Raw genomic sequence first — 144,179 nt, forward strand, 5'->3', positions numbered from 1 at the left:
GTACAAAGATAATGTGATAGCTTAAGGAGGATTTACACACAGTCCTTCTTGGCCCAGTATGATACAAGCAGCCACTCTTGTGGGAAAAGATGTACATAATAAGTAATTGAATAAAATAAATGAAAGAATGGAAATGTATCACAAAAACTATGCTATTTAAGAGCAAAGAAATTATTTCAGGTAAGCATGATACTACTAGGTTACTGACTATTGTACAGTTTATAGCCATATGTTCTTTTGTTGTTTAGCATTTATTAACAGCCAGCAGTCTAGGTATTGTTAGGCAGAGGCAGGCATTGTCCCACTTATCTATTATGATCATATTATATAGCAGTATTGAGCTAAATACTACTCATCTATATCCTTTCTAAAATGCCTCCACTATTGGGTTCATTAGAAAAGGATTTTCAATAGCAGATAAGGAGTTCAGGGACTGTTTATTAAAACTCATTCTAAGAATAGCTTGTGGAATTTACAAAGCCAATGCTATCAAGTAATTGCACATGTGCCTAATACCACAAAGAGTCAATAAAGTCAATTAAATTTTTATGCAAACATTCATATCTAGTCATAAATAATATTTTAGGTAGTTTTATTTCTGATTGGTTTTTAGGTTTATTTGAGTGTTCACCTACCTGGTATTTTGCTCTAGCAATCATTGTCAAATTTGAACCACTTAACAATTTGTTTTGAATAGCTTGTAAAGCATTAATTGGCACAGGGGTTCTTGAGGTATTCTTCAAGATGCTATTTGTGGCTTAAAGCCTTTGAAATATATTTGATTTGATCTTTGGGTGTTTTATAGCATAACATGCTTTCTATTTATTAAAATCCCATCGAACTAACAATAAGAAAAGGACAAAGTTAAAACACTTTCTCTTATAATAGAACTCGTTCACCTTCATGATGTAGCATAGATTGAAGAATATAATTTCTTTTGACAAATTTTCTAGCTTCTTAGTACAATTTTGAATTCTACGTTATAGCCCAGTCTTTTTCACTTTTCTGTCTCACCTCTCTCCTTTCACACAATGGCACATGAATGCATTTGTGAAAGTAGCAAAATTCTCTTGGTTATGTCGTAGATAAATATAGCAAGATTTTTTCTGTGGGATTGAAAGGATATTTTTCCTTAGTTAAATGGCTTTGTATCAAACATGGTAAAGTGATTCTCTTCCTGGAGATTTACATTTTTTTTTTAATGCTGTGCTGACATACAGTACAGTATAAGGGATATAAAAATTAGCCATTGAAGATGAAGAGCTTTTATTGGTTGGTGTGCCTCTGATGTAAACACTTCAAGTAAGGTCTCTGCAAACATTAAATTTAATATGGCACTGCAGCAGAAAATATTGTTTTAAAGATCTGATTAGAACCACAAACAAAAAAGGCAAATAAAAATATACGTTTCCAACATCAAATAAAAGCTGCAACTCTATTGCCTTTAAATTTAAAATAACCACAAATCATTAGATTATTTAAACCATCCAAAGCTTGCACTTCAAAGAGCCACACTACAGCTTTATGTTATGGGTACGTTCCTGTGTTTCCTGTGACATACGCCAATTCATGTATCTGCCTGAGCAGCCAACCTCATCACCTTATATGCCTTTTATTTCCTTGACTCACAGGAGCTTCAGTTTCAACGACTCACCCGAGAACTGGAAGTGGAAAGGCAGATTGTTGCCAGTCAACTAGAAAGATGTAGGCTTGGAGCAGAATCACCGAGCATCGCCAGCACCAGGTACAGGGCCAAGGGCTCTATCTTTGTGTATTCTCAAGTGACATGTCTTACTAAGTTGCCCTGCATGCAGTAGATGATTCTGTTAGCGATGTCCCGGTTAACTTGCCTTCCTAAATTTGACACAAAAGTTGTCAATACATTTTAATTTTGAGAATCCTCTTGTAATATTGATTACCCTTCAGCCCCATGCTTAAAGTGCTATGTATAGCATTGGTAAGCTTCTGTAGCAAAAGAAACTATGCTTCCTTCAGAAATTTGATTTCTCCTCTATAACTACAGTTGATGGGTGTTACTTGGTTAATTGCTAGCTATATGGTAAGCTAATTGACTGGTATTTTGAAAACCTGGTATGGATTTTTTTAAACTGAGAAATATTTCTAAAAATTAAGATTTAGTCAACTTTTAAAAATGCCTTTAAATTGAGTTTTTCTGGAACTCTGTAAAATTACTATATGAAATGATTCTGTATATTCAGATATACTAAATACAAAATAAATATATACTTGAACATTTAATCATGATTATTATTTTTGTATAAATGACCTCTTCTGCTATCTAAGAACATCATTATTATAAAAATAAATACCATATACTCCAAATGGGTTAAATCGCTGCTTATCTATAGATTTCTTTCTTAGTTACATATTCCTAGAAAGCCTACTATGAAATACTTCATTACTTGTGTTTTTGAGCTTGGTATGTTTATACTTAGGTGGGTATGCCTATAATAACTTGTCTCTCAGTTATTTTTAGTCACATAATGGTTCTACTTCTCAGCATCTCCTGTTAGTCATAGACAATTCTCTTTTTGCTGAATAGAATGTGGTCTATAGTTTCACTTTTCCAGTGATTGTTGGTATGAATTTTAGACATAAGGCTGATAAATTATATTCACATGAATTTTTCATCTCAGAGCGTACAAGTAAAGTCAATAAAAACCTTTAGAAATAAATATAAAATTATGATCTTTTTTTAAAATTCAGGTATGTTTTTATAGTAAAAAAATCATAAGCAAGGTGTAAAATTTCAAATTATAGATTTCTAATTCTACCTTTATAATATCCAGTTAAATAATTTATCAAGGAAGTAAAAATTGTCAAAACAAATTAGTTTTGACTCTATTCAATATTTTTAAAAAGTTATCTATATATTGAGCACCCAAAAGGGAAATTCACAAACTCAATAATATTCCCCAAAAATATAGACCAATTTTGTTTAGAAAAATAGAATTTTATATTCATGGAAAAAATAAATAACATTTGAAGAATGCAGTATGGCTCGGTAAACAAACAGAGTTTCTCTTGCTATACCAATTTAAAAAAAAATACTTAAGGAAATGGCAAAAGAGAAGGGAACTCTCTAAATACTAAAAGTAGAAAGGGAACCGAAAACCAGAACCAGAAGTATTTGAGCCACCTTTGCAGGAAGCCTGAGAACACTGCTTATACCTCCAAATGAGTCCTCAAATTGGTTTTAACATCCATACAGGGCCCAAGGAGTAAGGTTTAAGGTGTGTTCAGGATGGCCCCTTTGAATTTAAGATTGCTGCATTTAGCCAGGACCTTTAAAGGACCACACTCTTGGCAAACCCAAACTCATACAATATGTGGATTTGGGGTCCAGTTATAACTGTCCCCATCTGAGAAACTAACACCACTAAAGTTGAGCTCACAATCAGATGTTATAAAACACAAATCAATAAAACCCTAGGCTGACATCAGCACTATGACAGAATTGGACTTCCCAATATATCTTCTCTGACAGAAGCATTCATTTGAATAACTATCCACACATGAAAATAACTGCATAAAAGTTAAGGAATCCAGGTGAGGGATTACAGCCCTTGAGTATGCACAGAAGTAAGAAAAGATGAAGAGGGTAGGAAGGACAATTTTGCACTGTGCTTTGTTCATTACATACTTTTGGACTAATTCTAATCTTGTAAAAGATTGTATTAAAATACTTCTCTTCAAAAAAAAAAGATATATATATATCTTGGCAAAGAGTAAGAATCCATAGAAGAGAGAGTGTGATTTCAAACTCCAAAACCTAGACACTGGTATAGAAATTCTGAAAGATGTGTAGAATAAGATATATACAAAGAATGTTCAATGCAGCTTTATTTCCTAAAGTAAAAATATCACAAAGAACATTATTGTCCATCAGGATGAAAATGGGAAACAAACTGTGGATAAGTAAACTCTACAACAATTAAAATGAAATAACTGGATTTGTACGTAGCACCATGGGGATGTTTTTAAAACAAACTTCTGATTGAAAATTGCAAGTTGCAGAAGAGGAGAAATAGGAGAATATCATCTGAACATTTTTAAAACAGTTTTATAATTATTCAACAATACTTGGAATCATTTATAAGTGAATTCATGTGGAATAAAACCACTAAAAACATTTTGGATTGATACCAATTTAAGAGAGTAGTGATGTCTGTAGGAAGGGGGAAGATATCAGGAATTAGGCTTTGGCTCAAGCTGTAAAGTTTTATTTAACAGAGCCATCTGGAGCAAAAATGAAAAAAAAAAAAAAGATGTTAACATCTGTTAAATGGGGGGGTGAGGGGTATAGATTATAGATGCCTGGCTATTAGATTATCTCCTGTGCTTTTCTTTAAGCTTTAAAATAAGTTAATGGTTATATAGTTCAATTAACTAATTCCATAGATTGATAAAAATTTATAAAATACATGTTGTGGGCAATAGTTACTGTCATTGGTATTGTGTGCTTTGTATCTGGTTCCTAGTGCCTATTGTCATATCTGGGATGTTGCTGAGACTTACTTAGTCAGTGAATTTTGGACAAATTAATGGGTCCTGTAGAAATGAGAACAGGGTTACAAGACAGGTTGTTCTGGAGCATGAAGAAGCTCAGTCATGTTTAGGATATGTACTGAAAGGACCTAGTAGCTTATGAGGTTGGAAAGGTAAAGCTGTACTATTTGATTATGGAGATCTTCATCGGGTCTTTAAAGGATATCTACAGAAAGTTGTTAGTAGTGATTGTCGATTTATTTGAAGGAAGTTTTTCTTTCTTGACTGTGCTGTGTGCAAAACATAATGAAGAGAGGCCAGACAGCCAAATAGGAACCTATTATGGAATCTTAAGAGTTATGAGTAGTTTTTCTCTTTTAGAGAACTCTAGTTGTAAAGGTAATTGAACCATGAGTTACCCTACTCCCATGTCATGTGATTCCCATGTGTTCTTATATCCCAGCTAAATGCCAACACTTCCTAATAGCCTTGCCCCAAGTTCCCCTAGGAAAATCATCTCTTTCATCTGAATGCCTGTGTCTCTATGCCATAGCTCATCTATGAGATGGTGAGAGCCACCCCACCCCCACAATCCTGGCACAGTGCCTAGAGCTTAGTGGGCATTCAGCCAAAAGATTAGTGGATGGATGGTGAGCCGAAATGAAGTCCAGAGGTTTTGAGCTCATCAGAGGATGCTTTTCCTTTAGGTTGTCCCCTTGGTGTCTTTAAATTTCTACCTACCCTTTCTCATATCTGCCCTTTTCATACCTTTCAGGGTGCTTTCCAGAGGACCTTTAGAAGACTACTGACATAGTTATTCTGCTCTGTGATCACCAGGTCTATACGCTGGCAAGGAGCCCATAAGAAAATAGTGTGGTAGTAGAGGGAGCAAAGGCATTTTACTGTGTCACTTGAGACACACCCCTTTGGGTCTTCCAGCTCCACTAACTGTTCTCTTGGAACCAGAACCAAGAATGTAAATAGAAATTATCTCTCACACTCAGACCCTCTTTCCATCAGCTATTTCTGTTTTGCCCAAAATACAAATGAAATTGCTGCTTATGTCCATGAAGCTTACTATTGGACATTATCCATTTTTTTTATTTTTTTAATTGTTTCAATCAGTTATACATGATAGTAGAATGCACTTTGATACATCCTATATAATGGAGCATAATTTCTCATTCTTCTGGTTATACATGATATAGGATCCCATTGGTGGGCTAAGGCATTTGTTCTGAACATACTAAATATACTGTGGTTATATATATATATTCCACCTCACTTGTATATTGGGAATACCTTTTAAAATGTAAAAAATAAAAATAAAATGCAGAAATTAAGGGAAAAAGAAGATAAAGTTAAAAAAAAATAAGATGCATCAAGGTTAAAATAGTACCAAAAGAATGTATATTGTAACATGCCATGCATTTGTTTACGTAGGTAGTCACTTTTTTCCTGAGTATCCTAGTAGCCATGCTAGAGAGAGAAAGTGCTAATGAACTCTACAATTTAACTGTCTCTGAGTTGTTCAGGAGGTTCTCTCATTCCTGGGACCAAGACTTGAATTGTTTTCCCAGTGTGTCCCCATTAAGAAATCACTGTTTGATGAAGTAAACAGTGTCCTAGGTGGTCTCTTTCCAATAAATTACAAAAATAGGTCCAGAGGGCTTTTTCTCATTGCTAAATAGAATATAAAGGTATGGAATACCACCTTAGCTTAAAGTAATTCTCCAGTAGGCCAATCTGAAATCTATCTTAGCTCAGGATGATGCTCAGCATATGTAGATGAATGGATCAATTTCAGGTCTGCTAAGCAGGCAGACTACCATGATAGTTCCTATCTGCAGAGCCCTTGAGAGTCCTGGATTGTATTGTGCACTGAGATGTGAGGTGTCCTATATTGCAGGTCACTGTGCAGGTATATGGTATATGCACTATAGCAACACAAATAACTTCAGCTTAGGCTCCTTAAAGGAAAATATGCCCTTTAAACCTTATGTTTCCCATGGACTAGGCAGCAGTCTTCAAATTCAATGTTTGATGCACATGGGATTTTTTCTTTTTCACCATGCAATATCATCATTTGGATATTGTTCTCACACTAATTGGGTTTAGATTTAAGTGGGTGGAATAACAGTAAAAGGACCCAGTAACACAATGAAAGACCACCTGGACCCTGTGCCCCTCTTCTCACCCTGTAACTTCCTTTGCCCTTCTCTGGTCCCAAGGTCAAAGAAGGGCATGGGGTAGCCAAGACCATATTCTTAATCTGTACTTATTGACTTTGGAATTAAATAATGATCATCTTAATTTTTAAAGTGCAAGAAAATAGAGATTCTACCACCCAGAGATAACTACTATAGTTTTAAGTTAGCTATACTAAAGTTAGAATAAAATTCACCCCTTTATAGCATAGTTTTATGATTTTTTTTGACTAACACTTTTGGTGTACAGTTATAACTACCACTACTAGCATAGAGAACATTTTTATGAACCGCCAAAACTGAGACAACCACTTTTAACAATTTACTACATGCCTTTCTCTTTAAATTTTTCTTTAAGGTAAATCCCCTTGTAATTTTTTATCTTGTTGCTGAAGTTCCTCTTTGACATCCCAAGCCTAGTACTTAAACAAGGAATTCCCAAGGCAGTAAATAGCCTTGGGCCTAATTGGATGCTAATTTGGCAGCATTTGGAGATTACTACAGCCTTCCAAGGGTAAGAGCAATATAGGTAGAAAACTTGACTAGGAGAACATTACAAGATGAATTCAGCCTTCAAGTATATGAAGTACAGTCTGTGTTCATATTTCCTACAAGCAGAGAAAATATCCTAGCTGTTCATCTTGTTGGGGTAACGAAGATGTGAAAGGACAGGAAAATATATTTAAAATTCAAAATTCAGAACATGAAAATATCATCTTAGAATTGCAGAAGCTATCTCCAGAATTTAAAAACTATGCTTAGTGAGAGACATGGAATCCTACCATTGTCCAGAATTTCATCTTAGCTTCTGTTCATTTTTAAGTTACTTCTAGATAACTTAGATGATGAAAGAGAGTATATTTCTTTGAAGGCCATAAATTTGATCCAAATATTTTCTCATGCAAATCAGAGCTTGTTCATGTATATTAAGATGAAGCACTAAATTTTTGTTACAATTAAAGTTTTTAAAAAGGATATTTAAAAAGTGAATCCTTTAATAATTATATATCATAGTAATGGCAACTTTTGGAAATAAAGCAGTTTTAATTTTTTGTTTTGGCTATTTGTACATGATTATAAATTCAATTATCTTATTTGGAAGCAGATGGTCTCTTTACATTGTTCTTTGATGTTTGCTTGGTATTTGAAAGCTACTGTGGACACAGAGAAATCCTGCCCATATCAATTGAATGAGGGAAGAAATGGGGAGCAATGTTGAAATTACCTCATCCTCTCCCTAAGATTATCTCTTTTCAGTTAGCTTGAAGCTCTGCTAAAATGGAATTCTTTATGGTTTTAGAAAAGGTCATACAATCTTGAAAAATAGTCTTATTATCAGCACTTAAGAACTTTTTTCCCCCAATAAAAAGATTCAATTCCCCACAGCCATTTCAGGTTTCTTTTTTTATTTTTTATGTTGTTTTTTTTTTATTTTGTCTTGTTTTTTTTTTTTTTTTTTTACACTTTATCAGGTTTTAGTACTGACAGTGGTAAAAAGTTTTTTTCATGGTTCAAATCTTTTCTTCAGTGAATATTTTTAAGTCACTGTGAAATAAATCTCAAATAATGCATTCTTTAAAATGGGTCTTTGAAAAGATTGAATTTTTTTATCCCTTAACAGTTTTTACTTGTTTAATTTACCACTTTAGGAAAATGTCTGATAAAGTTCTGTCCCTTTGACTTCTAGTGCTCCACTAGCCAAAACCTGATGGGTTTTTTTTTTTTCATTATTAAATAAGTTTTATCGATTTATTTCACATTCATTAAAATTCATACTTCTGAAGTAGACAGTTCAGTGTTATTTAATATATTTATGTGGAGTTGTAAAAAATTACCACTATCTAATTTTAGAACATTTTTATCACCCCAAAAAGAAACTGTCTTACACAGTAGCTTTCCTTCCCTTTCAGGGCCTCAGAACCACTGACTTACTTTCTATGTGGATATGCCTGTTCTGAACATTTTATATACATGGTATTTGACAATATGTGGTTTTTTGGGTCACTTCTTGTACTTAGCAGAATATTTTCAAGGTTCATGCATGTTGTAGCTTGCCTTTTTATTTCAAAATAATATTTCATTGTGTGGATGCAACATTTTGTTTATCATTCATCTTTAATTATTGTAAAGACTTTGCTGTTTCTTAGGCTTTGATCTGGTTTGGTTTGGCTTGGTTTAGTTCCCCCGCACTCTGTGGTGCTGGGATTGAACGCCAACCAGCCCATGCCAACTGTCATCCCACTTTTTCTGTTGTTGGTTGTTTTTTTTTTAGACAGAGTCTTGCTGAGTTGCCTTGGCTGGCATAGAACTGGAGATCCTCCTGCCTCAGCCTTCAGGGTCATGGGAATCACAAGCATGCATCACCTGTCTTAGATTTTAAGAGGGCTCCAAGCATTCCTAGACTGGGGTGTATGGAGAACATAAGGGAGATTCCCTTCAGCCTGCCTACCCATCATCCTTCTGTCTCACATGAGTTTGCCTTCTTTCCTTTCTCCTTAGCTTTCTTTTTTACTAAGTCCTTGTTTATTGCTAAACTATTTGTCAGTGTTGATTTATTTTTATTTTTAAGTGCATGGTAAGTATTTGGGAGTCCTATGATGTTCATTGCAATAAATTTCCTTTTGTAGTGTGAAATTTGGTCACTACTGATTTTCTTTTTTTTTAATAGAGAGGGAGAGAGAATTTTTTAATATTTATTTTTTTAGTTTTCAGTGGACACAACATCTTTATTTTATTTTTATGTGGCGCTGAGGATCGAACCTAGCGCCTCGCACATGCCAGGTGAACGCGCTACTGCTTGAGCCACATCCCCAGCCCCATTACTAACTTTTTTAATGGTCAAACAAAAGATCCCTGACTTCATCTCCAATTCAGACTAATTGCAAAATAAATTAATACTTCAGTAAAATTATCAGAAACACTCCTTGAGTTCTCCACAGTGAATATTTATTAAGTGGTTTTTCTTCTGAGCAAATTAAGTAACATTGAATTTTATGGTGCAACTCCTATCGTAAACACAGTGAAGAGTTTTACATCTGAAATACAGAAAACTAGACCATAGATGACATGCAGCTTTGCATAACTTATTTATCTGGATCATTTGCTTAGCACAATTTTTCCAGAAGCCTGTATTAGTATTAGTAATAGTATTAGTACTAGTATTAGTATTAGTATTAGTGTTACTGGTAATGGGAATTACACCCAAGGATGCTCTACCGCTGAGCTGTTTCCCCAGTCCTTTTTATTTTTCATTTTGAGATAGGATTTTGCTACCTTGCTGAGGCTGGACTCAAACTTATGATCCTCCTTTCTTACCCTTGTGAGTCACTAATAGGCATGCACCACCACATCTGGTTTTCAGAAGGCATGGTCACCAGCCAGTTTCATCTGGGAAATATATTTCCACGTGGAAATTATTCCTACACATTTGATTAAACTTGAATAATCAAGACTTAGGGTAGGACATGTGAGCCCAGAATAATTCAGGCAGTACTCCTTTAGACTAACATTTTAAAACTAAGAATGTGATCATGTAGAAGTTGGATGAATGTTAAACCAAATAATTTTTATGAATAATAGAATCTTTTGGAGACTAGAACATTATAACAAAGCATTTTAATCATAGTGAATAAATATTCCAAAATGAATTAGCTATCTCTTAGAGCATTTTAAAATGTTAAATAGGTGATTTGATTGGGAGGAAAAAAAAAAAGGTCAACTTTATAGTTAGCATCAAAGTTTCAGTTTATTATAAAACTGTTATAGTATGTTTGGTTGAATATGGAGGCAAACCATTTGTATTAACTATTCTAATTAATGAAGAGGAAAATACTTGTTAAAATTTAGAGGCCCATGCATCTAAAATATATATGGCATGCCATTATTTAATTATATTTTAAAGAACCATTTTAATTAGAATAACATTATTCCATTTTCTCCTATTTTTCATAGTTCACATCCTATAATTACTATTCTTAAATTATTTAACAGTAATAAATGATTGAATTAAAACAAGAATTATATTACTACCCTCCACTCTTAATCATTAGATTTTTTAAGGTATGTATATATTATCATTAAAATATATTAAGAACTTTACTAAAGTAGGGCATTCAAGATATTTCAATATATTTTTTGATAAAATTTACCTTTACTGCTTTATAAAATTACTAATTATTTTTAACATATCAAAACAGCAATGATACCAGGCACAATGGTGCACGCCTGTAATCCCAGCAGCTCCGGAGGCTAAGACAGGAGGATCGCAAGTTCAAAGCCAGCCTCAGCAAAATCTAAGTGTTAAGCCCCTCAGGGAGACCCTGTCTCTAAATAAAATACAAAATAGGGCTCAGTGGTTGAATGCCCCTGAGTGAATGGCAAGGATGCTTTTAAATCCTGTATTTTTTTAAAGTAGTCACAGCCTAGAATTAAAGCTATAAAGATTCATTATTTGGCTTCTTTTTTGCAAAACAAATATTGTATGTAAAATTCAGATCTTCTTTGCACCAGTCTTCTTTTTCAGGGTGTAGTGTTAAATATATGTATTGTTGATAAATATGCATATATTTATATGTATATGTATTTCATACATCCATGACTAATATTTTGTGTTGCTTTGTAAGCACACAAGTGGAATAGTCTATGAATCATTGTGCACCTTGAGTTTTTTATGTTTCTATCCATTATTGATACATATGTAGATCTAGTTTATTTTTAAACTGCTATAACACCTGTGTCATCCACTATTAAACTATTTAGCTATTCCAAATTAAAATTTTACAGTATTATGAGAGATGATGATAATAAACATTACTTTTTTTTTTTTAGAGAGAGAGAATTTTTTAATATTTATTTTTAGTTTTCAGCAGACACAACAGCATCTTTGTTTGTATGTGGTGCTGAGGATCGAACCTGGGCCGCGTGCATGCCAGGCGATCGCACTACCGCTTGATCCACATCCTCAGCCCCATAAACATTACTTATATGTAATGATCAAACCAGAGTGATTGACACACATCTGTCATCTCAGACATTGTGTTGGGGATATCCAAAGTACTTTCTACTAGCCATTTTGAAATATTCAACTAATTGTTATCAATCATAGTTATCCTACTATGCTATAGAACATTAGAAATTATTCCTCCTATCCAACTGTACCCTTGTTCCCATTAACCATTCTCTCTCCTTCCCTGCCTTCCCCTACCCATCCCAAGCTCTGGTAACCACTCTCTCCTACTTTGAGATAAACTTTTTAGCTCCCACATTTATGTGAGAACATGAGGTATTTGTCTTACTTTGCCTGACTCATTTTATTTAACATATTATTCTCCAGTTCCATCCATGTAAACAGTGATCTTCTTGCGTATGTCTCTTTGTTCACACGTATATGATGCTGGAAAATGCATTTTTAGAAATGGAGTGTTTATGTAATAATGAATGTACGTTTTTAATTTGTCTAGATCTTGCTCAATTTCTTTTTGAACTAGCTCAGCAATGCACCCTCTTGAACATTGTATAAATTTCAAAGTCACTCTCCTTCTTCTTCCCTTCCTCCATTATTATTCCTCCCCGTCCTCCTCCTCCCTCTCCATTCTTTGTCTCTCTTGCTCAAAATTTAATACTGAGAAGGGTCTTGGTTTTTTCAAATCTAATGTTATCTCATTCTACTTTGCATTTTTTTATTAGTTAGTGGAGCTTTGCATCTTTTTGTATGCAATGACCCATTTGAGTTTTCTCTTCTATTTATATTCTTTGCTCATTTTCCTAATGAATAATTTGGCTTATTCTTTTTAGTTCTATCATTAGTTTTAGGGTATTTTTTTCCATTAACTAAATTAATTTTGGAATGTATTTTTTTAAATGGTAGAGGTTCTAGTACAATATAGCACAAAGTATTCATATTGATCAATTTTTAGAATATGAATGTTTTAGTGTTATGATAGGTTTATAGAAGAAAAAACCTTCTATATATGCTATATAGTCATGGATCCCAAATTATCCAAACATGCAACTTAATGATACTAACATTATTTTCTGTTTCCACATTTCTTTTAATGACTCTGCATTTATTTTTTCTGCAAATATTTATGTCTTTCCAAATACACTCAACAAATATTTATGCCTGTTCTTTTTTTCTAGAAATATAAAGATGCAAAAGGTTAGTAATTTCCATTCTAGTAGGAGGAGACTTGTCTACAAGATGACGTGGTGCCTTTGTAGCAGCATCAAATACATTCCTGTTTGATGCAGAGTTCTGTATTGACCAGATTGCATTGGTTATCCTGGCCTTGTCCCAGGAGGCGTCATATTGGTGTCTTTGATTATCATATTTGTAGGTAAAAAAAAGCTTCTTTATAATTATATAGTAGGGAAAAGAAAAACAGCTACTGAGCATTTATTACATAATTGACATAAAAGTCCCTAACCTCCAGCCACACCTCGACCACCACTATTTTGTCTCCTGTCTGGAAACACTGACAACTGTTTTTATTCTTGGTTAATCCCAAACATGGTACAAGAAGTCATGTACATATTAATTCAAAAATCCTGGAAAACATCGTTAAAAAATATATCATTACTAATGCACTTTCTTCAGTTAATTATTACAGAGAAAAGTTTGCCATTCTTTCATTTAATCACTTGAATCTTCATAATGAAATAAAAGAAGGTTTAAATTAAACTCACATTCTCATTACCATTTGGCAGGTTAAGAGCAGAAAGAGTGATGTGTATGACGGGATGTTTCCTTAACCCTTCAGAGAACTACTGAATATAGCTCTAAACCAATGATATATGAAAAAGGAAATTGAAAATGTGATTATCTGCCTAAAGTGAGGGCCATCCATTAGTGCATTTTCAGCAGTTAATCAACTAGCTGTAAAAACGAACATGGCATGTCTGCCTAGGGAGAAGGAAAAAACCTGATAAGTTTGCCAGACTTGGTGGTGTCTGAATTGTTATTAGAGCTTTCCTCCCTGAGGCTTCACGATCTATTTAATAACAAATCAATCTAATCTGTTTTTGCATAGATTTTTTTTCACTCTGCTATTATGTTACTCCACAATTAAATGGGGGAGAAAAACACTCTATAACTGAAGAAGAGAAAACCCTCTAGACAGATTTTTAAAGATTAAAAAAAATCTTACATTAAAAACTACACATACTAACCACCATCAACTAGTTTTGATACACTGTGGTCTGCATTAAAGGACTGCTTATAATTTAAGGATGGGGTGTGGGATGTATATGTATGTTTATTTATTCTAGCATCTTTTTAATTGGAGAAGAACAAATAAGAGCCAATTATTTTAGAATTCTGTGATGTATAGTCTTTGCTGCAATCTAAGTTAATTATAGGTTGACCTTCCCCAGCTTTAGTTAAATTATCAATAATGATGCTATTTGAGCCACAGAGAAATTTGAAGTAAAATTACCAACCATAATACGATTACTGGTGCTTAAGAAGTACAAAAATATGGATGTATATCTATTTTCTGAGCAGCATTAGCAATAGCATTTTGTTGTATGTGTTTTAAGTGTTACATATCAAGATGTAATGTTTCAGTAAAAACTTAATTTAAATAATAAGTGAAACAATGTTATGTTTCTTACAAGTGTAATTGCAAAGGCAAAAAGTATATTATTGAATAAAGTAGCACATTAAAAATAAGATAAACAGAAAAACAATTGACATGTATATTAATATCTTATTCTACAAATTTGCTTAATCTGATTTTAGGAACTTTTTGATTATTCTTCTTGATTTTCTACATAAACAATTATGCCATCTTAAAAAAAAACAAAATAATAAGTCTAGAAGTCAAAATGTTGTGTGATTGCAACCAATGATGAAATAAATAATCTAAACCAATGATCATGGCTGTTAAAATGACCACCTAAGATAGGTGGTGTAAAGTTTGCGATGAATGTATCAGCCTGATTCACCATCTATCTTATGTTGACATCACAAAAATGGAGACAGTCAGAGATTAATGATCTTCAAATTTGATGCAATGGAAAGTATATACTATTACCTATGATGTATTCTTGCCAAAAAAATTGCTAAAGCGACTGATATCACCTATGATGTATCCTTGCCAATAAATTGCTCAAGCATCTAGATATTAATATTAGTTTATGAAAATACAGGAAGCAGAGGAACATGTCAGATGACAGTATGTGGATGCATGAATTAGATTCACGCTTCCAAGAATTCTACAATGCAAATGAAATAATTTTAAATAGGAAGAGAATCATGGGGGAAGTTTAAAATGCATTAAGAGATTTTTAGAGACCAGCAACCATTTACAACAGGTAGATCTTGTTTGGTCCTGGTTCAAGCAAACCAACTGTTTTTAAAAGTTGAAACAGGAAATTTGAATATTGACTAGGTGTTTATTGGTATTTAGAATTTTTTGTTAGTTTTTTAGTGTGTAATGCTATTATGGTTATGTTCTTTTTAAAGTATCTATATTTAGAGATGCATTTAAAGTGTTTATTACTGAAGTAATAAGATGGGTTTGCTTCAAACTAATCTAGTAATGTAGAGAAAATCATGATGATGGTGAAGATGGGTAAGTTTCATCACATGGTCACTTTTGTTGAAGCTGGGTAATAAATACATAAAGTTCATTATACTGCTTCTATTGTATGTGTTTTAAATGTTACATAACTGACTTAGTTTTAAAAATTAAAGACAACTTTTTTCATTTTTCATAAAAGTATTATTATTTCTTAAAATTACAGGATTTTATTTAAAATCTGATATTCTTTTCAAAAGATTAAATAAAGAAGACCATTCATTCCCCCTGATTTTTAAATTGTATAGGTCATGAATTTACACAGTATGTTCCAAATCCTCCACAATACCTTTTCCATCAATACCACTGGTTCATTGTGGCAGTGAATGAGGAAGTAGGGAAAAAGGGAGAAGAAAGATTAAGCGACTCAACAGTCTTCTCTGTCATGTTATGAATTCTTACTCCTCTGGATTCATATTTCTAACAAGAGGGATACAGGACACTAAACTTAGAAATTTAAGAGAGTCCTGACCAACCAATCACCTTGTCAGTTTGTCATGGAGGGTACCTGTTCATTCACTGAACAGTGTTTATGAACCTACCCCCCACACACTATATTTCAGTACTGTTTTTAGGTACCTGTTTCACAAGACTTTTCCTTGATCTTTCATTATAATCATTCTATCTGTTCTTTCTAATAAGCATTTTTCGGTTTCATTCCCCAATTTGGTAGTTTAAAATTCTACACATTTGGTGGGGGTTTGCAGGGGTGCAGTAAAGAAGAGAAGGAAACTAGGGTGGGTAAGGGTATGTGGGACAAATTAGGAATCTATGAGAGTTTTTCAGAAGGGATCTAAAACATTCTAAAACACTCCCCTAGCTTTCAAATGTCTTTCTTGCACAGAAATGCAGCATGTGTTTTCCCAAATATTGACTGTATCCTTATGGATCTGTTCCTTTTTGTGGACAGTTATTGATGATCCTAGATCTGTACGCTATTCCTCTTGTGAATTCACTCCTGCTTTAGCACTAAAACAGCTTCTTATGGTACTTACCTGTGAATAAAGAGCCAAAAATGCTATTATAATAAAAATAGGTTTTTTTAATTTCCAGAAAGAAAAGAAGAAATTTATGTTTTCTTTTTGTTTTCATAATTGGAATGATCTTTTCTTAGAAATTAACTTCATTCTTCATAAAAGTTAAAAATAAATCCTTATTCAAGGTAAGCAGTGACAGTAAATGAATATCATTCTTTAGATACACACTAAATTTGATAGTATCTTTTTATATGAGTAGCAAAGAATCGCATGTGAATAAATCATATGCTTTTGCATATCTAAACTTATCCAGTAAAAATATTTAATCAAAAATTAAGGCTTAGAACATGATCTATATGTGTAAGAAAAATTCCTGCATGTGATTTTCATGATTCTGACTCCTCTGTTAAAAAGTGAGAGTGTTTCCTCTGTGCATTTTCAAACTTTAATCTGGCTAATAAACAAACGTCTCCCAAGGGCCATTTAAATTATCAAGTAAATTTAAAAAGTTAAATTGAAAGTTAAAAAAAAATAGGCTCAAAATTCCTTTTAAAAATATTTTTTTCTGTAGAGTTTTCAAAGCTTTTTAAATCCTAAGTAATGTGCAAAATTAAATTTTATATATCATATCATAAACCAAACGATTTGAAATTATGAAGAATGAGGGTTGGATACTGGGGTGTGTCTTATTATATATAGATCTATACAACTTAGTCCTGTGTTAGTGTTCTGCTCAATCTCATGGAGTAGAAAAAATAGGAACTTTTTCCTACTCCTCACTAGCTTCAGCTTTATTTAAAATTATAATATTTAAATTGTTTTATTCATTTCTGAAAAAAAAGATTATGTTTATGTGTTCTTTGTCTTTTATATTTTTGAAAGTTTTCCCTTTAGTTTCTTTACCTTTGGAGGGTTCTGGAAGAAAAGAAATGAGAACCACAGTAGCATTTTGACAGACCCTAGACACATATAATTCCCAGTTGTTTTCACTCTTTCAAATGTCAAGTGAGATGTTAGAAAAACCCTTGTTTTCTGCCTTCTGCTTTGGCTAGTAAGAGCACCTGTTGTGGAGTGGGCCTCAACAGAAGTCATGCTTCCTGTGTAATTTATGAGGATGCCAGAGGAGATGTTTGTCTCATTTTTGTCTAATACTGCATCCTCTTTGATCTTTCCCCTTCCCATATGGTCTTCAGAATCTTTTATTCATAAATTCTAACTACTGACACAAAATGCTTTTGTCAAAAAACATTTATCATCTTCTGATATGTATTTACCACTAGTCCCCACGAAGGTTACTTGATGTGTATTTCCTGTTCCCTTAATGTTTTCACTGTGCATCAAATGAGCAGTTTTCTCTTTAGAAGATAGGTCATAATGTTATTTATTTACATTTTAACTTTCCCTGGAATGCATTTTAGAAAGCTGTTATAGGGGTTCAAAAATATTGTAGAGTCACATCAAGGAAAGCTGAAATGAAAAAATCATAAAAACAAAATAGGGTCAGGAATAGACCAAAAATACTCACCTCTGTGAATGGTCACGCATCTTACTCAAGCTTGCGAGCAACCAGTGGAAACCAAGATTACACGTATGTGCCATTCTTTGCTGTCTCTGTGCTCGGGATTTCTTTAAAGACTAAAATTGTAAAAGTACATTCCTAAGAGAATGGTCAAGTTTGTCAGGTAACATGTGTATCAGAAATATGTGTATCAGACATGACCTTTGACCTTTCTGGCAATCCAGACATTCAGATCTGTCTTCCCACAACTGTCCAGTTTGTTCATCTGTTGTTCACACTCTCCACTGGGTTTGCAGTAGACACAGATCAATGCAAATCAATATCTGCAGTACCTCAAGGTTTGTGTCCTCTTGCTGCTGTGTCAGCAGCTGCTGTATTCTATATGAAGGACACCATCTTTAATTCTTGTGCTCTCTGTTTTCTATAACCTCAGTATCACCCTCAGATCATATAAATAATTATGAAAAGAGATCCTTTGCCCTGTGTCATTTGTTATGTCTCTTGGTTCAAATTATAGTATATGCCATTGTTAGGGGCAAAGTCATAACACACACAAAAATAACTAAACTACAATTACAGGTCTCCTGTCATGTTTTCACTTTTCCTGACAGTTGAGATCTTGGAAATAGCCTTTGGAAGAAAGGGGAAGAATGGCTATCCAGATGAAAAGCTAGGGAGAATGGATAAAAAGTCCTTTGCTAGGAAGACAGACATCAACCTCTATCCAAACAGAAAATTGCCCAAGATATGACTGCATGGTGAAGAGAAATCCAGTCAGTAAAAAACCATGAACTTGGGGGAAGAGTTTTTATTTTTATTAGGTTGGTGAAGAGGTTCCCAAAATGTAGTTAAATACCAAGAATAGCGTTCGGAGTATTATTGCCAGGAAATCCTACTGCCTAGGCTAGTGCTTCTCAGAGCCCCTTAAGGACAGTAATGTGGTAGGTGGATACATCCATTGGCCTTTCAACTCCCCTCTTCTTCAACCAAGAAAAGCAGTTTACTTTCATTGCCTGTTTTTTCTACTGACCTTTGTGTTTTAGAATTTCCTAATTAGTCTAATGGAACAATAAGGAGCTATCCACACCTGTCTTGGGAAGAATAATCATGATATACATATTTTTTTAATTTTGTCTACCTATTGTAGTTGTTCTGATAGTCAGTCTACAATGTAAAGGATTTCTTAGTCAATCCTTGTCTAACTAAAAGCAACAGATGAGCTCCTTATTTTCCAAATATAGAAAAAACAAAAATAGTTATGATATTTACCTATTGGTGGTAATATGAGTTCTTGGAACATCAGAAGAAGGTTTGTAGGTATTAGGGAGCCCTCTATTCCACCTCAGTCTGCCAGTCCCCACTTCTCACCATGCCAATTAATTATTAATATAAAATGAGCTGATGACATTCTTGTTGAGGGTTAGGGCAAGGAGAAATTGCACTGGATGATTTAATTAAGTACAGCATTTTCCAAGGATATTCCTGTTATAATAGGAAGTGACAAAATAAAGGTAAATTGTATTAGACTATTCACTTCAGTAGGTATATAATACAGGTATATTGTTACTTGGCACCTGCATAAGCCATTCTGGAATTCCAGAAATTCTGAAAAATTTCCAGACTATGTTCCTGCGTGTTCTACCCCAAAAATAGCATTGGAAGTGTGAAGCAGCTTGGTGTGTGAAGCAACCACAAGTACTTGGAATCGGCTAGAATGCAGGTTTGTGTGGGAAAGGGTAAACTAGGAGCCAGTTGGTGGAAGACCTTCTGTGCCATCTAAGATGTTTGAATCTTTGCCATACTAAGATGTTTGCATTTTAACCTCTAAGATGTTGTGTGTTAGCAACAAGATAATGACAGTAGATTTGAGTTTTTGAAAAATCACTGCAGCAGTATCAGGAAGAGACCCTGAAAGGAAGAGAAATTAAAGCCAGGAAGATGAGTGAGGGAAAAAGAGTGAAAGAATGATCCAGCCAAAACTCCCTGAGAGGGTGAAGGCCCAGCCCATGTCAGTGCTTATAGAGATGAATTCAAAGCATGTGTGTTTTGACTAGTAGCCATGTGCCAGACACTGCCTTTGCTTCTGGTGACATATCTGTGAACATTGTAGACTTTGATGCCCTTGCAGAGCTTACACACTGTTAGAGAAAACCAATAGGAAAATGATTCTTGCTCCTCATTTAAATGACCAGGGGGTAATAACTAAAGAGGAATCACATTGGGGGAAAGAATCTTAATGTGTCGAATAAGATGTATGTTATATATCCAGTATGCAGTTGGAAATATGGTCTGCAGTTGAGGAGTGAGGCTTGGGCTCATTCAGAGGACCTGTTTGTGTTTCCTAGTTTTGTGATAATAATAATGCCAGTGAGGATTTTAAGTTGCAAACAATAGAATTCTCTCTGCCCTGTTTAAGCAGGTATTGGGTGTCAACTCATAGAATTTCTAGTAAGGCCCAAGAGCGAGATTCTGAATCTGGATGTCCAGGAGCTGTGTCCACTGCAAATTTTCAACATACCACTATGTTCTTCTCACATGGCCTCTCTGGACCCTTGCTCTCTGGCTACAGGGGAGTATGCATAGGCAAGTTTCCTGACTCATAATAGTACAAACTATCAGAATAAGGAGGGTTTTCAAACACACTGTACCTCTGTAAATGGCCATTTATATCTGTGAATGAAGTATGTGGAATTTTATACTACTTACTACATTATGACAAATGCATAATGCCTTCCTTAAAACTAAACTAATATTTTAGATTAAAATAAATTGCTTTGATTTGTTAATTTGCTAATTTTTGTTGTTCATTGTCTGACCAGACAGTCCCAAACTTATGAATAGATTTCATTCTAAAGGGTTGTCAATAATTATTAGAAATTATGAATATATCTTCCCATAGAAACAAAGTTATCCCAGTTGATCAATGCTTGTATTTTTAAATGTGTTCTGTATTTCAATGGAAGCTCCTAGAGCAAAAGCTGTTTGGCATCTTCAGAAGTAAAACGGAACCAGGGTGGAGTCACTTGTGGGCACAGTGCCTGAAGATACATTGTAGACATCCAGTATAAGTTGGGGAAGTATTTCTAGGAATAGATATTTAAAGAGAAAGAAAAGAAAAAACTAACAGGAAATAAGCCTACATTCCTAACTCAAAGCTGTCTCTGCTGTTTCTAACATGGATCTACCTCTAATTGTTCTTTTAAAAAAAAAAAAAGTGGGTTGCATTCAGTGACTTGAAAGAACATTTTAAAATTCCATGTATTTGTTCTTCAATCCTTGAATCCCAAAGTAGAGAACAATTTGAGAATCATTTAAAGTAAGTAGTTCAAATGGGAAATAGACTGTTCTGAATAACATATAATGAGCAGTTATTACACAGCATTGTAGAATTTCATGTGAAGGTAATTGGGCAGAATTATATGCTCTTCAGGATATACCATGGAACTTTCTGCTTATATTTCATCCTCATTATTAGTTTCTTTTCCTAATGATTTGTATCTTTTACCTTAAAAAGTATAGGGAAAACCGGGCGTAGTGGAGCATGCCTGTAATCCCAGTGGCTCAGGAAGCTAAGACAGAAGAAATGTGAGCTCAAAGTCAGCCTCAGCAATGGCAAGGTGCTAAGCAACTCAGTGAGATCCTGTCTCTAAATAAAATACAAAATAGGGCTGAGGATGTGGCTCAGTGGTTGAGTGCCCCTGAGCTCAATCCCCAGAACCAAAAGCAAAAAAAAGTGTAGGGAAAATTAACTGTAACCAAACCTTCCCATTTTCTTCACTTAGGATTAACTTATATTGTGGTGATCAAAAGTCTTTTCAATTTGTATTGTAACAATATATACATTAAGCTATTCATGTGTGCTAGGTAGTATACTAGAACTTAATATAGAGAGGTGAGCAAAATAGCCACAGCCCCTGCCCAATTTGAGCAATTAGCCAGAATTATATTCTTTGACTTACAGTTTCAAAGACAAAAAATCTTGTAAAGGTAGTTCATTAAATTCTGTAAGTTTCAAATTCAATAATTAATAAACTTTCATGATAGTCCCTAGAAACTTGAAGCATATTAATGACATTTCTGGGTGGCATTTGATGTACCATGTATTTTAATGTTGACATAAAGCATAATTGTTTTGAAAGGAACACAGTTGAATAGCAGTCTTAGTGCTTAGAAAACTAATTTAGATAATAGAGTTAAGTAATAAAAACAAATTCAAGAGAATTGAAATTAAATGTAGGGAACTACTTTTGAAGCCAAAGACAGTGGTGACCTACTCTCAGGAGCAAGACAAATATACCATTACTGATATTTGACCAAATTTTTCTTTTCTTCACCCATCAGTCCCTTTTGAAATCAGTTAAGATTACATCTGATAAAGGAACATCAGTGGAGCTCTGGAGAAGATTAGCATTAACTGATTGACTCCATTCATTGGGAATATGTCCCCCTGCCTGCAGCTAGCTCAAGGTCCTAGAATGTGAGCTGCTGTACCTGTGATGAAGAAAAGGCAAATCACACACAAAATTGAAGTACAGGCAGTTGTGATTTAATCTAGGGTTTTCAACTAGCAAGAGTTCCATTAACCCTTTAAATGACTTGGGGAAAATATCAAGGGGTTAATAGAAATATAGCACAGAAAGGACTTTTCCCTTCATCTAATCCAAGTCCTTTGTTTTATGTGGTACATCTTTAAGTCCAGAGGAACACATCTATTTTGTAAATTTAATAAGAACTCCAAAAATACTTAAATATATATTAGTTTGTTTGTTCTGGTTTCAGGGGGAAAAATTAAACAAATGTTTAAAAAGAAAAATATTCTCCTGTTCTTACCCCTCATATTGGTTGTTGTTTTTTTTTTTTTTTTAATTTTTACAGACCTCTTTCTAAGCATATTGTATAACTATATATGTATAATGCAAAAAATGGGATCATACCTGTTTTGCTGTACACTGACTGGAAATCACACCATTCTGGGTTTGATCCTAGCATTTCTAGATGCCAGCATGTATTTTATTTGTAAAATAAATACAATGATGTACCTATTCATAAGGTGGTTGTGAATAATTTAAAGCTGATAACATATATGAAGTGGAGATGATGTATTTGAAGTACTTAATCTACTTAACAAATCCTTAATAATCCAGCCTGTGGTTGCTGTGTTCTAATCCACTGTTCCTCTCATGCCATAATGATTGGGTCAGGGCTGGGAGAAATAGGCACACCAAAATGCTTTTAGGTCCAAATTTCAAATACATATGCTATAAGCAAAGGAATATACATAACTAAAGTTTTATCCTGACTTGTAAGATCTTATTTTTTAATGTAAAGTTCTGTGAAATTCTTTAATTTTATAAGGCAACATTTGCTTCAAAACTGACCCCATTAACTTTTATGTTAATTGTAGTGTCTAATGGTTTCCTTTGGAAATAAATAAAATAAATGAACTTCTTAAATAGCCATTTGGGGTTCTTTAAGTATGTTGTATCTAAAATTTTCACGTTATCACAAAAATAGTACAGTACATCATTTCAGTACCATGAATATCACATGTAGTTGTGACATTTTGTCTTATTCAAGAAAAATAATGGGGACTTAATTTCGAAGTAAAAATAGTTTGTCCCAAATTGATATGGAAGGGTAAGTACTTTGTAAAAATTAATTTACTTAGAGGAGTGATTTTAAAATTTTTATTTGAGGTTTTTATACTTTTATATAATTGAATGTGAAAATTAACATGTTTATATGCTAAACAAGTCCACAGTTAAATTTATAACAAGGAAAATAAAGATTCCATCTTTTCCTTCTTTTTCTGTAGCTCAACTGAGAAGTCATTTCCTTGGAGATCAACAGGTATGATTTTTTTGTTATATAAAAGTATTTTTATGTTTTACATATACACACAAAAGCAATTACTTAGCCTGCTCTTTAATTTACTATCTACTGGTAAAGTAAGCCAAGCAAATTCGTTGATAATAATAGTGTTGAACTACTTTGATTTGAAGTAGTAATTCTTAATATTTGTAACATAAAATTTAACATAATTGAATACATATGTATATGTCAATTATAAAATTAAAGGCTTATATAGCACCATTTTTAATATCAACCCTACATCTAAAAATTTTATTTTCAATCATAAGGAAACAGAGGATGACTTTGAGAATAGGATATTGTATAATCTGAGAAAGATGGCAAATCGTTTATACAAATCAGGTCTTTTGTTTCATAGTATTTCTCATACTCAGAGAAAAGTTGTTTGAAATGTTCATTTTCTTTGTGTAACCCCATATAAAATATTTGGTAACTTCTAATTTGGTCTAAATATAGTCTGGCAGGTTTTAACCTCTTTTATTATTTTTTTAATCTTAAATTCACCACATACAAAAGGTAAATTATCTCTCTATATCTTGAATATTTGATGTCTTATTAATTTTTATTGAATAAATGTTTATTGAGCACTCTCATCATGCTGGTTACTATGTCAGATAGTGATGGCTTGTGTCTTCCTCTCCTCCTTAAAGAGTAGACCTTGATATCTAAACAGTTTGGCAGTTTCCAAACAATTGCATTGTGGGAAACTTAGATCACCAAATGCCTAGCATCTCAGTTTATCTGCATTTTTTGTTTGTAGTACATACAAGATACTCTGCTGTTTTACAAAGAAGTTAGTCCCAATATACTGTTTATTCAAATTGTTGATACAGTAGAGACATGTGAAAAGCTACCTGAGACTTATAACAGTTTAGCATAACACAGACCATGAAATAATCCATGATTAACTGCCAAATAAGTATTGTGTGGGGAACATTGGTAGAAATAGACCACTTCTGAAATAGCTCTGCAAAGACGATGGGCCTGGAGTGCCCCTGGTCTTCACAGGTGGCCACACTGTGGAGAAGGCATTGTCACCTCTCAGTAGACAATAGAAATAGTAGTGTCATGTGGGAACTTTTAAAATTGGTTTGGGAGATGGTTAGAGGTGCAAAGTGTGATTGGGTCAGATTGTAGAAATTTTAAATTCCAAGGACCTTGATTCAGTGATCATAAGGAGACCCTGAAACTCTTTTAAGCAAAATTCACATAATTTAAGCATTCCTTGTGAGAAGCAGAACTATGAACTGGAGGGAGGAAAAACTGTGATTAGAAAGAACAAGTGAAAGCTTATTACAGAATTTGGTATGTGAGACCATGTGGAGGAGGTGATTCCTCAGGATATAGAGGTTGTTTAGTTTGGAGTCGCATAGACAGTAGTAACAGTCTATGCAAGTTAGTGGTACCTTTGAAACAACTGGAAGAATCAGAATCGAGAGCCAATTTTACAGGATGGTCTGGATGTGTGGATTTCAGCTAATGAAAGGAGAGCAATTTAGAGCATTCTGCAAACATTTATAAATGTGATTACTAAAGAAAGCCCTTAACCAAATGAGAAGAAAATTACTTCTATTAAACTGATGGTTTCTTGTGAATTGATACTTTATTATGTGGTTCAGACATAGGTCAGAGTGCTGTAGGTAAGGGACAGCTGAATTAGAGAGCAAGGCTGAAATTCAGGGTGTATGTAGGGAAAAAGCTGCCTCTTTTTCTTCTTTGGAGGTATTGAGAGAATGGTCTGAAATCCTACAGAGCCTGACAGAGGAAGTTAGGTGAGATGCACAGTTTTTTCATACTTTGTCATAGTATGTAAGATCATTGCTGAAGGCAGGAACCATGTCTTCACTGTTCAACAAAATGTTCCAAGGGCTTTGTGCATAGTAGGCCTTAGGCAGTTCACTCAAGTGAATGAATACATGCATACATGAATGCATAACAAAGTCTGTTTCACCCTGTCAGGAATATTTGTGTTATATTAGGTTCACAACTAAATTCTAATCTCTTAGAAAGTGTCCCTTTTTTTCTTTCTGCCTCAATGCCTAAAAGACACCCAATCCTCAGCATGTATTAAAGAAATACTTGAGATAAATAATTTAATTTAGTAGCAAAATATATATTTTGGAAGAAGTATATACACACAGTTGTAAGCTTTTTTTAAATTCCCAAGAAGTTTTTTTGGTTTTTAACTTGACTTACAATGCACTTAAAACTTTTACAGCCTAACATGACATTTACCATAGTATTTGAGATCTTTTTATTGATAATTTGACACACGTGATGCAAATTTAGTTTGTTTCCCTTATATCTTTTTCTATTTTTCTTTTTATTATAATAACTTTATTGAGGTATAATTCTCATGCCATACTGTTACCCATTTAAACTGAATACTTCTGTGTTTTTAATATATTTACAGAAATGCGCATCAAGTATCACAATGAATTTTAGAACATTTTCATTACTCTTAAAAGAAATCACATACCAATTTGAGATATTTCTGGTAAATGGAATCATACCACATGAGTGGCTCCATTCATTTAGCATGATGTTTTCAGTGTTCCCTCCTATTATAGCATGTATCGGCATGTTGTTCCTTTTTATGGCTAAATAGTATTATGTTGGACAGGTATAATACATTTTCTTTATCTATCAATTGACAAACATCCAGATTGTTTCTCTTTGGACTATTACAAGAAATGCTGCTATGAACATGTTTCCATTTCTCCTAAGTATATATCTAATAGTCAAATTGATGATCAGATGGCAACTCTGTGTTCCTTTTTTTAAGCAGCTACCTGATTGGTTTTCCAGAGCTACATCATTTTACATTTCCACCAGTAACATAAGAGTTGTGATTTCTCTCCACATCCTCTCCAACATTTGTTGTTATCTTTTTCATTACAGCCATTCTAATGAGTGTGAAGTAGTGTCTCGTTATGGTTTTGATTTATATTTTCCTGATGGTTGGCATGCCTTTTTTCCTGTGGTTAATTTTTAGTTTCAGTTCTTCGAGCAGTGGTAGAGGAGGTCACCAAGCTTGTATCTTAATCTTATCAGCTGCCTTCACTTCAACTTTTTTTATTTTTTAAAAATAATTTTCCTCCTAATTTTAAATATAATAGAGAGAGATTGATTCATCAAAAGATATTTAGAAAATACAGAAAAGTATAAAAAGAATTACTTAAAAATCAGCCTTATTATTAGTCTTTCTGTGCATATAAACATGTTACACATTTTGGGTTTTTTTTTTTCCTTTTAAGAAAAATTGAGAATATACTGAATATACTGTATATGCAGTACTTTGCTGCTTTTTTCATATGACATTATATCCTAAATGTCTACCTTTTAATATAAAATTCTTATATAAGTTCATCTTTAATTCTGCACAATTTATCCCAGAAATACATCTTGAGAGCCTTAAACAATCATATACACTTACAAAATAAGTGGGAAAATATCATAGAGGAAAATTTTAAATATGTACCATATTTATGCCTATCCCTATTACTGGACTGTTGGGTTGTTTCTGATTTTTTCACTGTTATAGATAACTGGCAAATATCCCTAGATATAAAACTACTTTGATTTACCTCAGGCTAGATTTTTTAAGAAGAAAATTATTTAAGTCATGGCAATATTGTTAAGGCTATTGCTATATGTAATCATTGCTCTCCTGAAAGATTGTATTAATTTCCCCCCCTTCCAGGTATATGAGATTGATACTCTGGTAGTCCCTCATTAGTATCATCAATCGTTAATTAACTAGAATATGTAAAAGTATCCTACAGATTGCCCTTTTCTTTTCTGTTGGAGGGTTAGTGTTTGATTTATAGGAGTCCTTTGTAGCTCAGGAAGAACAGCTATGTCTATCACACAGGGTTTAGTTGGAAAAACAGAACCCATGCTAAGTAGTTCAACATGGGAATTTGATCCAGAGGACTTATAACTGGACAGTGTGGGCTGGAAGTTCTGAGAGATTTACAGGGTGATAAGCAGCCAAGAAATTAAAGATGCCCAGGAACTACCACCATCCCCACAGCTTAGGCAAAAGGACAAGTGGTTTTGTCATTCCTGGAATAGCAGCAGAGTTGGGGGTGGGGGTGGGACAGGGGTAGTTGTCCAACATTAGCCAGAACTAGGAAGGAGATACAGTGCCAGCCAGAAAGGCTACCTAAAGTGGATCTGGAGAAGCATCTGGCTTCTCCATGAAGCACTCCTTCTACCCACAGCAATCTGTGCACTAGCTCCGCTGAGCTGGAGAGGTCAGTTGTAGGTTTTTAACTACCAAAAGCTAGGCAGGCACTGTGTATAATTATGTGTTGGTTTACAGTACAGAGAAAATGAGCTTTGATTATGAAGACATGTGATAGGGGCTGAAATATCTGGGGCCTTGACATCCTTTCTACCCACTTGTTGACTAAGCTGCAGTCATTTGACCAATATCTTCAGGATTTTTGTCATAGTAAAGTAGCAATTACACTATTATGTGCATAGTATATTCTTTAAATTACAAATAACCTTTTTTTGTTTTTTTTTAACTTTTCATTACTGTAGTAGTCTACAGTCTGCTTACTAATCTATTAAATATATAGAAAATATATTTATTATACAAGCTTTAAATATATTTTAAATTAAATAGGTAGCAATTAAGTGCTATACACCTGTCTTGACGTAGTTGTGTCTGCAGTTGGCCCCTGGTAATTGCATATGTTGTTATTGTTCTCAGGACACAATCTCCACACTTAGGAAATACATTTTCTTTCTTTTCTTTTGAGGGCAAGGGAGAGAGTATTATCTTCCAAACAAAGCAATCACAACTGGTCTTTCCTGATATTTTAACTGAATTGTTAGTTATGTGTTTTCTTACATTTGTCTGCTTTTCAGCCATAGATACTTAATGGCATCTAAATTGTAACCATGACAATACTATAGTTACAAGGGTAGAAAAAGTGAAAATTGATTTTATGAATAAAAGAGTAAATCTGATTTCTTTCACGTTTCTTTTTCTAGTAGATATAAATGCACTTGACAAGTTAGTGATTGGGATAAAATCACAGTTTTACTGCTACTTCTTACTGTAAAGCTTATTGTTTTGTGCATGCAGAGATAGAAAATGTTCTATGAAAATCATCTTTGTATAAAATGAGGCAGTCCTACTCAGAATGAGCAGGGGTGGTATAAATGGGAAAAATAATTAAATATTTAAAAGGTCTTCAGTTTACTTTGATTTGGCTAGCTTTTGACAAAAGCCATGTCTTTATTCATTTTCTTGGTTTCCTATGTAAGAAAGGACTACACAAAAGGAATTAGGATTGAAGATCTGTTATTGTTCTCATTTTTCTTTATATTTTGGACATTTGCTTGCAGACAGTTTCACTGCCTTTTCTTCTCCCATTTTTAAGGTTTTACAAATTTGATTTGAAAAGCTTAAGCCTTTAAAAGCCTTACAGCAAGAAGGCGAATTGTTAGCAAGGTGCTGGTTTGGTGCCTCCTGCCCCGGAGAGATCACTGCCTACTCAGGTGTCTTCGAGATGTTATATTCTGTTGAATGGTGAAAACTGAGCCCAGCTGCTGAATTTTGTTTTTAAAAAGCTAGCTTACTGCAGCAGCAATTTGTGAGGAAGAACTTAGAATGCCTTAGGCAGAGAAGATTTCCATTTCTTTATAATTCACTTCAGGAGAGTCTAGCTTGCTTGTTTTTTTTGTTGTTGTTGTTGTTTTGTTTTTGTTTTTGTTTTTGTGGATAGTGATTGGTTTTAACTTGTGCTAGAGAAGTTAGGCTGTTTGAAAATAAAAATCCAAAGTTTTTAAATAGTTCCTAAAACGTGAAGAAGACCTGCCAGCTCTACCAGACATTTTTACTTTCTCGGGTCTTGTATTACTTTCCTAGAAGTAATAAAATTGTTTTGATGCATTTGTGCTGGATCATTATCTTGCCTTGTGCCTTCTCTCTCTTCCTTATTCTGCATTTTCTAGCTTACCTGTGTCACATATTTGCTTTATAAAACATAAATGTACATCTTATTTTCTTTCATGAGGAGAAAAGTTGATTGTTTTGTGTCTCAGCTTTGTCTTTTCCTTAGCCTCTCATGTCTAATAGATTCATGTATTCTGCTGGAACAGGAGTTCAGAGGGAATGTCCTCTTGTGCTCCAGTCTGTTTCTGTTTTATTGCTGTGTCATTTTTCATTGTTCACTTCTTCATATCTCTTAACATGTTATATATTTGTATCATATCATATTCTTTCAAAGTTCGAGGCATCTTTTAAGAAAATACATAATGAAATAGAAAATAAACATCATAATCCTTGAAAATGTATACTAGAATAACAGGTAAAGGACTGAGGGAAGCAGGAATGCAGATGCATGCATATAAAATCCTCCATGGTAGAAAATACTAAGTGAAATGTCTTTCATGAAAAAAAAAAAAAAAGAGCTGGATTTAGCACTCTCAAGAAGAAAAAACCCCACCAATTTAGTCATAAAAATAGCTATAACAGTGTATGCTAACCATCAGAAAGAAGCTATATGTTGACGCCAAAGATTGGAGTCCTTTTTTTCAAAATGATCATTGGTAGTACTTAAGTCCTCCAGCCACATCCTGTGAAGTGAAATTTGCTACAAGTCACAATTTCACAGTTTTTCTGTTCCAAGAAAAAAAAAATACTAGCATCTGGGAGGCTGCCAATTTCAGAACTTTTCTGTGAAGTGCAAGGGAGGGAAATCAGCCTCAGAATCACCCCTCCTCTTCCAGAGATTAGACCAGGAGCATCCCACATTGCAGAGCTGGCTGGAAGGCACTGGTGTGTTCCTACCAGCAGCAGGTCCAACCCATTGTTTTTAACACTGACATGGTCCCTAGAAGAAAAAAGTGCTCAAGAAATTGATGAATGTTAAATGATGAGGCATTGGTGTTCATAGGCAAGAAATTCAAGAGGCCAAAAAAGATTGGAGTCTCTAATAGTAAGCAACAAGTTAGCAGAAAGGATAATGAAAGTGGGGGAGTTTTCTGCTTGGCCTAGAAGGCATTAGAGATTAATAGATCATCCTGGATGAAAAGGCAAGAAAACATGAGTTTTCATGTTTAACAATAAATATGGAAAGAAAGACAATTGTAGTAAAATAGATATTTTAAACTAATGATTTAACCTTTAGAGTGTGACAGTCATTTATTGTGTGACATGTATTGAAATGTCATGATTTTAACAGGCTGTTCATTTAAATCATTACCATGCAGTTTACGTTGACATTAGTAGTTAATGTATACTGCTAAATTTAAGGATACAGCAGTAGGTTTTGCATTTTGTTTGTGTATTTAAATTTTGTTTCTGAGATGTACACAAGTTTCTGCCACCAGGGTGAGCTTAAAAACACAAACACAAGTAGTAAAGATAAAAGATAAATGAGAGACTAGACTTAAGTCAATTTATCTTTCTTTTTTCCTCCATCTGGAGCAAGTAATTTGCAACACAAAAAATCATCAGCATGTCATGAGATAAGATATGAACTTAAATGGGAACACTTTATGCCTCAGTAGAAATAAATGTACTGAGTTTATAAAGGAAATACAATAGGAAGTTGTTTTGTATTGTATATTACAACACAAGAGCTATTAGATCAGCAATCATATATAAAGGACTACTGTGACACTATTTTATTGAAGATCTGAGATTTTATGATTTATTATGGCTAAAAACTGTACATGTGATAAAATTTTATCAAATATTCCCTCCTGTTTCTCTTCTAAATACCAGGAGGATAAGAATTTCTTCTAAAACTTGGAGTCCCCAGTTTTTCAAATGTCCCTTATTTTTGGGGGCCTGTTATAGTCACATAAGTCATGCCTGGTGGTCTTCGTTCCACACACATGGAACCAAAGATCCAGACTGCTACCATTAAGGTTGTTCTTACCCTTTTAGTATTTTATGATGAAAGTAAGATACTCTTGTTTGTTTTTTTGTTTGTTTTTAACTTAAAAGCCTAGAAGCAACTGAAGTAAATGGTAAAAATTTGCTTCATTCTTATACCTTCCCCTACCATGACCATGCCTTCCACTTCTAGAAGCACACACACACACACACACATACAATGTATAAGAGAAGTCTTGAATAAAATACAAACTGTGAATACAAGTGTATGTATGCATGTGCATGTGTGTGTAAATATGCACACACATTTGGTTTTGCTTTGCTTTAACGTAAATGAGCATGCATTACACATTCTTCTGTGACTTAAGTTTTCTTCCCTTAACAGGATTGTAAAACTGTGTGTTTCTATGTGAGTATATAAAGATGTGCTTCCTCCTTTTTAATGGCTGAGTACTATCCATTATTTTGAAATTTTATATATAAACATTATAAGTAGATATTTTAGGTTTTTCTCCAAGTTTTCCCTTTGACATACAATGGTAAAGATTTTTTCTGCATATCTGAGAGTTTCTGTCAAGTAGATGCTTCTAAGTACATACAACTGCTGGGCAATAGTATGTGTGCGTGCATGTATGTGTATGTGTTTTCAATGGACCTTTATTTTATTTATTTATATGTGGTGCTGAGAATTGAACCCAGTTCCTCAGACATGCTAGGCAAGTGTTCTACCAGTGAGCTATAGCCCCAGCTCAGTGTCTGTATTTTTATGTTGGTAGTCAGTTTGCCCATCAAAAATGCTTAATGATCTATACCCCTACTGATACAAACTATTATTCCAATTTGTGCTTTCTATGTTACCAGAGTACAAAAATATATAAATCTTTCTGGAATAGTGGTACACACATATAATCCCAGCTACTCAAGAGGCTAAGGCTGGAGGATCACAAGTTCAAGGAAAACCTTGGCAACTTGGCCAGACTCTGTCTCAAAATAAAAAATGAAGAAGGACTGGGGATATAGCTCAGTGATAGAAGTCTGTGAGTTCAATCTCTCTCTCTCTCTCTCTCTCTCTCTCTCTCTCTCTGTCTGTCTCTCTCAATCTCTCTCTCTCTCTCTCTCTCTCTCTCTCTCTCTCACACACACACACACACACACATATACACACACAGAATATAAGTCTTGATAAATACTTGAAGTTTTAATGTTATTAAACTTTTAAAAAATCAGTTGTTTCAAGTTTCCCTATATCATTAGGTTTGTGGACAGATAAAACAGAATAAAATAATTTAAAGAAATCATTAAATATTCATTTAATTTTAACATTCCATGAAAACTTCAACATAACCCAGACCACTCTGTTATTTTATCAGCTCTTATGAAGACTAGAAATCAACCATATCTTAGAATTCAATAAAATTGTCATAATGTTTCTTTAATTTTTTTTAATTCTGGCTCAGAAGAATCAAATATATTTTTCTATCAATAAAAAAAGCAGTAGCCACTAGGCATGGTGCACACATGCCTGTAATCCCAGTGGATCAGGAGGCTGAGGCAGGAGAATTGTGAGTTCAAAGCCAGCCTCAGCAAAAGCGAGGCAGTGAGCAACTCATTGAGACCCTGTCTCTAAATAAAATACAAAATAGAACTAGGGATGTGGCTCAATGGTCAAGTGCCCCTGAGTTCAGTCCCCAGTGCCCCCAAAAATAGCAATAGCCACTATCAAAACAAGCAGAAATCAAACTTCTTAATTATCATCATTGGAGGTAATTAGAGCACAACATCTCACTATCTCACTCCAGAGGTTCCCAAACTTTTTGGTACCTTAAAACCTTAGAGTTGCCAGTGAAGTTGTTTTTCTTTTGGAGAGCGGGGGTCTAAGGAGGTGCTTGTGGCAATACCAGGAATTGAACCCAGGGGCACTTTATCACCAACCACATCCCCAGCCCTCTTTTTTTATTATTATTTTGAGGCAGAGTCTGACTAAGTTGCTAAGAGCCTCCCTAAATTGCTGCAACTGCTTTTGAACTTGAGGTTCTCCTGCCTCAACTCCCTAAGTCACTGGCATGTGCCACCACACCCAGCACTAGTACAGCTATTTAACCCTTGATTCCCAGGCCTCACCCTACCCAATTAAATTCAAGAGTTTAGAGTGAAAACCAGGCAAAGATAGTCTTTAAGTAGACCCCCAGGATTAGGATGCAAATTTTGGAAACTACTGTCTTATCCTAAAAACTAGTAATTAAAAAAAAAATTTAAGTTTACCTTATCTGTCCTAGATAGATTGATGTTATGCCCCATAACCAAATAACTGTATCTATCACTAACCATCTAAAACATGCCATAAAAACTCTTGCTGATAAATATAGAAAGAATAATAATATTAGAAAAAATCACCAATTATCAAGTCTTAGTGAGGTAATCACTTTAAGCAAAGACCATAGGTGGATGCTAAACCCTGTAGGTTCTGAGCCCTAGCTGCACATTAGAATTGCCTCCTGAATTATTTTAAATCCCAATATTCTGGCTACAATTTAGACTGATTGAAGTGGACTCTTTGGGTGTGGGACTCAGGCAGCAATAGGTTTTAAATTAAATTTCATCCTTCAACCCAGCTGATTGCAGTGTGCAGCTAAAGTTGAGAACCACTGCATTAAAAGAAGGGGTGACAGTGAAACTGACAGTAGAAGGATCACACTGCCCTTACCTGAACAAGCTGATTGATCTTGGCAACCCTGAAAGTTTTGATATTATATGGTATGAAGTATGAGCACTAGCCATACGGTGTTCTGACCAAAAGATTTGACCTGAAAGATTTTAGCTCTTTCTGCTTAAAGAGATATTGAAGTTAGAGGAATATGTAAATGCACCATGAAAAAAAGATTAGACAACTTCCAAATATGAAGGAGCTTACAAGTTTATTGCTATGGTTCCCTCAGTGAGTCAAGAACATGAAAATGAAGGAGCAGCAACCCCTGTCTAGATTAAGGGATGTAAGTAACCATTGTACTCAAAAACAATCAGAGAACCTTATTTCAGCCTGACTGATGCCAACTAAACACATATTTCTGAGACATCAGAAAAATTTGAATATAAAGTCATTATATAGTGTTATGAAATAATTAAGGTTTTACAATATCCTTATTTTATAGAGGCACATATGGAAATATTTACAGTTGAAATGAGCTCATATGATGGGTCTGTTTTAAAATTCTGTAACAGAAGAAAGGAAAAAGATAAATGGAGCATAAAAATTGTGGCATGATATTGATAAGTATTAAACCTCGGTTGGTTTGTACATTTTTTATTTTATTTGTATATATATTTACATATATATTTTGTGTGTATGTTTGAAAACTTTAATTTTAAGCAACTTAAGTGTAAATTTTTTAATAAACACTTGAAACATTAAAGTGGAATATCAGATGACAAGCTAAAGCCAGCCAAATTTTGACCACATTCTGAAGGGTTATTCCTGACAAAATAGTAAAAAGAAATCAGCTATGAAATGGATGACATGAGTTTCTGAGCCAGTAGATACTATTTGTGTTTCCATATACTTAGGTTTTTGTTAAGTGAACTTTTATCAAACAAAATTACTTGTACAGTCAGCTCTTGCATCTACAAATTCAGTCAACTGAAGATGGAAAATATTTTAACATCATATTGTTGTTGATACTACTGTGTATTTAGGCCTACAATGGCTGCATCTGTATTAACTGTGTATAGACTTTTTTTCTTGCTGTCATTCCCTAAACAATACTGTATAACAATGATTTACATAATATTTATATTGTATTAGGTATTATAAGTTATCTAGAGATGACTTAAAGTATATAAGAGGATTATATAGTTACAGATGCTGCATCTTTTTATATAAAGGACTTGAGTATCCATAGATTTTTTTATATTTGGGGCAGTCCTAGAACCAGCGCCCCATGGTTACTAAATACAAAAGAACAACTGAATAGGATTAGAGGTCAGCCTTTCTAGTTCAAAATTACAAATTCATCACTATGATTGTGCATGGGCAACAACCAAGAATATTAGCATTTTGCTTTAGCAAACATGTATCTGAGTAATCCTGGGCCAATTGTGCAATATGTGAACATATCACAAAAGTATAAAATGGAGTGAGAGAACACTTTGTATGAAAATGAGACGTCGAGTTTTAGTCTTTAACATTCTATGTTTGACACAGATGTGTTAAATAAATATTTAAATTTTTTCATGCTTTTAGAGCTATGGGAAGAAATGTTATATTAACTATTTAAAATACAATATAAACTGTCAAGTCTGAAAACTCTTCTTTTTCCTTCACCACTTCCTCAACACACTGAGCCTTAATTGTTCAGTTTACTTTGGGAAACGGGAATGTCTACCATCTATATTTCAGACATCATTCTTATGCCACAGTTAGTTTAACTTTATCTTCTTAAAGTTTACCTAAAAGATAACCAAGAGATAAATATAAAAAATTTCTTTTATCTTTTGCTATTTCAAAAGGACCATTTTTTTTAATAGTGTTTATCTCCCTTTACAGGTTCATGTGGAGTATTTTTTTGCATGGAGATGGAGAGGGGTTTTTGGTTTGTTTTGCCTTTTAACAAAAGAATATAGTATCTTATAGTTGTCATTTTCAGATATTCTCATATCTGTATTTGGTAACATTTTTTCCCCAAAAGGTATAAAATGTATCTTTAAAAAATAAAATATTCTGGAGTGGCTTTAGAGAACTTCATTGTATTTTCCATAGGCTACTGACTTTTCAGATTATAGTGAATCTTTTATTTAGTCTCTTTTCCAACTTTTGATGTGGAAAACACAAGCCCTGTGGCCATTTATGAACAATACCTGTTAAACTTGGTTTTAGACAATTTATACATCTGGTCAATTTCTTTTTATCTTTATATTTCTTAATTCGTTGCTTTTTCTTTTATAGATATAAAGTATAAATTTTCTATGGTATATGTGACATGTGCATTTAGACTAAAAATACTTAATAAACACTCATTTTGATAACATGACTACCTGTAGAAATTCCTATTCCGGTTTCTTTTTTCTGGAGTTATTATTGATGGTTTTGTATTCTTGAATAGAATTTAGAAATATATTTATGAATACGACCTCTTTCTGGTAATATACAAAACTAAAATACATTTCAGGTTTGTTATTATAGAAATCAAAGCACTGCTTTATCAGTTTACTTAAACCAGAACGTTGAATCCAGGCAGACAAGCTTTTAACAGTGAATTTCAAGAGCATACTAGCTGATTTTTAAAGTGAACCAGAAAATACTTCATTAATGGTTTCTATTTCCCAAGCCTTTTCATGTAACATTTTCTAGATGAGTGAAGTTTTAGAGCCATTATTAATATTTAAAAGATAATATACATAAAACTTCACTCAAAGTGGATCAAGGACCTAGGAATTAAACCAAAGACCCTATGCCTAATAGAAGAAAAAATAGACCCAAACCTTCACTTGTCATATTAGGCCTTGACTTCCTTAATAAGACTTCTATAGTGCGAAAGTTAAAATCAAGGATCAATAAATGGGATGGATTCAAACTAAAAAGCTTCTTGTCAACAAAAGAAACAATCAGTGAGATAAATAGAGAGCCTACAGAATGGGAGCAAACTTTTACCACACACACATCAGATAGAGCACTAATCTCTAGGATATATAAAGAACTCAAAACTCTTAGCATCAAAAAAACAAATAACCCAATCAATAAATGGGCCAAAGAACTGAACAGACACTTTTCAGAAGATGATATACAATCAGTTAACAAATATGAAAAAATGTCCAACATCTCTAGCTATTAGAGAAATACAGATCAAAACTACTCTAAGATTTCATCTCATTCCAGTCAGAATGACAGCTATTAAGAATACAAACAATAGTAAGTATTGGTGAGGATGTGGGGGGAAAAGGCATACTCATACATAGCTGGTGGAGCTGCAAATTGGCACTGCCCATATGGAAAGCAGTGTGGAGATTCCTTGGAAAACTGGGAATGGAACCACCATTTGCCCCAGCTATCCCACTCCTGGGTCTAGACCCAAAGGACTTAAAAACAGCACCCTACAGGGACACAGCCACATCAATGTTTATAGCAGCACAATTCATGATAACTAAATTCTGGAATCAACCTAGATACCCTTCAGTAGATGACTAGATAAGGAAAATGTGATATATATGTATATTGGAGAAGATAATGCTAAGTGAAGTAAGCCAATCCCAAAAAACCAAATGCTGAATGTTTTCTCTGATATAAGTATGCTGATTCATAATGGGGGTGGGGGGCATAGCATGGGAGGAATGGAGGAACTTTAGATAGGGCAAGGGAAAAGGAGGGGCCATGGGGGTAGGAAAGACAGTGGAATGAGATGGACATCATTACCCTAAGTACATGTATTTCAGACACAAATAGTATGACTCTACTTTGTGTACAAGCAGAGACATGAAAATTAGAATAAATTTAAAAAATACATAAATATTCATAAGACCCAAGAACCTAGATATACTCAAGAGAATCAAACTAGAAATAGTTTCAAGAAACATGGTTTTCTGCCCTTTCTCTCTAGCCTTTACTTCCATTAAAATTCAATTCTTAGATATCATGTATATAGTAGTTTATAATCTGAGTCAGCCAACTCTTAAGTATCTGTAATGTTCTTAAATATCAGTCAGCATCCATTTTTTTCCTGTGAACCAAAGAACTTTTGGTGCTTTATATTTCTATTACCATATTTACATTTTCACTCTGAAACAATGGTTTCCAATGACCTCATTCCCTCTGATAATTAGTTTGTCAACTGTAGAAATACATCTTATGTTTCACAGAAGGTGCTGAAGAGGAAAAATCTTTGCACGGTCATATCCCAGATCCTCTTCCAGAATTAAGCCCACAGCTCTCCTTCTTACTGATAGGAGGCACCCGCATATTTCTGCACCTCTGTGCACAATGGACTCCCTCATTCAAAACAGGAAGTTCTCATGAATTGTTGTCTCTGGGTATGATCACCTAACCTAAACTCACAGCCCAGAGAGTTAAAAGAAACTGTCAGAGTATCATATGCCTTAACATTATATGACACACTATCTCAAGATTCCTACTAGAACCCACATTACACCATCTTTACATAAGAGCAAATATCTAAACTCCATAGCAACTCACAAATAAGGAGAACCCAGTGTGATGTTATAGCATGCTGGACTGTGAAAGACTAGTTACCAGGTTGTATATACTAAAAATCTCCTAACTGATCTCTAGGTTCCTGTTTCCATGGTGATTTTACACAGTGCAGACCTTTCCCTTGATACAGTATAAACAACAAGACACACAAATTAACAAAGCAGAGCCATTTTAATAACTTCAGATTCTTTACTGAGGATTTTTTGCTAATCATGTTTTATATACTTTGTATATTTGGGGATGTACGTCACAAAAACACATAAGATAATCCACATTATATTTCATTTTTTACTGTGATCTTATTGAGATGGATAATGGATCAGATTTTCGTAGCCCTACAGCATTATTATTCTTTACCTGCTCATATTTTTCTTAGATATAACCTTCTACTTTTCCATATTAATCATCTTTTAAAATAATATTGGAGCATTCAGATAAAATATAACAGGCAAGAATGACCCTGGTTCCATAGTCTCCCATCTTAGACACAGATGGGGATTTCATTCCACCTTGAAGCATGTTCAAGTTCTATATTTTTAAATATACATTTTCTTGGTAGATACTAATCAATGTGTGGAAATCCCCCACAATATATTTTTGGTGTCCCCAAAAACATGTTTGTGATTTTTTTTTAAAGTAACATGTGTTCTTCAGTACATAGATTAAGGAAGCAGCATTCACATCCTATTTGACATTTTTACTTATTAAAATTATCTCTCAGTTTCTTGTCCAAATCGTGTTAAATCACAGTGTGTCAGCTATTTAATTATAGGTTCCAGCATTAGTCGTGAAATGGTTAATCACATTCTATATGTCTGTGTGTTCTCTGGTATTTTTGGTTAGTGTTTTCTTCATTCCACATAACATATGTTTTAAAAGACATTCATTTTAAAGTAGGATCACATGAGTAAGACATAATGGGTAAATGTGACCCTTGCCATTCTACAATCAGGAATATTTTATACAGAAATTAGGAAATGGGTCCTCTCTTTATCTAAGATATGTGGTTCTGTGGTCATACATTTATACATATGTATGTTTAAAATTTATGAATTACAGGTTATCAAAGAAATAAAGTAAATAGTAGTAAAACTTTTGAAAGCCATTTAACTTTTTTAATTATTTAGAAGACATTTCAGGATCTTTTTGTCTCTGTAGAAATTCATTATTGTTTGGACTTCACTGTGCAAGTAGAAAAGTGACTCAGCCTATAGAAATTGGTTGATTTATACTTCATTTTAAATAAATCTCTTTTGTCACATTTTTACAACTCTAACTTAAACATTTACTTTTAACATTGGACATAAAACCTATATTCCATTCTCTAAACCCAGTCATTTAAAACTTTAAGTTAGATTCTGGGTACATAAGCATTTAGTATTTTAGTGTTCTAGATACCATCTCAGTGTCTGTTTAAATACTCTGTTTCTTGGGGCATATTATTTTCAAATATATGAAAGAGAGTCAGGTGATAACATTTGGAAGTAACATATCTATATATTTTTAGGTTAATGTTCGTTTCATTTTTGCAATTTTGGAAATACTAATACTGTTTAAGTTTTACAATTATGGTTACCAGTGTAGAATAACAAATTTTGTAAGTTGTGTTTGCTGAAAGGTTATTTATTTTATGTAGCTTCTCATAAAAAAAAAAAAAAGAGTTTGAATGAACACAATTACTTGCAACAATTGTGTTTAGTTTCTGAGAAAATGTTTCATTGGTTGAAAAGACATAGTTGCTCCGGTATGATTTTTTAGGGTGTATATTCTCTTTTCCTGTTTAATACCTCTGAATAGTTGTGGGTTCTTTTTTTTTAGGGCAGCCTTTTGGTTTCCATGGTGATAATTTTTCAGATCCTGACACTGCTTTCCACCTGGCATTTCCAAGCCAAACCCCTTGATGTGTTGATGTCACAGGTTTTATCTTGCATTAAAACTAAAATTGAGCACTGTTTGAATATCTCTTTGTTTTAAAGACAGTGCATTTTCCCATGTTTGTGAAGTTTTAAGGCTGTCACGGTCTATCTATAATTTGTTGCTAATTCATATTGCTATTCCTGTGTTCCTTCCTGGGTGAAATAAAGGTAAACTGCTCTGCTGCATAGGCCTAATGCTGTCAGCTCCTCTACAGTTATCCCAGGCTTTCCAATTCCCTGTGACTCTTCTAGCATAGTATACTCTATGTCTTTTACCTATTCTTTAACAAAACTCCTTTAGGAATTGCTGTGTAAGAATGTTTAGAACTCTGGAAACTTATAAGATTTACAAATGAAGCAGATCACTTTCCAGTATTAGTCTGACAGTGACTCAGATCATGTTTCAGCATGTACCAGGGAAACCACATACAGTCTATAATCTTCATTGAAATTCCAGTCTCGAGAATTCATAACCATCACAGAACTCTTCCACCTAGTAGAATACTGTCAAATTATGTATCAGGAGACAGGTCTTTAAGGACATGTACTGAGAATGTCAGCACATCTTTCCAGAGGCTGAGAAACAAAACCTACTTGAGCTTGAATATGACTTCAAGTTAGAGATTTAGAATGTAGTGGGATTCCCCAGCTCTCCCTTAAACCTCACATTCACCTTCCAAACTCGCTTGCAACGTCTACAAATTTTACTTTGCTTACATAGCAAATATACAATAAGGTAAAGCTACAGCACAGTACTAAGCATGAATCAGTAAGCAATAAAGGGAAGCTGCTATTTACTGGGAATATGTTTCTTCAACAAATATTTACTGAGCACCTGCTGAGTTCAATGTACTGAGATTACAACAGTAAACAACCCAGACAAAAGCCTCTGCCCTCCTTAAGTTTATATTCCAGTGGAGAAGGATGGTAAGTGCTATGCCCAAAGGAAAAGCTGGCTTCCTGTGGTAAATGGATGCTGTTTGGATATTAATTCCTATTGGATTTTTTTCCCTATCTCCCTTTCCCTCAAGTGAACATGTATGCACATATGTGCATGCACATATGCACACTTTTTTCTCATAACTGCATTCCTTGAGCCTAGTTTGTAACAGGGCCCTAGGAAAGAAAGAAGAAAAGCCAGGGAGAAAGACTAATAAAGATATTGAAATCCTTAGGATTGTTGTATGTTGAGCTAAGAGTAGAATATGGACTTAGTTAACATCTTTGAAGTAAGAGTGAAGCAGTATTCCTGGAAAAAAAAAAATCTGTTAACATCATAAAGGTTGAATTTGAAGAAAGACTTTATTCGTGGGAAAATATTTTTTTTAGATCCTGGAGAAAAGAGGATATTTGAGTGGATTTGGGAAAGGGCAGGATGATCTACAACATCTAAGTTTATAGCATAAAAATCTTGAGTTAGAATGGGGAAGGGGATAGACTGAGTTTAAGTGGTTTGTTGTTCTTGTTGTTGTTTTTCCCAAGTTCAATATGACAAATGGTAAAGTTGAAAATAAAATGAGATAATGGAAGAGATGGGTTTGGTTAAGGGAAAACAGTGATAAGATTAGACTTGTCTTTATTCATCTAGGAAAGACCAATGGAATAAATTCGATGTGTAAGAAATTAAAGTTTCTGTTATTTGAAACTCTGAAAACTTTATAAAATTCCTTTGCTTGTAAATAACATGAAATATAAAAGTCTATCCTACCTTCAGAGATTTCTTCACCAAGCCCCATAAAGTGATCACTATAAAAGGATTTATTTTGAAAGTTTGTGTGCAGTGGCCCATGCCTACAATTCCATCTACTCAGGATGCTAAAGCAGGAGGATCACAAGTATAAGGCCACACGGGGCAACTTAGGAGACGCTGTCTCAAAATAAAATGAAAGTTCTGGGGATGTGGTTCCATGGTAAAGCACCCTGAGTTTAATCCCCAGTACAATAAAGGGAGCAGGGGAAGTTATAGAGAACCTTTTGCACAAATACTTGGTCATCATTCTCATTCTCTCTTAATCTTCTTGGAGGAAGACGTCTGAGAGATGTGTTTTCTAAGAGGGAACAAAGATCACTTTGCACATTTTGATTTAACACAAGTGCAAAGGTGAATTTGGGACTTGTAATAAGACAAACATTTATGAAATTCAACAAAATATTATCATAAGGGGCTGGGGATGTGGCTCAAGTGGTAGTGCACTCGCCTGGCATGCGTGCGGCCTGGGTTCAATCCTCAGCACCACATACAAAAAAAAAAAAAAAGATGTTGTGTCTGCCGAAAAACTAAAAAATAAATATTAAAATTCTCTCTCTCTCTCTCTCTTAAAAATAATATTATCATAAGCTTGTTATGTGGAACATTCATATAGATAAGAATTAAAATGACTGAGCTATTTAAGGTAAAAAACATTTATGTACTAACAAATTATAAAATGCTGTTGACAAATATCTGAACCTTTTAAAATAAGTTCTTATGTAATAATTATCATTACAGTTAGCTGATTAAACTTATCTACTTACAGATGTGCCAAATACTGGTGTAAGCAAACCTAGAGTTTCTGACACTGTCCACCCCAACAACTATCTCATCAGGACAGAGCCAGAACAAGGGACCCTCTACTCACCAGAACAGACATCTCTCCATGAAAGTGAGGGTCTGTTGTATTATCTTTTAAGTATTAGATTTGCTTTCAATATTTTCTTTTTGAAAATGAACATCAGAACTGTATAATAAAGATATTTTCTTCTGGTTTCATTTCTGTAGGATCCTTGGGTAACTCAAGAAGTTCAACACAAATGAATTCTTATTCTGACAGTGGATACCAGGAAGCAGGGAGTTTCCACAACAACCAGAACTTGAGCAAGGCAGATAATAGACAGCAGCATTCATTCATAGGATCAAACAATAACCATTTGGTGAGGAATTCAAGAGCTGAAGGACAAACATTGGTTCAGGTAAGCCAAACATATCAAGAGCCTTATAAATAAGTACCCTCCTCGCTGAATACCTTTTACAGCTTTCCCTTACTAAAAGTAATGCTGATACATGCAATTTTTAATTTATAGAATGGATAAAGTAGCAGAATCATTTTATACTATTTGAGTTACAGTGTTAAGGAATTTTTAAGCTTAAAAATCTAAAAGTGTGTTTATTCCAGTTAATTAGCTCCTATTAATGAATTCTAATACATTCATAGGCAAGATAGAATGATTCTTCTATAGATAAGAAGTTTGGCTTGAGGAGTCCAGAGGGACCGTTAAAAGAACTGGATGGAATTTGTAACATGTAGTTTGCACACATTTTAACTTTCTAATTATTCCCTAATTTAAAATTCTATCTTTATTGCCTTTATTTACTAAACTCCACATATTACCTTCTCTCCATAGCTATTACCATTCCAAAATTGTGAACTCACACACATTAGAGGTCTTAGAGCAGGTGTTTCAGCAGACCAGTTGCTTATGGCACCTGGAGACAAAGTACACATCCGCTTATAACATCCAAGGGTGTACAAAGTCCTTATCTCATCCTGCTTCTTTTCTTATTGTTACAATGAAATGTGGATGGGGTTGACAGCAACTGGACTTTAGCAATCACTCAGGAGATAACCAAGCAGCCTGGTCCTGGGTTTATCATCTGGAGCCCTATTTTCATTTCTCAGTCTGCTTTCCTTCTTCCCACGCCTGTTCCCCTCAGCCATTTCTTCAGTCCAACTACAATTTTTCTTCATTGTTACGCAGCAGCAGGAAAGGTATCTGATGCCCTTTGTGTTTATAGGAGTCTACAGATTAATAGTAAAATGATCCATGGCAGAAATGTTCATTTTCCATTTTGGTCTTTTCCAGCTGAATAGGCCAAGATCCAACAGAGACTTTGAGCATTCTTCCCACTGGAATAGATAGGAGGGTGCCTTTATTGCATCCCTTTAAGTCTATCAGCTAAAGCCAAGTACTCATAGATCAGAGGAGGTAAAAAGAAAATAGAAGCTACTCTTGAGCTAAAGGAATAAACGAATGTGGCTAGAGCACCTGTGCAGCCAAGCTGTTCTTTGAAGTAAATTCACAGAGGAGAGCACTGTGCCTAGACTCAATCCAAACATTCATTTATTCCTTGTCAAAAGAACACATTCATGTTATTAGCAGGGCCAACCCATAATGACTAACCATTTATAAACACTCCTCTAGCTACATTTAGAATGATGTCTTCAAAAAATTCTTTCTGTTTTACAAAAATGCATAACCTTGGCCAAACTTTGATTCACAGGGAATTAAGTAAGTATATTTCTCCAGTGATTCTTCATACTCATGAGTTATTCATGGCACTTGGAACAAAATGTCCTATGTGTTGTGAAAAATGCATAGGCAAAAGGGTAAAAAACAATGTAAAGACAAGAACAAAAAGAATATTAAATGTCTTTATATTTCTTTTTACTAATTTTAGGATTCACATTAAATCGCCAAAAAAAAAAAAAAAAAGACAAAGTAGAAGAAATGCACAGTGAAGAAAATTAAGATCTAAGATCTAGCTCTAAAGCATAAAGTGGAAAAGAAATTTGGGTGCCTAAAATAAATAGTGAATTCACATTCTGTAGTGAGCTGTGTGCATTTTTTCTGTAATAACAATGGACACAAAACCCTGGATAAACCCATTCTCTTTTCTCCCCCCTCTCATCAGCCATCAGTAGCCAATCGGGCCATGAGAAGAGTTAGTTCAGTTCCATCTAGAGCACAGTCTCCTTCTTATGTTATCAGCACAGGCGTGTCTCCTTCAAGGGGGTCACTGAGAACTTCTCTGGGTAGTGGATTTGGCTCTCCGTCAGTGACCGACTCCAGACCTCTGAACCCCAGTACATATTCCTCCACCACGTTACCTGCTCAGCGGGCAGCCTCTCCGTACTCACAGAGACCCGCCTCCCCAACAGCTGTGCGGCGGATTGGGTCAGTCACTTCCCGACAGACCTCCAATCCCAACGGACCAGCCCCTCAATACCAAACAACCGCCAGAGTGGGGTCCCCGCTGACCCTGACGGATGCACAGACTCGAGTAGCTTCCCCATCCCAAGGCCAGGTGGGGTCATCGTCCCCCAAACGCTCAGGGATGACCGCAGTACCGCAGCATCTTGGACCTTCACTGCAAAGGACTGTTCATGACATGGAGCAATTTGGACAACAGCAGTACGACATTTACGAGAGGATGGTTCCACCTCGACCAGACAGCCTGACGGGTGAGTAAGAGGTAGCAGCATTGCATAAAGCCCAGGGAATCATTCCTGCAACTACCACTGATACAGAATGCTAATGTGGGGGAAAAAAAAAAAAAAACTCTTGTTTTTATTTGATAATTTTTATACTATAAATTTCAGGTTAACTTGTGTTTCAGGCTCTAATCCTTAATGCATGAAATCATATACATTTATATCAGCAGAAATCTTTTGCAAATGTGTACATTTTCCCCTTAAAATATTAAAGCTTAAAATGTACTTATTTTGCATTTTAGAATTGGTTGGAATTATAAGCTGTATATTGATATTTTTATGACAGATTTTTCACTAGCCAGACCTATCCCTACATATACCTATAAGCTGTGTTAAAATGTTATCAGAATATCTGTTTAAATATTAAATTTTTCCCTTAGAAACGCTGTACAGTGTGGACTAAAATGTGGATTTCACTCCCTGCTGCCCTGATTTGGGCAACTCAACAGGAAATGTACAGAGCTCTTATGAATTGTGTTTAAATGCTATTCCAGTTAAATCAGAAAGGCACAGGACCTTGATTTTATACCTGTACTCTTCCGGGTTTTTTTTTTTTTTTTTCAAAGAATTTCCCACATGCTGTAAAAACTATTCTTTTTAATGCACTGAAATTTGTCTTTAGTGTTGTCAAATATATTTTAAAGTAATAAATACATAATGGTAAAAATGAAAAATAAACGGGAAAATATGAAATGAGAGGTGGAAGTCTCAATCTCCTCTTTCACCCTCACCCACCAAATCAACCAGTTTATGTGTCTTCCAGGATGTTTACATACATAAATATATACATTACATATGAACATGAATATACATTGTGTTGTATTTTCTTTATACTGATGGGATTCTGTCATATATGTCTTTTATTCCTTGTTCTTTTTGCTTAATCCATTTATCCCATTGTCTCAGTTGTGGAGTACCTCTTGAAAAAAAATTGAGCAGCAACTATACCACTTATGGTAAATTTGAAATAATTATTATTTTTAGGGGCCTGTTCTTTTGAGAAAAGAAATAGGTGAATGATTACAGCATTTGAGAAAAATATATATTTAAGTATATGAAAATATATACAAGCTCTATATTATGATTTCTAATCTATTTTAATGTACCTGAGTGGATTTCATTGAAATATTTGTAGAATTGAAAACCTGGGACTTAATGGGTTGACAGGTATGAGAATTCTACCTCATTCTTTCTTGATAGATGCATAGAACTCCTTTCTTGTATACGTATAACTTAATCAGTTTCTTATTAATGGGCTTTTAGCTTCTTTGTCATTCTTAGTTGTTAGATATTATGCAACATACACTCTTCTTCCTGCATGTTTTGCATAGATACTAGGATAAGTATGGGTTCCATTTCTTGAGGTAGAATTGCTGTTTCAAAATATGGGCATATTTTTACCTTGAGAGAGTATTGAATTGCCTTCCGAGAAGGTTGCCTGAACTTGTATTTTCATCTGTAATTTGAGTGTACCTGTTTCCCTACACCTTCACTAGCTCTGCATACTGTCCAGGATGTTCATCTTTACCAATCTGGTAGATAAAGAGGATGTTGTAAATGAATGGCCTATATTGGCTCTGACTGAAGCGGGATATTCCATGTGTTTGTCAGCCATTTTATTTCATCTTTTCTTAAAACCACAGGCTCAGAACAATCTCTTTTCTGTTTTTGTAATTTGTAAAAACTTTTTTATAGTTGACATAAATTGTCCCCTTGTAATATGCTTCTCAAGTATTTTTTTCTATTTTTGCTGAGGCATTTTGGGGTTTGGGTTTTTTTTGTTGTTGTTGTTGTTGTTTTTTATATACTTATAAGAATTTCTAATACTTTTTTTTTACTTTTATTTCCTAATTCTTTACATGGTAAAATTAGTATCTTTTTTTCTTATACCATCTAAGAAATGTGAAGCCTTTTTGAGATTCTTTTAATTGAACAATTTACATGAAGAATATATATTGAACTTACATTTGAGCTCAGAGAAATTCCTAGTGGTACAACCACCTCTTGTCTATTCTACCACCAGAGGAGTGTAGTTAGCTTAGATGTTTTCCACAAAGAATGCCTCTGAAAAGAATGCAGCAAAAGCATGTAGTAATCATTTATAAAATTCTACCTCCCAAGGAGACCTTAAAAGATAAATAGTTCTGAGGTCTTCCATATTCCCCCCATGGATGTGTAGAAGGGCCATGTTGAAAGCCCTGCTTATAGGAGAGTGATGCAGAGACCTGGGCAAGAAGCCAGCACATAAAGACATAAATACATTCTCCACATTTAACAATGGGGGGGTATCTTTAAAAGACCTATTTTCTGACATAAAGGTGAGATTAAACTCTAGACTTCAAGGAAAGAAAAAAATACACTAGATAGAGAATATAAATAGTGAAAAAAAAATAAAATAACTATATGTGTATATATAGTTCACATTCTGTAGTGAACTCTTTGCATTTTTTCTGTAATCACAGTGGACACAAACCCCTTAAGGAACCCATTCTCTTTTTCTCCCCATTCTCATTACACTTCAACATATAAATTAGACCTAGCCCCTTACTCAGTTTTTCTAGAAATAACTATAGTCTTTTAAAGAAGCAAAGAGTTTTTTCAAGAGGTCCTAGAGAAGTTTTGCTTCCTGCCACCTGCCTGTTCCTAATATAAATCCTAATTTGTGAATTGCTTTCTTATATTCTAATTTCAGAAAATGATGTGCCTGCCATTATATTTGCAGTCATTCTTTATTTCAAAGAATTAATAGCCTGATAATTGATACACCTAAAGCAGTATTTTATAATAAATTTAGGGACTTGAATATTTGTTGATTATAATTTAAATGATTATACAATACATATAAAAACTTCCAAAAAAATTGACATATGCCCTAAAATACTCATTTGGGGATAATCATAGCATATTAAGAGTTTTAAGGAAAGAAAGAATGTTTCAAAATAAATTTATGTTTATTTCTGATATTTTCTATATGAAGGTTTGAAATCACATGGAATATGTACAATGTAATTGGTAAATTAATATGTATTAGTGGGATTGCAAATAGAAATAGTTGGTCGAGTAAATAATATTGTGGAGTATCTGTGTTTGCCATTATTTGGACGGAGGGAGAAATAGGTTATTAAAAATTAATTTATAGAAATGTTTATGAAAAAGTATTTCTAAAACAAATTGTACAACATAATTACTTCTATCTTAGTTTCAGTGAAACCAAGTTACAGTGGGCTTTCTATACATATTCATTTTACTTAATCTAATAAAGGGGCTATGTCATTTTTTAAATGCTCATCTACTGGTCTGTGTATGTTTTAAAGACATGAGCATGTAAACAAAAATAGTCGTTATATTTAGAGTGATTTTAGTACCAAGAAAGTGCTACATCTCAGTATAATTTTGACTTGTTTCTCATTACAGCTTGTCACACATATTAATTTTATTAATAATGCTATAATAAGCAAATATTTGCTGGTAACTTTTTATACTTGTAAATGGTGAAGAGCTGATTTTGACTGGGTACAGTGGCATCTGTCTGTAATCCCAGTGATTCAAGAGGCTGGGCCTGCCTTGGTGATTTAGGAAAGTCCTCAGTAACTTAGTGGGATCTGTCTCAAAATAAAAAGGTCTGGAATGTAGCTCAATGGTAGAACACTCCTATTTTCAATCACCAGTACCCCCTACCCCCAAAAAAATATTCATTTTGTTACTTTTCCTATGAAATCAGAGTAAATGTTCACAGTATTTTTCACATAACATGGATTCCTTTGAAGAATTCAGCCTGGTGTCCTTACAGAGTGAGTATACAGCATTCTGAGAAAGATGCAGAAAGCTTTGTTCTTACTTCACATCAGAGTGTGCTGGTGGGAGTTCAGGGGCTGCTCAGCTGACCTGAACATCTGGTCCTAGGCTTGCCTCTGCCCAAGTGTGAATGATGTTCAGTCTTCACTAAATCAAGAGTATTTGTAGAGCTGGGGATGGAACTTAGTGGTAGAGTGCTCACCTAGTAAGCAGGAGGCCCTGGGTTCAATTCCCAGCACTATCACCAAAAAAAAGTATTGATGGCTCTATGGAGTATTCCAGTCACCCATCATACTGATGGAATTGCCAAGGACTAGATACATTCACCCATCCACTTTATGTCACCATTAACAAAAGCATTTCCTACACTTTTGTCTGAGATCCTCATGGGCTTCATAAGGAAATAGAGCTTATTCATTGCTGAATAGAATATAAAATGTGCCAGTGAAGAAAAAGCTAAAATCTTTGAAATTCAGACAGTTTTGTAGCCTCAATTACTATGTCATCTCTAGAGGTATATCCGCTTCCATGACCTTCCCTGGCGGGCTAACCTTCCTGATATTTTGAAGGGTCCAGTGGAGTCTAAGGCTTCTCATACACTGCTTGTCATTGGTCCTTGAGGCATGGTCATGTCAGTGTGGGGGGTATATGGAAACACTGCCCTGTGGCTCCCTATAGCCCCAGGGAAGTAGCTCTCTGCTGGGAGTGGATCACATTTCCCTTCAGGCTCTGTTTTCTCAGTTGTGAAATGAGAAGGTCTGGCTGGATAATATCCTAGTTATGAGATCTTTCAAAACTGTGATCTTCATTTTAGCAAGTCGGAACCAGTGCTAAAATCAACATTGTTTCATGTAATTTCTTCCCATGTCACATTGCTGTCCAGGGTAGGTAATAATCATTCACTTTAGAGACTCTAAGTATTTATTAACTTCCTTGCCACTCCTCACTAAGCAACATATAATTATCACTCATATTCAGGCCCATTTGCTTTTAATTGTGATTTGATTAACTAAGCTAAAAGGATGAGAACGATTCTATCTTTTTATAATTACTGTGTTAATTATTTGCCATCTTTTTTAAAGCAAATGTGTGCTAACTGACTTCAGATATGTTTGTAATGTTTATACTTTCTCTTGCTTATATTTGGGTTATAACCTTAGTTGATATTCTAACTTAAGTAACAAATGTGCTCGCTAATACTGAAAAATCACCAACTTTTGAGCATCATAATATAGAATACACTGATTTACTTGTTTACAAAAAGAATGTTCGTTTTTGAAATCTACCTATTCATCATGAGTTCCTTATGTAAACATTAGCCATTAGCAGTTTTAATCAGAATACTTTAAATGACTTAAAACTACTGATTTTATACATTTTCTTTATACTAGAAAGAAGCTTAACAAGAATCTGTATGTGGGTTCCTTTAAAAACAACAGTTTTTGGTTTGGTTTCATTTGGTTTTGTTAAAAAGGTAAAAAAGATCCTTTTCAGTTTCATAAGCATGATAATTAGGTATTCACACTGTTGAGTGAAATGTGCCTCCCTCTAAAGCTCGTCATGATGTCAGCACATTACCTATCTGACGTGAAGGAGAAAAAAAAGAAAGTGATAGCAAATAGTAAAATAATATTCCTAATAACAAATGTTTTTAGTTTACTGATAATACTCAAATCTTATATCGTAAAATTTCCAATATTTTCCTATAAAAGTCATCTGTGAATTAGTAGAGGTGTATGTCAAAACAGTTTCTAAGCATCCACTGTTTTTACAGTATGTACTTTATATAAACACTCTATTAGGTCACATGTAGAGGTATGAGATTCAGTGTACCCTGCCTCCTAAGAGCCCATCTTGCATTTAGTAAGATGGAGCAGGTCTACAGGGCTGGAAAAGAGGGTGTGAACCATTATTGGGTCACTTAACGATGGGATGCATACTGAGAGATGTGTCTATCCATTTTGTCATTGTTTGAACATCATAGAATGTACTTACACAAATCAAGACAGCCACAAAGTCACTAGGAAGTATGATCTGTAGGAGCACCATGGTATTTGGTCCGTCAATGACCGAACATCTTTATGCAGCATATGATTGTATATTTTTAAATGAATATTATATAATAATAAGAGGCATTCTTTATTTGATCACCATTATAGAATAGATTACTCTTGGGGAGTGAATTTCACAGTATCAAACCATTTAATTTTTTTTTATTAGAAACATTGCCAAGAAAACTAGTACATACACACATACACAAACCATACCTTGGCATCCCTCTTCTGTAAAACTTAAAGGTTTTGATGTTTAGACTTACCACTTGGTCCTGTTGGTTAGGATTTTAATTAGGGCTTGGATTCTTAACCTCATTATGATTTTCTCGGCTATTAATTGAGTTCATTATCCCACCTCTAGGCCTACGGAGTTCCTATGCTAGTCAGCACAGTCAGCTTGGGCAAGACCTTCGTTCTGCTGTGTCTCCTGACTTGCACATTACTCCTATTTATGAGGGGAGGACCTATTACAGCCCAGTGTACCGAAGCCCAAACCATGGAACCGTGGAGCTCCAAGGATCACAGACAGCGCTCTATCGCACAGGCTCAGGTGGCTTCCTTATTTCACTGGCCCAATAGTAGAAGGGTTTTACTGAGATTGAGATTCCAGTTAGAAGGAAAGAAGGTTGCTCATTTAGTTGTCACATAAGTAATGAAACAGAAGTTTATTTCGTACCTTTGTATAGGTGATATATTAGTATAATCTAATGAACGTTGTGATTATACTGTTAATTCAGGAATAAATTTGTAAAGGTACAAATCTGATTCTCCTTGGATTAGAATCATGTTGGAAACAGAAAGGAAAGCCTTTGCTGAAATATTTCTTTGTCATTTTGTTGCCTGGAACAAGTATGGAGAATCCATACAGGACTGACTTGGTTGTCTTTGATTTAGCACGGATGGAGCCCAAGTGTATTTGGCATTACCCTTTTTCAGATATTGGATTTCCTCTTAATACTTAAATACGAAATGTGAAAAAGATATCACTTTTCATGGACTCCAACTGGGACAGGATGCAGTAGAAGCATGTATAAAAACAGGGAGCTGGGGCATTGCACCCTCACATCCCAACCTTCATATTCATTCCACCCCATAGCAACTGATGAATCAGAAGCTATAGTTCATGGTGGTGTGAGCTGCCAGATCATGCTACAGGGCTGGTTTGTGGAATCTTAAAAAAAGAAAAGAATAAAAAGAAATCTTACAGGCTTAATAATATGCGCGCACGCACACACACACCACACACACACAGAAAACTCCTGCAGCAGTGATATCAAGGGCTTACCTCAAGACAACTACCTCCCAGAATTTCAAAACAAAGAAGACTGTATTTGAATTGGTTCTTGACCAGAGACTGACAGCTTAGTCCACTGAGAGGTTTTTCTTCTAGTAGAATGTACCAATTTTGACTAGATGTTAGTAAGAAATATATTACTTATTTTTATTTTCTATAAGTAGGGAATTTCTATAGTAGAATTAAGAAACAGGGCTGGAGTTGTAGCTCAGTGGTCTAGTGCTTGCCTTGCATGCATAAGGCCCTGAGTTTGGTTTCCAGAATAAAATAAAAATAAACTAATAAAAATAAAGATATTGTGTCCATCTACAACTAAAAAAAAAAATTTTTTTTAAAGAAACAGTGTTAAAATATTTGTAATGCCCAAAAAAATATGTATACAATCATTGGAGTGATACCTGTTGCAATAATTAGTACAGAAATGTTAAACACAGTGGACATTGTTTATATTTATATATATATATATATATATATATATATATATATATATATATATATATCATCACACATTAATTTATGGGAGTATCTATAGAATAATTGATATATCAGTCTTTATTGTGAAATAGATTTATCAAGATCTATAGGTCTAGAAATAAAGTGTATATCAAAATAAGTAACCTGTGTACACTAAGTATTGAAAAGTTTGATGGTTTCAGTTATTTACAAATTTAAATAAAGATGTTATTTATCACTAAAATGAAAGTAATGAAATTTTGCTTTTATCATTTATTTTTGAGATTAATTTCTTGTATTTCTCTTGGACTTTTAAGTTACTGAATCTTAATAAACACGTTAAGACCTATTATATAAGCAGATTTATAGTTTAATTTTGTTCTTTCCTGCTAATAAAATTACCATAATATTGTTCATATATTAAAAATTAAGTCCCTTTTTTAGTGTTAGTGAGCTAGATTTGTAAAAATCTAAAAGGAAACAATTTATACAATTGCCTAAAACTCTAATCCTTCTTAAATTTAAAAAAAAAAAAAATGTTTACCTTTTAAAAGTCTGACCTCATGCCATGCATGGTGGTACATTCCTGTGGCCACTCAGGAAGCAGAGGCAGGACGATCACAAGTTTAAGGCTGGCTCCAGCAACTTAGTGAGACCCTATCTCAAAATAAAACATAAAAAACAGTCTAGGGATGTAGCTCAGTGGTTAAGCACCCCTGAGTTCAATCCCCAGTGCTGTGAGAGGAGAAAAAAAGGATGACCTCATGGAGAACACACTAATCTTTTTTAAAATGTTGACTTTTTGGTAGGTGTTGGAAATCTACAAAGGACATCCAGCCAACGGAGTACCCTTACATACCAAAGAAATAATTATACTCTAAACACAACAGCTACCTATGCGGAGCCCTACAGGCCAATACAATACCGAGTACAAGAGTGCAATTACAACAGGCTTCAGCATGCAGCGCCAGCTGATGATGGTACCACCAGATCCCCGTCAATAGACAGCATCCAGAAAGACCCCAGGCAAGTACCAGTCGGGGTCTCCAGAGTGCTACGGTATATCAGAAGTTAGCCATTCTTTCACTCTGACATTTTAGGTTGTCATGTCTATTATAATATCAGTATTTCTTATCTGTAATACATCCAGTTGTGTTCCAGCTGTGTAAGGTCAGTGAGGCTAATTTCATTTTAAAGACAGATTACCTCTTTCCATGCTTTAATTATAAGTTAGGGAATGCACAGATCTATGGGAGTATCTGCAGCATTCATCATTCAAACACTTGAGCCAGGCAACTAACTAGAATTAAACAAAAGACTTTGAAGGATCATTTCATCCCTGTTCCCTTTTCCTGACTGACTTCTTAGACAAAGACTTCAGAAAATTTATGTTATTCTAAACTGTGAAAGACCAATATGGTGTATATTTTTAATCATTTGGTCAGTGCTATAGAGGTGTCATTAACTAAGTCCTTTGAAAAGCTTTTTGACATTTTAGAAGAAAATTACTTACAAACTTACAAGAAATTGTCATATGTCCTAAGCAAAAAATATTTGACAAATAATAGATGTTTCCTTTTTTTTTTTTTTTTCTTTTTTAACTTTGGCCATGTAGACAATATTTTTTAAGGTAACTGTGAGTCCTTTAGTACTTGATTGATTTTGAAAAACTGGTCTCATCTTTAATGAAAGTCATTTACTATATTCAGGAAATAAATCAGTATATTTCAAAATTAAAAGAATTTTCATTTCTGAAAAAGTGAAAATGTTTCCAGGTTTTATGCAGCTTTGGTGTTATTTTAAGGCATGTATTAGCAAGATTTCATTCATACTTCACCCACAAAAATAGTTGTTTTACTGGGAAATTAATAAAATTATCAGTTCATTCTTAGCAACCTACCAGCTAATCCGAATGAATGTGAATTAAAATGAATGAGATTTTGGTCCTTAAAACAAAATAACTAAAGGTATTATAGAGTTGAATGGAAAGACCACTACACTAAAACCACCTCACCTATTCACTTTTATGTCCAAAATTCTTTGAGGTTTGTACATACATTTGGTTCTTCTATTCCTGTTTGCTACCTTTTTGTCATTTTAAGGAATTTTTTAACAAGAATTTTTTTAATAGCATCTCCTATATAATTGTCATTAATACTCTTACATTATTTCATTTTGTTAAATCTTCAAAAGACTAGGGCACCTAAATAGATGCAGAAATTCCCTAAAGGGTTTTGAATTATAATTTAGGCCATACCTTGGCTAGACCTGCAGAGAAAATAAATAGCTGCCTACAAAAGCAATGAAGTGTGATTAGAGCTTTGAGTTTAGTATATGCCCCTGAAGACTTCAGTTTTGACCTCTACTAGGAGATGATTGACTATAAACAAGAATTTCATGTATGATAATATACTTCAGCTATTCATGGTATGATAATTTCATAGTCTAATGCATAAAAGTATTATGGCTAGCTTTGATTATGTGAAAGCTTTCTGATAATGCGTTTCATAAGATGAATAAATGATTATTTTATAATAATAGGTGCATTTATTCCAGCTGAAACTGGAATTCAGGTAAATTTGAGGTTCAAATACTTAAACCAAAATAAAAAGTCCATGACAACTGTTATTTTTCAGTTTTGAAAATAGCAATTTTAAGTAATACTTTTATTCACTATCAACTTTTCTTTCCCATTAATGCTAAATAATAATTAGTCTGAAAAATTCTCTGTAGGACTAAAGAAGTTATTGATGTTTACTATGTAAAAGGAAATCTGTGAGGTTTCATTTGTAGTAGTCTGCTTAGAAGCCAGATTTATTAGTAGTACAAATGATGCCGTCAGTATAAAAGTATTTCCTATGGAAAGTGGCAGTGATATTTCAGAATGATAGCATTCCCTGTCCTCCTTCTGAGCACGGCCCATTATGTGACATTCAACAGTATATTTCCGTTTACCATCCCCTTGACTTTTATATAAGCACATATTTTACTTCTGCATACATTTATAAACCTACAATATACAGTGTTATTTTTACTAAAAATAATTGTCTTTTAAAGGGAAATAAAAATGATGGTCACTTATATTCACCCACCTTTTTACTATTTAGAATTCTCTATAAATTCAAGTTTCCAGTTCAGCTAATTTTGCTTCAGTCTGAACAATCACCTTTAATCTTCCTCATGTTGCGTGCATGTCTACTCGCAAAAAATTATCTCAGCTTTAGTGTATCTGAAAATGTTTTTATTTCACTCATTATTACATCTTTAAAGGATGGTTCACTATATATAAAGTTTGGGATTTACAAGTATGGATTTTTTTTTTTTTTTTCCTTTCAGTGCTCTAAAAGATGTTATTCTTTGTCTTTAGACCTCCATTGTTTCTGATGAGAAATCAGACACCATTTATATCATTCTCATGTTATGGGTCTTCTATCTTCAGTTTTCTATTGCTTCCAGCAGTTTTACTTTGATGGGCTTAAGTTTGCATTTAACCTGCTTGGGCTTCACTGAGATCTTGAAATGTAGTTTGGTAATTTTCAGCCATTATTTATTTAAATTTGTTTTCCACCCCAAACTCTCTCCTTCTGGGACCCCAGTTACACATATAAGATTACTTTGTTATTTCACAAATTAATTAAGCTCTGTTCTTTAGTTAAAAACAAAAACAAAAAAAATGAATCTTTTTTTCTGTATTTTTCTAGTTGGTTATTTATTATTGATCTGTCTTCAAATTTATTATGCTTTCTTTCTGCAGTCTCCAATCTGTTAAGCCTATCCAGTGATTTTTTTTTTCATTTCAAACACTTGAATTTTATTCTTTTTGTTTTGATTTTTGATTAGCATGTATTAATTGTACATATTAATGGGAGTCCATGTGTTTAGTTTAAGTCAACCTGGTTCTGTTTTCATACTTTCCAGTCTCTGATAAGATTCTCCAGCTATTCACACCTTATACACATCTCTTTCTTTAAGTCTTTGGGCACATTTATGTTATTATTTTGAGTTCCTCCTCTTATAATTCCAACATGTGGGTTGTCCCTGGTTATTTTTCTATTGATATATTATCATATATCATATATCTCTGTTTTTTCTCATGCCTATTAATTTAGATTATATGCTAACTGTTGTGGCTGATACATTATAGAGAATCTGGATTATACTGTCTTCTGTTAGAAAGCTAAATTTTGTTGTAGCAGATAACTAAATTACTAGGAAATCTTTTTGAATCTGTCAAAATTAGTTTTATTCCTTGTCAGGTCTATTTCAGTTTCATTTTAGCCCCACAGTGTATTCCTTATTGATCTTTACTCCTCACACTTGGCCTTTATAAAAAAAATTTTTTTAACTAAATTCCTGAGGTGCTGAGCAAGATCTTCACTCTAACTAGTATACCTAGTATACTTTCAGCTCTCAGTCATGCAGCAACCCTCCGTACCAGATATGTTTCTGTGCTCTGCCCACACACTGTCCAGTGTTCAGCTAAGGATTGTGGATGGTTCCCACACAGACTTGTAGAGTTACCTCTGCATATTCCCTTCTTCCCCAGGTAGTTATACTATACTCTGCATAGTATAACTACCTGGGCATCATCAAATTCCAGCGTTTCCCCCTCACCTTATTGAGTCAGTCATGTACTTCTTGGACTTAGCCTCCTGTACCATGCCCCAGAAAGTGCCACTAGGCAGAAAGCCAAGCATGTGCATATGGGATTGCTTGGTTGTTTCCCTCCTCCAGAATTTCATTGCTGCCTGTTGTTCAGAGCCTAAAAACAGTTTCATCACACATTTACCTTGGTTTTATCATTGTTTATGGTAAAGCAAAATCCAGAACCAGTTAGGTATCGTGGCTGAAAACAGAAGTCTAGGCTTAGGTTTTAATGAAGCAAATCCTATCAGGCATCAGTACCATCCAACCAGCACACAACCAGTGTCAATTTGCTGATCTTAAAGGTTAGAATTGATGTCAACCAAGCCTAATTGTTCTGCTCTAGCTAGAAGCCCTTTTGTGTTATCTGGCCCCCATAGCTCCCAGGAATGTCAGGAAATCTTGACCACTGTACCATTTAAAGAGGACAGAAATGTATATTTGTAATCATTGTCAGTCATCAAGGAAAATTGAACCACACTCCTTGTACTATTAATTACAGTATAGATTTACATAATAGGTTTTATACAGATTTTCATCAAAAATGGTTAACATAGTTTCAGTGCAAAAAAGGAAAAGTATTATATAGAATTCTCCTATTTAGAAAAGCTCAGTTTTCAGGGATAATGGATGTTAATAAAACACCTGTTATAATTCAAAACATATAAAATATTTTAATATACACCATCATATTTCATTGTCACAGCCAACCTATGAAGAAGGTAGGAATAATAGTTTTTTGTACCTATTTTATATATGGGGAAACTGAAACTCCAAATAATGAACTGGTTTTTATTTTTTGTTTTTGTGTGTGTGTGTCTTTGGTTTTTGGTACTGAGGGTTGAATCCAGTGGCACTTAACCAATCCCCAGCTCTTTTTATCTTTTATTTAGAGACAGGCTCTCACTGAGTTGTTAGGGCCTCTCTAAGTAGCTGAAGCTGGCTTTGAACTCATGATACTCCTGCCTCAGCCTCCCAAAGCCCCTTGGATTATAGGTGTGCACTACCATACCTGGCCTGGTTTTCAAAATAACAGTAACTGAACAGTCCAAAATGTAAAGCTAGGTAACCTAACTTTAAATTCTTTGTTTGGGTTTTTGTTTTGTTTCAGCTGCATGATTCTGCCTCTTTAGGCATTTGCTGTATTTTTAATGTCTATTAATGATGGTATCATTCAGCCTGTCTCCCAAATCAGAAATCTCCAGTTCACTCCTGACTTCAATTTTTAGATCATCTGGCTACTATAGAAAGAATGAATTGGGGAAGGGGTGCTATTTGAAGCAGAGAGAACATGTAGGAGACTGTTAAAACCAAGTAATCTAGGAAAAATGGAAAGAATGGATTCATTGGTTTATATTAAATATTTCAGAGACAGTCAACAAAGCCCACTGATTAATTGGATGAGGAAGATAAAGAAAGGAGAAGAATCAAAGATGGCTCTGTTTTAAGCAACTGTGGATTCCTGTGTGTACAGTGAATAGTCTCCTTACTACTAGTCTTTCTGGATTCTAGTACATTCTCTGCTTGGCCACCAGAGTTATCTTCCATATAAATGTGCCCGTGTCTCATCTTCTCATTCTCCTGATTCAAACCTCCATTATTCTTCTGTTCTTTGTGTGTGGAGATTTATATATTTAGACTACCTGGATTTTACTAAAGTATCACTTAATTACTAATCCCTAGTTCCTTGTTTGTTTCTAATGATACTTAGTAGTACTTACCTCATGAGTCAACAGTATAAGTAAAGGTAAATGAGATGAGTGTAAAATCCTTAACGCAATACCTGATGCAAGTAAACTCAACTAATGAAAACTGCTTATTATTATTAAAAGTAAAATTTTTAGTTTGGCATGACTGGCCCTGTATATAAAAGCATGCCTTTTTAAATATCTATAACCCCAGAACCTACTATGGCACTCATAGTGAGAATTCACTAAATATTTGTTGGGATGGATGGTCTATATGTATGTGTGCAGGAATGTAATGACCTGGCCCTTTACAGTGGATTAGCAGGTTAATGCTTTGAGGCCTTCCCAGACCAAGTAAAACTCCAAGGCTTTAAAAACTAGGCAATAAACTATCATTGGGATGTTAATTTTAAAGGTTTATTCATGTTAATTAATTTTTTGATTAACAGTTAACAACATCCCTTAGTGAAAGTCTGCATATTTGCTGTTCTATGAACCATTTTCTAAAAACCTGGTCTTGACATGATATAAGCAAAATCATATACAATAAGGATCCCAAAGTGTAGGCCAGTCAAATAGCATCAGAAAAATTTGATAATGTGATGTCCCCTTAAAAAAGCAAAGTATAAAAGAATCTATAAATAGTAGGATCATAATACTCCTTATATTTAAAAAAAATGGTTTAATGTAGTGGTTGAGGCACAGGCTTCGGGCAACTCCCAAGTCCAGATGTTGCTGTGTTGTTAATCAGCTATGTAATCCACTACTTAGCCTTTCTTCCTCAACTTCATATCTATGAGGTTACTATAAAAATAAGTGAATTAATATGTATAAAATACCTAGAATAGTGCCTGGCAAAATAGGTGCTCATGACATATTAAGTGCTATCTAATAATAATACAGTTTTTTAGAAAAAAATATATATATGCTTTACCCACACATGGGCATGCGTGCACACATATAGAGAAAAAAAGACCAGAAAATGTCAACAGTGGGTTTTTGTTTTGTTTTGTTTTGTTTTCTGGATTCAGGATTACTGATAAAATATTTTTTTTCCTTTTTTAATTGTCTGTGTTTCTGTTTTATAATCAAGAGTTACCTGTAAATTTTAAGTTTTTCAAGAATCAGCGTGCCCACAGTGTTTGTGTTTTGTCTGCTGACGCCAGCTCTGTCCTTTCCCACTGTCTCTCTCCTCAGGCATGTCATCTCACTTAGTTCAAGTGCACTTGTTTACATGAGTCTTGCTTCTGCAGATTTCTTACATAGGTAGAAAGATATAAAATTAGAATCAGGAGGAGGAACACTGAGTGGAAGTTACCCATATTAAGAATTTCCTTTGTTCCCCTGAATTTCTTTCTGAGTGTCTGCATGTTATAATTTCTTTAAAATCATAAATATCTAGGCCTCTGTATGTTCATGAGGGGGAAAGGTAGGGGTGGGGAATTAGATATGTATATGTATTTTAGGATTCTTGAAGCTTCCAATTTTTGTCTCAGCTGGAGCTTTTTTCCTTATAGCAAATATTTTGTTCAGTGTGTTATTACCACATAGACCTTCCATTCTGAAGTCATGTTTTTCTCTTGTAGGGAGTTTGCCTGGCGCGATCCTGAGTTGCCTGAAGTCATTCACATGCTGCAGCACCAGTTCCCGTCCGTCCAGGCAAATGCAGCAGCCTACCTGCAGCACCTATGCTTTGGTGACAACAAAGTGAAGATGGAGGTACCAGACTCAGTGCTGAGGATGACTTGGGGGAAGATAGTGCTTTTCCACTTAGCAGCCAGATGCTTGCATATTTAAGAAATTATCAGGGGCCAGAGAGGTAGCTTAGTGATAGAGTATATTCTTAGCATGCGCAAGGCTCTGGGTTCTGTCCCCAGCACCACCAAAAAGAAAAGAAAAAAAAAAAAAAACAAGAAATTACCAGATGCTTTGTGAAGAGACATTTTGATTCTATATACTCTTTTACTTCCTTTTTTTAATGTTTTTTAGTTGTACATGGACACAATATCTTCGTTCATTTATTTATTTAGTTAAACATTTATTTTTTAGTTGTAGTTGAACCACAGTATCTTTATTTTATTTATCTATATGGTGCTGAAGATCGAACCCAGTACCTCATGTGTGTGAGGTAAGCGCTCTACCACTGAGCTACCTTCCCAGCCCCCTCTTTTACTTTTTAACTATACATTTCAGTTCCTGGAGCACTTTCAGCCTTGTTGAATCATGCATCCACTTTGTTAGCTTATTTATAAAACATGAGCAAAAATCAATTTAACCTGCATTGTAGAAATATTTTTTCAAATCTATTAGATAAAAATTATAAAACTTATGAAACTAGTGAACTCATATATTTCTTGAGATCTAGTCAAGATCAGTGGCAACTGAAATTAAGTTACAAAGGATTTATAAACTTTATGCTAAATATTAGAATATTTTTCTTCGGATTTTGAAGTTTTGGATATTTATAGAAGCACAGCAAGTTACTGGATATTGGTTAGTGTTCTGTTACATTAACATTTTAGGTCCCCCCACCACCACCACTGCCATATGGAAGTAAAGTATTTTTCACCAGTTTAATGTGCAAAACAAAATAGCAGCTACAGACCTAAAGGTGAATGTAGTAAATAAATCCCAGAAACATTCAAATAATATGCTGATGAAATGACAAACAGAAAATGTAGGAAGAGTAGCCTATTCTAGAGAGCCCATTCTAGAAACTAAATGAGGTTAATCAAAACTTCTTTCCTGTGATGTCCCTAGCCCTGCATACATCTTTATTGTGTTTGCGTATTTGCTCATTGCACTTCTGGAGTGAGATTATAACTCCCAGTGTACGTTCAAAGGGCTGGCAAAGAGCTGTGCTGCCTACATGAGGATGTTAATCCACCAGGGTCTCCCATCTCATTTTAAAGTCAGGAACCCAGGAAAGGAACATTGTCCTAGAGAGCATCCTCAGAATTTACAAAAGACATGCTATTTAGAATAGAAAGTAACCTTCTGAAATGATCTCTCCATAACAGACTTATTTGATCACTACTCAATCACATATCACTTAGGCCTGGTACATTTTTCATTCTAGGTGTATAGACTAGGGGGAATCAAGCATCTGGTTGACCTTTTGGACCACAGAGTTTTGGAAGTTCAGAAGAATGCTTGTGGTGCCCTCCGAAACCTTGTTTTTGGCAAGTCCACAGATGAAAATAAAATAGCAATGAAGAATGTTGGTGGGATACCTGCCTTGTTGCGACTATTGAGAAAATCTATTGATGCAGAAGTACGGGAGCTTGTTACAGGTAGGTATAGAATGTGATGTTTTCCTAGAGAAGATATTGAAAACAATATCTAGGCTATGCCTAGATAGTGAAGAAGGCTTGGTATGAGTTAATCTAATGATTCAGAAGGCATTTGCAGTGCTATAGGGTCATTTCTATTAGTATCAGTTATTGAACTTATCAATGCATATCAGCTATAGTAAACCTACTTATTTTAAATAGACTGGGTCTCCTTTATTATGAAAATAAAATACACTTAATGGATTGGCCCCCTTCCACTTCAGTTCACCAGTGCCTGAATGCCTGTTTACATTCCTAATCACTTTGCTAGGCCCCAGGGATATAAGGGGAATATAGCACAATCCCTGTCGTCACATAGCACTCAGCCTGGGGAGGAACATAGTGGTTCTGTGGGTTTCAGAGGAAATGTGGCCAAATGCTATGACTCAGGAGAAAGTTCAGGAGGCACAGAGGATAGATAGAAAAGTTCCCAGGATAATATGAAATCTAAGTTGACCTAAAGGAAGAGGAACGTTAGCAGGGTAAACAGGAGGGATATATTCAGGCACAAACAGAGACTGAGACCCAACGTAGGAGTCATCTACTCCTCCAACCAGCAGGAGGGGGATGCTGTGTTATAAAACTTTTGGAGGCAAATAAGGCTGGTAATAGACGAGAGCCTATTTTAAGGAACTTTGAGGAGGCACTTACTTGTCAATGAGGACATTATGGCTTGGCATGGTCAGCTTAGGCTTTTACATGTGTTCTTTCAGCAGGGTTAGAAAGTAGAGGATTGATTCCAAGGGTCCTAGCCTATGCCTAGGAGACCTATAAGAAGGTTGCCAGTCTGGTGGTACAGGGAGGGGCAAGACAGAGAAGAGGGGATGGTTAGAAAAATATTTCATGGTGGAGTGGGGGAAGACAGGGAGGAGAGAGTGACCCTGTCTTGGGAGATTGGACTTTGCAGTGTCAACAATTGTATTCAGGAGTACATGAGGTTGAGATAGAGGGATGATTCTGTAGGGGGAGCAATTAATGACAGTATTGCTTATTGTAGAAAACTCAGGAGAAATACCAAGTATGTAATGGCAGAAGAATGGTTAAATAAATTGCAGTACCCTTGTACAGTGAAACCACATACAAGAGTAAAATCCGCACATTAGAGCTCTATATAGAAACACAGATAAAGCTTGAAACATTTCCAGAATGATAGCTGCGATATGATGCTGTTGGAATAAAATTTTAAAATATGTAGATTGAAACTATGCATTATTTTTTAAAATAAGCACATGAAATAAAGTTAAAATTTCTAATTGGAATTATAAAAAGATTCATGAAAGCGATTACCTCTGCAAGATGGAGAGAAGAAAATGGGTAGGGAATATATTCAAACACTATTTTTTTAGAGAAATCTGAAACAAGACAAAATGTTAATATTTGATAAATTTAGATGGTGGTGGATAGTTGGGTATTTGTTTCATATTTGGTATGCAGTTTTTCCTGCTTGAGATGTTTAATTTCAAATTTTTAACATTTCTTCGAAATTAATCCCTTTCCCTGCTGGCTTCCACTATGAAATCAAAGTTGTAAGTTTTGTCAGATATAATTCAGTAACACTTGGGAATGTAGCAAACCATCTTGCATCTAATATCTAAGGGCAATCAATTTTCTTGTAATATATAAATGTTCAGAATACAGCATTAATATTTCCTTACTCCCAATAAGGCATGAAATTTACATACTAAACATAAGATATACTTTATCTGTAATCTTAAACTTTGAAATGGACTGTCTGCCTTTATGTAGACCTACCTCTCATGCCAAAAAAAAAAAAAAAATTACACATTCATATGTATGTGTACATAGAATGAAAAAGAAAACAAGCTAAATAGGATTAATAACAAAGAATACAGTTACATGCATCCTAGAACTCAATACAGTCAACTATATTTATGTCCAAAAATTCACCTGAAGCTGACTATTCAGAAGACAGTGTTACTTGCAGTATGTGAGTGCTTTCTTTCTTTTTTGTTATTTATTTTCCCCTTACTTTGAACTTAGTGTATAATGTCCAAGTACCTTCCCACAGTAACACACTTGTGTGGTCACAAAGCTGCAGAATGATGTGTGTGTGCTCCTTGAGTGATCAGCAATGTGCTGGGGACAGCCTGATACTAGAAACACAGCTTCTACCCAAATTTGTGTCTCTTTTCATTGGCTAGCCATTTATTTCATGGTTTGGTCCTTATATCCCTAAAGCGCAGGTTTTTTATTTCTCTAGCAAAATAAGATTTTTCTGGATATTTGTTTCTGAGTTTTTTCCTGTGGGATAAACTATTATATTGCCCTTCCTGGGGTGAGCTCAAAGAGTTTGTAAGATTCAGTGTTGAATAGGAAAAAAGGTATGTGAAATTTTGGTGATTTTTTTTCTCCCATTTAAAAATAAATCAAATTTATTTGAAAAAAAAAAGCTGGACAGCAATATGAAGGGCTCTTACGTACCAATTTATCTGGGTCACACTCTGGACTTGAGTGCTAATTTGGATGCTTCTCTCCATATTTCATCACTCCATCACTCCTGTGTGCGTTACTATACTTGTTGAGAGCTCAAGATGTTTTAGACATGGATCCTGACCTTGGAGAGAGGATATGAGTGTTTCTAATTTCAAAAGAATTATATCTCCAATAGATGGTATTCCATCCAATGTAATACTATGAACTGAACAACTACTGATATTTCTTTTGTGGACATGTCTGCCAGTAGATTTCAGACTTTAAGAAGTATTTTTTATGATAATCAAAGACAGTAGGGAAAATTAAAAATTGCTTTTTAACTACATACTTTTACCACAAATAATTTATTTTGATATGTAGACTGATTGCCCATGTAATTTTTTCTTTCAGAACATTGAAATAGGATTGGTCCATGTGTAAACACATCCTTCAGCTGTCGTATGTAAAGAAGTTGATCCAGAGGCCTGAGTTTGATTTCTATGTAAACACTGCCTTGCTAATATTAAACTACAAAGTCACAACATAAATCTGGCAGAGTTGCTTCTGTGTGTGCACACACAGGCACCCTGTATGTATCTGTATGTAATTTCTAGTCAAAGACTTATAGAGACAACAAAATTATTCATTCAAATTTCTCAGCCCTAAAATTTAATGTTACCAAACTTAACTGATGTTCGGTAATAATTTAAGAATAAGAAAATAAATCCCTATTATGTTTTCAAACACAAAAACATCAGAAGCTCCTTGAGTTCTTTCATTAGCATTTCCTTAAGTCAAATATTCATAGACTGGCTTTAAGTTGTAGAATCACAAGATAGAAGGGGACCTCAAAATTTGTTCATCCAGTCAGCCATCCAATGAGTAAATCCCTGCACAGCTTCCATACAAGTGCCCATCATGTATTTGAATCCACTTGGACAGGAACTCATTACTTCTTGGGGATAAGGCTGAGCAGCAGCATTGTCCAGAAAGCAATAAGACATTCTTTATGATTTGAGAAAGTAAGGAAGACAACGTATCAGAAGCTCATTTTGCCTAGGAACCGCCCTGCAAGAAGACCAGTGCAGCTTTACATCCTGCCACCCAGACTCCTTCTAACGAGAAGAGTGTACCCCCATACTCAGTAAAGCACATCTTTCTCCAACATGGCCGCACAGTGATTGTGTGGCCATGTCATTCACCAGTCCTGTCAGCTGCCTATTTCCTATAAAACCCTTTTGAAAACAAAATATCATCAGAATTTCAGTAGTCTTCCAGTGATATTCACAAGTGCCATGGTCCTGGCCAACCTTGCACAATACCAGGCCTTTGTAAGTGCGGTCTCAAAGGTCTTCAGTAAAAACCGCAGTCAACTCTAAATCGTGTTTAATTAAGTAAACTGAACTTTGGTTTTCTAATTGTTATATACTTTGAAGAAATTGCTATCCCTTGGAAACCAGGTATTCCATTATCCTAATATTAAGTAATTCAACCCAGTTATTAATCCAAAGTCTTTTTATCCTCATCCTCTTTGTTTCAGTTTGACTGTATTTAAGTGAAGAGATTTTAGCTATTCTTTTTTAAAATATGTCTTGCCTTTGCTTTCAATGTAATAACTGCCCAGGGCTATATTTTTTGCCACAGCTTTATTTTCAAGAGGGAAAAAATACTTTTTGCCAAGTATATTTTCCCAAGATAGTATGGCTGTCATTTTTAATTAAAATAGTTCTCTAGTAAGTAACATGATTCTTGTGTTTTCTTCATTGTATTGAACATTTTCCAGGTTGAAACCTAATGAGCTTTTCTTTAAGTAATTGCTGATATATGTGGGTGCTTGGAGTGATTTTTTTTTTTTTTTCACTCCAAAGGGACTCTTTACCATGATGGTGCTTAAACATGAAAGCTGAATGAAGTATGATTGTTCCCCAGTTGAGTTATAAAATAAATGTCTTATAGGTCATAAACTATGGATTAAAAGTAGGAACATCTTGTCACTAAAAGAGATGTTGAATTCATTTGTTAAGATTGTTAAATAGTGTTTCTAAGCTACAAAGTATGAAAATCTAGTTATTGAACATTCTGAAAGCATCATCTTTTTAAAATATAGAAATTGCAGATACTGCCCAGAAACTGCAGACCTGCTTTAATGCATCAAATGTTCCAAAACTATCACACTTTGATTTCTTCCTAACACTAGTGTTAAATAAGAAAAAGTAGCCTTTGTTCCTCAATAATAATAGATTTCATTCATATAACTTCTGTACTCATATTCCTTCCAATTTAGAAAGTGATTATTCACCCATATGGCTAAGTAAAATATGTCCACAGTATTTATTTTGAAACTTTGGGCTTCCTGCAGTAGATTCCAGACACTGTATAGAACATATTTCCTTCCTGATCATTAGCTCCATATTTTTATTTAGATCGTAAGTTAATAATAAAATGATAGTTATCACTAAGGAAGGTGTAGATGAACCAATAGATGGTATGAAGAGCAGGAGCTTAGAGGACATAACACTCAGCCTTTTGAACTGTTACTTGCCATCACATCACAGAATGAAACACTACTAAACTTTGACCTAATTAATCTACCTTCTGAATAATCATTTATTCTCTGGTCCAGAGAAGAGGCAGCTGTTTCTTCCTGTGCTATTTTTAGTGGACCATTAGAACTGGTAGGAGTTGCATGAGTTCTTTTCAGAAATCTAGCAGCATTCCCTCCCACTTCCCAGCCAAAATCAGTAATAGTCCTCATTATTTGGTCTACTTTATAAAACAATAACAACAGAATTCCTAGATTCATTGAATCCCCCCATTTCCAGAACATTTCAAACTATAAAAATTGATAATGAGAAAATGACAATTTTTTTAAATGTTCAATTGGTAATAAATCAAAAGACCAACTCTTAATTTATAGAGAACCCTGAATTGGGAAGGACCCTAAATAAATCTGTTCTACATTCTCCCATCCCTTTTAGATTATAGAAGAGAAACGGTCCAGAAAGGTTGGATAGGTGAATCTTCAGGCTGAGTTCCTAATGTGCAGGCTGGCATTGGTTCTGCCCACTCTGGCCATCCTGGCCACCGAGAATCACTGAACAGGAGCAAATCTTGGAGTTTAAATGCCTTTTCAAACGTCATTTCCATGGTGCTTTCAAATTATCACCAAAAAGAGAATGAAAACACCCTTAACTCTGAATTTTACCTGGTATTAAAGAGAATATTCTTGGGCTTCACACCAGTTTGGTCACGTCCAATTATTGATCAGGTAACCTCATATTCTGAGTAGGCGTCAGAGTGCTGGGCAAACTGAGATAGTCAAGAGAGGAGGTTCCAAGGTCACATATAGAACTTGGGTGGGTAGTCAGCCAGGCATGGTGACATGCACCTGTAATCCGAGCCACTACTTGGGAGGCTGAAACAGGATGATCCAGAATGGGAGCCCAGCCTGAGCAGCATAGCAAGACCCTGTATCAGAATAGAAAAAAAAAGAGGGCTGGGGATATAGCTCAGTTGGTAGAGTGCTTGCCTCACATGCACAAGGCCCTGGGTTCAATCGCTAGCACCATAAAAAAAAAAAAAGAAGAAGAAGAAGAACTTGAATAGTCCATCATCAGTCAGAGTAGAAATTCTCAGCAAAAGGAAGGTCCCATAATCATGGGCTCCCTTGGCAGACAGCCTGCAAGTGCAAGGAAGGTGATGGCACATGGAGAAAATTTGAAACAAAGATGTCCAGGAAGACCAGGCAAGGTCCCTCCAATTCTTTATGCTTTCTGAGTCTGTCTGTTGTCCTGCAGCTTATGACTTGAGGCTCTTTTGTCTCAGAGCTGCTGCTGACACTAACTAGGTTGAAGATTTAGCAGAGTTACAGGTGAATAAGTATGTTCCTGGGACATGTAAGTCAGCTGTGGAATATATGACTCCAGTGACTTTCTGGGGTAAATCTCTTTGATAGTATGAAAGACCTAATTCTTTGTCAGACACTGAAGAAACATACAGAATGACAAGGGTGACAGGGGCCACTGCCCTAACTGCCACTTCTGCCTCAGAACAATACACCCATTTCTTTTTATGTAACTTGTTCCCTTTTACTAACTTCTCTAACAGAAGGAACCATCCTTTATGTCCCTTATGGGCAATTCTCAGTCAGCATTTCTGAATTGTAAGCCTATTTATTTTCTATAGAAATGCCTTTCCCGGGACCATAGGACTGTATAGCCACATTGTATCAGTAATCCTCTCAACATACCCAGAAAGTAGTAAAATTACCTAGAAAAAGAAAAAAACACATTGAAATGCAAATGTAATTCTGTAAATGGATCTCTGGAAATTGATAGAGCTTTTCAACGGTGCTATGATCCACCTTTGTGCCTGCAAAAATCACAGAAACCCAGGCTAGCACTTTTGTTCTCTAAAGACACTAAAGATCTATTACTCATGTCCTTCATTTGAGGAAAAATTTCTACAGCAGGAGTGAGCCCCTTCAAATCTATTGTGTCATTTGGGACCACACTGTGTACATTGTGGTATAGCCCCCAACATCAGTTTCATACAACTGCCTCTAGGAGGCTTTCTTCCCAGACCACCTGAGCATCCTCTCACCTCTGCTGCTGAAACATGAAGTAGTGACACCCTCTTACCACCCACCTGAGCCGAAGTGAGCTTTCCCATGCCTGATGAGGATTACACATCTGCTATGTGTAGGAATTCCCTCAGAGCACCAGGGTGAGTGAGGCAGGATCCACCATGCTGGCTGGGCCAACAGGACTACTTTCTGCCCAGGAGTCCAGCCAGTGGGGGATGCATCCAGCAGACCTAATGGGCCAGGTAGAAGGAAGCCATGCTCCATGCCTATAAGCTAGGAACTGTACTGCACGTTCAGTGACTCAGGGGCCACTGGATATGTTTCAGGAACCTCTGCTGAGCTGTGAATGAGTATATACAACCATTACTTATTTTTCCTCAGAATTTATCCAGAGGAAAGAATTTTACTGTAATTGAAGATAGTACTTTTGTCTTACTCTTATGATAATTGTCTTCCCATTGTTTCAATTTCATTTCAGTTGTATAATTTATTGTGGCATCATGGTCCTAGTAGAAAGCTTGAGCAATTAGCCTGAAGCCACAAATGGCAGACATTTTTGATAGCACTGCTCTCTCCCCACTACTATCCCCTCGACTCTCATTTCTGTTAGCAGCACTATATTTTCACACATATGCAAGCTATTGGCTCTTCTTCAACACTAGCCTCAGCTTACATCAGGCTCCAGATTCTCACTAAGCACTCCTTCTCCTCTTGAGCCTTCCCCTCACCTCCTTACTTTTTCCAGTCCTCATCACCTCCCTAACTACTGTTTAGGAACATAGGTCCTGCCCCTCCTGGGCTATTAGCCTCACCATTATCCCAGGAGTAACACCTCTGCTGGCATTTGAAATCTCCCCACCCACTAGTCCCATCTACAGTCCCTGTGCCCACCTTCCAGACTTGTCCCCTCCTTAAGCCTCCCATTCCTGCTCCTCCACCAGAGATATGATCCGCCTCAAAGGGCTCTCCCACTCCACCCTGCTTCTTTGAGATCTCTTTCCTTCAACTCAGACATGGTGGTCTACCAAACAGAAGCTCCCATACTTTGAAAATTGTCCAGGATGAGGAAGCACAGTGTAATGAGTGTGGGATTTGGACCCCACAGGAGAAAGCTGGGCCTCCTCTCTGAGGGCCCCTGCCTGCTCCTAGCATATACCTCCATTATTTCCTAGACATTCTCCAGCTAAAAACTTGAGATCTGACAAAATCACATCTCCTATTCTCTTTGTAGTACCTGCTCCTTTGTGTTTTCGTGAGGAGCTATGTAGCCTACCTGGCCCACGCAGGACATTCAGACCTTGTGTGTGTTTGTCATAAGGCTTTGAGAGCAGGTGCCTCACCTCTGTCTTGTTCAGAGGCTGGCATCAAACAAGCAAGGATCTTTACCAGCTCTGTCCAACCGAAGTATAATGTAACATATGTAATTCTAAATTTTCTAGTAGCCACAATAAGAAAGAAAGGAGGGAGTGAAATTAACTTTAGTAATATATTTAATTTGGCCCAGTAGTTCAAAAGAATGATGTCAACTTCTAGTCAATATAAAAATTAGTAACAAGATACTTTTTAATGTAAAACATGTTGCATCTTCATATGTGTATTTTATACAACTCAATTTGTATAATTAATGTGCTCAATAGACACATGTGGCTGATGGTTGCCATATTGGATGGCACAGATCTATACAAGTCAAATATTCCTTATCTAAAATGCTTGGGGTGGAAAGTACTTCAGATTTCAGAGTTTTTCAAGATTTTGAATATTTTCATAGACTTTACTGGCTGAGCATCCATAATCTGAAATTGAATTTTAGAGCACTTCATATTTTTAGATTACAGATGCTCAATCTGTATGGTGCCTTGTTAGAGGTAACATAAATCTAAAAGATATAAGGTGTGTAGATTTAAGGCTACACAGGGAAGCAGGTAGCTATGTTGTAACAGGATATAGGTATCATAACATATTGACATTATTCTTCCCCCACCAAAAAAAAGTCACAAGTTACAAAGGTTTATAAAGTCTCCACCTGATATAAGGGGAGAACTTCAGGGGCAGCAACAAAGAGAAGAAATAAGGGATGCATTTTTGCTAGATCCTGTGATTGCCAAAGATTGTCTAGGAAATAGTGGAGGCCCATGCTAGGAGCAGACAAGGGCCCTTAGAGCAGAAGCCCAGCTTCCTATCTTGTTATTAACAGTGTGGGTTTGGGCTGAGGTTGTAGCTCAGTAGTAGAGCGCTTGCCTCACATGCATGAGGCACTAGGTTCGAGCCTCAGCACTACATATAGATAGATAGATAGATAGATAGATAGATAGATAGATAGATAGATATTGTGTCCATCTACAGCTAAAAAAATATTAAGAAAAAAAAAAGAAAACAGTGTGGGTTTACTAGATGCCCATACACCCTGATCCTCAAATGTATTCTGAAGCCCTGATACTACTAATTTTGTGATATTAATATTTCTACCCCTATTTTTTAAGATTGCTTCTAATCTTGGGTATGTATAACACCAGCATGTTCCACAAACCCAAGGATGCCAAGTTGCTAGGAGAGGATCAGCATCCATACCAGGCAGAACTGGAGCATTGTCGTTGTGGCTGACATTATCCTAGGATGGTGGGGCCAGGTCCTTCCTATCTGTTATCTCTTTTAATATTCTTCGTACCCCTGGGCTGGGGATGTGGCTCACGTGGTAGCACGCTCGCCTAGCATGCATGAGGCACTGGGTTTGATTCTCAGCACCACATAAATATAAAATAAAGATATTGTGTCCACCTAAAAAAAAATAAAATAAAAAATAAATATTTTAAAAAAATATTCTTCATACCCCTAAGGCTGGGTTAGTGTTGTGGTTCAAATATAAGGTGTCCCCCAGAAGCTCACGTGAGATAATACAAGAGGTTTGGGAGGTGAAATGATTGGATTATGATACCCTTAACACAATCAGTAAACTCATCCCCTGATAGTAATCTAACTGGGTAGTAACTGAAGGCAGGTAGGTTATGGCTGGAGAAGGCATATCCCTGGAGGCATGCCTTTGGGGTTTATATTTTGTCCTTGTTGAGCAGAACTCTCTCTGCTTCCTGATCATGTCCTGAGCCACTGTCCTCTACCACACTCTTCTGCCATGATGTTCTACCTCACCTCAAGCCCCAAGGAATGAATTTGACCATCTGTGGACTGAGACCTCTGAAACTGTGAGCCCCCAAATAAAGTTTTCCTCTTCTAATTGTTCTTATCAGGTCTTTTGGTCATAGCAGTTTAAAAAAAAAAAAAAAAAAAAAAACTAAAACAGGTAGTTTTACTTACCTTGTAAGCATCTTGTGAAGGAGCATGACTGAAACGAAGACATCAAGAATAGACAGATTGCAGCTGAGCTGACTCATGAAAGGCAATGAAAGGATGTTTCTAGTGATATTTGAGCACACTGATACTCTTGGATTTTTTTTTTTTTTTTTGCAATGTCTACAAACATTTGTTTTTTAATTAGGAAATGGGGCATAAATCAAATGCTATATATAAATGAATGGTTTAAGATTGTCTTTTATATCAGAAAGAAAACAAGTATGTCAGCTATTGTGTATTTATACTATCAGAGAAATCACACTTTACAAATTTTATTTGATTGGTTTTTAATGTCCTTTAAGAAATGCACTTTTCAAATAGTTGCTATTATTTTAATTAATCAGTAAAGCCAGCTTCTAATTTGACTATATAATTATCAGTTGGCCATTAGAATAGCAATAAAGCTAGTTTTAAACATGAGCTCTTTCAAAATTCTGCAGCGTAGGATTTATGTGAAATGGTATTTTAATTACTTTATTCATTCTTTGTGGGAAAAATGAACTTTCATCTCTTGTGGCAGAACTTCATTGTGCTTATTGGTTACTCGTAATTATGTGTGCTTTTTCTTGTGATAGAGAGTAAGCAGTGTTTTCTACAATAATATGCATGAAATTCCTAATGTTTTCTAAATTAGTTTGTGTATGTGTGTGTGTGTGTGTATATATATATATATATATATATATATATATATATATATATATATATATTCTTAGTCCTCTCAACAAATAGCTAATTGCTTTGAAATAAATAAAACCTCAAGTCTTCTAAACCAAACTATAGTTTATTTTTAACTTTTTCTTCAGTAACTAGAAGTAATCAAGTGTGCCACTTAATATTTTTGAAGCAAATTTTGCATTAGGATATCAGAGCCAGAGGTTTATCATGTTGATGGAGAATGCTAATCCCACAGCTCTCCATTTTCTCATAAATCTTGCTACATTTGAGAGTTGGCATATTTTCTATTCATTACTTATGGCCCTAGCAAGATTCTTCCTGACCCATTAAATGAACCCCTAGACAAACTAAATGGAGAGGACATTGTTTCATTACTATTTTAGTGAGGTGGTGCACACACAGGTATTATTAACTGGTCTTAAGACTGGTGCTTCTTACTTTGAGTTGCAAAGCCAAATAATCATCTCATATCTAAGATTTTTATGTTTAATTGAACATTTCATGCCCAGTATTTGTTGATCAGAACTTGTTGCTTTGGATTTTCATAACCTTATTTTAGAAATAGAAATGGGGGAGGGGAGCAATGTATTCAGTTTCTTTGATGTAAGAAATAGCTAGTTAAAACAATACCATATGTCATCATTCTGTATTACGTATAAAGTGCAAGGTTAGAGGATAATATGACGCATGACACAGGATGACGAAACTGCTTTTATGTGGGTCCTTTGAATGCCAAGTACTTAGCAAAAATGGAATATTTGCATTTTTCTGGTCAGGAATAACTTTCAACTTTTTTCTTTGGTTGTTTTTTTTTTTTTTTTAATTGCAGAAATGAAAACTGTATTTCAGTGGCAGACGTGTTTTATGATCAATAAGTCATCTAGTTGACCAGATGATAAGCCTAATCAATTAGCAAGGGTTTCATGTTTTTAAACAACACTGTTTCTTTCTCTTCTGCTGTTTGGGGAATGGGGATTCTGGCATGTTGTAATAAGCCTTAGCTCTGATTCTGGGAGATGAAGCAGCTATGGGATTCTCCTATCCCTATAGCTGAGATGGTGGTCTCAGTGGGAAAGGCAAGTACAACTATGCCAACTATCCATTAAAGATCCAGAACATTGTTTTGACCCTCTCCCTGGAGTTACAGACCTTAAAGACACTCCTGAAAACTCATTTTTAAGAAAAGGTACAAAGGGGAGATAATATAATACCTGTGAGCTAAGTCTGACAGAATGTAAAGTGAATACATCAACAGATATTTTTGAGCACCTTCTATGTGTCCTGCATATGTATAATAGAACATAAAGGAGGAACTGATAACCAGGTAGATCCTTATTATACTCGCCTAATGAAATTTTAATTTAAATTAAGTTTAGAAATATAAGTGCTCATCATCCTTATAAAAAATTAACATGTAGAATTTCAATCCTACAAAACAATCAAACAGGAAAGTTAATTCATTTGGAGCATCTTGAATCTAAGGTATTATATGTAAATTACAGGGCCTAACACAGAATAAAGCCATAGTAAATGGTGCCACTTTTATTTATATTGATTTATGAATGTTTATTCTGTGACTAATATCAAGTTTACACAATGGCTAATAGTAAACTGTGTAGAATGACATATAACTGTACTAATCATTCTGAACTCCTGGAAAGAAGAAGCAGCAAAACAAACTAGTCCCAACACAGAAAATCAAAGGAATTCTCAAATGTGGGAAATATCCTCTTGCAGAAGAAGGTCTTAAAAGTAGTCAGGAATGAAGATAGAAACAATAAAAACAAATTGTCCTGCCAGTGGTCAGAGAATTTCTCAGCATGGACCCCAGAATCCAACACAAAGACAGACTACTGCTCTTCTTAGTTATAATGTCACCTAGGTTTGTGACATAGGCTGTTTAATTTTTTTGTAGCGATACATAATTGGCCCTCTGTATCTGCAGATTCTGCATCCAGAGAGGCAACAAACTATGGATCAAAAATATTTAGGAAACCAATATATAAAAACCAATAAAAATTCAAATAAAGCAATAAAAAATGCAAATAGAAAATATAACAACTCTTAGCATAGCATTTGCATTGTATTGGGTATTGTAAGGCATCTAGAAGTGACTTAATGTATATGGGAGAGGGCACAGATTATATAGAAATTCTGTACTTTCCATTTTATCTAAGGGACTGTAGCATCTGTACATTTTGATATCTGCAGGGAGCCTGGAACCAATTTCCCCTGGATAATGAGGGGCAACTATATCCTTATAGCCTCTAATATTATGGGCTTTACTTTCCATAAACCTTGCCTTGCAGTTAACTTGACTGGAATGCATTTATTCTGTGAAGCAGAACATAACTTATTGGAAAACGAAGCTGGCTTCTATGAGTTGAATTTTGTGAAGGGAGGAATTTGAAAGGCTTTGATAGAAAAAGAATTGCATCAATGGCATTAGAAACCACATGTTATAAAATTGTCAGCAGGAAATGTTGGGAAATGACACTTTCCCCATCGATGGTGTGGGCCACATGCTGTCACTGTGGCTGGCTCATGCCTTCTTATAGTCCCCATTGGTACCCTGAGTTGAGTACACTTGGCCTCTTTAGCAGAAAATATTAAAGCCAGATTTATGGCTACCCTGCTAGTCCTCTCCCCACTTTTCTTTTCTCCCTTCTAAATCTCCTGACCCCACCCCACTCACATCCCATCCCCACCCATCTTGAAGGAAGAACCAGGGTGGTCCTAACTAGAGACTGATGTCCTGACCCTGGTTATGATAGGATAGGAGAAAACCTTTCAGGGTGAGAGGAGACAAGGGAAACCAAATTAATGAGATACAGAAGTCAAAACCAAGTAAAAGAAGAGAAGAGTGAGCACAGGTGCAGAGCAGAATCCAGGGCCCAGGACAGAGCACATATATCAGCCACTGTTATTGACAATTACCTCCACAGCCTGGGACAAGCAAGGGAAGGGATGGTCCTCTCAGTGTATAATCAGGGTTCAGTTCTAGCCTTTTGCTTCCACCTCTCCTTCTTTCACAGAGGAAAAAGCTCCTATCTACTCTCTCATAGCCTCCTCCTATACAAAACTTCCAGAGAAGGCTGAGCAGGCAGTTTCCTGGCTGGCTGCGTGGGTCATGGTACGCTGGAGCAGCAGTTTTTGGTCTTGTCTATTGCCCAACACTCTAGATCAGTCACAAACCTGACACGCTTCCGTGGATATAGCAGATTTTGCCTGCTCCTTCCTCTGCACAGGGCCCCGAGTGTTTTAGTGTTGATAGTTCTGAAAGCACTGTGAAGACTTACAAGCAGCTTGCCAAGTGTATATCAGGAATACGGAACTCTGAGAGACTTTCGTGCACAGAACACCAGCTTCAACATCTCTCCTCCACCTCCTTCCCTCAGGAAAAAACATCAGTGTGAAAATGTCATTAAGAAAGATGTCATTTCAGACTTGCTCTAATTCCTATAAGCATAATTATTCAAAAATGTGCTATAACAATAATTTAACCCACCTCACAGTTGACGCAGAAATGAAGACCCTCTGATGTGCTTAGCAATTTAAATAACACTATATTTAAGTTCTCTTGTCCTGGAAATCTTGGTATGGATTACAATATGGATGATTTTTATTTACTGGTAGTTTCACCTCTCTAAAAAGGAATGACAGTTACTTGTGCTCCTAAAACACATAGTAATAAATCTCTCAAAGAGGAGATAAAAATGTTTAAACTTTATCTAAATAAGGAAGATGAAACAAATGTAACAACTCCTTGCTAGTAAGGTTACTGCAAGCAGTATATTTATAAAGCTTGAGTTTCCTGGTAGCAAAAGTAAAATAAAAAAGATGAAGACTGATGATGAGAAACATGCCAGTCTTCAGTCTTCCAAGAAAAAGGAATTTTTTCCAAGTCACATAGCTGCTGAATGTAAGGGCATTGCAATGAAGAACAGTTTTACAAAACCACAGGTGCATTATAAGATACTGCCAGAAACTCATGTGTGTTCACTCAACACTTATTAGAGGTCCATCCCCAGGCTGGCTGTAGATATGGGCTATAAATTAGGTTTGGGACAGACTGAATTCCTATCAATTAGGGCTAATATGTTTATTTTATTCCTAAAGCTGCAGAATCTCTAATGGTTTGATTTTTGAAAATTCATTTTAGGAGTTCTTTGGAATTTATCCTCATGTGATGCCGTCAAGATGACAATCATCAGAGATGCCCTCTCAACCTTAACAAACACTGTGATCGTTCCACATTCTGGGTGGAATAACTCTTCTTTTGATGATGATCATAAAATTAAATTTCAGACTTCACTAGTTCTGCGTAACACGACAGGTTGCCTGAGGTAAAGTCTTTATTTCTTCCTTCCAATTAATTCTGTGATTAAATTATGTGTGCCCTAGGTAAATCGATTGTAGGAGGACTTTGCTAATATCTAAATTCCAGTTTTGTTTCATGGTTGAGGCCACTGGACTTTCTTATTCCGTAAGAAAAACATTATGCTCACAGACTTGTGGACTTAAAGAAGTTGTCTTACAAATGACTCTTCTATGAATTATTCAGAAAGGCCCTTTCAGTCTGAGCTTACTACCAAAATTCTAGTGTTTTTCACTTTCATAGCATTTTTCTAGTTATCATGTTCCAATTGCTGGTGTGTTTGCAGCCTTGTTTTTGTTTAAATGCAAAATATGATAAAGCCTTTTGCTTTTAATTGGGGTAAAGATTTGTGTAACTTTTGAACAATCGTTGATTTTGAATTTTATAAATAATTGAAATAAGCCCACATACTATTTGTTTAAGTCTTTACCTTTAGCATTTAAAATCAATAAGCCTCTTTTAATTGTATGTAGTGAGACTCGTCATTTGCCATTAATACCCATCAGATCACATTCAGCCCTTTTCTCGGCCTAACAGTACCCCCAGGAACTTGAGACAGAAGTCTTGAGCAGAGTGGCAGGTTGTGACAGGGAGAATGGCCTCTGGCCTCAGGCAGCTTGACTTCCCACTCCATTTCTACATCTTTAGAATAGAGGTGACATATCCATCTCAGACTCCTGAAGGAAGTGTCAGAGAGTGAACCCTCAGCAAACGCTGCTCAACATTCAAACCATTCAAACAGCTTGAGGAGGGCCTGTGCTGCTGCTCCATAGCCTTCAGCATTGGGACAGGTGGCTATCAGCCCCTTTGGGGCAGGTGGGGAGAGACTTGGGGGAGGATCCCAGGTGAGTCACCTGACCTACTAGTCACCAGAGGGAGCAGCACCTAATCCTTCTAGCACTTGAATCTGGGGAGGTTTGATTCTTCTCAGCCAGCCCCAGGCAGGGCACACCGTTGGGCTCCCACATGGTTTAGGGCTGCAAACACTTGGACAATGTTATCTATGTGAAAAGACAGTCTAGGCCCCTGCCCTGATGGAACCATGGTCTACTGAGGAAGGCAGACAAGAAACCATCAGTAGGCATTATAAAAAAAAAAAAGAGGGTGATTAAAGGGTTATGGGATGTTATTTTGATGGTCATGAGGTGAAATTTAAGCCTACATCTGAAATACCATGGGAGTTACTCATTTGAGTAATTAGGAGTTAGGAAGACAAGTGTTATAGGCCAAAAAGGGGATTAATATAAAGGCTCTGGGGCAGGAAGGAGCTTACAGTGGTTGCTTGGTGAGCAAAGGACGGACTTGTTCCAGATCATGTCAAATTTTGTATTAGAGGAAGAATTTTGTATTTTATTCTAAGTACCATGAGAAGCCATGAGAGGATGTTCACACAGGAGGTGATATAACTGGTTCTGGCTACGATGAGGAAGACTGAGCATAAGCAGAGGTGAAGAGAGGAAGGTGAGACTGTTGCAGTGGTTCAGCAAATGATAAGAGTGACCTGGACCAGGGGCTAAAGAGAGGTAGCCAGAATGAGGTTATTTTGTTGAGAGCTGACAAGACATGCTAATGGATTAAATATAAGGGATGAGGAAATGGGAAGAAAGAAGGATAATACCTAGACCTTGTCTGGATCTACTGGAAACATGGAAGTGCTGTTCAGATGAGGGGAGGAGAAAAGAAAGGTTGGAGGGGTGAGCAGTTGGGAGTTTAGCCCATGTCCATTTTGAAAGTTGAATTAGCTATCCCTGTGATAATATTAAAAAAAAAAAAAAAAACCAGATACGTGAGTTGGGAGTTTTAGATAGGTCAGGGCCAAAGGTGGCCCTGGGTCATAGATTGTATTAAAGTCACAGAGCAGAAGAAAGCAAGAAGGAGGGTACAAAGATAATGAGTTAGGAAAGGGACCAGAGTAGAGCCTGGGAGGGAACCATGGGCAGAAGACACCTAGAGGGGAAGGCAGTAAGATAGAGATAAACCAGAAGGGTCCCAGAAGACCTTAAAGGAGGGGAAGAGTCAGCTGTTAAGTGCCTCAAAGAGGTGATGCAAGGTCAGAGCAGAAGAAGGACCACAGATGACATTGTCATTCTGGCCCTGGGAAAACAAAGATGAAAGGAAAAGGCATTCTAAATACCCCTTTTCTCATCCAAGTTTTGTTTAAATTCTTAATTTATCTAAGTTCAAAGTTAGCCTAAGCCTTTATTAATGGGACATAAAATAGATTCTTGTAATTTGCTATCAATATTTTTGTGTGTGCATAGTGCTAGGAATTGAGTCCAGGGCCTCATACATGCTAGGCAAGCACTCTACCACTGAGCTACATCCCCAGCCCTTTTTATTTTATTTTGAGGCAGGGTCTCACTAAGTTGATGAGGTTAACTGTGATCTTGCCTGAGCCTCCCAAGTAGCTGGGATACAGTCATGTGCCACTGCACTTGGCTTGGTATCAATTTTGGAAGGCAAATCAATATGAAAACAATTTCAATATGGATGAGATCCAAAATAATTTTCAGCATTTTTTATAATTGAAAAGATGAGAAAAGTTTTAACATAAGAAAATATCCATTTTTAACTTGACATTTTTGTACAAGAAATTATGTATTTCCTCTGTTGATTCAGTAAACATTTAACGACTACCTAGTGTATGCAAAAACAGTATAGTAGGCATGGGAATTGCAAGAGCCTACGGGCTTAGGAGGGGAGAGCAGGTCTAAAACTAAGTACCACTGTAATATGGATCAATTAACCCTTGTATGGGTGAGGTACTTTCTAATCACTCTACATGTAGCAATTCATTTTTTCCTCACAATGGTTCTTTGAGATAGTTATTTTTATTTTCCTCTTTTTACATATATGGAAGATAGTCCCCTTGTTATGATGTTAGGGGTGAGAAAGTGACCTGTCATGAGAGCAATAGTTAAAGTTCATATGCTGGTGTTTCCCCCTATTTGTTTGGATAATGGTGAAACAGCCATTGTCGAGCTTTGGGGATATTAAAATACAAGCTCCAGAATGTCTCCTTATGGCTGCCATGGTCCATTCTCTCTGATGATTAAGGTAAGGCTTTGTGCCTAATGAGTAAGTTGTTCCTCTCAGCAGCTCCCACGTCTCCACCCACTTAGGAACCTCAGCTCTGCTGGAGAGGAAGCACGGAAGCAAATGCGATCCTGTGAGGGGCTGGTGGACTCCTTGTTGTATGTGATCCATACGTGCGTGAACACATCTGATTACGACAGCAAGGTCAGTATCTGCCTAGCCACATGAGGGCACAGTGGCAGGTGACAACAGTTACTTAGTGCCACTATTTGCATGCCATGGATTCTTTCTGAAATTCTGAATTCATTCTTCCTAGCATGAGCCCATTATCACTACTCCTCCTGAAGTTAGTCTCTACATTAAAGATTGAGTCTGTCTAAAAATTACAAGTTGACAGGGAAAAGGACTCAACAACGTAAGAAAATAGCCCTAGAACAATGACCAGAGTGACCCTGTATAGTAAGGGACATAGCACAGGTCCTGGCCTACTCTCTGGTTCTCCTACGTTCACTCTCCAGCGGATGGTCCCTGCTACTTTTTCTTCCAATTCTATATGCCCTGCTGTTCAAAGCAGATCCACCTGTACCTGAGCATCTACTGAGCAAAAGTTCCTAGTCGAGGCACTACGATCCCCCATCCTCCTGCCCTCCTTGCCCCACTACAGTCATACCCTCACCCCAGCACCCATTTTTGGTGCACCACTTCATATTCTCTTCCTTCCCCGTCCTGCTGGTCCATCTTCCCAGACCCTCCCCTTCCCCTTCTGTTTCTCCATCCCTGCCCAAGTTTAGGGCATTCTGCTTGTCATTTGTCATCTGTGACAACCAACCAGGATCTGCTCCAGGGCCTAAGTAAGGAAGGTGGGAAGAAACAGGAAGGCAGAACTAAAAGTGTCAGGAATTCAGAGGTGCTTCACCTACATGGTGTCATGATGGCCTGGACTAGGAGTGGTCATTGGTAGGTCTTGGAGAGAAGAGATGAATCTGAAAAAGAAAAGAAATACGATGACTGGTAGGTTCAAGGAGAAGGTGGGGGAGAAGTTCAAGGTGACAGTCAGGTGTTTATTTGAGCCTATTGGACCAAAAGATCTGCAGTTGAAATTGAAAGGGTAAGCAGGTTGCAAGGGAAGCTTGCTAGGTAGACAGATGTGGAACTTGACTTTAGACACTCTTGAGTTAAAGTGACAGTTGGCCACCCAACAGACTTTAAGGGACAAAAGACCATGTACAGAAGGCAAAATGCCAACATAAAGAAATCACTGAATGTTCCCCAGAGAGAGGGGGAGGTGGAAGGTTGAGGCAGAGGGAGATGGGACAAGCAGGCAGGGATGGTTCCCCAGGCAGGCAGTAGGTAACACCTGCTGTCACATTGAGGATTTGCAGTGGTGATAGATGAGGATCTGGCATCTTGACTGGTCTGGCACTGCAGGAGCCAACACAGAAACACAAGCCAGGGCCTTATACATGTGAATCAGCATAAATTCCAGCCCTCAGTTGTACCCTCAGTACAACTCTGAACTGAGAGCCACCCTCAGGGGCTCTGCACCTGGCCATCTGGATATCCACGTGGAACCCTAAATCATAATTCTTTCTCTGGAGTGTTTCAGGTTTCCATAAATAGAAAAGTTCTTTCATATTTTCCATTTATTTCCTATCAGTAGCCTTCAGTACAGAAGCGTTTTGTGTGCTGTTTTTAATTATCCGCCCCACTGGATTTCAGACAGTGGAGAACTGCGTGTGCACCCTGAGGAACTTGTCCTATCGGCTGGAGCTGGAGGTCCCTCAGGCGCGGCTGCTCGGACTGAATGAGTTGGATGACCTACTAGGGAAAGAGTCTCCCAGCAAAGACTCTGAGCCAAGCTGCTGGGGGAAAAAGAAGAAAAAGAAAAAGAGAACTCCACAAGAGGATCAAGTTAGCATTTTATTTGATATGAAATTCCAAAGTTTTGTTGTTGTTGTTGTTGTTTGAGGTTTTTTTGTTGTTATTTTGTTTTGTACTGTTTTTATTCTTTTTCTTGAGAGTGAGAAGTCCATATTTAGCAAGGGACTGAACAAATGCTACATAGTAAAGCTCAGTTTAGCAAGGATGCATGTTTTCAGGTTTGGGAGATCATGTCCATTTTGCTTCAATTAACATGTACTGCTTGTCTTCCAGTGGGATGGAGTTGGTCCTATCCCAGGACTGTCGAAGTCCCCCAAAGGAGTTGAGATGCTATGGCATCCATCAGTGGTAAAACCATATCTGACTCTTCTGGCAGAAAGTTCCAACCCAGCCACCTTGGAAGGCTCTGCTGGATCTCTTCAAAACCTCTCTGCTGGCAACTGGAAGGTAGGATATCTTCCACTTTTCCACACTTGTTTCTGTCCTCATGGTCAGATCAGCCATCGTGGTGAAATAGACCTGCTTGTTTAGAGTTTGTGAAAGGGAGAGAAGAAAGAAAGAAGACAAGCAGTTGCTCTGGGGATCCAAAGATGAATATGACCATCTCTCAAGAATTTGAAGGTTTGCCTTCAGAAAAACATAGCTGTCAATAACGGGTAAAGTCCACAGGATCTGTGCTGTGGGATCTTGCAAGAGGGCATTCAGTGCAGCCTAGGAGAGAAGGGAGAGTGAGAAAAAGAGGCAAGCAAGGAGGTAGAGGTGGCTTCCTGAGGGACAATGCTGCCCATAGTGGATCTTTAAGGATAAGTAAAATTAAAGCAATGCACTGCAAATTGGTGCAACCATTCTAGAAAGCAATATGGAGATTCCTTTAAAAACTTGGAATGGAACCACCATTCAACCCAGCTATCCCACTCCTCAGTTTATACCCAAAGGACTTAAAATCTGTGTACTATAGTGATGCAGCCACATCAATGTTTATAGCAGCTCAATTCACAATAGCTAAACTGTGGAATCAACCTAGATGCCCTTCAATAGGTGAATGGATAAAGAAACTGTGAGATATATATATAACAAACTATTATCCAGCCTTAAAAGAGAATAAAATTATGGCATTTGCAGGTAAATGGATGGAGTTGGAGAATATCATGCTAAGTGAAGTAAGCCAATCTCCAAAAATGCAAGGCCTAATGTTCTCCCTGATAAGTGGATGCTGATCCATAATGGGGACAGGGTGGTGTGGGTGGGAAGAATGAAGGGACTTTGATTGGGCAAAGGGGAGGGAGGAGAAGGGAGAGGACATGGGGGTAGGAAAGATGTTGGAATGAGACAGACATCATTACCTTAGGTACATGTTTGATAGCACATATGGTATCTACAACGTATGCTACCAGAGAAATGAAAAGCTGTGTTCCATTTGTGTACAATGAACTGAAATGCATTCTGCTGTCATGTATAACTAATAAGAACAAATTTAAAAATCTATAGTGAAAAAAAGAATTAAAGCCATAGAATCTGAGATTGGGAGTATAGAAGGAGGAGTGATGCAGATAAAGGAGAAAATGGGGAAAAGGCCTGAAGGGAGTAGAGGACACCATGGGTGATATTGAAGTCTAGTCCCTGAGGCAAAGGGAATAGAATGTGGAATGGGACATGTGGCAGCCCAATACCACATCAGGTCTGAAGGTCCAGATTCAGGAGCTGGAACCTGACCTACAGACAAAAAGGGCCCTGAAAATGTTTAAGCTGATGTGGACACTGTTGTACCACACAAGTCAGAAGGTCGACTCAAGAAAGAGAAAAGTAGAGAGGTTGGGATTCCCTTTGGGAGTCAGTATGGCATCCCAGTGAGAAATGATGAGCTTGGTCCAGAGAGACTCTCTGATACTGTGGCTCGTCTCTCAGATACTTACAGAGCATACAGATCTAGAGTTTCCATGTCTCCTTATGCATGCATGACTTTATGAAAATTGAAAGTGGTTTCCTATTGTTAACCATCATAAGCAAGTTCATGAAACTTTCTAAATGTCATCTAAAAACTTCCTGACAAGTGTATTTTAATAGAATTATTATAATGCTTATTTTTACTACTTTATCACCATCACCACCCAAAATGAAACTCTTTTAGCTAGTGGATTATCCATGATAGTAAAACACATTGACAGACACAGGTGACTGTTATACTGAATATACACAAATATTTATGGTCTAATTCGAACTCAGCCAATGTGGATATTTAATTGTTGCTCCTAATTAGAGTGTTAATGACTTAGTGTTGAACACTGGTTCTGAATCCTAGCCTCTGTTATGAGTTGCTGCCTAAGGTCTCTTGTCCTCAGTTTCCTCATCTATAAACAGTAATATTAATACTTACCTAATAAGGTGGTTGTGAGGATTACATGAGATAATACACGTGGAGCACAAAGGACCATTTCTGGCACATAAGTATTTGGAAATATCCATACTGGAGACCAGTATTCACTTCTAGTTTCTGTGATCAAAGGATCATTTGATGCTAATAAAAAATGACAGTAATTAAAATGCAAGTGACTTGAGTTTTTTAGAGTTTAATTTCTGGTATTATTCAGTGAATAAAAGTCAGGTGACAAGCTCATTTTAAATACAAACATGGTATTTAAGTGATTTCATAGTATCAGAGGTAGTCAAAATATTGGACCCTCATTAAGACAACAAGATAATCATGGCCACAGACATCATCAAGTCAGAAGGTGTTCAGGGAGCAGGGATGACTACTAGTACCTGGATGGGTGGGTGGTCTCCAAGTGAGACAGAAGGAGTTGGCTTTGCAGGTTTCAGAAAAAGTTGATAAAACTGCCTGAGTGCTTTAGCCTATAGCAAGTCCTGTGCTCTCTTTCCCCCCTGTAGAATTCATTTGATTTAGAAACTAAGAGTATCATTTCATATGAAGAATATCAATGAGATCTTTGAAAGGCATTTCTTCCTCTTATTTGTACTGTTAAGATAATCTATTCTGTTGGTATTCAAGAGGCTGGGTGTCAATCACATATTTTAATGTTCAAAATAATACAAAGGTCTGGTAGATCTTTGTTCTCATATCTTGGCCACAGCAGGAAACTCTTAGATGTTTCATAAGCAACATCTTTCAATTATCCTGATTTTAAAGGATGATTTGCATTGGTAAAAGTGTCAATTAAAGCTCAAAGCTCAAAACAATATTAAAGATTCATTTTCAAATGTTACTTTTTTTTATTTTGCTTGCCTCACTGATGACTTAATATTCATTTCCAATTCATGTGGCTCACAAATTTTACTCATTGTACTGAGTTGCCTTGTAGTAACAAAAGAATTCCTTGACTGCGGGTTTTTTTAAAAAAGCAGCAGCTAACTAATCTTGAATGAGAATGCATTTTGCACACAAATATACATACTCTTTGCCTGTATATATGAATTATGATGCTGGTCATTTCTGGAGAATTCCCTTTCTTCTGAGACAAGGGATTTTTCTAAGCAATCTCTGATAGGTTACTGAAATCTAAATATTGTCACAAGGAATACGGAAAAATAAATGACCTGATGGAGACAGGCTCTCCTTTAATGTGTGTTGACAGGTTACTGTCTCTGCCATCCTATTTATAGCCTCTGGACCTGGCATGAGGCCAAACTGCAAAGAAAACATGCAGTCCTTCCTTAATCATGTTTATGTATCTGAGATAGAAAGTAATCACTGCCTTCTCTGTTCTGCACAAAAATATCTGGCAGATGGTGGTTTGAGATTTTCAGGCTTTGGGATTTCTTTTTAAATCAGTCATCACAGCCTATCTTTTTCTCCCAAACTATGTTTTTTTTCTTTACTGGCACCACAGATTTAATCTCTAATCTGAAAGAAAACATTTAATCTATTAGTTCATCTTTTGAATACATCTTTTTTGATGACAGTGATGTGAGAGTGGGTCTCCATTTTTATATTATGTATTACCTTGTTTTGCTCACTAGTTTGCAGCATACATCCGGGCAGCTGTCCGAAAAGAAAAAGGGCTCCCCATCCTTGTGGAACTTCTGAGAATGGATAACGATAGAGTTGTCTCATCTGTGGCAACTGCCTTGAGGAATATGGCACTAGACGTTCGCAACAAGGAGCTCATAGGTATGTTCTGGTGATAAGGTAAGCTGCAAAGGAGAGCAACTACAATATTTGCAAAACTCTTCTTTCAATTTATAAATAAGTGCTATTTGAAGTTATTACAACTGAGCCCTAGTCCCCAGTCTCTTGGCATTTTGGATACCCTGATTTGTGACCATTCTTTTTTAGGAGGAGGCAGGCACAGTAATTAAACATTGATCGAAGATGGTAAATTTCCAGAAAAGCCAGCAATTTCAGTTGTACCTTATAACACTGTTTGATGGATTTGGTGTGCCTTATTTCCCAAGAGAAGTCCATTTCCTGAGCAACAAAAAAAAAAATTATGATTCTACCTTTCCTAGCACTGATAACAGCTAATTCACCAACACTATCATGTTTAAAATTTAATTAAAAAAGGAAATTGTATCAACATTTTTGTAGCTTTTAACCTCTCAGGACAGAACCACTGTCCTAAGGCCATTTTCACTCCAGGGCAGGATCAGAACTAGGATAAGGAAAGCAAGGCCCCTAGGGCATAAAATTTTAGAAGGCCTTCACCCTTGGACTCATACAAGGATAGGGTTGGCAAATGCATAAAATCAACAAGAGTGCCTCCATAACGTTTGTACCCTAGGTAGCTTGCTTGTCTCCAGGGCATTGCCACTTCCCAAGCAAAGTATGGGTTAAAGAAAAGCTCAGGGACCCTCCAAAGACCTGAGCTTAGTCTTGGATCTCTGCTGCTCACGACCATGAAATCCAGTGTCCCATAACCCCACCCAGGCTCAATTCTTGCATCTAGATTGGAAGTGAAAGGAATTCTTCCTCAGCCTATCTCTGAAAGGAGTGGACAATGCCTGCTGTTCCAACAAGGGCCCAAGGTGAAGAAGAAAGGAGAAGGGGTATAAGGGCAGCCCCCTACAAATGGGCAAGTCCGTACCAGCCCTATAGCTGACAACAGGGAAGGGGTGGAGAACAGAGCAAGATTGTGTGTGTATTCATGTAAATCTATGTTCAGTTTACACTGGAATGCATGCCATGACAGAGAGAGGAAGAGAGAACAAAGACAATATATACCTTTAAAGAATAAATCGGACATAAATTTCCTATGTTCATATATGACTACACCACCAGTGAAACTCCACATCATGTACACCCACAAGAATGGGGTCTTAATTAGAATACGTTCTACTCCATGTATGTATAATATGTCAACACTCTATTGTCATGTATATCTAAAAAGAACAAATAAAAATTTAAAAATAAAGAATTGCTGTGAGACTTAAATGTGGTGACTTAAAGGGAAGCCCTTCACACAGTGCCAAGCAGGACTGCCCATGACAACCTGCTTTTAACACAACCACACCCAATTCAGTCCCCTCTCCATACTCTGTTCCTAGACCAGCATGTTCCTGACTCTAGATGTGCTGTTCCTCTGAGTTCCACATTTGCTTGAGAGAAAACTTGAAGAACAATTTTTTAAATTGTTTTTGTTACCTCTGTATTCTTTAAATTTCTTATAAGAAACATGTATAATTTAGGAGTTCCTAATACTAAAACATAAATGGTTGGCACATACATCTGTGCCTATCTTCTGCTGCACCTGAGAGAAGACCCAGGCCTTACATCAGGCAAGGAGCCAGTACCACCAAGTGCATGGTCCTCTGAGAAGAAGGAATTTAGAGTCCTGGCCTTCTCAAAGTTTTCCCCCTGTTTTCTGTTAGTAACCCATTTTCAACTTTCACTCACATTTCATCTCTTGTGAGAGCATGTTGCCTACCCTCTTGAACGATTCCATGATCCACTTTTTCTTGTTTCCTTCAAATGAATCATTTCTATGAGATCTGGAGTCCCCTCCAGATTCAGTATTTTGCTCTTCTGTACCCAGCACTTCTGTTCCTCAGACTATCACCTTTTTTGAGCCCTTCACTCTCTCCTCATGTCCATCAAGAGCACTAACAACGGACTTTATACACAGCATATATTTTTATTCATATTTTTCAAAGTTTTGTCACTCCACAAAAGTTACTGCACACTAAACTGAGTTGGACCCATCCCTCTGTCTGAAGCTACAGGTTTTGGGGGAAACATCAGGTTCACTCACTCACAGGAAGAATGAGCTATAAGCCTCGAGTGCAATTTAAAGCTACTCCTTAACAAAATGACAAATTACATGTCCTGCACCTTTTGGTCATTTGTGAGCATTCACAGTCACCAGTGCTAAATTATCATCTGTGCTCAGATCCCACATTTATCTTCTGGCCTTCCAGTGTCATGATTGTTTTTCCACTCTTCTTAACAATGCTGCTGTGAATAAGCCAGAGCTTCCCTCTGACGTGCTGGAATTACTCAGTCTATAGCTACGGCTGTCTTCTTTACCACTGTTTATAAATAGGTCTTTGATGAAAATCCCATTTAGCATCCATTCAATTATTAGCGTGGGGGAAAAGGACTAAGAAAATATTTACTTGAGCTTTAGTTAATTTCTTTTGTTTGTAGTGCATCTATTCCAGTTTGTCAGATGGTAATTGAAATTGAAAAAGCTAGAGATAATCTCTTTTGGAGAGGAGTAAGAAAAATTCAGTGTTTATAAAGAATTGCTTCAGTAGCTATGAAATTCCCCTAGCCTTGTCTTATCAAGTACCTTTTTATTATTACATTACTCCTAGGAGATAATATATGTATAATTATAAGAAATTTTTATTTGTGTCTTCCTTTAAAGAGACTAAAATGTTATTGCCAGCTGATATACACCATCAGCTTGATAAAAGTATGTAACTATGCCCAGTTCACAAGTTAAGAACCTGAAAGACTTAATAAAAAGTATTATTTGGCAGCTCTATTTGATCCAGGTTCAAAGAGAAGTTTTTAAAAGCTTCCAGGGGAAATTGAGGTGTTTTTGATGCGTTAGAATTCAATCCACAATAAAATTTACTATCATAATTCCTTCATTACTCACTCTTACTGAAAATAGTTAAATTAAAGCAACTTGGTTAGTCTACCCAATTTTATGCATTGATTTATATTTTCTTTCAGCAACTGACAGTAATGTTTTATAACCAATCATTTTTTCAAGTGACATTGCAGTAAATGTTAACTTCCCTTTACAATTACATTTGTGATTTTCTTCTTTGCTGTGGGTGTTGCTTTTTTCTTTCCTCTACATGCCTCCTTTGAAAGTGGTTCTTTTTTAAGAGCCTGCACACTATCCAAATCTTTCAACAATAACACAACCTTGCACCTTTTGAATTTAGAACTTAATCTTTTGCATTTTTGGCAGGTAAATATGCCATGCGAGACTTGGTCAACCGGCTTCCAGGTGGCAACGGCCCCAGCATACTGTCCGATGAGACCATGGCTGCCATCTGCTGTGCTCTGCATGAAGTCACCAGTAAAAACATGGAGAATGCCAAAGCCCTGGCCGACTCGGGGGGCATAGAAAAACTGGTGAACATAACCAAAGGCAGAGGAGACAGGCAAGTCTGCAGGGGAAGGGGCCTGCATGGGACTGTCAATCCTGGGTTTGTTTTGTGATAAGGGCTTTTGTTGAAGATACATTCCTGTTGGAAAGGACTTATTTCTGCATTTCTTACATGCTGATAAGCTAAGCAGTCTCCAGCAGTTAAAACCTATTATATTAGGAGATGTTTTTTCCTATCATGTGGCCCCTTTTCTAATTTTTACTTCATTGCAACACTCCTAATCCTGAATTGTTTTTTTTTTTTTTTTTTGTCTCTGCCATAGTCTGCTTGAGCTACTGTAACAAAATATCAAGGACTCGGGGGTGAGGGGTGCTTATAAACAGCAGATGTGTATTTCTCCCAGTTCTGGAGGCTAGGAAGTCCAAGATCAAGGAAGTCTATTAGAAAAAGACCAGGAGTTTGCTCTGGATTTTCACGTTTGAGATGTCTATTAGACATCTAAGTCGGGTGTGTCATCAGCAGTAGATTATACCAAGGTCACTAGCAAAAACATGGAGAGCTGAGAGCAGGGTTGAGGCTTTGGTTGGAAATATAAATTTGGGAATCAGCAGTGTCTAAAAGATTTATTTAGAGAAGTAAAATAGGATGCAACCACTAAGGAAATAAATCGAGAAGAGAAGAGGTTTGAGGACTGAAATCCCTCATGCTTAGAGATAAAGGAGATGAGGACTCAGTAAACAAGCCCAGGAAAGAGTAGACAGAATGTTCAGAAGAAAACCAGGAGCAGGTGTTGTCTTAGAAAACAAGTGAAGGAGGTGTTACACAGATGAGCAAGGGCCAAGTGGCCCTGCTCAGGCAGGTTGAGGTCTGAGCTGACCACTTGTATAACAATGTGGAAGCTTTGGTTTAAGAGAAGATGGGATGAAGGGAAGTAGAGATGTGAATACATAGCTCTTTCAAAAAGTCAAACTGCAAAGGAGAAAAAAGAAACTTCCTTGCTGTCCTCAAGTTTGATGATGCAAGCAAGTTTCTACTCATAGAATGTGTACTTGAAAATAGCCAGCCTGTCTGCATCGAGGTATAAACCAGGCATGGTCCTGCCTTGTCGAGTGTTACAACTGTTGTCCTCACAGGCAAGTAAGGGGACTGCCTCTCAGGCCACCGTCCTGGCTGCCTGTCACTTAAAGACAAGGAGATAAACAGCAGCAGTGGTAGGACCCAGCTAAGAGTAGGATGGTTGTAAACTGAGGTTTCTAAAATCTGTCTCCCAGAGGTCATCTTGGGTGCCTAAAATTTCATCTCTGTTCATTTCCTGGAGGTAGTGCCTTGTTCTGTGTTACTTGCGAAAAGTTTTAAAAGGCTTTGTTTGAGCCAGTTTGGTTTACCTAGTTCCACTCTTAACTAGTCAGAAACACTGAGAGGAAAGAGTAGAGGTGGGTGCAGGTGAGTTCAGATGTGCACCACTAGCAAGAACAGAGCCCCTGAAACCCATGAATTTACCTGTTCTCGGCCCTCACCTAAGTCCTCAGAACCTCAGCAACTTACTTTATACCGTCAGGAAACTTACTTTATACCATCAGGAGCAAAGGAAGTGACTTATAGCCTATGCACCTCTTTTTCCTCCACTTCCTTCATCTTTAATTGGGAAGGAAATCAGATTTTGTACCTAGTATATACATTTGAAGTCAGACTTTCAGTGTTAAAATGAATTCCAAAACCAGAATTGGATTCTCCTCAGGTCAGACTCCCCAGGTGTTGTCCCTGAACACACCCCTCCCACGGTGATCCGAGCCTCAGCTGAGGCAAGAAGCTGCCTTTTCCTCATCACTTACTGTGAGGTCACTGATTGAGAGCAGTGGCTCCCAAGGTGAATTCAATGACCAGGGTAGGCATTGCTTAGAAAGAGCACCAGCAATTAGAAAATGTCTTCAAGAGTAAGCAGTAACCATGGGATTGAACTCAGGGGTGCAGTAACCCTGCAATAAGCACTGGTCATATTTTCCAAATTGAACATTAGAACTCATACATTTGTCTACAAAAGTCATAAATGACACGAGGCAATGAAGGTATGCAGCTGAAGGCCTAATAATGAAGAGGGAAAATTAATTTGGGAGGGTCACAGATACAAGATATATGGTCACAGTCACATTGATATAAAAAAAAAAAATCCAGGGAAGCCAGTGAGGTCAGTGACCTTTGATAGAGATGTGGAAGGGCCAGGCAGGTGGTGCATGCCTGTAATTCCAGCAGCTCGGGAGACTGAGGCAAGAGGATTGTAAATTCAAAGCCAGCCTCAGCAACTTAATGAGACCCTAAGCAACTTAGCAAGACTGCATCTCTAAATAAAGATTAAAAGGGGTGGGGGGGGGGCTGGGGAGGTGACTCAGCAGTTAAGTGCCCCTGGGTTGAATTCCTGGTACAAAAAAGATGTGGAGGGAGGTTGGGGCAGACACCTCAAGAGGCCCTCACTTAGGCTTATCCTGGCCTCAGCCTCTTACCACAGAGCTGACTGCCTGAGAACCGCACTTTGGCTCTTGCAAGCTCTAGCCAGCCCCAGCCTTGATGGACTCCTGGGCACACGTGATCACATATGCATCCCAGGGCAACCTTTGTCTCTGTGATCTCTGTGACCTCTTAGCCACTGGTTTACAGCCTCAGTCTCTCCAAGTGCAGGCTGAGGCCATGCTGCCCACATTCATTAATGTCCTTACTCTCTCCCTAGGTCCTCTCTGAAAGTGGTGAAGGCAGCAGCCCAGGTCTTGAATACATTATGGCAATATCGGGACCTCCGGAGCATTTATAAAAAGGTAAGCTACAAGAATAGCTCTGGGATAATTAGCATTCAGCAGAGCACACATTCATAATCATTTATTGTAATGAAATGTCATTATTCATTTGAGAGGTTTCTTTTTCTCCTTTCACTCCACAGGATGGGTGGAATCAGAACCATTTTATTACACCTGTGTCGACATTAGAGCGAGACCGATTCAAATCACATCCTTCCTTGTCCACGACCAACCAACAGATGTCACCCATCATTCAGTCAGGTCAGTGCGTAAACTGTACTCCATTGTGAGAGCATTTGTGCAGCAGAACATTGTTTCCCCACCAGGGAAGACTGAACGTGAGCTGACTAAGCCTGTCACCTCTGACACTGCACATCAAGCGGAAAGCCTTCTTTGGGAATTACACACTGTTATAAACAGTAAACCCACTTTCTTCCTTCCATTTGAAAACTTTATACAAGTTAACATCAGCTGCAGTATATAAAAGAATCCCAGTGTCTCTCCCCATACCAAGATTTCCCTTTACTAGGTTTGAGAAGGGGCCCTGGAATCCACATTTGGCCAGCTGGACAGGTACCTGGAAACGGCACACTTGGAGGCACACTGGGTGAGACCTGAAAATGGCTGCCCTGACTGCCTACTGGCCTCAAGTTTGGAATCAACTCCAAAGTGATTCTTTAGTTTCTTTGGTAAAATCTCTTAGAAACAGAGTCCTTGAACAAGATCTTTTGGTTTGCAATCTGGAGAGGCCCCGGGTTCCCCGGCTGCATTACCGACCCCCAGCACCACAGCCACGGGAGCAGCCCTCACAGAATGGCTTTGTAGGCATTCCCTTTGGCTTTTAGGTTGATAATCTTGGCAACTGTGACACCTACCTATCTATACTGTTAAACTTGGTGGTAAGAATGTTTTGAGATTCAGACTAAATTGTTTTTACATGCAAGAGAAGGTTATTACTACCAAGCCAAGTCAATCCTATAAATTTAATTCTTAACTAAATGAAATAAGGAAAGTAATAAGTATCTTATTTTATTTGGCTTTAAATCACCATTCTGACTTATAAATATTATCTGCTGTAGTCGACTATGCTGCTGCTGACAGTCTTATTGCTCATGTGGACAAATGTGGACAAAAAGACTAATACATGCCTGGTGGAGCTTGCACATAATTGGATGTCCCCAGTTGTACTGGGAATCTTTTAGCATTATCTATGCCTACTATGTATGGTGGATATTTATAACTTAGTTTTAAAATTGTGAGTTTTCTTCAGAGAGTCCTATGTCTTGTTTTTAACATCCTTGCTGAGCCTGAGGCTGTATTTTATGAAAATGTTCAGAATCCCTTAGGGACTTAGGAATAGGGATGCCAGCAGAACCAAGAGACTTTGACCACTTAATGAAAGCATGTGTACAAGCAAAGAATCATTTTCAACAAATCAGCACACAGTTACTAAGCAGTGAACTTGTTTTATGGACCTCTTAATCATCTGTGCTAGAAGTGTTGACTAGCCACTGGGCCAGTTCCTAGGTAACCCTTTGAACTTTGTTCAGAGGCAGGGTATATTTTGCTGGTTTTTATCCAGTTATTCTAAGGACTGACCATCAATCCCATAGCACTACTGTGGGAGCTGCTTATGGACACTTCCAATGCCTCGCTTATATATTGTGAGAGGCAAGCAGGTCTTTTTCTGTCCTGACACCCCCTGGAAAGTGAACCAGATAAGTAGCACAGAGACTCTGCCTATGCATGCTCCCCTGTACTCAGCACAGAGTAGCCCTGTGTCAGTGAGGAGATGGCTCAGCAAAGTCAGTTTTCCACTTAAAGCATTTGCACTTGCCAGACCCTGTTGCTAAGGTTTGGGGGCTGTGTCAAGGGAATAGATAGCCACTCTAATTTGTAATTAACTTCCATGCAAATGAGATTTTTTTTTTTTTATGAGAAAAAGAAAATATATGTATGTGAAATGTTTCTCTTCCATCTCTGACAAAATGTCCAAAGGAGCACCATTGGGTAGATGCATTATTAAGTGTTTGGCCCAAACTGGGCCTTGTAAGGAGGGCTTAGCACTGTGACCTTCATGACCAGTACTGAGCTTGCATGATTTCCCTGATGGCAGATGACCATAAAGAGATTTATAAATTTTATGGACTGGGCACTCTTAATCAAACACATTGAGAGATGGAGATATTTTGAAATAATTAGAAATCAAACATGCCATAAAGCCTCTGTTTCCTGAAGAGCGGTACATAAAAGATAATAGGTGGGTGTTTTACAAGCAACTGAACTGCAATCATAAAATAGCACATGTTAACTCTTGCATGGCCAGCAAGTTACTCCGATCACTGAGTTCCAAAGGGCTGATGGAGTCACTGAGGGCAGACCCGCGTGGCCTGTGTGCTGCACCCCCCCAGCTGGGCCACTTCCTCTGCAGCTGGGGAGCAGTCGGGGTTGACCTTGCTGACTCTGCAGGGGCAGACTTGGAGGCTGTGTTCTTGGTGGTTGGTGCTTGGTGCTCGGGTCTGGCTGCTCCTCTAAGAGTTGACTTCTAGCACCAGCTGTGTGGCATTTCTAATTACTGACCTTTGTTTTTCTGGAAAGGATTTCCAGAGACACTGACAGTCTGATTTCTCTCTTTCCCCCCCTGTGTCTCTCCCTGCTCCTTTGCCTCTCCCTTCAGTCGGCAGCACCTCTTCCTCACCAGCACTGTTAGGAATCAGAGACCCTCGCTCTGAATACGATAGGACCCAGCCACCTATGCAGTATTACAATAGCCAAGGGGATGCCACACATAAAGGCCTGTACCCTGGTAAGACGCCAGCTGGGTGTGTGATGCAGTACCTTGAAAAGCCGTGTTTCTGGGCACTTGAGCAGTGCTCTGGAAAGTAGCCTGTGCTCGCATTGAGACGGTCCCCCAGCAGAAACCAGTCTCTTCTTTCTTACTTTCAGATGTTGCCTTTTCCAATTGTTTATATAAAATGAGCTAATATAGTTAAACAGTGGCCATGAATAAAAGGAGGGCTAGATCCAAATGTATCACTTGGCTGCCCAGAGGGACAATCCCTTCATTCCCTCCCTGCTTGAGCAGTCTCTCTCTGTGTCCCTCATGCATCAGATCCCTGGGCTCTGTGTGGTTTTGCAGGGACCACTTCTAGAATGGCTCATCTCTTTTAAACCAGAAAAGAGAATGGAGATCAATTCCATTTACATGTTCATGGAAAAGGCTGAATTTGAATGACTTTGCATAATGTATAATGTGATTCTCCTCAGAATGATTGTTTTTTTAAGAATAACAAAAATAATGTTACATAGTGTTAATATTTTTATCTATTCAGAAAGATGTGCATAAAATTTATTTTAAAGGATGCTAGCCTAAAGGCTACCAAGATTTCATATTACCCCCATTCTCAACTATCTAGCAAATTATTACTACAGAGGCTTCAAATAAGTCAGTATCAGCAATCCCCCCCACCAAAAAAAGTATTCTTTTCTCAAAAAACCTATTTATTAAAAAGGAATAAATAAAAGCTGTTGGCAACTTAACTACTGCTGGGGGAGCAATCTCAGTTATGCTGTTGTCTTTGAAATTGTGATTTCACAGGACTGTTTACTAATCGACTATTGTTACCATGGCAATTAATAGCTCAGAAAATTGCAGATGCTACATTTCAAATACCAAGCTCTGTGCAAAAGGAAATGCACAAACTGAAGTGCATGGCTGCTTCAGATTCGCAGCGGCCTGCTGTATTTTAAAGATCTCCTCTTTAGCATGCACACCCTTCTGTATTTCCTTGCTTGCTTCAATAAACTAATTTGCCTCAAGTATGTTTCATTTTCCTCATTAAAAAATAAAAAATCTTTGCTAGCCTTAACAATAATTGAAGGGTAACCAATGACATCATCAGGAGTCTTCCACGGACTCTTAAGAACAATTATCTAATTACCAAGTTATTTTCATTTTACAACATACTTAACTATGGCAAACACAAGATTGTGCCTCCATGTGACCCCACAGCTGAGAACCGCCCCTGCCTGCTCTTCCCAGAACCTGGGGTTTTTCAATCTCAGCTATTTGAAGGCCTGGGGCTTGTTCCAATGTGTATTACCCTCCCTCTCTGATCCATGGCTCTAGTTCAGAGTCCTGGCAGAGTGGCTCTCCTCAGCTCAAGGAGTTGTGCTGCTGCTCAAAACCCGCTGGAGAAATCCCTCCAAGTCTGAGCAGAGCTCCAGAAGGACCCCTTTTTGATGGGCTGTGCATCAATGTTGCTTTTTGCTGAAACACACACAGGCCTATTTTTGCTCTTAACCTGGGTAAGCAATAGTCAAGCTACTTCCAGAGAGCCCAAGCTGCTACCCCTCAGTCTGTGCTGTTGCTGGGGAAGGCAGTCCCTGTGGGGGACAGCATCAGCCCTACTGTGGGGACACTGCACAGCCTAATGGACCAGAGTAATGAGCACTAGTTTTAATTTCATAAAATATTTTCTTACAGGCTCCAGCAAACCTTCACCAATTTACATCAGTTCCTATTCCTCACCAGCAAGAGAACAAAATAGACGGCTACAGGTGAATTTGCAATATCATTTGTATAGAAGGCCGATTAATAGTAACACAGTAAGGGGCCCATCTGGGTTGATTTCTCAGAGCTGAGCCAGCACAGCAGGACCTGAGGAGTTTTCCCCGGGATTTCACTCCTTTAAATAAAGCACTTATGCAGTAGCCTCATGTTCTTGAGTATCCATGTGGGTCCTGCAGAGACCACCATGCCACTGATGGAAACAGCTGAGAAGTCTTTAGTTCATATTCTTTGCCCAGCAATTGTTCCTTTCCTATTCTTTTTTATTGTTGTTATTGTTAAGCTCTAGAACCTCTCCCATCCTCCCGTGAGTAAAGGTTGGTAAGCACACTCTACTCTCATCTCAGTGTTCTCTTTTTGTATACTTTATTCTCCATCTTCATGACTTCCTCCCTGTCCATACGCCATGATTTTAAAACTCTGAGGTTTTGGCCTTGAGGTCAGAGTGTTCATCTCAGAGGTCAGTGTGGACTCAGACATGGCTGGGGAGTACAGCCATCCTAAAGGGGGTACCATGGTTGTAACACACCAAGGTTGTGCTCAGAAGGGACCTGTAATCAGTTTCAGGGTTTTCCTGAGTCTGTGGTCCACCTGGGCCATCTGATCTTTCTACTTACCCTCTAATAACACAAAGCACTTGGAGTTTCCCAAGATACAACTGTATCTATCCTTTGGGTAAGGATGTTCTAAGACCCCTCTCCACTCCTTTATCTTTTCTTTGTAGATTAAAGAAAAACAACTTCCCAAATTACTCATATTTATGCTAGTTTTTGTTTGTTTGTTTGTTTGTTTGTTTTGTTTTTGAGGTGGGTTCTTGCTGTGTTGCTTAGGCTGTGATCCACCCAAGTTGCTGGGCTACAGGTGTGCACCTTATACCTGAATTAGGTGATAATTTTTTTTAGTCAGGATAAAATAGCCTCAGAATCATAACTGAACTTTAAAAGGAGATGATAGCATTAGCTCCTGTTAGGTAGATTTTAGCTCAGAAAACCTTATAAGGTTAGAATGAATTTAATTCCAGAATATGATGTTGATACTATGAAGTAAATTTGTTACATTTTACTAAGTGGGGGCATTTAGACATAATAAAAAAGACAAATAGAACCATGATGTTAAGAATCAATGTGAGGTTAAAGCTACAGTAGCACAAAAGGAAATGGGGCATGGGTATACTACGTGGGCACACAGGAGTACAGAGCCTTGCTTTCTTTAGATGTATTTATTAGCTCCAACTTAGGGAAGTCTTTTTCTCCAGAATCGTAGTTACTCACATATCCCTTCCTTGAGATTGCTTATTCCTTTAATAGCACAATTTACAACAGAGTTTCCAAAGTGTGACTGTTGTTCCCCAAACCACATATGTTGTTTAAAATTGAAGGATAGACTCAAGCTTCATCTCTGAGGTAAATGCTTTAAAAGATGATTCTATAAACTGTTAAGTTATCTAAGGCCAAAAATCTAAGTCCCAACTAAATTGATGGTATGTTAAAGATTCCCTGGGTAAAAGCCAACATTGAGACCTTCCTCTCCCTTTATCTGATGGTAACAGGCCTCTGTACAGCAGGATGCAGAACAGGGCCTCCAGTAAGGAGGAGAGGTAGCGCAGGCCACCTGCCACTAGGTTCTTGGGCTTTCCTGAGGCACCCACTTCTCTAGAGACCTTGAACAGGACTGGGGCAAACTCAGCCAGCCTACCTGCCAATGCAGTTTAACATCCATAATGCCCTGCACCTGCAGCAACTTCTAATCATAAGCCCAGGAATGTTGCTTTAAAAATGTAAAGCAGGAAGCCCATGTGAATTTTCTTTAAATGTGTGCTTTTAAACATTGCTTTCACTCATTTGCCTTTCCATTTTGTCAACAGCATCAACAGCTGTATTATAGTCAAGATGACTCCAACAGAAAGAACTTTGATGCATACAGATTGTATTTACAGTCTCCTCATAGCTATGAAGATCCTTATTTTGATGACCGAGTTCATTTTCCAGCTTCTACTGATTACTCCACACAGTATGGACTGAAATCGACCACAAATTACGTAGACTTTTATTCCACTAAACGACCTTCTTACAGAGCAGAACAGTACCCAGGGTCCCCAGATTCATGGGTGTAGCATCAAGACGCTCAGCAGAGAACTCTTTCTTTCTAACCTTGTTTGGATTGAGGTGAAAAGTCCGTCTTGCTGATTTGATGATGAAATGTGAAAGTGAAATGGAAGGAATGAGTGAAGAGCATTTTTTTTTCTTTTTTGAGGAATTTTCAGGGAAGTGAGGAAACTCTTGGGAAAGAACTTTCTAAGCTCTATTTAGGTGTTAGATCTAATTACTTGTAGATTCTATAGTCTGGTGAAGGTGTGGGTGATGTGATGAGAGGTTTGAGAAATGGGTGAAATGAGATGGGGGAATGTGTAGGTCAAATCAAATTAAAGATGATTTTTTTAATGTGAATAAAGTTATGTTCTGATAGTTTGTACAGAAGAAAATAAAATGGATGCCCTTCATGTTTTATTGCTATTACTAAATGTCAAGATTGTATGCTATTATGTCTTGTAAATTTCTTTTGTTGGTGTAAATATGGAAATGCCACATTGGTTAAGTGCCATCATTTGTAATGCAGTGTGTCATTTGAAAAGAGATTTGAAGAAACTGACAGCATAGAAAACAAATGGGAAACCCAAGGAACTGATAAGAATTAGAAACCAACTCCAACACCAACACCCTGTGTTTTCACAGTGAGTAGTGTACTTGGGAAGCACAAAGTCCAGTCTGCAGAGCAGCTCCATGCCCATTCCCTGCCTCTTTCATAGGACACTTCACTGCCATTTTCTATGCACATGAAAGAAAAATAAATGTGGAAATTTCATCCTTGGAAATGTGTTCCCTTTCCTTTTTTTTATTTTCTGGATGTAACGTGGAAAAGCAGATTTAATAAACACTGTGTGAGATGGATCGCACCAAAGAAGAGCTACGAACATTCCTCCTCCTTTATCTGAGTATTTTACTTCTTTGGATCTGTTTTGAATCTAATGCTCTAGTTTTATCACTTATTTTACAGAGTGTTATATGCATTTAACACCACTTTTCACCTAAGAGAAATTACATCTGGCAGCCTGGCCATAACTAAGTTGGCAAAGGCTCCTTTTGGCGTCATTTTAAAGAACTCGGTAATTACATAAGAACAGTGGTTGGGCATTTACTTGGTTGGCATCAATGTAGTAAGCCAAAACCAATTCTAAATAATTATTTCACTGAGTAATTCCATCAGAAACAGTAATTCCTAGATTAGAGATGGGGCAGAGGAAGTCCCACAGACATGGTAGGCAAGGGGTCTTGATGGTACTTCATAACATGGCTTGTGAGTTTTTCTCCATCTGTGGAGATAATGGGGGGCCCACAATCTGAAGCCCTCTTGGGTCTTGTAACTTTTTTCCTTGAGCCCCAAGTGCCCAGATCCTTCCCAGAAAAGTAGGAAAACAACCCATATGGTAAGTCCAACCCAGAGGTGTGGACTTAGTATACCCTGCAAGCATGATAAAATGATAAAACTAAACCATTTTTGAAGCTAAGAAAAGAGACCTGAGTGGGGGAAATACTTTCATGAAAGGAAAAGCCCAAGATTAGACTCCAAAGCAGAATGGAAATACGAGTGAAAGCCAGAAGATTCCTGAAGTCTACAGACAAGGAGGCTTTTCTGAGGTATGGACTTTCCAAGAGAATACCTGAGCAGCTGGCACCATCAGAATGGCAGAGCTCAGGAAACAGCCCTCTAGATGGGAAAGTCACTGAATTTTCCCAAGGAACTGACACCAGGACTTTCCAATGTCATCTCCATTTGAGCTCTGCTTCACTCACTTCCCTGAACCTAATGTTTTGGTGTCTGAGTTAAAGTGAAGGCCCTCACTGGATAAGTCAAGAAAACAAGAATCTGGAGCCTCTTGAGCTGATAAACAGTAACAGTGTCTTTTAGTGACCCCATTGTGGCTGGCAGCATTTCAAAAGAGATCCAAATTTGGGTTGCAGAGAATTCACTTGGACCTCCAATGAGACCTTCTAATAGAGCCCAAAGGCCTGTTTATAAGGACTGGGCAGAAGATCTGATGCCCTTTAAAGCTAACTTGTGACTGTAGAAAGGAAACTGCAGAGAGCCTGGATGATGGAAAACTGCCTTCATTGATCAAAAAGCTAAGCCCACTCCCTCCAAGCTGTGGAAATAAACAAGCCCTTCTAAAACAATATTGATATTTTGTTGCTGCCCTAATGTTACTAAGTAGCATACCAATTTAACCCTCAAGAAGAATCTATGGTTCTGAATACCCAGGACCAGTCCACTTCCTTTCCAGAAGGGTCGGGTTGAATTGAACCAATGTTGGTAAGCTAGACCAAGGCTGCTTCACCCAGCAGCACCTTAGAATCATCTGATCAACTTTGATGACTAAGGAGATCCAGGCCTCATTCGACCAATCAAAACCATCAAGGGTGGGATCCAAACATCACATCAGTATTCTTAAAAAGCTCCCTGGGCGATGGCACAGTGCAGTCAGGCAAGAGCCCCTCACTACCATCTTGCCAGGTGATCTGGAACTTGGAGTATAGAATTTGCCTAGAAGAGAGGGACAGATTTGGAGAGTTATCATTGAAATTTTAAACTTGGAAAGTCAGATGTAAAGTGTTCATCTTTCACTTCTACACACTTGTGTAAAGGTTTGACCTTTGAAGCCCAGGGACATTTTGTACCTATTAGAACTAGTGACCACACAGTCCCAGAAATCTTCTATCACTAATCCCTGCCACTGTTTGGCTGTCTGCTGATTCTTGCACTGAAATACCGCACAGTTCACTTCATTGTGCACAGCCATGTGCTGAGAGCATTGCATATGATATCATTTAACCCCCACAGCAAATGGAGAAGATCTGAATTTATTCCTTTGTGCAGACCCAAAGCAAACTTGGAGAGTAAGCTGCTAAGGATCACAGAGCCAGCGGGGACTGAGGCAGTGAGCAACAATGTTAGAGCCACAGTGTCAGCCTAAGCCACAGTGTCAAGAGTTTTTCAAATCCAGTCATTTGAGTTCCAACCAAACTATTATTTACTAAGCATTTTTCACTATTTTCTTAAAATTTTTCCAATGAAAACTATCACTAGCCATAATTAAAAATGAACCATAAAAATAAAGATTTGCTTATTAAATGTAAAAAGTCTGTGTTATGTATTAGCAAACTTCATCTCATCTACCACCACTGGCATCACATTTTGAGTCCTGATGACTGAAATCAGGCTGAGAATCCCCATGTGAGCCCTGTCTGTTAATATAGGCTTATTAAAACTTGTCACTAGGTGATCCTCTCATTCTGAGGCCTCAGCAGTATCCTTAAGGCACACTTATGCAAATATGTCAGATGGTCATTTTGTTTCCATGATCAAACTGGCTGACAATGAAAACAACATTTGAAAGCTTGGCCCTTGCTGTTCGCTTACTAGGTATTTTAAATAGCCTTGCTCGTGATAGCAATATTCATAATAGCCAAAAAGTGAAAACAACCCACAAAAGTGTCCAACTTATTCATGAAATGGAGTACTAGTCCACAAGAAAAAGAATGAGCCTCAGATACCGTGACATGGATAGATCCCAAAATATGCTGCTCAGAAGAAGAAAATAGTTTGCAAAAAAATACATACTGGGTGATTCTAATTCAAGAACAGAAAAACAAACACCATTTGGGGATGGTAGAAATATTCCATATCTTGATTGGGGTGGTATTACATAGGTGTATACATGTATCAAAGCATCAAAATGTACTAATAGGATCTGCCACTTCACTCCATATACAATTTACTCCAATAAAAAAGTAACAGTTACTTCTAAAAGGAATATAATGTTTGTTTTTAAAACCTAGAACCAAAAATCCACTTTATTTCAAATCTATCAAAATATCCACAGAGTAGTTTCACACACAAAAGGTTTTAGCACAAAATTTCTTTGTAGTTACATACACAAGTTCATTTAAAATCTGAAAACTTACCAAGTTAAGTTTAAACAGAATTCTGGGAAATATATATTTGAAAAGCACTATATGGGAATGTCCTTTTGAACAACTATCACTGTGTTGACAAGAAAGTAAGTTAAGAAGGAAAACTCAGGCTCATGTTTAAATGTGTTGCCAAGAGAGAAGTGTGCGCCCTTCTCACTTAATGATCCAAAAAGATGTGTAAATAAACAGCTCACCCACAGCAGTACTCCCCAGACCACAGGGAAGGAAGGCTTGTGGGAGCCAAGCCCTTTCAGCAAAGTACCAGAGAGGTGTTAGAAAAACAAACAGGTCATTGAAATCAGAGACAGAACAGCTAATGGGGTTTTTTGAACTCTACAAAGGCAGGACAGACTTTGAATTCAAAGGAGAACTTTGCTGCAGGTCAAGGAGATCCTCTGCTGGAGACAAAGCAGTTTTTCTGTTAATTAATGTGCAGTGGAAAGTGCAGGGTGGGAGAGCAAAGGAGGGGAAGGAGGTTTGGAATTCCATGCAGTTCCACCCCTGATAGACCAGAGCCAGGGCTGGTCTGGGCCTCAAAACCACATGCAGCCATGGGCTGCCACCCTTCCAGAAGAACATCTCAGCTGGGGCTGTCCGTGTGTTTCTCTAGAAGGTCTTCACTTTGTCTCCATCCTTATTACCCCAGGGAAAGTAATTTGCTGCTCACTCCGAGATGGCTGGGCCTGGCTTGTCTTTATGAATGTCCTTATTCAGGACAATCCTTCAAGACTGCAGACACAAAAAGGAAATTTTTAGCAAGCAAATTATGACTTGAATTGTGTCTGTTTTAGTGCCTTTCCCTGTTTTAATGTCAGCAGCTTCGCTGGAAGCAGCTGGCATGTCCCCTAAGTGGCTGTTTGTGCCTATTGCTGTTGCCTAATTCTAACTTGAAATCACTAAAAAGCATTTTGTGCTGTCATAATCATTTGCATAAGCCATAACTAGCTCTTTCATTATTAAACTCCCATCCAACGGTTGGGGGAATTTTGATAAAGACTTAATGATGTGATGGGCTATTTCGCCCTCCGATCATGTCCCAGTGATTCCAGAGCTGACTGTTGCATTGTCACAGAAAATAAAAATGGACACAACTTTTGCTGGGTCAAAGGTGTATATCTAACATCAATGGGAAAATATCCAATTCTTCCTCCAGGAATCCCTCATAACTGTTAATTAATTTACTCCCCAGGAGGCAGCACCCCTAAATTGTGTCTTTATATCCTGGCAATGGAATATAATGTGTTTGGCTTCCAATGCTTTGATAAGCTGCCATCCACTGGGTACTAATCTAATAAAATGACTTCCAGAGGAATGAAGTCCCTCTAGGGGTCTCTTTAGGATTCTTCAGAGTCTGGGGCTGTACCAGCCTAATCCTAGGGAGCTCTCATTCCTTTCCAGGGGTAAGAATGACTGTGGTGAGGTGCCCAGGCTCCTGGGGACTAGAGAAAAGCATTCAATCAGATAGCTCTGCACTGGAAATAATGGTCATAGAAGGGGATCCAATCATTATAGAAATGGTTTTGCAAAAAGAATGCATTTGAAGCTTTCATAATATTTTCAAATATTTTGTGAAGACAAGCCAAGGGGCACATTTCTTTATCTGAATGATTTCATATACGTGTCCACCAGAATCACTGTGATGATGGCTGGCCTCTGTGACCAGAAGTCTCCTTCTTTTCTCTAACTGGCCAAAGATAATGGCATATTTAGTCAGTTTGCAAATAATGAGGCTCCTCTTTTTTGACTTTTCTTTCATCTCTATCGTTTTTAATCATTTCTTTGATAATTAATATTTATATAGAAAAAGCTATCAGAGGAAAGTTAGGGTGGCATTGAAACTCATTAGGCCTGTCACCATGTCATATTTTAATTGGACAACAGCTGACACTAAACCACTTTGAGCTACAAATACTGTCATCTGAGACCACATCACTGGTTGTGGTAGGGAAGGAACCTCACTGAGTGTTATGGTTTGCATCTTCAATGTCCCCCAAAGGCTTGTATGCTAAAGACTTGGTCACCAGCCTGAGGTGCTATTGGCAGATGGTGGAACCTAGGAGCGGGGCCTACCAGAAGGGAACTAGGCCATGGTGGTATTCCCCTGAATGGGATCCTGGAACCCCATTAATTTCTTTCTGTCTGTCCTTCCCAGGCACCATGAGGTGAGCCGCTCTGATCCACCATGCGCTCCCACCATGATGTTCTGCCTCACCACAGGCCCCAAAACAACAGAACCAAGTGAGTATGGACTGAAATCTGAAACTCGGCCAAAACAAACCCTTCCTCCTTTAAGTAGATGGATCTCAGGTATTTGTCACATTGACAAAAAGCTGACAAACTCAACTAAGGAATTGTGTTCTGCTGGCAATATCAAAGTCCCCCAAATTTTGTCTTCAACAGAAGAAGCTGTAAAGGGCTTTCTTTGTGTCTCTTTTCCACCATATATAAAGAGGTAACCAGACAAATGGTGTCACAAATATCTTCATGTGCCAAAGCTCTATCCTGCTGTCTCAGAGGGACTCTTATTCTCATGGCTTTGAACTGGTTGCAGGATCTCCAACCATCACATACTCATCCCTCAATAAGGAGAATAGAGTTTAGAAAGTGGAACTTACCAAGTGAGTCAACCCACTTAAAAGAGCTTTCCTAGAATTTTACCCATATATATCATTGGCCACCCTACCTATAAGGTAGGCTAGAAAACGTCTTTAACCTGGGTCTGTTGCCACCTCTATTATACATAAGTTCTGTTAGTAAGGAAAATGAAGGAATGGACAGGGGGAAGAAACTCTCGGTCTCTGCCCAGGATAGACAGATGATGCTGTAGGTGCTCACTACACTTCTATTACTTTGGTTTCTGTTACAATATTCTAAGTACCTGGGAAATCTGGAAGCCGATGAGTCTTCCTTGGCTCCCAAGAATTTGGAACACACTGAGCCAATCAAAGTGGAAAATGGCTACCAAGTCTGGGTTGGTCGGTCAAGGACAGCCTCATAGGGTAAAAGGGACTTGAGCTAAACTGGGGGTTCATTTTAAGCAAAGGTGCCAGGAATATAGACAAGAATGGCAGGGACTGGACAAAGAAGAAAAACCAGGAAACCTCAGAACAGGAAGGAGGTTGCATAGAAGAGGCAGAAAGGAAGGCGCTCCTCCTGTTGGGTTTTGGTGAGTACAAAACAAAGACAGCCCTTTATGTGCTGAGCATTCACTACTGAGATATTAGGTGTCAAGAATTGTTATATGCTTTAACCACATTATCCCATTTAATCTTCACAAAAATCCTGAAACAATGTACGAGAGAAGAGAAATTGTCCTTGCAAATGTAAGTGGCCCAAGGTCACATCAATAGGGGATTGAGTTCTGTATCTGAGAGGTTGTTAGCCCTTCCCAGCCTCCCCCAGGAAGCAGAAAAGCAGTTCTCCTAGGCCTCATTGTGTAATCTATGCTTCTGCTGAAGTAAACCTTGTGGCAGTCCCTCTCCCAGCCAGAAATCCCCCTCCAGCTTTATACCAGCTTCCCTGCCTAGTTAGGCTCGAAGAATGCAAACTAGTTTTAATGTTTGTTTGAGCAAAGATAACTAGGAAAATACCATATTGGCTCAAGTCAAAGTTGGTGATTTTAAAAAGAAAATTATCAAGTCACCCGTCACAAATTAGGCACCAAGTATAGAGAAATCCACAGCAAAAGACTTCACAGAATCAAATGAACCCAGAAGAGGTGCCCTTCCCTGCTCGGGCCAACCCCACTGCCTGCCAGATCAGCCTCAGAGAGCAGCTCAGGCGGGGTATATAGTTTGGATCTTGAATGTCCTGGCAAAGGCACAGTCCCCAGACTGTGGTGCTCTTTAGGAGATGTTGGAACCTCTAGGAGGTGGGACCTAGAGGAAGGAAGCAGGTCATGAAGGGTGTCTCCTTGAAAGGGATATTGGAACTCCAGCCACTTCCTGTCTCTGTTTCCCAGCTACCATGAGGTGAATAGGTGTCCTCCACGAGGCACTCCTGCCATGAGGTACTGTCCTGCTGCGGGCCCAAAGCAACAGAACCAAGCAGCTGTAGACTGAAACCTTAAGGCATAAATAAGCCTTTTTCCTTACTAAGTTGATTATCTCAGCCACTTGGTCACAGTGGTGGAAAGCTGACTAGCACAGCTGGGGGACAGATAGCCTATGCAGGAAGCCAGGCAGGTCAACCTGGGAAGGGGGCTGTCGGCCTCCCCTGCCTTGTGGAGAATGGCCATTTCCAAGCAACAGACTACTCACAGCCCTGAGTGACTCAGAAAATTAGGAACTACAGACATTCTGGAAGATTTGGAAGGAAACCTTTCGGCTTTCTCTTCATCCTGTATTCCTCCCTGCCCTTCAAGGACAAAAGAGGAGTCATCCGATGATACTAGGAAAAGCAAAGCAAGCTTCAAGCTCTGCTGCTCAGACTGAGGCCAGAGCATCAGACCCTCTCCAGATGGGATCTGCAGGCTGCTCGGTGCTCCAGGGAGGCCTGGGGTCTTAGTTGAGTGAGTTCCATTCACCCAGGTATCTATGCATGACCTTTGCTCCAGTTCAAGCTACCATTTCCAAATCCACCTCACAAGCAAGAAAGCTGATGTATGTTTTAATACATTCCTCTATCTCAGAGAGAAGAGGCCTAGGACCAAGCACACACAAACAGCCGACTGACTGCCTCTCCATCACACAGACGAGCTCAGTCCCAACATGGATTAGCCCCCTCCCTAGGAGTACACAAGGAGCTGGGGGATTGTCCTCAGTGCCGCAGGGCAGGCACATACTGAGGGAAGAATTCTCCCCTAATTAACTTGGGTCACCCCAATGAACAAACTTCCAGGGAGCTCTGCAGAGAACACTGCCGAACCCAAAGTTGAGACTGGGTTTCCTACTTCTCTCTCATCCCCCAGATGGAATTTGAGACGCCACCTCCACACCACATGGCTGAGCCAACTTATGCACCCAATCAGAGGCCGGAGGGGCAAATAGAGAAACCTGGGTGGAGGGTCTCCTCACAGGGACAGCTCAATCCAGTGTGGGACTACCATCAAGGGCAAAGTGCTACTGTCCATTTACTACTCCAATTAGAGGTGAGGAAGCCCAGCAAAGGGAGGTTAGGAAACTCACCCCAAGTGACAGTGGCAGAGTGTCAGGTTGTCTCCTATCAGATTAACAGCTGCCCTTCTGCTGAGGAGCATAGGCTCCATTCCATAGCCTTGTGCCATCCCGACCTTATGAGCCAAGTGGAAACTCTATCCCAGAACCTTCTGTTGTGACAGGTAACACCTTCCCTGAGCTTCCATCTCCTACAGGGTCATGTCCCACCTGTGGGCAGCTGCTTTCATCCCCAGATCCCATATTTCTCACCAGATCTAGAAAGCCTATCCCCAGGTCTGCCCTAGCTTCAAAATCACCTCTCTGTCCCCCTGTTTCATAACTCTCCATCAGGTTGGCATCCATGCCAGCCCCCACCAAACCAACACCTACTCACCCCAGAGTCAGGGCACAACCACACTCTTGGTTCCCTACTGGAGCGGCCCTAAGAATCCATTTCGGAGCCACAGTCTCGGCACTGGGAGAACAGCTCATCTTTTTGCTGAATAAAGCACAAAGTGCGTTCCTTAAAACATTAGCCCTAAGTTGTCCCTAACAGAAGTTTTATGGTCAAATAAGTCTGGAAAATGCCATGTAGTATAGTTCCCTCAGAGATTCACAATACCTTTAAAGTTCACATTGAAGGCTCTGAGAAGACTTGCAATAAATACTGAATTAAAACTCTAGTATTACTGAAATATGGGTAGTTAAAGTATTTTTCCCCACTCATAGGTGAAGATTCTTTTCTCCTTACATAGTCTATACAACTACAATTAAAATATATCTTTCTAGACCACAGCATCCCCTTAAATTCAAAATAGCATAACTAAAATCTGGACCCACTTACTTATTTTGTATTGGTCCAGAGCGGGCACATAATGTGGCCCAGAGACACTGATGCTAATGACGTGAGGTGCTCTACACACTCAGTAACTTCTGTAGTCCTCAAACTTTTTGGTCTTAAGACCCCTAAATAACACTAAGAACACCCCTGAATAACGTTAAGAACCCCAGAGAACAGTTCTTTATAGGTAAGACATCTCTGCTGATATTTACAGAATTAAAAATTAAAACTGAAATTTTAAAAATATGTATTAATTCATTTATAAAACAAGCCCAGTAAATACTACCATAAATTACATATTTTATGAAAAATAACTTTTTTCAAAAAAATCAGAAAAAGGCACTTTTTAAAATATTTTTGCTAGTCTCCTTCACATCTGGCTTTAAGAAGACAGCAGAATTCTCATGCAGATCCTGCTTCTGCAGTCACTCTGTTGTGACATCGTGTCATATCGTCTCCAGAACACACCACTGTGTGCCTGTGAGAGAAAGAGGGAAAATAACAAATTAGTGTTATGATAATAGTTTTGGCCTTGTGGAGCCCCAGAAGGGGTCTCCAGGACCCTAGGGGTCCCCTGTACCACTGCTTCTGATGATTGATCCGGTTCCTTTCTACTCTGCATACACCTGAGAAAGGTAGAGGCAAGGGTGTGCTTCCCTACTCCTGAGGCTGATCCGTCCCCCATGCAGGAGATCCAGATCTCTGTGAGCCCTGGGGTGGGGCGACTGGAGGTCCTCCCAGCAGTCAACCACCATGGCAGGGCCTGGTGAGGCTCCTCCCTCTGCCCTCCCCACCCATGTCCTCCCCCACCCCTGTCATGGCCCAGCATAGTAGGGTCAGCTCCTATGGTCTTGGCTCAGAGGATTTTAAAGAGTTTTGATGTATAGAATTTCATTAAAGCCATAAAGTCCCCAAGATAGTCATTGTCCAAACATAGATATTGCTTTCATTTGTAAGCCGCCTAATTCCTGCAAAAAAAAAAAATGGATTTAAACTTTATCTATAATCCATGCTCTGTTCTCCTGCAGGGTTTCAGTGGGTCCATGATAGGAGGGAGCTAAGAAGATCTATCTTTTGTTCTTCTTCACACATAGGAGAAGATAAAACCCATCTTTCATCTTTGCCCTGGAGAGGTTTGAAGTCCAGACACAAAAGGAACATGGAGATAGGAAACACCAGCTCTGAAAATCTGAGTGTAAAGGCCACATGCTGCTGACTTCCTCCACGTGGGACCCCCACCCTGGCCTCCTTCCTAAGACCCAGTGAGAGATGGGTCCAGAGGAGCAGGACATGCGTGGAGAGATGCCAGGGAAACAGTCAGACACAGTTAATGAGTTGTCTGCCTTGGGCCAAAATGAGAGAGAAGGAAACCCTGAGGATCCTGCTTCATTCCACAGCAGTAGCCGTGGCACTGATCCCTGGCAAGGATCTGTGTTATGAGGCTTAGGTTAGAAAGTCTCCTTCTGGAGTTGGACAGGTAGAACATAGATCCTGGCTTAGCCACTAACTAGCATGGCTAACACGAGGCCTATCTGAGTCTCAGTTTCACCATCTATAAAATGAGTGATTCTAGGATTTGCTGAGATAGTGCATGTTAAGCACTCAACATAGCACCTCCAGTTAAAAACTCATGCTCTGCAAAAGACAATGTTAACAGGACCTGCAGACAAGTCATGGATTGGGAGAAAATAATTGCAATTGACTCATATAATTATGAATTGTTGGGGTTGTAACTCAGTGGTAGAGCGCTTGTCTAGCACATGTGAGGCACTGGGTTCAAGCCTCAACACCACATAAAAATAAATTTAAAAGAATAAAGGTATTGTGTCCACCTACAACTAAAAATATTTTTTAAGAAAAACTGTTATTAAAGTACACAAGGAATTCTTAAAACTCAAAAGCAAGAAAATAGCCTGATTAAAAATGGGCAAAATCCCAAAAGCAAACACCTTACCCAGAAAATATCTATAGATGGTAGCATATGGAAAGATGCCAACATCATACATGATTGGGAAAATGCGAATTAAAACAATGAGATTCCCACTACACACCTATTAGAATGGCCAAAATCCCTAACACTGACAATACCAAATGCCAACGAGACATGGAGCAACAGGAACTCTCATTCATTGCTGGTGGGAATGTAAAGGGTACAATGACTTTAAAAAATATTTGGGCAGTTTCTTACAAAACTAACAGGGTGACAGAGCAAGATGGTGATTGAGTAACATCCTCCAGTAATTCTCTCTCCACAGATACACCAAGTTTAATAGTTATTCACACCCTAAACTATCTTCACAAGAGCCATGGAAGGCCGGGCACAGTGATGCACACCTGTAATCCCAGCAGCTCGGGAGGCTGAGGAAGGAGGATCACAAGATCAAAGCCAGCCTCAGCAATTTAGTGATGACTAGTCTCAAAATAAAGAAAAGGACTGAGGTTGTAGCTCAGTGGTGAAACACCCCTGAGTTTAATCCCCAGGATTAAAAAAAAAAAAAAAAAAGAGTCAAGGAAGCCAGGTAAAAAGACTATAGTGCTCACTTAGAGTATAACAAAACAAAAAGATGAACTAAAAAAGGCAGGAGGAGGTGCCCCCATAACCTCTCCCCCAACTTCAAGAGCCCATGATAGAAAGATGCTTCCTGCCTTGGGGTGGGTGAGGAAGAGAATTTAGTCCAGGACTCAGACTTAAAACCCAGTGTGGTTAAACTCAGTGCTAGACAAAGCCCTGTAATCCCCAATGCCAGCCCAGTGACCCCCAACTGAGCCTCAATAATTGTGTTAGGGGCTGGGATTGTGGCTCAGTGGTAGAGTGCTCCCCTAGCATGGGCAGGACCCAGGTTCGATCCTCAGCACCACATAAAAATAAAGGCATTGTGTTGTGTCCATCCACACCTAAAAAATAAATGTTTAAAAAAAAAAGAATTGTGTTAGGCCAAGAGGCTGACTGTAGCCACTATCCCTTCTCCAACCTTGGGCAGCAGAGCGGGAAGCAGGACTCTACCCATCAGAGAGAAGGACACAAAAGCTAGCACAGGGCTGTATCTCAGAACCCAGTGCCAGCTCCACCCTGAGAGACCCAGCACCAAGTAGAAACTGAATGTCTTGTGCACAGGTCAGAGGTCACAGATGGACACTTCAGGCCAGTCCTGGCATCAGGTGGAGACGTATAAACTGGTGGAGAGACCTGAGTTTCAGTTTTATCATTTCCAGCCTTGGGGGTACTTAGGGCATACCCACCTTCCTCCTAAGACTGTGCAAGCTAATGAGTCAATGATACGCAGGTGCACCCAGCTTAGATTCAGCCTTGGTAGCCTCTACCAACCATCCCCTGGGCCACTATTGACAGGCTGGTACTCACAGATGTAGCTCTAGAAGTGCCCCTGCACCAGGCAGAGATCTGTGGCCTAGTTAGACAAACTCAGATTTGGGCCTGCCTCACTGCCAGCAGCAGTATGGGCCCCAGCCCAGCCATGAAAATGTGCAGGTCTTTACAGCAGTGAGACTCAAGTGTAACCCAGCTTACTGTCAGTCTAAGTGTCCAAGGGACTGCCTTCACCAACACTGCCCCAACCTCGGGCAGCACAGTGTGTTATAAGACCCCATTAGCTGCGGGTAAGAAAGGATAGTAAGCATAAAACTTTGCCCTGGAATTTAGCACTGGGCTGGTGAAACCTGCACTGGACAGAGCCTAATGGCCTCGTCCCCATTTCTACCTGCAGATAGAGTCTCTAAAACAGCTCCAGTGCCGGGGCAAGGCATGCAGCCCCAGTAACAGACTTATAATCTACCCAGCCTTACCTGTGAATGGTTGCAGCAGCCACAGGCCATGAGTCCACCTCTGCAAGAGGCAGTCCATAGCAGTGTGGGTCTTGATCCTAGACCAATGTCCTACTGGTCTTGATGGGCTATGGGATAAGGATGTGACATGGCTTAGAGGCATTGGTGGTCATAGCCTGGGGCTGGTCCATCCATTAGGACTCTGTCATAGCTTAGCAAAAAAATCCTACAGTGCCTAACCACAGGCAGATGAGACATCTGGGTGTATCCTAGTCTCAAGAAAAGGCTTGTGGGGACAGACTACTTTTCTAAGTACTCTCCTTTTTTTTCTGAACAGAACACCAACAGTATATTTGGGACAAACCTGGGCTCCAGTTGCCTTATAGTACTGAATCAGCAAAAACACACCAACAACATAGTCTGGGAAAATCTGTACCTGGACACCATCCATTGCTGAAATAATGGGAGTGACTACAGACTCAGAGAAAATGAACAGCTTGCTTAGAATTTCTGGAAAGACAGGTACAAACAAAGCCAGATTAGGAAGACTGGAATAAATACCTAATCCTTCTCTACTCAGGTGTCTCGCCTGCCAACAAGCATCAAGAGTTTTCAGGAAACTAATCTCAAAAAAAAAAAAATGATCTCATGTAACACTCAAAAGACACTGACCAGAAAGCAATCAGTCCAGGAGAACTCTTAGAAAATTAAAATAGCTATTTTAAGGAAACTTGATGAGCTTGAAGAAAACACAGAGAAATGTTCCAATACTCTAGTAGAGAAACTTAACAAAAGAGATGGAATCAATTTAAAAACTCAAACAGAAAGTCTCAAGGTGAAATTAAAAATGTGATAGAAGGCATCAATAGCAGGATAGATCAAACAAGAATTGGTGAGCTCAAAGACAGGCTACGTCAAAATACACATTAGGAGGAGAAAAAAGAAAGAATGAAGAAAACATACAGAAATTTTAGGATGTACTAAAAGAGCAAATATTTGGGTTATTGGGCTCAAAAAAAAAAAACTTGAGATAACAAAGGAGTAGAAAGCTTATTAAAAGAAAGAATAACAGAAAAGTTTCCAAGCTTAGAGAAGAACACAAATATTCAAACAGGTAGGTCAAAGGTCACCAGTCAAATTTAACTCAAGACATCTTATAAACAAAGCTCTCAAAGATGAAAGATAAAGAGAAGATTCTCCAGGTGCAAGAGAAAAGAAACAAATAACAGATAACACCTGTCAACAGATTTCTCAGCAGAAACCTTACAGGGCAAGAGAGAGTGGCAAGAGATTTTCACAGTTTGGACAGAAAATGCTATCAATTGAAAATACTATACTTAGTAAAGCTATCTTTTAGAAATGAAAGGAGATAAAGACATTTCCAGACAAACAAAGTTGAAAGATTACATATCCATCAGACCTGTTCTAAAAGAAATGCTTAAAGAAAATCTTCAAACTGAAAGAAAAAGATGATGTCAATGAGTAAGAAGAAAATATGGGAAGGTATAAACTCATTGGTAAGAATAACAACACAAACAAATTTCAAATGCTCTAACAGAGTAAGTATAGTATCTTAAATCATTGATTAGTATGCAGACTAAAAAGTTAAAGAGTTAAAAGTAATAACTATGCTGATATATTAAGAAATAGGCAATATAGAAAGATGTAAAATGGGATATTGAACATTCAAAATATGAGGAAGAATGGAGTAGAATTGTAGACTTTTCTATTAGTATGTTTTCTCTAGTTTTTTGGTTTGGTTGGTTCTGTTTTTTGTTTCATTTTGTTCATAGTAATGAAGCTAAACCCAGAGGTGCTCTACCACTGAGGTACATCCCCACCCTTATTTTTTATTTTGAGACAGGGTCCCTCTAAGTTTCCAAGGCTGGCCTTGAATTTGTGATCGGATATCCTGTCTCAGCCTTCCAAATAGCTGGGACTACAGGCATGTGCCACCATGCCTGGTTGTTTGTTTGTTTCTCTTCTTATATTTATGATCATTTTAAGTTGGTATCCTTTCAGAATAGCTAGTTATAATTGAAAGATGTTTTCTGTAAGCCTCATAACCACAGACAACTATATGCTAACAAATCAGATAATGTAGAAGAAATAGACAAATTCCTAGACACATAGCAAGAGTGACTCATGAAGACTAAATCATGAAGAAATAGAAAGCTTGAACAGGCCACCAACAAGGATGAGATTGAATCAGTAATAAAAAGCCTCCAATCAAAGAAAAAACAAGGAACAGATGGATTCGTTGCTGAATACTACCAAATTTTTAAGGATAAATAACACCAATTCTTCTTAAGTTATTCCAAAAAATAAAAGAGAAAGAAATTCTTCCCAATATATTCTACAAGGTCGGCATTACCCTGATGCCAAAAGCAGATAAGGACATACAGCAATATCCTTGATGAGCACAGATTCAAAAATCCTCAGCAAAATACTTGCAAACTGAATCCAACAGCACATTAAAAAGATTATTCACCATGATCAAGTAGGATTCATCCCAGGGATAAAGGATGGCTATTATATGCAAATCAATAACTATGATTTACATCAACAGAAAGGACAAAAGCGATGTGAGGATCTCAATGGATGCAGAAAATGCATTTGATAAAGTTCAACATTTCTTCATGATAAAAATGCTGAGCAAATTAAGTATAAAATAAATGTTCCTCTACATAATGAAAGTCATTTGTTATAAGCCTGCAGTTAACATTATACTGAATGGGGAAAGGTGAAAGATCTTGGACCTTCATCACTTTTATTCTATATAGTTCTAGAAGTCCTCACCAGAGCAAGGCATCTAAGTTGGAAAAGAAGAAGTCAAATTGTCATTTTTTGCAGATGACATGATATTACATACACCAAACCCCCAAAAATCCACCAAAAGACCCTATTAGAACTAATAAATGAATTTAGCAAAGTTGCAGGATGCAAAATCAACACACAAAAATCAGTAGTGTTGCTATATACCAATAGCAGATTATCTGAAACAGAACTCAAGAAAGCAATTCCATTTATAATAGCAAAAACAAAACAAAACACGAAGCCAGGCATGGTAGAACATACCTGTAATCCCAGCTACTTAGGCTGCTGAGGCAGGATGTTCACAAAGTCAAAGATTACATGGACAACTTAATAAGTAAGACCCTGTCTCAAAATAAAACAAAAAAGGTCTGGAGATGTTGCTCCATGTAGAGCACTTGCCCAGCATGTGCAAGGCCCTGGGTTCAAACTCTCATGCCAAAAATAAAAATAAGAACAAAATGCCTAGGAATACATGTAACCAAAATTGTGAAATACATTTACAATGAAAATTGTAAAACACTTATGAAAAAAATTTAGGAGGACACAAAAGAATGGAAAGACATCCATGTTCTTGGATTGGAAGAATCAATATTGTTAAAATGTCCATATTACCCAAAGTGACTTACAGGTTCAGGTTCAGTGTAATCCCAATAAAAAAATACCAATGATGTTTTTCATAGAACTATAAAAAACAATCCTAAAACTTATATGAAAACAGAGAAAGAGAGAGAGAGAGAGAGAGAGAGAGAGAGAGGAGAGAGAGAACAAGGTTTTACATTACCTGAGTTCAAAGCATAGAACAAAGTTGTAGTAATCAAAACAGCACGGTATTGGTAACAAAACCAACACTTGGACAAATGGAACAGTATAGAGAGCCTAGAAATAAATCTACACATTCACAGTCAACCGAGTTTTGACAAATGGACTAAGAACATCCATTGGACAGTCTTCAATAAATGGAGCTGGGAAACCTGGATATGCACATGCAAAAGAATAAAATGAGACCCCTATCTCTCACCAGTCACAAAAATCAACTCAAAATGAATTAAAGACTTACATGTAAGACATGAAACTACTAGACAAAAACATAGGGGAAACCCTTCAGGATGTTGGAAACAGCACGGATTTTTTGGACAAAATTCAGAAGCATAGGAAATAAAAGCAAAAGTAGACAAATGGAATTACTTAAAACTAAAAAGCATTTGCACAGCAAAGGAAACAATCAACAGAGTAAAAAGACAACCTATAGAATGGGTTTAAGTATTTTTACTGTATACATCTGACACAGGGGTTGATATTTAGTATATAGAAGGAACTCCAAAAACTCAATAGAAAAAAAAAACTTAAAATGAGCACTAGATCTGAATAGACACTTCTCAAAAGAAGACATGCAAATTACCAATAGCTACATTAAAAATGCTCACATCATTAATCATCAGGGAAATGAAAACCAAAACCATAATGAGATATCACCTCACCTCAGTAAGAATGTTATTGAAAATACTAAAAATAACAAGTGCTATCTGGGTAATATAAAGAGAAAAAGGAACTCTTGCATACTGTCGGTGAAAATGTAAATTAGTAAATCCATTATGAAAAACAGCATGGAGGTTTCTCAAAAGCTTAAAAATAGAACTACAATATGATCCAGCAACCTCACTATAAGCTATATATATATAAAGGTTATCAAATCAGCATGTTAAAGAAACATCTGCACTCCCATGTTTATTGCAGCATATTCATAATGGCCAACAAATGGAAATAACCTAAGTGTTCATCAGCTGATGAATGCATAAAGAAAATATGTGTACACATATTTTATTATTTGGCCATTAAAAAGAATAAAATCCTGTCATTTGCAGCAACATGAAAGAAACTGGAGATCATCTGGTTAAGTGTAAAGTGAAATAAGCCTGACACAGAAAAACAGGCATCCTATGCTCTCACTCATAGCTTTAAAAAAGAAAAGAAAGGAAGAGAAAGATAAAAAAGAAAGGAAAGAAGGGAGGGAGGGAAGAGGAAAGCGAAAGAGAAAGAAAGAAAGCAATTTATTTCATAGAAGTTGAGAGTTGAATGGAGGTTACCAGAGAGTCGGGAGAGGAGGGAGGAGGGGGATGGGGAGAGGCTCATCAATGGGTACTAAGGTACAAACAGGAGCAAGAATTCTGCATAGTAGGGTGACTAGAGATAACGGTAATGTCTTGTACTTCTCAAAAATCTAGAAGAAAGAATTTTGAAAGTTTTCACCATAAAGAAATAACAAACATTTGAGGACATAAATGTTTAACCAAATTTAAATATTATACAATATAGACGTAATGAAACATTACATGTACCCCATTAATATGTATGATTTCTATATTTTGAGTACCTATTAAAAGGAAATTTTTAAAAAAATAATATTACTTTTTAAAAAAGTAATATTATGAGCAGTAAACAAATAATTACTGGTGATAAATATGGTATATGTGGAAGAATGTAAAAACTCTAATGTTTCCAATAAAGAATTGAATAGCAGTAGTTTGCTAACTATATCACCTTAATTAGAATTTGATAATTTACATAGAGCACTAAGGCTTTATTATGTCATTTTTCCTTATGCAACACACACAATGTGACACTAAGAATATCTACCTTCATAAAAATGTATTAATTAAATAAAATTTTAAATAAAAATAAAATTATATCATATCTTTAATACCCCCAGTTGTAGGTGAGAGGCAAACGTTTTTTAAATATTATATACAAAACACAAATCTTTTATAACTATATATAAAAATATAAGTTTTTTGAGAACTCACATTCAGGATTTAGAAAATTCCCAAAGATGGATGGATTTCAGTATCAAGTTACATAATGCACAAGGAAATAAACTTCCATGAATAGAGTCAACCAAAACTACAAACAAGAAAACCAGACCCAAAATCATCTGATGCCATTATCAGATGAAAATTCCAAATAATTATTTAATATTCTTTAAAGAAATAAAAAATAATTAATGAGCCAGGTGCAGTGGTGCATACTTGTAATCCCAGTGGTTGGAGGCTGAGGCAGGAGGATCGCGTGTTCAAAGCCAGCCTCAGCAAAAGTGAGGTGCTAAGCAACTCAGTGAGACCCTGTCTCCAAATAAAATACAAAATGTGGCTCAGTGGCCCAGTGTCCCTGAGTTCAATCCCTAGTACCCCCAAAAATTAATGAACATGGAACAAGATATTTTTAAAATGACTGTTCATATTCACAAACGATCCAAATAGATTTCTTAGATATAAAAATTTATATAAACAAAATCAATTAAAAAATATGCAGCTTATTGAAGGTGAGACATGAATTAGTGAATTGGACAGTGGTTTTGGGGTGTTCTTTTTTGGCACCAGGGATTGATCCCAGAGGCAATCAACCACTGAGCCTCATCCCCATCCCTTTTTTATCTTTTATTTAGAGACAGGGTCTCACTGAGTTGCTTAGAGTCTCACTAGGTTGCTGAGGCTGGCTTTGAACTAGCAGTCTTCCGGCCTCAGCCTCCCAAGCGGCTGGGCTTACAGGCACGCACCACTGTGCCTGGCTGGACAGTAGTTTTAAAGAGATTACCCAGCATGCAGCCAAGAGAAAGCAGAAAAATGGAAAAAATGTAAATTGATTGTTCCAGAATCTTGACAGTAACCAGAAATTAAGTCAAGCATTGGTTACATCTGTATTTCAGGCATCTCTCCTATAACATTTACAGACTGTGTTCTACCCCAGGGGTCTCTCTTCACCACCACCTTTCAGAACCATACTTTGATTAGACTGTAACGATCACTCCAGAATACAGTCCAGATGCATCTGAAACAGAAAAAAAGAAAAAGAATACAGGATGTTAAGAGAATCAAGAAAGGGAGAAATGATGCCTGTCACCATTAGGATCTGATACTTCAGGATGCAAGTACCTATCGCAATCCAGCCATCTAAGGGGAAGGTTCTGACAATTTTTTTATGTCTGTTCTCTTTCCTGAGCCTTTTCACAACGGACCTCCGGCCTGCTCTCTGAAGCACTCTCTCTCTGCCCCAGGCCACAGTTCTGCACACCTTGGCATCCCTAATTCTCAAGAGCTGGGGGTTTTGAGTTTACACAGCAAGAGATGTGGAGAGGCTCCTCCTGGGACATGAGCAGCCCTCAGGTGAACAGCAGTTGCTGAGGGTAATGGGTCCTGAGTGATGATGGCTCCTGTGTTCTGTAACAGATGGAAAGATATGTGTGTTAATATGTGTATAAGAAAGCCAGAGCCTGTGTGTGTGTGTGTGTGTGTGTGTGTGTGTGAGAGAGAGAGAGAGAGAGAGAGAGAGAGAGAGAGAGAGAGAGAGAGAGATGTGGGGCAGGAACCCCTTTGCCAACTCTGAAGTCAGAACTACACAGGGCTTTGGCAAGCCCTCCCACTCAGGATGAAAGGACTCTCCATTGTTGCCTGGACACCAGACCCTGAGGAATGGCAGAGATGTACCAATTACTGCCAGGCAATGGGGGCGGATGGCACTGTGCTGTCACACTCTGCTGACTCATTTTGATGCATGTCTTCCCCACCCAAAGAACCAGGCAAGGAAAGAAACACACATGCACATGAAAAATCAAGACCATTTTTGTAGACCTTCCAGGTGTCTCGCTTTCCTCTCTCCTGTGTTCTCCCAGCTTCCACTGAAATGTGGACAACATGGTGAAGGTTCCAGCGAGGGCTGGGATTATCTGTGGTTCCCACTAGTTGCATGCCAGTGACTACTGTCACTACAAATAAAAAAGTTGGCCTCACCTGAACGATGAATGAGCGGACTCTTTAGGAAAGAAAACGAATGATGTCAAGATTAAAGAAGAACAATCAATAGATGTGTAAATCCTGTTTTAACTGGACAGTCTTCCGGCAGAGCACTATGGCGCCTCAGAGTAATTGGGCTAGACTTGTACTCAGCAGTCCTCTCCCGTCTCCCAGCCTTCCACAGACGTCCCCAAGAGCCAAATTCAGCCCAAGGTGTGTGACTTCCTATCCCAGCCACAGAAACTATGGCTCTAGGAACTGATTTCTAATGTTCCCCTAGGAGAGTCCCTACTGAGGCCACAGGAAAGGCCTATCTTGGATTCAACATCCTGCACATATTCATTCTCATTCTCTCTCTCTCTCTCTCTCTCTCTCTCTCTCTCTCTCTCTCTCTCTCTCTCTCTCTCTCTCTCTCTCCAGGTATTCTTTGCAGATAGTGAGCTATAGAATGTGTCCAGGAGACAGAGGGAGATATCAGTGGGAGGAGAAGACACAACCAATAGTGTCATCAGATCAATATTATTACCCATCTCCTGCCAGCCTGGGGAGCAACCCAAAAGGCAAAAACCTAAATGTTTTCCTTGGTTCGTCTCCATGGTCACGAGCTCTCTGCCTAATGTAGTGGTTCTCAACCAGGTTGTTGATTTGTCTCTCCAGGGGTCATCTAACAACTCTGCAAATGTTTTTAGCGTGACAACTGGAATGGGGTTACTACTAGCATTTAGAAGGTAGAGAGACCAGGGATATTGTTGAACATCCCACAGTGCACAGGACAGTCCCTCCCACAAAAATAATTATCTAACCCAAAATGTTGACAGTAACCAGTTACAAACCTCATGCTAATGTTCCTGCCAGTAAATTGTCCTCAAGGACCTTGCAGATCCATTTCCTAGGGCTACCATAACGCACTGGGTGACTGAAAACTGAACTCTGTTCTCTCACAGCTCTACAGGTTAGATGCTCAAATTCAAGGGGCCATCAGCTGTGCTCCTTCCAAGGCTTTAGTGGGGGTCCTTTTCTGCCTCTTGAATCTTCTGGTGGCCCCACGCTTTCCTTGGCTCGCAACAGCAGACTCCATCTTTGCCTTTGTCATCTTTGGAGTGCTGGGGATGAGCCCAGGGCCACTCGTGCCAGGCAAGTGCTCTACCACAGCCCTCTGCCCCTGTCTTCACATGGCTGCCTTCCCTGTGAGTCTCTCTGTGTCCTCTCCTCTTCTTATAAAAACCCCAGTTCCTGGATATGGAACAACCTTAAATTCAGGACAATTTCATTTCAAGATCCATAACTAATTACATCTGGAAAATCCCTATTTCTAAACAAGGTCACTTTGGGGGGTTCTGAGCGAACATGAATTTTCAACCCACCACACCCTGGAAAGGAATGACCTAGCTGGGAGTAGTCAGTGTTAGAAAATACAAAAAAAAAAAAAAAAAAAACCAATGGCCACTGTAACTCCTAAACATTCTGCAGCTGCAGAAAAGTGAAAATAAAGAAGGGAAATCTGGCAATTTTTAGCTCTCCACTACCAATTTTAGATGCCAAAAAGGTAGGCCCTTCCCCTATTACGTATTCCTCAAGCACAGAGCTTCTTTTCCTATAGAGAAGCACAGAAAAATGTAACCCAAAGGAATACCGGGGCCTATGTGGAGTCTGTGATGTCCGTAGCAGTTCTAAAGCATGGCCCCAGACTCGTTGGCACACCTGCCCCTGAAATGTGGAGGCTGTGTCTTCTTCCCTTGGATCTCACAGCTTGCAACTGCTTCAACCAAGAGTAGATGGGAAATGACACTATGACCTTCGAGACTGGGCCACAACTGGCCTTCTGCATTGTTCACTGGGGCTCAGTGTAAGGAGTCCCACCAACCAAGCCACCATGGTAGAGAGAACTCAGGGAGGGGCCCAGGAGAGAAGAATGACTCACAAGCCTCTTGCCCCCAACATTCAAATAATCTCAGCTCAGATGCCAGACACGTGAGGAAACCCCTGGATAATCCCATCCCTTAGCGTTTACGCCTTCCAGTTCATGTCCCAGACACCATGGAGTAGGGACAAGCCATCCTTGTTATAGGACCTCTCCAAATTCCTGACCTGCAGGCATCTTAAAATGGTTGACAAAAGAGTAAGTTCCTCATATTTTCTTGTGCCCTCTCCTCCTCTCTTTCAACCTCCATATTAGCAAACAACCCCACAGAAGGAAAAGAAACTAGATCAAGGCAGCTTCTATTTCTCCCAGTCCTGTCCTAAGCACTGTGCTGAGTGCTTTCTCAGCGTGGTGTCATTTATACTCACAATTGCCCACAGAAGTGGCTGTTGTTCTCCCAACCTAGGGATAAGGAGGCCATGGCTCATGAAGTTAAACAGCATGAGGAGAGGAGCCTGCCCTGGAAGCCCATCGTGTGAATCCCAGCCCTCGCTCCCAGGCATAGGGCTGTCTTGCCTTTGAGCACAGCGTGCGTGTCCCGAGCAAGCCCCTAGACAGTCTTCATACAAATTAAATTTCCTGGAAGTTTGTGTTCTTGAAAAAACCAAATTAAAGCACTGTTGAAAGGGGCACAGCAACTTAGGAAGGATTAATCATGTCAAAACACCCCTGGGCATGTTTTACCCCAAGATGGCACAGGCAGTGTTCATTTGGTTCCCTTATGTGGATATTTTCTTTTAAATTCACAGCAAGTGTTCGCCTCGACAGTGAGAGACTTTGCAAGGTACAAGGTCCTGTTTCCAACTCTATCTATCCTTTGTAGGAAAGCAGCTTGGCAGTGGGCAAACCATGGGGTTGCTGTTGCCACAAAATTCTTTCTATACCTCCTGGGGTTTTCTGCTCAGATCTCCTGACATCCGTTTGTCCAGAAGGAAAACAAAAGTAGCTTTTCATGTGACTTGTAAAATTAAAAAGTTGAAGAAACAACTTTATATTTATCGCGCACAACCCTTTTGACTTGTGGTTTCTGATCTGGCATTTAAGGAGCTTAGAAGTTGCCACTCCATCCTAACAATTAAAAAGCAGAAAACAGAGAACCACAACACAGAAGCAGAAATCCATGAACAGAAATCCCCATGGGGACTTGTGCTGGGGTAGAAAACCCTCAACTGTAACTAATGGGTTGCTGGAGGCTTTATGTAGATAAGTCTGTGGGTTAAGGACTTTGGGGGTCCCAGTCTCAGGGAGCCCCCACACTTTGATGAGTTCTATTTCCAAAAGCACTACCAGGTTCTCACAGTGAGAATTAGAGAAAAATTCCCGCACAAGGAACCATATTTGAAATACACAAAAGGACTGTGTTCTTAATAAGGCCTTCCCTCAGGAGAAACTACTGTACCAGAGCCTAACCTGCCTGGAGAAAGGGGAACCCAAGTTCAGCTCCCTCAAGGGGGAAGGTAAATACTTGGCCAGGGCCCCTCTAGACTTCCTGTCCCACCTAAGGCAGGGGCTGGCGAGTATTAGAAGCAATTGTGAAGAAGAAGCCTGGGGCACAGGCTCACCAAAAGACTTGGGCTAATCATAGGACTATAGACTACCTCCCCTCCTCATAACTTACCATAACATTACTGAGTTCCTTTTACCCAATTGTCCCTGGTGAGAGGAGTACTCTCTCTGCCTCCTGGCTACCATGTCTGCCTCCTCTACCATGCCCTTTCCGCCATGATATTCTGCATCACTTCAGACCCAGGGTTCTGGAGTCAGCTGACCATGAACTTAACCCCTGAAAGTCTGAGCCAAAATAAACCTTTCCTCCTCTAAATTGTTCTTGTCAGGTTATTTGGTCATAGCAATGCAAAGTTGGCTAAAACACCGGTGCACAATGTCCGGATTTTAACAGAAATTACAAAACATACCAAGAAATGCAATTTGAAAAAAGAATCATCAGAACCTGACTCAGATATGACAAGGATGTTGGAATTATCAGACCAAGAATTTTACATTGCTATGATTAATATGTTAAGGACACTAATGGGAACGGTAGCAACAGGCAAACACAGGTGGGTGCTGTAAGTCGAGATGAAAATTCTAAAAATTAATTTCAAAAGAAAGGCTAGAAATCAAAAGTACTGTAACAGAAATGGAGAATGCCTTTGGTGAACACAGTTGAGGGAAAAATTAGTGAGACTGATGATATGTCTGTAAAAATTTGCACAACTGAGAAGCAAAGAGAAAAAATACTGAACAAAATATCCAATGACTGTGGGATAACTGCAAAAGGGGTAACATGCACATACTGGGATTATGAGAAAGGAAAGAAAGAAAGAAACAGAAGAACTATGTGAAACAGCAATGCCTGACTGAGACTTTCCGAAAATTAATATCAGTGAACCATAGATCCAGGAAGCTCAGAGAATACTAATCAAAACACATGCTAAAATACTACACCCAAGAATATCATATTCAAACAGCAGGAAGTGAAGGATAAAGAAACAACCTTTTACAATTATGAATAATAAATGCTACTGTGGTGATGACATATAATTGAGACAACAAAAATAAGGTTGAAAAATCCATCCCAACTGTAATCGCTGGTAGCATTTTGGTGGTTTAACTTTCCAGATTTTTTTTCTCTGACAAACTGGGAGGATAATTACAAGTAAATACCAGTATACACCTTTTAGAATGACTAAAACCCAAAAGACTGACAGCACTGAATGCTGGTGATGTTGCTGCACAATAGAAACTTTCGTTTACTGCAGGAAGAAATGCAAAATGATGTAGATAACTTGGAAGTTTCTTACAAAGCTAAACATAAAATCCAGCAATCACACTCTGAGAAATTTATCCAAATGAACTGAAAAATTATGTTCACAGAAAACTTTCAGGGAGGATTTTAGGGTAGTGAGAGTGTTCTATATAATACTCTAATGATAGCTACATGACTTTATATAGTGCTGAAAACACATAGAACAGCACAAAGAATAGACACTAATATAAACCATGGATATGGATTGTAACAATTGTACCATAGTAATCCAAGAAACTAGTAGGGAAACTGTGGTGGATTTGGGGAGAAGATGCATATGATAATTTTGTAAACCTAAAACTGCTGTAAAATCAAAGCTTATTACTTTGAAATAAAATGGGATGGTGTTGATGTACTCTTTGATAACCTGCTTTTCTCATTCACCAAATTATAAGTACATTTGTAGTCATCAAAAATCATTTTAATATTTCATTAAATTAATGTACCTTAATTTCCTCAGCTAATGTTTTTCAGTGAATATATGGAGTTTTAAAACAATTCACTTCAAATGAACTTCTGCCCATTATCTGTTACTTCTGAAGGAGAATCATTTTTAATATACTACCTAAACTTCCACTATTTCCTGAGTTCACATAACCAAGCAGTTCCCTGGATCATTTAGAGAGACATACTTCTTCTCCAGAATGGAATAAAATTTTGGCAGTGAATCACATTACTAGTTAACTTTATGCTGTGGTACATACAAGCAGTGGTTTCTGGACAAATGTTGTCCAACCAGTGTCAGAGTATGGGATCCTGGGCTGGATCTGTGCTTTTCAGATTACTCCTGGTGGATGATTCTGTGAAGTTTCCACTTGCAAACTGTCATCCGCCCCCCACAACATCTCTTAAGATACAGTTATGTCCTTTTTTTTTTTAAAGCCTCTTTTTTTAATCTTTATTTTTTTTCTGAATTCGTTTTATTTTATTTTTTTAATTGGTTGTTCAAAACATTACAATATTTATTTTTATGTGGTGCTGAGGATCAAACCCAGGGTCTCACACCCACATCTTGCAAATTCACCACTCCTCCACTGCAGTACACTCCTCCAAAGACATCTAAAATGCTTTGGGATCCTTTGCAAGTTGCCCTGGTGACAACCACGTGCCTTGTGTGTCACTCCTGTCAAGCGGATGAAGGAGAATTTGATGTCTGTCTGCTCTTTTCCTCATGTAGAATGGCTTAAGTTTTACTGTTTTTAATTGACGCATAATGGTCAAACACATTTATGATACACAGTGTGCTCTTTTGATACATATATAATCATATAATGATGAATCAGAACATAATGTCTTCTAAATTAAACACTTTACATGTAGATATTTACAAATTTAAATGTAGTTATAAGAAATAATAGCAATCGCATGTATCCTTTACCCAGTTTCCCCCAATGGAAAAATCTTACAAAACTATCCTACAGTTACAACCAGATATTGATATTGATGGCCAAGATACAGAACATTTCCAACATCATGACACATCCTCAAGTTCCCTTTGTAGCCAGATCCAATTCTGCCCCCAAACTCTTTTTTTTTTTTTTGGTTCTGGGGATTGTACCCAGGGATGTTTTACCCCTGAGTTATATTCCAGCCCTATTTATTTTTTATTTAGATACAGGGCTTCATTAAATTGCAAAGGCTAGCCAAGCATGCAATTCTCCTACCTCAGTCAACAAGTGTGTGCCAACCTCACCTCCTTTCTAACTCCTAACACTAATCTGTTCTCTGTTTCTATAAATTTTGTAATTTCAAGAATGTTATATAAATAGAGTCATACAGTAGAAAACTTTTGAGACTGCCTTTTTCTGTTCATCTCAATGTTTGAAGATTAATCCAGGTTGTTCCATGTATCAATAGTTTATTTCTTTTCATTGCTGAGTGTGTTCCATGGATGCACCACAGTTTATTTAATTATTCATCCATTAGAGGACATCAGGTCATTTCCAATTGGGGGCTGCTGCAAATAAAACTTCTATAAATATTTCTATAAGTTTTTATGTAAACATAAGTCTTCATTCTTCTGGGATGAAATGCCCAAGAGTACAATTGTTCTCAAGTTTGTTGTGCTATATTTCCATGTTTAGATAGCTCTAAGAAACTGCCAACTGCTTTCCAAAGTGGCTGTGCCATTTTACACTCCCACCAGCAGACTCCATGCCCTCTCCACATCTCTCCACATCTGTTGTTGCTACTACTTTTTACATTAGTCATTCAACAGAGGTTGTGGAGTTCTTTCATCCTTGGTTTTCTGTCTAGTTGTATCAATTGTTGAGAGAGACATGCTGTGTTCTCCAGCCATAGTGTGAGTTTTCCTATTTCTCCTGTTTATTCAAGTAGTGATTGCTTTACATATTTTACAGCTCTGTTATTTGGTGCATATACATTTAGAATTACCGTGGTTTGTTGTTTTTTGTTTTTTTTTTTTTTGACAAATTGACCCTTTTATCATTTTATAATGTCCCTCTGCATCTCTGGTAATTTTCTTTGTATTGACATCTACTTTAATATTAATATAGCAGATTGGGCTTTCTGAAAAATGCCTGTATAATATATCCTTCCTGTCTACGTTTTTGCCACTTCAACCATTTTACATTGTTGTACAACCATCACCACCATCCACCTCTAGAATTTTTCATCTTCCCAAACTGCAATTCTGTACCCTTGAAATCACAGATGCCTGTTTTCCCCTTTCCTCAGCCCCTGGCAGTCACCATTCTACTTCCTGTCTCTATGAATTTGATTACTGTGGGTACCTCAGGTAAGGGAAACCATGCAGTAGCTGGCTTAGTTCACCCAGCACCATGTTCTCAAGTTTCATCCATGTGGGAGCAAGTGTCAGGATTTCTTTCCTTTATAAGGATGAATATTATTCCATTGTATGTATATGCCATATTTTATTTGTCCCTTCATCCATTGATGGACTCATGGTTTGCTTCCACCTTTTGTCTGTTGTAAATAATGCTATTATGAAAATGAATGTACAAATATCTGTTCAAATTCTTTTGGGTCTGTACCCAGAAACAGAATTGATGGATCATATGACACTATCATGTTTGATTGAGCAACCACTGTTATTTTCCATTACAGTCGCACCATTTCACATTACCACTATCTGTTCAAAAGAGCTGCAATGCCTCCACATTTTTGCCAATATTTGTGAATATCTGATGTGTGTGTGTTCCCTGATAATAGCCATATTCATTGGTATAGGGTGGTTTGATCCTTTTACTTTCAACCTGCCTTTATCATTATACTTGAAGTGAGTTTTTTACAGACAACATACAGTGTTATGGTTTAGATTTTGTATCCCCTAAAAAGTTCCAATGTGAGACAATGCAAGAAGGTTTGGAGGAGAAATGATTGGGCTATATCCTTAAACTAATCATTAAATTAATCCCTGATGGGATTAACTGAGTGGTGACTGGAGGCAGGTGGGGGAGGCTAGAGAAAGTCGTTCATTGGAGGCATGGCTACTGGGTATATATTTTGTATCTGGGGAGTGAAGCCTCTCTCTCTACATTCTGCTGCTTTCCTCCACCGCACTCTCTGGCCATGATGTTCAGCCTCATCTGGAGCTTCGAGGAATGGAGCCTGCCTTCTATGCACTAAAATCATGCACTGAAATCATGCACTTCTATGCACTGAAATCATGAGCCCTTCAACTTTCCTCCTTTAAAACTGTCTGGTCAGATCTTTTAGTCACAACAGCAAAAAAGCTGACTAAAATATAGTTAGTTGATGGTTTTTGATACACTCGTGTAACCTCTGTCTTTTAATTGATATTTTTATACCACTTGTGGTTAATGTGATTATTAATGTTAGGGGCTGTCTGCTTTTTAATTTTTTTTTCTGTTTTCAATTTCTTTCTCTCCTCCCACCCCGTCCTTCTAGTGAGTTATTTGAATGTTTTATAGAATTCCATTTAGATTCATCTATAGTTTTGTAGTGTATCTCTTAGTATAATTTTTTTAATGATTGTTCTAGGTACCACATTATACACATAATTTATCACAGTCTACTGGTGTTATTTTAGCAGCTTGAAATATAGAAACCTTAGTTCCCCTTTGATTACACGCCTCTGTTTTTCAATATTACTACCTTAAATATTTTCTCTATGTACATGTAAACCACCTTACACAGTATTGTGATTTTTGCTTCAACCATCAAACATAATTCAGAAAACTCAAGAGGAGAGGTAAGGCCTATTGTAATTACCCATATTTTTGCTCACCAGGTTCTGTCTTTCTTCCTGATATTCCGAATTTCCCCCTTGTCCATTTTTCCTTCTGCGTAAAAAGTTCTTTTTTTTCCCCTCTTTTAAAGAATATGTTTGCTTGCAACAAATTCTATTAGTTTCCTTCATCTCAAAGTGTCTTTATTTACCCTTAATTACTAGGATATATTTGCTGGCTATAGAATTCTGACCATTCTTTTCTTTCAGCACATGTTTGTTTGTTTGTGGTGCTGGAGGTTAAACCCAGGGTCTTATATTTCTTTCAGCACTTAAAAATTAAGGCAATTCCTTCCGGCCTCCATAGTTTCTAATGAGAAACCAGTCATTCATATGGTTTTTCCCTATAGGTAAGGGACCATTTTTCTCTGGATGCTCTCAGATATTTTACTTGTCATTAGCTTTCAGAAATTATTATATATGTTTTGGTGTTTCTTTCTTTGGGTTTATCCTATTTAGTATTTGCTCAGTTTCTGGAATCTATAGCTTTTTATTGCTTGGTAAACTTAGGAATTTTCCAGTAATTGTTTTTTAAACACATCTTTATTCCAACCATCTTTTTCCTCTCTTCCTGGAACTCCAGTGATATCAATTAGATCTTTTGTTATAGTCCCACAGAAGCTGTATTCATTTTTTGGAGTTTCCCCCCAGTCTATTTTCTCTGTGTTGCTCAGATAGGGTCATGTCTGTTGTTCTATCTCCAGCATACTCTTTCTTTCCTTTGCCCCCTCCATTCTATTGTTGAGCCCATCCACTGAGTTTTAAATTTTTGATATTGTATAAAAAATTCCATTTTGTTCTTTATATAATCAATGCCATTGTTGAGATTATCTGTTTCTTTGCTTAAGCTTTCTATTTTTTCTTTTGTTTCTAGCATGTTGATAATTACTAGTTGAAGCATTTTTATCATGGATGTATTAGAAGCATCATCAAATGATCCCAACATCTCTGTTGGGATCATCTGTGTTGATTCCACCAATTGTCTTTTCTTATTCAGTTTGAGATTTTCTTATTTTGGAGTATAATGGGTAATTTTCAATTGAAACCTGGGTGTCTTCATATTATTTTTTGCTTTACCTGCCTTTCTTTGATACCATTCAAGCAGGGAGAAAGGGATTGTTCTGTCTTGTTATTGCTCTGTGAAGGTAGAATCCTAGGTTCCCTACGTAGCCTCCATTGACACAGGGGAATAGGAGGGCTCCTGACATCATTTCCACTGGCCCCATTGTGGGTATGGCCTCATGACCACTATACATTGGTGAAAGTCCTGACTCTCCACTAGGTCTCCCCTAACACCACCACAGCAAGGGGTGGGTGTGGGGAAGAGCATACATTATCAGCCTTGGCTAGGGTGAAAGTTCAGTCTTGCTTTGTGATTCACACTAATACTGTGGGGCAGTTGGGTGCACACTGCCAACCAACAAGAGTTAAAGTCACAGCTCCCTGCTTGGTCTTCTTTGGTGCAGGGCTGCTGGAATGTTGGAGCTCCTCATTATGGCAGTTTGAGGGCAGAAGTCAGGGCTCCCTGCTGGCCTTTGGTAGCAAGGGTGGAGATGAGCCAGATTTTTTTCTGTGGCATTGACTGTAGTAGAGCTGTTGTTGTCTAAAAGTTTCTGTATTGCAAGACTACCCTTTCTCAGTTCTTTGGAGAAACAGCAGACTTTTGTAAGAACCTTCTTGTATGTATTAATTGCTGTTCCCAGGGTGCTGGCCTCTTTAGCTGAAAGTCTTAAATATATGCAGTAAAAAGAAAGCCCAGAGATCTCATCACTGTGTCATTCCTCAGGTTCAGAGTTCTTAGCCAGTCTGACTTCTTTCTATCTTTCAGAATCATCTTTCATTTGTTTTATATATAATTCCCATGGTTTTAAGTTTTAAGGAGGAATAGAGAAAAGTATATCTTACTCCATCTTCCCAGAAGTCTGAGAAAATGACTTTTAGCAGGAGAATTTTTTAAAATGAGATTGATATCAAGAACAGCATAATCTTGTTTAGTCAAAGTCAATCAATACTATAGATATTTTGTATAGCCAAAGGCATAAGAATGAACAAACGCATTTTGCACTTTGTTCTATAGCTGTGACATGTGAAAATTATTCCTCTGTGATCAAAAATGTCAGAAAAGCTGCATTTGATCCCCTCTTGAGACTCTCAAAGAAATTATAGTTAATGCTCTGAGAAGATCTGTAGTATTAAGAATGTATTTAACTTTTTAATCTAGTGTTTCCAAAAATTTAACCAAACATGAAACATGCTTTTTTATAATATCTAATAATATCCTGTAATAATGTGCACTTTGGAAATACTGAGCTGCCTAATCCAGAGAATTAGCTCAGGGCCCAGTCTCTGCAAGGGAGGGAACTGGCATTTTACTATAGCAGCTGTCCTCCTAGGTCCCCAAAAGGGTAAGACAGGCACAGTAGAGTGCTGGGGGTGGGGGGAATACAGTCATCCTTCTTTTTATTTTTTTTTCTTTTAACTCTGTACACACTTCTACAAGGTAGGAAAGTATCACTGTCTCCATTTTTCAGGTGAGTGGCAGAGGTAAGAAATGTAAGGAAATACTCCTAGAAGAACCAGATCTAGAACTACAGTCTTCAGACTAAAAAAGCCTTCCATAATTATTGAGTCCTTGAAATTACAGACTGGAGCTCTCTCTTGCCAGAGCCAGTGCAGTCTGAACTTCTGGGTCTGCCTTCTAGGATCCTGACTCTTCTCTGGACCTCCATACCTAAAAGACACCTGAGGAGCTTCTAGAACATTGCTTTCTGCTCACCTCCTCACACAGGGCTCTGCCAGGGATGGCCTTCCTGCTTTCCAGAAAGCTTTGTTCCTTAGAAAACAAGTGCTGTTTTCCAGAACAAAGCCTCGAGGGAGGTGAAGGGAAGCTAGAATCCTAAATACAGGATGAGGATCAAAATTGCTCCCTGACCCTTATTTCCTTCTCAGCCATCACAGCCCACTGTGCGACTCAAGAGAGGAAGTGGCTGGGACTTCAGAAAGTGGACTTACTAAGAAGAAAAAGGCAGCATGCCCCCACTCCAAGGACTACACAATAGAGACTTGTCTGCCATGTTGCTTCAGGGAATAAGGAGAAGGAAATGACCACTCTTATTTTGAGGAAGGTTCAGAATGAGGGCAAAGTTAGCACATAAAATGAGGCATAGGGTGATGCTGTAAAAATGAAAATTTGTTCCAGAGAAGAACTCCTTCTGAAAGATATTCATCTGCCTCCATGATTATGTCACAGCCCCCCTTCTCTCTACAAAAGGAGAGAGGAGGGCAATTCTTTGGAAAGGAAAGAGGTAAGAGAGACAACAGGAATTTCGTGGTTAACATTACTGGACTTTCCAGAAAATGGAATTTACTGTGACCCTGCAATTAGTTCTTCCTTCCTGTTTAGCAATTCTTCTTGCTACTAAAGGTATTAACTAAGTCATTACATTCTTAAATAATTCCCCCACTAGCCAGGCCTGGTTACTGCAATAGGAGTCATTGATGGCCACTCTTAAATTCTAGCTATAAACCCTAAGAGGGAAAATAGTGTCAGTTGTTTATTCTTTAGCTTAGATTCATTTTTCCAGCTTGACCATATAGGCCTAAGGAATCAGATGTGGTCATACTGGAGTCATATTGGATTGGGAGGGATATCAGAAGTAAGAGTATGTCTTGGGAGAGACTCAGAAAGTCCCTGTGGTCAGTCTGGGGCCAGCAGGAGAGCCCTGAGTCCTTGAGGCAGGCCCTGGAGTCACGGTGAGATGAAAGCATAATTGTGAAGTCAGGTGAAGTCACCTCTCCCAACAGCGCTGGATCATGCTGGGCGGCAGCTGATCCTGCATAAACACTGCCCTTGGGTGGGGCCCAGAGGAAGGAACAAGGAGCGGCCCAGGACCCTGTCTAGACCCCGCCATCGCCACCTAGCGGCATGCAGGGGCAATTGCAGCACTTTCAAGGCAACTTCCTCCTGGGACTAGATCGCATTTCCAAGTCCACCTTCAGCTCTAACTTTTCGTGATTTAAAAAGGTGGGGAGGGCATCTTTAATTTTTACATGCCTGTCTTTCTATTATATATTCATATCAACCGATTATAGAAATGTATGAAGTGAAAAGTGAAACCCGCTCCACGCAGATCATTGCTACCACTCCACCCCCACCCCGCCCACCCCTGAAGACCCAGGGTTTCATTTACAGACAATTGGAGCAAAGAGTTTAAGATCTTGAACTCCAGAACCAAATGACCCATGTCAAATCCATGCTCTGTTCCTTCCCAGCTGTGAGGCCTTGAACTCAGCTGTCTCAGCCTGCCTGTTTCCTCATCTGTAAAACTAGGCCAAGGATAGTATCTGTGATTCTGTGAATTATCACAAAGGAACGTGATCGTGTCTGACATGAGGTCCACGCACGCTTGCTGTTTGTATTGCCTCTGACCTCTGCTTACAGTAAGGGAACAGTAAACATAGCAGACCTGGGTGCTACCTTCAAGGTAAATTCAGCTCCTTGAATTTCCTTGACCTACTTGTTTGTTTTGTGCATCCCTGTGCAGACATTTCACAGAAGGAAAGAGATGCTGGTTGGAGCAGACGATGGAGAAGGAGCCGCCCAGAACTGTATACATAGCGGTGTGCTGTCCCTTCAATGATGTGAATCCTCAAAAGGAAGCTGGAAGACCTGTTTTAAATGAATGTCTTAAAGAGGCATTAGGAAAGGGGGAAAAAGTAACCAAAGACAAAACTGAATTTCGTATTAATAATGATGTGTGTTTTTTTTTAAAATCTGTTTCATGCAGATATTCCCAATCGGGCATTATTTGGCACTGAATATTTTATAGCAGAAAAATGTTTTGTGTCTGAAAGAGCAAACAAAATTTTTCTGCCCCCATGGCACTGTCTCAGATGGATTATGTCCTGCCTTCTTCACCCACATCCCAAATTAGCCAATGATATTTCCAGGCTCCCAGCAGCATTCTCACCTGAATGCATCCTATGGGTCTTCTTCAGTACATGATCTCAACAACTCAGCCCTGAGCTGATAATTTGGTGTCCTGTGACCTCAGATTTCTAGTCACTCCAATTAGCCAGGCCCTACAGAGGCTTTCCCTCCTATCTCTGAATTCTGGTTGCTCCTTCCTCTGGTTCCTCAATGCTTTGTATATATTACAGAGGGTCATGGGGCTGGAGAAACCAGGGGCTGGTTGGAGTCAGAACCTCACCTAACTTCCATAAGGGCTCAGCATCCTCATCTACAAAGTGTCCTAATACTAGTATGAGCCTCATAGGCTTTTGGCAAAGTTTAAGCAAGATGATATAAATAAAATGCCTAGCATCATATCTGATACCTGATGATTTTTTTTAATTCTCATAAAATTTAACAATTCCTCTTGTTACTTCCCATTAGAATACATGTTAGTCAGGCTGTCAGTCTGCAAACTTGTAGACTGCAAACTTCTTAGTAGTCAGAATTATGTCTTTTCCATCTGATTTTCTGTGGTTCTAGACTCCAGAACAGCAATAGTGTATAGTAGGTAGCCAGGGTATCCATTATGTACTGCCACAATTATGCTATGAAGTAAACCAAACTTAATATAGTAATATCCTTAGTGCATGATTCAGCAATGAGGCTGTTTAAACCCAGCTCTGCTGGGTGGTTCTTCTGGTCTTGGCTGAGCTCAGCTATGGGTCGTAAATTACCAGCTCTGCTTCCAGGATGAAGGCAAGTGGGGGAGGGATAGGGCGTGTGTATCTCATCAGCCATGTCTGAGCCAGTTTACCAGAACCCAAGCCTGACAGGTTTCCTACAGAAAGTGGAAAAGCAAAAAGCCAGACAAATCTGGCACATTGTCACAAAATCTGGTACAGCAGGTCACAAAGCCAGCTGAGGTTCAAGGGAGAGAAAGACTTCATTTCCTACAGGGAAGGACATATTTTTAAAGGGCATGGATTCAGAAGGATTGAATTGTCACCAATTTTGTAATTTACCACACCATTTTTTTTTTAATAAAGGAGGTTAGTTAGGGAGAGAGAAATGAACCAAAAGGGCACTAAGAAAAAAAAGTCCAATTTATGTCCTCACATTCATGGGCAATGACACTTAGATTCTAAGTTGCTCAATACCAGCAATATGAAAATTGACCTCTCAAACCATTAAGTAGTTGAAAGTTCTCTAAGGTGTAGTAAAGAGAATATGTGCCAATTGGGGGACAAATAAAGACACTCCTCTCCTGGTGTCTTGGGAAGGCAGACGAGCCTGGATTTATGGAGGACACTCAGCCTCCTGACAGCAGGATAATTACAGACTCCAGCATCATTAATCAGCAATCCGCTAATAGCCAAGGGAGTCTATAAACCTCTAACTTGCTCCATTCCAAAATTGATTTGACTGAAAAACAATTATTCAAATTCCACATATCTGAGCATTTGATTTAGGAGAAAGTAGAAAAAAAATATATTAAAGAGAAGTTTGTGTGTTTTTTTTATTAATCACCAGCTCCGAGCATCTTTTATTAGCCTTTTAGTAAAGTAATGAACCTTCTGTTGCATCACACAGACACACAAACACACACACACACACACACAACTTCTATCAGAGAGACTGTCACCAAGGATTCTACAGAATCTCAGACAATTCAATTCAAGGATGAACCAAAGGGCCCACTGACCTAAAAGATATGTTGCAAAGACACATGCACACAGCTAGGTGTCTTTCATGAAGCCAGTTTCCCAGATAGGTTCAGTAAGTCTCTACCTTCACGTAACCATCTTTTCCACAGGTTCTCCATCCTTCTGGGTCACCTTTCCCTTCACAGCAAATACAATGACACTGATGCTAAGACAAGTCCCATTGTACTTAATGTGGGAAGTCCAGCATCCTCCAGTGCTTCTGTGGACTTCCAGGGGCAGGGGCTCACATTCTTCTGGTCAGTGCTTGTTTACAGTCTGATGCCTCAGTGTACCCCACTTTCTGCAGTGCCCATTTCTTCCCTTTATTAAGGTGGTCTGCTATGATACAAAACCTCTTTTTCTTTTTTCCTGAAAAGTTCTCTGTACAAGAGTCACCTGGAACAGATTTTACTGAAGGTTTTGTGGCTGAAGTGGGCTGTTACAGATAGACGAACCGTAGACCCTCTGGACCACTGGGCCATCTGTTGGCCTGATCTGTCCTCTCATCTTCCCTTCCTGCTGGATGCCAACAAAACTTCAACATTTCTTCATTCCCAGAATCAATTTAGGCTTCCTTTCTTTTGTCCTTACCCATCTAGTTTAGGCCCAGTATCCTCTCCTCTCAGCAGCAGCGGGTATCTGTCATTCTGTTTCCCAAGTAAATGTGCAGTGTGCCCCTTAAGAACAATTCTTTCTTCCAAACCAAGAAAAACAATGCACTAAAATAATGTAACAAGTGTGTTCTATCATCAGTCTGTTCTTACTCAGGTCCCTCTGAGTAAGAAAGCTCAGAGGGACCTGTCTCACCCGATGCCTAACACCCATACCAAGAAAGTCATCCCTTCAAGTGAAGGGATTATATCCAGAAGTATAATCAAACATTGTATCTGGGAGAAGTAGCCCACTAGTTCTCAAACTAAAAGTTCTCAAACTTTTGTATATATGAAAATCTTCTGGTGCACATGTAAAAATACAAATTCCCTGGTAGAATCCTGAGACAATTGAATCTGAAGACTTAGGTAGAGCCTAAGAATTTGAATTTTTACTTATTTATATATTAGTTGGGTTTTTGGGGGGAGGGGGTACCAGGAATTGAATCCAAAGGTGCTTAACCACGCATCACACCCCAGCCCTATTTATTTATTGGTACAAGGGATTGAACTCAAGGGCACTTAACCAATAAGCCACATCCCCAGCTCTTTTTTGTATTTTATTTAAAGACAGGATCTCACTGAGTTGCTTAGGGCCTTTCTAAATTGCTGAGGCTGGCTTTGAACTCACAATCCCCCTGCCTCAGCCTCCCAGACTGCTGGGATTATAGGTGTGCATCACCCCACCCAGCTGTATGTTTTTTTCTTTTGAGACAGGGTCTCACTAAGTTTCTTAGGGCTTTGCTAAGTGGCTGAGGCTGGCCTCAAAACTTATGATCTTGGGCTAGGGTTATGGCTCAGTGGTAGAGCGCTTGTCTAGCATGTGTGAGGCATTGGGTTTGATTCTCAGCACCATATAAAAATGAAATATATTGTGTGACCACCTACAACTAAAAAACATTTTTTAAAAAAACAACTTGCGATCTTCCTGCCTCAGTCTCCAAGTTGCTGGTATTATAGGCATGTGCCACCAAATCAGGCAGAAATTCGCATTTTTAAAACATGTCCCACCTCCACCTCTTTCCCAGGCAATTCTGAATAAGGATCACCTGCCCATAAGGTTCGAAATGAAGCAATGGGAATCAGATTGCCATCTCTTTTAGTTTCCTAGGGTTTCTATATACAAATCACCACAAATTTGCAGTGGTTATTCACAATGGCTAAAACGTGGAAGTGACCCCAAAGTTCATCAACAGATGTGTGAATAAATACAATGTGATACATCTATACAATGGAATATTATTCAGCCTTAGCCCATTATGTCCCATCTTCCTATGTAAAATAGAAATTTTGAGACTTAACCAGTTAAAGTAGAAGAAAATTCTGATACATACGATAACATGGACAAACCTTGAGGACATTATGCTAAGTGAAACAAGCCAGAGCCAAAGGGATAGATATTGAGTGACTCCATTTAAACAAGGTACCTAGAATAGTCAGATTCATAGAGATAGAGAACATAACAGTAATTACTAGGAGATGGAGGGGAGAAGAGGGAAGGGTGGAGAGTTTAGCTTAGGGATGAAGAAAGTCTAGAGATGAATGGTGTGATGGTTACACAATATGAATGAGCTTCATGCCACCTAATGATATTTTAAAAAATGGGTAATATGGTAAATTTTATATTATGCTTATTTTAACATAATAATATCTTAAAACAAGCCCCAGAAATTTATTCTCCCACAGTTCTGGAGGTTAGAAGTTGAAAACCAGTATCATTGGGCACCATCAAGTGTCAGCAGGGCCTGCCTTCTCCAGAAGCTCCAGGGGAGATTCCTTCCTTGCCTCTTGCAACTCTGGTAGCCGCCAGAATTCTTGGTTTGTAGACACATCACTATAATCCCTACCCCCATCTTTACATCACCTTCTCCTCTTCTCTCTGTGTAAAGTCTCCCTCTGCCTCCCTCCTGTAAGGACATTTAGGATGGGTTCACCCAGATAATCCAAGATAAGCTCCTATCAATCACATCTGCATAGTCCTTTTTCACCATACAAGTCCTGCTGACAGCAACCCACGTCTGAAGAAGGAACAAAGAGTCAAGTTTAGTTCCTACTTGGTGCCAAGCACAGGATCAGATATTCCCCATCCTTAGTATCTAATCGCCACCCAGCTCCAGGAGGGTCACATCAGGGCTGCTTCCCAAATGAGGCACCCACTGCTCAGAAAGGAGAAGTAATTTGCTCACAATTATGTGTGTCCACATTCTGAGTCCTGGGAGTTCTGTTAAGGTGAAGGGCTCCAATTGGAGTTGGACAAACCTGAGGTCACTTCTTGGTCCTGCATGCATTGGCTATTGATCTCGGACACCATCTCACTGCCCCTATTACCTCATCTCTACACCAAAAAGCAATATAGTGACATGGTCTACCTGATAGGGTAGGGTTAAATATGAGGATAAACATAGATCTGAGCAAGAGTTTGGCACCAAAAAACACTCAGATAACTAATATTAACATTCCCAGTCCTGTTCAGGTGCAGGGGCATGGTCTGTGCCAGCCAGGCTCCTCCCTCCCCTGCCAGGTGGGGAGAACACAGGAGGGATACCGAGCAGGGCCTGGCTAGAAAGGGAAGTTATAAACAAAGGCACTCTTGGGTTTGGAACAACTGGACTCTGCTAGTCCCTGCCCCTTCTCCTCCATAGTGAGTCCACCATTAACCCTCAACAAAGCAGAGAGCAGGGAAGCCCCAATATAATTCCCCATTTGTCCTCTACCACCAATGCTGACATGAGTCTCAATGGGCTTGAAGGACTGTGTTGTTCTGCTTGCTCAGAGCTCTTAGCAAGCCCAGCCTCATGCCCAGAGCCAGCTGCAGCCATGGGGCTGGCAGCCAGACTGCAAAAAGCAGGGGTGACCCCATCCATGCCCTTGGCTGGCTAGGGGATTCTGCCTAGACAAGAAGTCCTTTCACAGCTGTGAATCTAATTGCAGGACAGGCCTGTGGTTGTGCAAGTTGTTTAAAAGAGCTTTAGAAAACACAACTGGTCCAATAATCGCCCAACTAACATTGACTCTGGAGGTCACAAAGCTCTGGATGTCCACAGGGAAACCACTGTGGCCCTGCCTGAGGCATCTGAAGTCTGGCAGTGGGTGGATAAGGGAAGTTGCACTTCACACTCACACAGGAAGGAGGAATCTGCTCTTCATTGAGTGCTATTATATGCCAACCTCTGTCCTCCCCATCATAGAGGAGGGGCAGAGCCCTATAAAATGCCTTGTGACTCTGTCCAAAGGCCTCACTGAATTTGACCCAAATGAATGTTCTCCCCTCAGAAACAAACCTACCTGCTCCAACCTGGTATCTATGGTTCTCACTCTGAATCCCCTAACTTGCTTCTGTTTCTCTCCCCAGTCCTTCAGAGAGGGCGGTAGGAAGAGATCCAGGCTCCCCAAGAGCTCCTATGCTGTAAGCACATTCCTGTGTGCCTGGCCCAGATGTGAGTGGCCAGTGCACACTGGCCCAGCACTCACCTCCCAGCTCACAGCAGCTTGTTCTCTCTATTTATCAAAATTTTATGCATCTTAATGCTCATCCTTTAAAAATAAAAAGTCCTGCAGACACAGCAATATGCCCTGGGCCTGCTTTATCTTTGACATCAGGAACAAAACAGAATAAAAAAGCACTTCTGACTAATGGGCAAACTTTCTTCACTTTTATTAGAATTTTCTTAACTTCTTCAGACTATGGAGCTGCAAAGGGCCTTGAGAATGTGAAGCCAATTCTTAGTTTTATAAATTAGGATCTGGAGCAAGGTCACCTCCCAAGATCTGCAGCTAGGACTGGAGCTGTAAATCTGCTCGCCGGATGACAGTCTCCATCGCAAGGTGCACAACTGCAGTCTTCTCAGAAGGACTCTCCTTCAATGAGGATGTCAGCCTTCATTTGGAGAAGTGGGAGTTTGCAGAACGGACTCCGGGGCCTGGGCTGGATAAAGGTGATACCTGGAAGAGGGTCAGGAGGCAAAACAGAAGTCACAAACATACCAATTGGAATAGCTTCACAGATACTGGCAGAGGGGAGAACCCAGATTCCAGCCCTGGGATGACTCCGGACTTAGCTTTGAGGTTGGGAGGGACTCTGAGACGGGACCCTCCATTCCCACAGGGCTGCAGTCATGACAATGGCTAAGTGCCACTGTGTCTCTGGTTTCCCCTGTTCTTATGAAATTGGATAGCTGTCCAAGTTCTCAACTCTACCAAGTTCAGAATCTGCTTTTTTCCCCCTATTAATATGGAGTAGAAACTTATCATCTGGACCAAGATTAATTCTTTTCAAAATCAACATAAGCAGGTCTATTTTTGTATGTTTAATGATATGATAAGAACTGTTCCTCCCAAGCCACCCAAGGTTCTTCCCACCAAAGAAGTTGTTTACTCATGCAGACAAACTTTGTTAAAATACACACACACACACACACACACACATATGCTGGGCCAGTGTGCATATGTATTTTTTTTTCAACCTATCTGTGTTTTTCCCTTTCTGGTTTGGCCTGTGTAAGTGAAATAAGAAACTGCAAATTTAACTAATTTTGTAAATCCATCTAGCTCCATAATAAGCTACAAATCCTGCACTGGGGAGGGATAGGTTAGTCAATAGTCCTCACAGGTGGCCCTACTACTCTGGGCCTCAGTTTCTCCAATTATAAAAGAAGATAGAAGATGGAACGATTTATCTAATGAAGCTTGATGTTCAAGGGCCCCACTTTCACAAGAAATTTCAAGGCCTGTAAGTAGTATATTTATAATTTTGTATTTTTTTTTAAAGAAGGCACCCAAATTGCATATGCCTAAGACTGTAAAACCTGATCCATTCCCAGATGGTATCATTAAGCTAATTCAGAGGTGCTAAAGATTTACAACATTTTGAAGAAGAAAAAAACTCTCCTTAAAAGACTGAAAACCATGCATCCTTATCAGTTTTTGAAACTTTTTTTTTTAACCAATACTAAAGAGTTGGAGATGTTGGTAAGGCAGCAGCTAACACCAGATATTCATTAACATGATTCTATTGAAAAGCTACAGAGCTTTTGGTTACAATGGTGTCTATTATTAATGAAGAGATAAGGAGTTTCCACTGTGAAAAATAAAACTAAGCTCATACAAAATTCAATGTAGCTAATTTGAATTGAAGGTTGCAAAGCAGGAGGAAGCCAGGAAAGGTAGAAAAAAGAAGTAGGAAAGACTGTGAAGCAGTGAAGTATTGGGAGACTGGTCTCTAGAGAAAAAAAATACTATCCCCTTATCTTGGGGCCTCTGCACACTATGGAGAAGACACTACCTGACCCCAGCTAATGTTCTATGTAGCAACTGAGGACACAATACAGAACAGACCCCCTTCTTTGCTAAAAAATTACAATGATGTGGTATAAGAGGATTCAATCATTCATTGTTCATTCAACAAATATTTTCATTATTTGTAGCTTCATGCTGGGGACATAATGATGAGCAAAGTAGACATAGCCCCTGTGTCCAGTCTGGAGGGAATGTGGCCCTGCAGAGACTAGTGCGATTTAGTGTGATATGTGCTTTAGTGATGGAGACAGAGGATATTAGGGGAACCCAAAGAGGGGCATCTAATCCACTCAGGATCCAGAAAATCATGTGAGACCTGCAAGATGAGTAGGCATCCACTAGAAAAAGGAATGAGAAATGTGTTTTTGGCAGAACAGAAAGGGAAGCCGTGTTCTGAAGCACCATGGACTGTGTGTGTTGGTGTCGAGGGAGGAGGGTAGAGGAGGCATTATTTAAGCAGCTGCTAGGTCATATGGGTTTTGAAAGCCTTGGTAAAAAGTATGGACTTCACCTCAAATGACAGGAGACTGACTATGATAATGCCCAAATGGTGTGGGGGACTTTCTGCAAGATTGGGAACAAGGAGAGCCAGCTAGGGAGCCACAGCAATTGAGGCAAAAGATGATCATAATCCAAACAGAAAACACAACCACGTATGAAGGGATGGATATGGATTCAAAAATTATTTAAGAGGCACAATAGACATACTTTGATAGTTGGTTAGAAATGAGGTGTGAGGTGCCCAAGGAATCTAGGATGACCTCAGATGCATCTGACTTGAACAGTTGGGTGGCCAGATGGTAGGACCATTTGTGACTCCAGGAGGAGCCTGTTCAGTGCTTGCGAACTGAATCACCATTAGGCTAAAAGGAGGCTTCAGATTCCACAGCAGAAGGTCAAGTTGAAATGC

General features: G+C 37.9%; 1 protein-coding gene and 1 non-coding gene across 4 annotated transcripts; both read left to right on the top strand.

Annotated features, from left to right (window-relative positions):
- The first annotated feature begins 1,639 nt into the window (after positions 1 to 1,639).
- On the top strand, positions 1,640 to 101,231 carry LOC124105151 (plakophilin-4). Of its 3 annotated transcripts, XM_058584921.1 has the most exons (19): positions 1,642 to 1,744; positions 23,607 to 23,641; positions 43,399 to 43,589; positions 45,310 to 45,859; positions 52,100 to 52,288; positions 54,295 to 54,515; positions 61,408 to 61,536; positions 62,897 to 63,110; positions 78,350 to 78,533; positions 81,688 to 81,805; positions 83,321 to 83,512; positions 83,756 to 83,929; positions 87,458 to 87,608; positions 90,862 to 91,057; positions 93,726 to 93,810; positions 93,933 to 94,050; positions 96,467 to 96,595; positions 98,276 to 98,349; positions 100,224 to 101,231. In XM_058584921.1, exons 3-19 carry the CDS (start codon positions 43,431 to 43,433, stop codon positions 100,470 to 100,472), a joined length of 3,132 nt encoding a protein of 1,043 aa, XP_058440904.1. In that variant the 5' UTR covers positions 1,642 to 1,744; positions 23,607 to 23,641; positions 43,399 to 43,430; the 3' UTR covers positions 100,473 to 101,231. The 3 variants fall into 3 exon arrangements, with proteins under 3 accessions (XP_058440906.1, XP_058440905.1, XP_058440904.1); XM_058584922.1 differs by lacking the exon at positions 96,467 to 96,595 and having other exon boundaries at positions 1,641 to 1,744; XM_058584923.1 differs by lacking the exons at positions 96,467 to 96,595; positions 98,276 to 98,349 and having other exon boundaries at positions 1,640 to 1,744; positions 100,224 to 100,379.
- LOC124105181 (small nucleolar RNA U13) lies at positions 51,168 to 51,272 on the top strand. Its single transcript, XR_006855662.1, has one exon. It is a non-coding gene; the product is annotated as a small nucleolar RNA U13 (small nucleolar RNA).
- Positions 101,232 to 144,179: the final 42,948 nt, after the last annotated feature.

This window comes from Marmota monax, unplaced genomic scaffold, assembly GCF_021218885.2.
Source record: "Marmota monax isolate L192 unplaced genomic scaffold, Marmota_monax_Labrador192_F-V1.1 WCK01_AAM20220418_F8-fsc00129, whole genome shotgun sequence".
NCBI lineage: Eukaryota > Metazoa > Chordata > Mammalia > Rodentia > Sciuridae > Marmota > Marmota monax.

Bases quoted from the DNA above. Each gene is read 5' to 3' on its own strand.
- LOC124105151 (XM_058584921.1), top strand. From the start codon at position 43,431: ATGAATTCTTATTCTGACAGTGGATACCAGGAAGCAGGGAGTTTCCAC. The intron at 45,860-52,099 runs GTGAGTAAGAGG...TCCCACCTCTAG, and splicing joins TCGACCAGACAGCCTGACGG to GCCTACGGAGTTCCTATGCT. The intron at 83,930-87,457 runs GTAGGATATCTT...TTTGCTCACTAG, and splicing joins TCTCTGCTGGCAACTGGAAG to TTTGCAGCATACATCCGGGC.